General features: G+C 38.4%; 1 protein-coding gene and 2 long non-coding RNA genes across 5 annotated transcripts in view; 1 reads left to right on the top strand and 2 right to left on the bottom strand.

The window, feature by feature from the left end:
- Window positions 1-23,054: 23,054 nt before the first annotated feature.
- Window positions 23,055-61,935, bottom strand: LOC148126321 (uncharacterized). 2 transcript variants are annotated; one of them, XR_015742601.1, is made up of 4 exons: window positions 61,522-61,935; window positions 28,277-28,350; window positions 26,090-26,237; window positions 23,055-23,563 (listed from the first exon to the last, which is right to left on the bottom strand). It is a non-coding gene; the product is annotated as an uncharacterized LOC148126321 (long non-coding RNA). The 2 variants fall into 2 exon arrangements; XR_015742600.1 differs by lacking the exon at window positions 61,522-61,935 and having other exon boundaries at window positions 28,277-28,466.
- LOC148126320 (uncharacterized) lies at window positions 61,816-125,074 on the top strand. The gene is made up of 3 exons (XR_015742602.1): window positions 61,816-61,978; window positions 109,742-109,876; window positions 124,955-125,074. It is a non-coding gene; the product is annotated as an uncharacterized LOC148126320 (long non-coding RNA).
- A 5,706-nt stretch (window positions 125,075-130,780) lies between these two features.
- MYLK4 (myosin light chain kinase family member 4) overlaps window positions 130,781-144,179 on the bottom strand; it is a 91,768-nt gene continuing 78,369 nt past the window's right edge. For both annotated transcript variants that reach the window (XM_087930769.1, XM_087930768.1), the window contains 6 exons: window positions 144,061-144,131; window positions 142,475-142,603; window positions 140,622-140,774; window positions 139,199-139,277; window positions 138,333-138,393; window positions 130,781-133,115 (listed from right to left, as the gene is read on the bottom strand). In XM_087930769.1, coding sequence (XP_087786895.1) covers window positions 138,370-138,393; window positions 139,199-139,277; window positions 140,622-140,774; window positions 142,475-142,603; window positions 144,061-144,131 — 456 coding nt within the window. In that variant the 3' untranslated portion in view covers window positions 130,781-133,115; window positions 138,333-138,369. The remainder of the gene's footprint in view (window positions 133,116-138,332; window positions 138,394-139,198; window positions 139,278-140,621; window positions 140,775-142,474; window positions 142,604-144,060; window positions 144,132-144,179) is intronic.

Here is a 144,179-nt window from a genome sequence, read left to right as displayed (position 1 = left end):
CTTAGATATTCATTTCAATCAAGGAAAAATGCATGCTCGCAGAAGGATATCTTCAATGTGCCCAGAACTACCTTATCCAGAAAATATTTTTTCATTAATTCATTTCAGTCGAAAAATTCTTTTGCACATGCTGTTTCCGTAATTTTATTGAAATGGAAGGGAAGGTTTGGGTAAAGACAAAGCAAATATATGGGCCTATGCCTATCTGAGCACCCATGTATTTATAGGATATTGTTTATAGGGTATCTGTAATTGTGTGTGTGTGTCTGTGTGTGTGTCATTACAACAGATTTTAGAACAACATGTCCAACTTTGGCAACCTTAAGGCTTGTGAAATTCAACTCCCAGAATTCCCTAGCCTACATGATGGATCTGTGTGATGCAAACTGATGTCCAAAATCCCAGTAGAATCCTAGATCATCAGCTTAGTTTCTTGCAAAGTATAAATATGATTCAAGGGAAGGATGGATGACCAAAAAAAAAAAAACTGGAATACTGACTTAAAATACATGCCAGTTAAGAAAGTGGAATAAAGCAAAATGGTTGATTGAAACATCTTACAGCATGCTCAGTTCAGAACTCATTTTGTTGTTTATAGGCGATTAATTGTTTAACCCCTGATGCTCTGCACTGGATATATTAAAAGGTCATTGCTTCTCACCTCACCTCACGCAGGTTCTCATGCAGAAAGCGATGTATCCAGGTAAGTTTAGATCTACTGTATGGGTTTAACACTTTACTTGTAATACTTGTATTTGCATATGCCTTACTTGAGTGCAAACACTCAATGTCTGATCCATTATCAGTAAACAATAGTGTTCCTTAGGGCAGTGTCCTAGGATGTACCTTTTTCCTGATTTACATATACAATTTATATGAACAACTCAAATACACTTGTGTCCTCTTAGCTGATGATGTAAAATGGTTTACTAGTACTGAAAATTCATTTATTTTGCAAAATAATGTTGACCACATTTTAAAATGATCATCCATTTGGCAACTTCAAATGTTGGTTGAGAAATGTTCATCCCAAAGGTGCTTTTTCAAGAGGCAACTAGACTTTCTCATTTTTTTTTCTTTGAAGAGGTTTCACTTCTCATCCAAGAAGCTTCTTCAGCTCTGACTGGATGGTGGGGGATGGAAGGATTTATACTCCTTGCAGACAGCTGGTCATTTGCCTTCATTAAGGCCACCTGGAGGTTTATCTGTGGCATCAGGGTGACCTGAGTGGTGCAAATGGGTGTGGAGCCTTCTTGGAACTGTTGAAAGGACTGTATTGTAGATTGGAGATAGATGATATCGTATTCTTCTGCCTCTGTTGAGAGAAGGCTATTCAATTTTGACATAGATGGCCTCTTTGACCCCCACCCCCCGCTTTCAAACCAGCAGTCCTCTCTGTCCAAAATGTGGACCCAGATTCAAAACAACTACACGATTCACTGAACAGCTGCAGTAATTTGCCTAACCACTGTGGCAAAAAAAGTTCTTAAAATTGGGCGTGACTCCTTTAACAACCACTTTTGCAATGGAAATTCTGGTTTCAGTTGAGGACCTAAGTTGAGGACTATGTATAGGTGTAGACATAACAATCACATTTTCTGTGAAGGGCCAGCAAAATGTTGGAAGTCATTTCATGAAAATTGAAATTCACTCTTTTTGTGGATTAGTTTTCTATCAGCCAATCTTTCTGCTGACATAAATTTGAAGTTAAAAGTTTACTGCTAACATTGTCACCCTACTAAGTTTCAGAATAAAGTTTTTACACTGTTTTCCAGGGGACAGAGTTACATTGAAAAAGTTGCATCTGGTTAAGTAATTCAAAGTATTTCACTGCATATGGAATGTCATTGAATAGAAAAATGATGCACAAATAAGGACATTTTCCCCAAGCAGCAGAGGACTGGTTTTTGTAATCTACCAATGCTCAAGGCAATGATGATTAATGATACAAAATTCTCCTATATAAAAACAATGAATTAATTTGTGTTGTATCTGGAGTTAAGAACAAGAGAGAGATACATTAAACAGGCATTTGTTTTTAGCCTTGTAAACAAATTATTGGCCATTGTTGGTAGCAAGCAGAAGTAGAAATGAATTTGCCTCAAAACTTTTTCTCAAAAATATGCAATTTCTTAAGGAAAAAAACAAAAACAAATGTAGAATTCTAATATGAAAGCAAAGGGGGAAAAAAATCATGAAATATATTTTAAGATAAATGTTTTATAAAGGGTGATATCCACCTAGTAGAGGAGGGAAGAGAAGACTATGAAAAGCTGAATGATACCACATGTCCCAAAGTCTGTATTTATTGAATGTGGGAAGAGACTCCAAGCATTCAATTGCGGCTCTAATTGGACCTTGGATGGTACCATTCTTTTCCATAGCATGTGTTACACTGAAACCCTTTTCATCCATAGTCTCCCTCTGGGTCAAGATTATTTCTAAACAAAACTGTTGTTTAGTAGACACTGGAATATGAACATAGCAAAATTTCCACCATGTTCAAAACATAGGAATGGACTGTACACTAATGCCCAGAGTTATTTGTGTGAAATAATTACAAGGAAGTCCTATTCAGTTTTTGTATGAATATACAGTGAAGTGCAGTGCCCATAGAGCTGTGATTAATGCTTAGACATTAGAAGGTCTCCCTGCATGAAGAGATTAAGGTATCTCCACACCTCCTAACCCATGCTTCCCAACCTTTTGTCTTCCCAAACCATGAAAGAGTTTATTGGCTTCCCATTAGAACTGTATCAATTGGTTGATTTTTCTTCTGATTTCTCTTCAAATTGTCCAAATTACACAAATATGTTTACCACACTGGTGGTATTCGACTGATTCTGCCCAGTTCTGGAGAGCCGATATGAGCGATGAGTAGCAAAGACTGAACCAGTTCTCTCTGCTGCTTGCTGTTGGACCCACCTGCCTGCCCGGGCTCCTATACTCACCTTTATCCACTGAATTTGAAGTGCAGCTGCTTTGTGCTGCACAGAGTAGTACCGCGCAGCAGCTCCTGAAGTGACCAGGATCGTGCAGGCTTGCAGGAGGTGAGTTAGAACGCCTCTGCACCTGCACCAATGCCTCTGCGCCTGCGCAAAGTGCGCGTTTTGTGCACGCATGCATGCAAAGTGTGTGCATATGCACAAAGTGCACCCACCAAGCCACGCCCACCGAACCAGTGGCAACAATATTTGAATACCACCGCTGGTTTGCCACCATTAATAGCAGCTCCCTCCAAAACATTTATTAATATTCTTCATGTGGTTGTAAAAAAAAAAACCCAAACAATATGTGAAAGATAAAAGATGGCAACCCCAAGTACATGTGCTGTTCAAAATAACTTATCTCGAAGGTAGAAATTAAAAAAAAAAAAAAACTACACTGACCCAACAGTTCAAAGATGGAAGCTCTCTCATACACTCACATTATTTTTTGTGAGCATATGTCCTTTTGATGTACTGATGTTTAACATCAGCAAAGGAAGGGCACTGTATTTGGAACGCTATCTGTATGCATTTCTTTCCTGATTTGTGCTTCTGATAAGAGTTACTTGGACTCTTTTGGTGATTTCAAAGTGCTGGCTAGCAAAGCTTGTCTTCAACCCCTACCCCTTTGCCTTTTGATGAAACACGTGGGAACAAAGCTATAATTGCCAAAGACATTTTAATTGGATAAGGGTGGTCCTGAAGCCTTGTTGAGATTTTGAACACCAATGTTTTCATTTGGAACTTTACATTGGCAGCCGGAGAGATTGTGGAGACTCATAGTCCATTTGAATTGTCCCGAGGGATTTCTAAGTAGGAGAGGATACTGTGCATAGTTTTTCCACCTTGGGTGTGGGGAGGGTTGGAGTAAACTTTTGTACCTCCATGTGGTTTTAATTTCAGCAAGTGTTTGGACAGCAGTACATGAAGCTTGTCATGGTGAGTTGGCTAGGAGTGCCCTTTTATTGGCCAAACGTTACCCTTTCAAGACCTTGCTTTGTAATAATAAGGACACAGCGTGAAGCTGATGCAAAACACTATTCTGAAGTTTGGACATATCAAACATATCACATTTTTGCACCACAGCCAAGATAAAACTGAATTTTTGCCACAACCCTGTACCATGGATAGAAGTATCCATTGTTAAGAAGGTCAGATCCTTCTTCCAGATATATCCAGTACTTCACTAAAAATGGCAGTTGTATCTCTCTGCATGGTTAGGGTGAAAGCTGCAAAGAATCTGGCCCTGTTCAGATTTTTCCTATAAATAAACTTATGAATTAATGGTGCATTAAATTATATTATGCCATCGCATTAGCTAAGTTCACCTACTACACTAATCAAACCAGCAAATCGTAATATGGTACATTTAGTGCAATGCACGAACCCAGATCATGGGACATACATCTCGGGAGATATTTATAGGATTGTACTAGACATATTTTAATCAAGCTCCTATTCATCTAGCCTCCATATTCCTAACATTGCTAAGTTAATTAATATTGTAATTTATCTGGAAGCCATTATTACAGTTAATGCAAAGGTCATAAAATAACAGTTCTTTTATACAGATAATAAGAAATGTGCTCTAAGAAAAAAATATGAAAAAGGAAATGTGAAAAAGGAGAAGGAAAAGAAAACAGAAAAGATATAAAAATTATATAGATATAGATATAAATGGTTTATGATATCCCTCTCAGCTGTTATTATTCTTTCCAATTTCATCAAAATTCTTTCTTTTTATGACCTGTTATTTTTAATCACCAAAACTATAAATCACAAAGCCATTCATTTTCTTTCTCACACAAAAAAGTCCATAAGAAATCTTCAGTCACTGATGAATGACTAATCAAGATCAACCAAATGGCCTTTCTTTAATGAAAGAAATCAATTTGTCCATCTCAGCAAGTTCTGTCCATTTCACCAAACTTTCCTCATGGTGTGTAATGCTAAATCTTTCCATTGTACTAGACATAGAACTTACGAATTAATTTCCATCTCTGAGCATATAGTAATCTTGCTGCAGTAATCATTTATTAAAATAATCTTCCATCATTCTTAGTTCTAACTATTTAAATTCAATCCTAAAAGGAAAAGTTCTGATTTTAGAATCCTCTCTATCAATGTATGCATTTGAATTAATTTTTAAGCTTTCTTACATGTCCCCAAACACGATAAAAGGTGTTTCTATGTTGTTCATATCTCCAACATAAAATAAAACTTCTGGACTGTAATTCAAAAATTTCACACTGGATATCCCTTTGAAATTGGTTATTAATGTTATTATTAATAGCCAAGTAGGGTGGGATTTCTCATAGTAATATGTTCCAAGGGATTCAGACGGTAACAGTTTGGGAAAGGCTTCCTTGGTCCAATATCCCATATAAAACGATGAACCAAATTCATGCAAATATAAACATCTATATTTTTTATTTCATATGCTGGAATATGTTTTAGCAATATGAATCTAATTTAATATCTATTCTATAGATACAATTTAAAACATGTTTAAAGGGCATTTAATCCATTGACGAGGCTTTCCTGAAGATTCCAGTTTTGCCGTCCATGTCTGCAATATCCTAGAAATCTCCTGTTTACCAAACGTTGATCTTTTGATAAACAAAAGTTACAGCTTTTGATTCAGTTGTGGATTTCCTCAGGTAAGAATAATCTCAGTGCCTTTGAGGGAGCCAAAGCTTCTAAACCCTTTTGTCCATTAGAGCATGCTTAAGTTATGGACTGGGAAGACCAAATTCAATCTGAAGTCAGGAAAAATCCTTAAAGCAATTATTACATAAGGAACTGGCTTTTTGAAGATAGGATATATCACTATCTTCTTCAAGGCCAGAGGCATCAGTCCGTTTTTAAAAGAAGGGGATACCTCTGCATGGAGCAACTTTATGTACAAGAGATATCTTGTGCAACCTTCACTAGCCAAGAGGAATATGTCTCTAGGTTCATCATTCCAAGGGTCCTAATTCCTTTTTGAATACTCCTGGATAACCAGATAAAACCATGCTGAATATCATTTAGAATCGAATTTGGAGTGAACCTGAGAAGCTTTATCCACCAGATACTTTGACTATGTCTCATAGTAGCCTATTCAATAATCCTGTGCCTCAGCTCTTCTGAAAAAAGAGTGAGTCACAATAAAAAAGGCTGCTGAACTTTATCTGAGGATATAATAATCCTCTTATCACTACAGTGTAATGTCTTATAGGAATTGTTACTCATGCTTGGGTTGGATTCAGTTCTTCTTTTCCTCAAATGGCATTGTAGGCATCTCTTTTGATGTTTCATTTCCGAAGTGTCTTGGAGAACCAAAGAAACCCTTGGGTTCAAGGCATAGTGAGAAACTACACAGGAGCAATCTTTGCATACAAAGTTATTGTGACTGGAAGGTTTGAGCCTGCTGTGAGCTTTGAGTCTGATGTATCAGAAGACACAGATTTGAGTGATGAGGAAGGTTTGGCATTGGAATTGGAGCCTGCTCTAATGAGAGATGCAGACGTGAGCCAGGAGGATGAGGGAGTGTCAGAAACACCATCCTCTCCAGAACCTTCCACGTCAATCATGCCTCAGGTGTCAGAAGCTGATCCACAGAACATACCAGAGTCCTTAAGTGATGACGAATGTTGGGTTGATGCAAGGACTAGACGCAGGTTGAGACATCAAGCACAATTTGAAAAGAAACGTCAAGTCAGAGGCTAATTAGAGAGACTGACATGCCCCTTCAAGGAATATAAGGAGGCATGCTAGTTAACGATCCTTGTCCAGATCAACTTTGTTAATTACTGCGCAGCTTTGAAGAAGCCCTCTGTTCCTGTTCCTGATTTATCTTGCGTTATCTCGGCTTGAAGACAGTTTCTGGGAAAGCTGCCAACGACGATTATAGAGACAAGTTAACTCTGTGGTTTCTGGTATTATTTGTTCGTGTTTATTTCTTTGGGACATTTGGACTCTCACTTGTGGCTACAAGTGAGACAGAACACCAAGTGGTGACAAGGGACTAAGTTGTGGCAAGAAAGAAAGAAGAACAAAAGAAAGAAAACAGGAATTTCTATGGCAGGCAAACTAGGGAAACATTTTTAGTGTGATATATTGAATGAGATAATTAATAATGTGAAACCCAATCTATTTCTACTTGGAGGTAAAGTTCCCCCAACCTTCTTTAGGACTAAAGCGTCTGTAAGCCTGTAACCTAAATCTTCTCTAGTGGAGCTTTAAAATGGTTATTTTCTCGGGACTATGCCTTTACTCAATGTTTTATTTATACTAATAACATAAACTTTTTATCAGTAAAATATTTTGAAATGCTTTAATAGTCTTAACTAGACCTTAAACAGATTCCTTTTTTAAATGATTGAATTTTACTTTATTTTAAGGAGCATCCTAATTTAATTGAGCAATGTGCAATGGAAGATTTAAAGGACGGAACATGCTTTGTAAAAGTATTTTCCAGAGGCATGTCTTGCACTGCTGCCTGTGTCCCTGGAACACCTTGGCTCAGCTGGAGGAGTCATGGGTGTGGTGTCTATTTCCTGGCACAGGGAAAGATTTCAGGAAAGCGTTGGTTGTGTTTTCTCCACCCAGATAGGTTCTTGACCCCAATTTACAAGTGTCTGAGGCTTTATGGGTCTGTGTAGAACTGACTGTGACCCTCAATGTAAACCAAACCTCAATACTCTTATTGTACTGCCTGTCCTCCTTAAAATGTAAGTCAATATCCTAATGTTCCTAAGGAAATCCAGAGCTTCGTGGGTATTACTGGAATTTAGATTGGAGGGATTTCTTTTATTGCTATAATTACATTGAAATAGATTCATGATTTTCCACATTCCTGATTTGCGTGATATCTGTATTATACAAGATAATGTTGGGGTATTATTTCTAACAAAAAGTCTACCAAGGAAATTAAGGTGCAAATAACTGTGCAATCAAGTGCAATGGTCCTTTGGTCACTGTACAAACACAACATCTTTTCTGACTAAAATGCCAAGCAACAGCTACCAAACTCAGGCACGCGTGACTATCTATACATGTGAAAGAACTTAGGTGTCCAAGATAGCTCTACAATCTCAGAAGGAATTCTTTCAAAAATTATCATCGCGGCTAAAAAATGGCAATGGAGTTATTTTCTTTCCTGAATGGCTTTTTAATTTTGGCAGAGCTATTCCTTTCCTATTTTTATTTTTTTTTAAAGAATCATGAATATACAGTTCTGCAACACAAAACATATTCTATTAGGGATTGCCAGAACTTGATCTAAAGACACTGCTTGTTGCTAAAAAACAGTCCAGTGCCACCTGATATCATGTGAGCCAGCTTACTCTCATTCAGTAATCTCTGGGCATGTGAAGGAGTATAAATTCTCTAAATGAAATACTTTTAAATATATAAAAGGTATAACTTTGAGTTATAGAGACTGACCTTGATTAATATGGGATTTATTTATGCATTCATTTATTAACATTTATATACACCCAATTTATGTTTTATAAAATATTCTTCTTTTTCTTTTAAAAAAATCAATCCTTTAGAAAAGAGGGTACATAGCTGGCTACAATTTCTGTCTGCCCATTACTAATTCCAGGAATTGAAAACAGTTGGTACATTATGTAGTTCAATATCACCTAGTTTCTGCCTAGCTTCCACATACATTTATGAGTCATAAATTCTAGTAAAAATAAATAAATAAATATTTTAGTAAAAATAACATATGTTGATACATATGAAACATCTAGAGCAGTGGTTCTTAACTTGGGCGATATCACCCCCTAAGGGCCGATTTTGTTTTTATGGGGGGCGATGGAACGAAAAGGGGTGACGCGGGGGAGAAGGAACGGAAGGGGGGTGATATGGGGGCAATGGAGCAAGAAGTTTTGGGGACACTCTTGAGACGTTTTTTCGTACAGTGAACAGCTGTATATCTGTCATACAAAAACATCAAATTGCTCGCTATTAGTGGATTGAACTGTGTTTTAAAATGTTCTGTAAAAATTTTCTTTGTGTCTTTTTAACCCTTTTTACAGTGTGCATGAATATATATTTTCCTCGAATCTTAATTTAGTTTCAGAGTTTTCATCTTGAAATTCTTAGTTCCTGCATTGAGCTTTGTTCTTATGCCCTTTTTATATGTCTTTTGGCGTCTTAAAATTCACTTGTAATTAAATCATTAAATGTTACTGTTTTGGGGGGGCGTATTTCATTTTCTTGCAATTGAATTTTGTTTTCAGTGGTCATTGCATTTAAGTGTCTTGAATAAATAAGATAATAATGAAATACTTGTACCACAAAGTTTGGGAGTAAAGTGATGGGTGGCATCAGAATTTTTCACACAGTTGAAATATGGGAAAAAGACTGGAAATAAATTATTTGCATCGATATGTCCTGATGACAATTTTAAAGAAAACAAAAATTGTGTTTGCATAAATTGAAGAATTATTTCCCTGTGTTGTGATAGACAGGTTATGTTGGGGGAGTGGGGGGGCGATGATAGCTTCCTCAATGGCTCAAGGGGGAGATTCTTTCAAAAAGGTTAAGAACCACTGATTTATACATTTCTCATCCTTGGTTAGATAACATGTGAAATGAAACAATTGATAAATATTAAGTTGGGGAACAAAGTCCTAACATGTAGCCAAAATGAGATAGCAATCATTTCAATAACACAATAAAACATTCAAAAATGTGCATGAGCATGCTGACCATGTTCAGTTGTCAGGAAGCACATCTGGAATGGTTCAGAGTAGCAGACAAAAGTATGACAAAGGCAAGAAATGATAATATTGCTACCTTGATATAGGTCTTACAACATGCTTAAATAAGATGAGTCATATTTTTTACAAACAGAGAAAGAGGGAGAAAATAGTCTTCCAGGTCAACTATAGGTTATTGTTCATCTTTTGTAATAATTTCTGGATTTGAATGCAAGGAAAACACCTTCCCTCTCCCAAAACATTAAAACTAAGCAGTGGTGGGATTCAGCCAGTTTGCACCAGTTTGGGAGAACCAATTGTTAATTTTCTGAGCAGTTTGGTGAACTGGTTGGAAGAAATCATTAGGGCAGAGAACCGGTTGTTAAATTATTTGAATCCCACCACTGAAACTAAGGTAATTCAGTGAAGCTGTCTAGAAAGAGACCTCTTCACATAATATGCTATTTACTTATGGAATTCAGCACCGCAAGATGTGGGGAAAGCCACAGACTTGGATGTCTTTAAAAATAGATAAGTAGAGGACAGATCTATCAAAAGTTAATATTTCTGAGACTTGGTTTTACTTTTGAATTTGAGGGGATATCATCCTCCATAGCTGCAGTGGGGTGAGATTGGGGCAAACAAAGATATCTTTCCATTGCTTGCTTTTAAGCACATCAGAGATTTAGAAGAATGTTTGATCACTCTGAGAAATAAAATGGTGGACTTAGATATACCTTGCTTTGACCCAAAAAGACTATGCTTAGCACTATTATACACTTTTCCTTCTGCTTCTAGTAACACAGTTTGCAAATTTTGTTTGTGGCAATGTGCAGCACACAGAGGAATGGGGGTTCAAGACAGGTATCCTAGCAAAACATTAAGGCAAGGTTTCTCAAAGTGGCCTCCCAATTTTTCAGGACCATTTACTCCCCATAGCCTCAGTGGGCATGTACTTATAGAAGTTGTAGTCTAACTTATCTGGAAGGTATCAGGCTAAGGAAGGATATATTAAAGTTTAAATCAGCAAGCGCTATGTGAGATAAGGAGTCCAGATATTTCTGTTTATATGGCATGTTGAACTAGTACCAACTGCACATAATTACAAATGCACGTCCTTTCTTGGTTATCTTGGTTACTCTATATTAATTTGCATCCATGTAGCACCACAGAAATCAATTTGGGATTCCAACTGTTTTTGGAATTATCTGGCAGTGTGTTCTTTTTTTTTAGTATTATTTTCATGCTAAATTTTATATACTGTATACTGTTCGTAGATAGAGAAAAAGAAACCCTTTTCAGAGACTAGTTTGGTCTAGTGGTTAAGGCACCTGGCTAAAACCAGGAGACTGTAAATTTTAATCCATGAAAATAGGCATGAAAACTGGCTGGGTGACTCTGGCACAGCCCAACTTCATAGGGTTGTTATTATGGGGAATGTAGGATAAGGGAGTATTAAACATGTTCACCATTTTGAGTTATGTATAAAAATAATAAAGGTGGAATAAAAAACAAACAAATAAATAAACCTTGAAACATCTCTCTGAAGAAAATTGAATATCTGATCCTGCTGCCGTTGAAAAAGGTACCCTATTGATTTGATGCAGTTATAATTTACCATCAGTCTTAAGCTACTGTTATATTGGAATTGTTCAAAGAGCTGGTAAAATTCTCAAAGCCTGTATAATATTTTACTAAATTCTTGATGAAAAACATCTGAAACAACATAAGCTTGGTAAGGTATGGCCTACAATAGTAATGTCAGGAGCAAGCAACTTATGAATAGTCTCGAGCAAAAGCTTTATTGTTACTTATCTGTGTTAAAATAATCTCGTCATCAGACTGACTGCATCCCCTTGGGGTCGGTCAGAAAAGGCTTCAAATTTTGGAACTTCCGGTTTGAGCTTCTTCGGTGACAGACTGAAACCTCGTCTCTGCGAGGCTTCGATCCGTGCTCGCCGCTGGAGCACCTCGAGCTGGCTGGTTTCAGGGCTAAGCCACCCCGTAGACATGGTGAAGAGGGGGGAGACTGCCTGTAGTGTTGAGGAGAGCCACATTTCTCCTCCCCAGCTGGCCATTACTCCCTTTCCCAAAGGCGGTTGCAGTGGTGGTCAGAAATGGCCACCACAAAGAAAAACTCGGCTGGAAAAGAATGTGCAGGAGGAAGATAAGAAGAGAAAGTTTTGGTTAGACCGGGTCAAACAGCAAAAGCAACAAATAAGGTACCCTGGAATTGAAACTATTTAAAAAAAAACCAATAATATTATTCCCTAAGAAGATTTTTAAGCTGCGAAGGAGAGAGAAAAGAGAAAAGATTTGGTTTTTTTTTCTCCTTTTCCTATACTGACAGCTAAGAGACTTAAGCAAGAAATTGGAAAAAAATCCACTTTGACATTAATAGGCATTTAATGCTGAAAATAAAAAGTCAAAGGGATAATCAAGATTTCTGGATAATCAAAAGGTTTTTGAAAACAGGAAAGGAGAGAAAAAGAATAAAAGGGCAGGATCTGGAAGGGAGGAGACTGCCTGGAATTAAAAAGAACCTACAGCAAAATCTCAACAAGACTTCCAAAAGATACATTTTAACTGAAATATCTCAACAAAAACCCCAGGAAGAGAAAGTGGAAAAAGAAATAAGAAGAAATAACTTGGGACTATTTGGATTACTTGATGATTTCTGGATTTTTGGTTATTGCATTTGAATGACTAAAATCAATTGGGTGGTTGTTTAAAACTGATTAAAATGGCTCCGCTTTTAGAAGAACTGAAAATGGAACTTAAAAAGTACAAAGAAGATGCACAAGAAGGGAGAGGTTCTTTTGGCTTCATATTTCAGGTTTTAGAAATGGAGATTTGGAATTATGAGAAACAACAAGAAATGCCTGCAGAACAAGAAGATTGTGACAAAGAAGAAGCCATCTTTAATGAACAAGTAATCTTTGGTGGGAGGAAAAAAAGGAAAGAGGGGAAAGAGAATGGAAAGTTTAAGATTGGGAAAAACAACTCCAAAAAAAATAGAGTGAAAAATAAGTATAAAATCAAGCAACAGAAGAGGGAAATGCAGAAGAATTAGAAATAGAGAGACAAGGGGGTAAAAGGGGGAGGGAGAAGATGAGAGGGAAGAAAGAAAGGAAAAGAAGTTATAAAGGACAGAAACAAAATATAGAGAAACAGTGGCTATTTAGAGATAATGAGTGAAAATTTAATAGAAAAAGGGATTCTGCAAAGGTACATAAGATAGTATTGCTATATTAGAAACAGAAATAATTTTAGAAAATATGAAACAATGTATGATTAAAATGTTTGATAAAATAGCTATCGTAATTCAGTGGAATGCTTGTCAATAAATAAATGTAATAAAATGAATATTTAATGATTTACAAAACATATGTGAAGAGAAATAAGGGAAAAATTAATTATGGAGATTATATGTGTCTTTAAGGAAGTATGATTTTTAATTGAAAAGAAGTGTTAAGATTTTAATGATTATTAATGATAGAACTGAATTGGAATGGAATGAGGGTTTATAATTACATATATTTATAATCCTTTTTTAAAAAAGAATATACTGTGTATTATAAGAATGTACCAAGCAGAATTTGATTGGAAGTTATATATTACGTATTATATTGAAGGTCATAACCTTAAGGTATATATTGAAGTTTAAATAAGAGTTGAATGGATGTAATTAAAAGATATAAAGGTGTCATACTCTAATTAGTAACTACAGGAGAAAATTTGTTTAATGAGAAAAGATAATATGAAATTGAAACAGAACAGACAAAAGTATAAATATAATGATTTGAATTGAGATGAGATAATCAAATTAAAATCGAGAAAATCAAAAGAGGGGAAAAACTATATAGAAAATGTAAAATAGTACAAGATACGGAATAGAACACAAAAAGGAGCATGAAATTGAGTTTTGTGTCAGTATAAAGAAGTTCAACCCGGGACCATGCTATTTTCATAAAAGATGTTTTACTTGTATTTTGTATGTGTGAAAACCCAAATAAAACTTTATTTTTTTAAAAAAGGCTTCAAATTTCCTGGGGGAAGTTAGGCCTATGTTGTTTTCTGCAGTGCAAAGACTCTAAGCTTGTCCCCCCTCATAACACCTCCCTCCGGGCTAGCTGGAGATTCCATCACAACTAGAGCTATCAAATCCGTGCTGTAGAAATACATCACTAAATGATAGGAAAGAATTACAGAAAAATCTATCTTTGCCTTGCTGCCATTTAATGGTTGCCTCATTTTTTGCAGTCTAGAACTGGTAGTCTTACTTTAGTATGCTGAGGATCAAATCAATGTAGTATATATCTCTGCTGTTTGGTCAGTCAGTCTTGGATGGAAACTGATCAAGAAGAGATTCAACCTAGAAATAAGGAGAAATTTTCTGACAGTGAGAACAATCAAGCAGTGGAACAGCTTGCCTTCAGAAGTTGTAGGAGCTTTATCACTGGAAGCTTTCAAGAAGAGACTGGACTGCCATCTATCAGAAATGGTGTAGGGTCTCTGGCTTGGGGCAGGTTGGGCTAGATGACCTACAAGGTCCCTTCCAACTCTGTTACTCTATTTTTATTCTGTTCCGTTCCATTCCATTCTATTTTATTCTTTCCTGTGGAAGAAATACTCTCTAGGGATGGATTTAAGTCCCAATGATTCTTTGATATGTGGTTTATTTGGTCTTTGAAAATGCTTGTGCGAAGTTTCTCCATCCAAAGAAGGATTGTTCACTTTCTCCATAAACCTCACTGACAAACCGTGGAAAACATACTTTGATTTAGAGCATCGCTACAGAGTCCATAGTCTCATTCTTTATAATTTACCACATTGTCTTACTAGCTACAATCAAATTATGTAAATCTTTAAGGTTGATATTCTTATTAAATCAAATTCCATTACCAGGAACAATATGGACTGATCACAAACATCACAATGTTCTCAGAAACTCTGAGAATTAGGTGAACGTGCAGCCCAGCCTAGCTAAGATTAGCATAAACCCTGTTCCTAGTAGCAGATTATATCTATTGGCAGTGCAGTTTTATGAAGTCTCAGTGTCTTTATATTTATGGAAATAAAAATACCTATGTGTCCTTCCAAATTGGTCTGATCTTTCAGAAACCTACTTTCACATATGTTGGATTTACAAAAAACAAACAAACAAAACAACAACAACCTCAAACTCCACCCACATTATATATTGTAATTGTCTCAACAGGGGGTTATAAAGATTTTGCCAAAAAGTTTGCCTGTCTTTTCCATAGCTGCCATAATACTTATAGAAGGGACCATTAGAACTTCAGTAAAAAAAATATATTTCAAAGAGTGAAGAATTTCAGCTGTCTTGCAGAGCTCTTTAATCATGCTGGCATTTTGATAATGGCGTTATTATAAATGGTCTTCTAGTTATTGTGAATCACCCAGACATGGAGATTAAGGTGGCTTATAAGTTTAATAAACATTATAGTTGATTGCACAGTCAGCCAGATATTTAGACAGGATTTGGAATTTTTGTCTACCTCTTGTGTCCTTCCTAAAAACTTTTCATGTTTCTCACATTGCAACATAAATTTGAAGTACAGGTAGTCCTCAGCTTTTAATGGCAATTGGGACAGAATTTCTATCATTAAGTGATGTAGTCATAAAGCATGACTACCTCTCTTAGAGAGATCCATCCTGAAGCTCCCTGGTGCCATTGTTAATTGAATCCCATGGTTATTAAACAGGGCAATTTCCTGCTGGCTTCTCACAACCAAAGTGAGTGAAGAAGTCAGCAGGAAGTTGCAAGTCCCAGGCCAGCAGGCAGGTAAGTGGCCCTTGGTGAGTGTGAAAAGGAGCAAGAAGATGTATTGGGGAGGCTGTGAGTATTCAGGTATTTTGTCTCAAGCCATGCTCTCATAATCATGCACAGCGGTGTGCAAACTTTGTTAGGAAGCTAGAGGAAGAACAAGTTAAAGAAACTATGATTGCTTGGGGGAGGAATTTTGGATATGGGATTGACTTAGAGAAATGGCAGAAATTATGGTCGCAAAATTATAAAATGACAATGTCTACAGCTTATAAAGAAAATTGTATAAGATGTTTTACAGGTGGCATTTCCCCCCGACAAGGATAGCAAGAATGTTTAAGAACAAATCGGAAAAATGTTGGAAATGTCATCAGATACCTGGTTCATATTACCATATGTGGTGGACTTGTGAGGACGCTAGAAAATACTGGACTAAAATCCGCATGTGGTTGGAAAAAATGACAAAGAAACATAGATTTGAAACCGGAGCTTTTCTTATTGGGAATCCTACCAGATGTATATAGTAAAGATTTGAAATATTTGATTGTAAATGTATTAACTGCGGCTAGGATTGTATTTGCAAAAAATTGGAAAAATGAGAAAATTCCATTGCAGGAAGAAATTATTAAGAAAATATTGGAATGTGCTGAGATGAGTAGATTGACATTTGAAATTAGAGAGCAAGAAGATAAACAATTTTATACAATTTGGGACCTTTTCTATCAATGGTTGGACGATGAAATACAAAAATAGAATATTTAGAATGTTAGGTAATAAGGAATATTATTGACTTTTTTTTTCTTTTTTCTTTTGCTATTTGACATTACATTTATAAAGTGTTTTTTTTTTTAGGATAGAATTGGTATGATTATATGATTTGTTATAGAATAAATTACTTAAATTATAGTTATCTCATAAGGCATGAATGAATAAAAGTATAGTCAAATGATTTTTTTTTTAATAATGATATGAGGATATATAAGTTTGGATTGATAATAAGAGTTATTATGTAATGTAATTGTAATTGTGACTACGAAATGAATGCACAAAACTGATGAACCAACCGACTCACTGTTTGTATATAAATACGGATGAGAGCTGATGCTTTTATGTTTTGTTTGTTTTGTTTGTTTGTTAAAAAACCAATAAAATTGTTTTCAAAAGAGAGGCAGTATCAGGGAGGCTGTGCAACAATGCAATGAAGGTCTGAGAGAGAGTGCGTGGTGCTGCACTTGCTGGGGAGGGTGCACAAGGGTGCATGAGAGTGCACATGTGGGAGAGGGTACATGAATGGGAGAGACTTACCTCAGCAATATATGACCTTCCTTGCTAGCTTCCTCATTGACTTTCTGGGGAACCCAGCAAGGAAGGTTGAAAATGGTAATCACGTAAGTTCCTACCAGTTGCCAGGCATCCAGATCACGTCATTATGGGGCTCTGGGAAGGCCGCAACTTTGAGGATCAAAGTTGTAACTACATTCAGCATGCTGAATGACTGTAGCTTTATACAGTCTAGATTTTTTTTGTCTTTCAAAAGTTCTCTTTCAAATTATAACAATGTATATTTCAGTCCTTTCAGTCACGTATTCTCCTTGTTCCATCAGTATATTGTGCCCAACATTCTTAGCCTATTTATCATACACTCTATTATAAATTGTTTTCTGTGACGATCTTCTCGGAGAAGTTGGAATATCAGACAGCATAGAAGTGTAACTGACTCAAGCTGATCCCCTTCCAGTGATATCTGATCCAATTTATTCTTACTTCAACTAGATTTCCAGACTGAGTTTTTTCCTGAGTTCTAGCCCTTTTTCAATCGAAATTCTTATACACAGTCTTCTGAAAGTTGCTAAATCTAAATCTACAAATGGTACATTCTTAAATTTACAAAGAAAAACAACCCGTATCTACCTCCCTACCCCAGTATTGAAAAATCCACTAAATCATACATGGGGGAAAAAAATGGGAAAGCATTTTAGTAGAAGATAACTTGTAGTTATCTATTGCAACTTTCTGCAATAAAAGCTGAGAACAGGAGGTCCCTTATAGAAGTTACTGAGAACAAATGGACACAGTTATCAGTAAATATTATCTATCAATACTTAATTATCATCATACTCTCTTGTTTCTGGAAGTTTCTCGATGAGGCAATATGGAGAGCCCTATCTTACAATTGTGTGTAGGAGAAAATAATATTTCTTAGTCCTTTTTTTCTTCTCCTATCCCTCTTTATTCATCATTTATTGGCCACTATAGATTTATTACCCTAAATAACTGGCAGGTGGTGTTTTTATAGTCACTAATGAGGTCCCAGCAGTGTTTAACAATAACAGGACATTATTCCTTCCAAATAAATTATGTGTTTCTCTCCCTCAATATCCATCTTGCCAACAGTTTTGATGAATTTTTAGAAGGCCAAAATATACTTTATTATCTCAAACTTCCATGACTTACAGTATTATATTGTATCAGTCATATAATATAAAGACCTGTTAAAGTGTAACATTCTCACCATTAACTTTCACACATTACCATCTGTAGCAGTTTCATCTGGTTTTTCTCCCCGAGTAATACAGAAAAAGAACAGGGTGTAAATAATATCAGTTGGCTACTTGAATATTCTGCTTTCTTTCCAAAACTCAGAGGTTTTTTTTAAAAGATACAATTATCAGATTTCGGCAGTAAATGGTCATAATGTAGTTTCAGGCCATATACTGGATCATATATGTGAAGGCATGATCCCACCTGACTCCTAAAAGTGATAACATGGGATTTCCTGCTATCACTCTAAATGTATACTGTAAAATGGACCCTGAAAAATCTGTCCTTGATGGGCCATTTGATCTTGATTGAATTAACACATGTGGTACCATTAATTCGACTTCCTGAAATTCAGGTTAGTTTTAAAGGAATTTATATCAGTCTGTTTCTAAACTATAATGAAAGCATGAGAAAAGGGGAGGTTGATTCTAAGTACAAACTGTATTAAGGCATTTGAATATTTGCGGGGGCGGGGGATGGATGGCAAATAAATCTAGGAACAATTGTGTTTGGAATATTGGGTTGATTTGATTTAATTAACAAAGAAAAGGCAATGTTTTAAGTCCTATTCAATCTAAAGACTGAAATGTATAGACAATTTGGCCCATGACATGTCTCAGCAATCTTATGTCAGCCATGCTGATTTTATTTATATATTGTTGAAGTGAACAGTTAGAGGCATATTCTGGAACCAGATCATAAAACTCAGTAAAATATTACTTTGCCCTTCAGATGCAGAAGTAATATTGTAGGGCTGTCTAAAGGAGACCTCAAAATCATATTAAGCATTTTGCCCGTGGTAAATTGGGTAAAGCTGCGTGATGTGAGGGTGCCAAATATTTTGGAACACTATCAAAGAATACAGCCAATACAGTATATCACAGAAGTGAGTACACCCCCTCACATTTTGTAAATACTGAAGAAACGACACTTGGCTATAATGTAAAGTAGTGAGTATACAGCTTATATACACAGACAAAAACCAGGAAAAGCACCAGACCCAGACAAGATAACTCCTTCTTGCTTAAAAGCTTGTGCTGATCAACTGGCTCCCATCTTCACCCACATCTTTAATAAATCACTAGAGATGTGCTATGTTCCTTCTTGCTTCAAATGCTCTACTATCATCCCAGTGCAAAAGAAACCTTTTATCAAGGAACTGACTGACTTCAGACTAGTTGCTCTAACATCTATAGTTATGAAGACCTTTGAAAGGCTAATACTGGCCTACCTGAAAACCATCCTTCAGCACCAGAGCAACTAGGCACAAGGACAGTTTTCCCCCAAATGTGATCACTCTGCTAAACAACTAATTCCCATAATACTGTCAAACTATTTAGTAAGACTATATTACTATTCTTCTTCTCATCCTTCCTATTATTTATCTCTTCCAACTTATAACTAGTCATGTTGCTTGTATCTTTAGAATTTATATTGTTTTATTTGTTCCCTAGTATGATTTGATTGCTTATTAGTAACTTATGACTATTACTAAGTAGTATTGTATCTTATGATTCTTGATGAATGTATTTTATTTTTTTTCTTTATGTATGCTGAAAGCTTATGCACCAAAGGCAAATTCCTTGTGTGTCCATTCACACTTGGCCAATAAAGAATTCTATTCTATTCTATTCTATTCTATTCTATTCTATTCTATTCTATTCTATTCTATTCTATTCTATTCTATTCTATTCTATTCTATTCTATTCTATTCCATTCTATAACAGTGTAAATGTGTTATCCCCTCAAAATAATGAACACACAGCCATTAATGTTCAAACTGTTGGCAACAAAAGTGAGTACATCCCTAAGTGATAATGTCCAAATGGTGTCAATATTTATGTGGCCACCACATAAAATTCCAGCACTGCCTTAATCCTCTTGGGCATAGAGTTCACCAGAGCTTCACAGGTTGCCACTGGAGTCCTCTCCCACTCCTCTGTGATGATGTCAAGGAGCTGGTGGATGTTACAGACTTTGCGTACCTCCACCTTCCATTTCAGGATGCCCCACAGATGCTCAATAGGGTTTAGGTCTGGAGATATGCTTGGCCAGTCCATCACCTTTACCCTCAGCTTCTTTAGGAAGGCAGTGGCCATTTTGAAGGTGTTGTTATCATGTTGGAATACTGTCCTATGGCCCAGTCTCTGAAGGAGGGAATCATGCTATGCTTCAGTATGCCAAAGTACATGTTGGCATTCATGGTTCCCTCAATGAACTGTAGCTCCCCAGTGCCGGTAGCACTCTTGCAGCCCCAGACCATGACATTCCCAAACAAGACATCATGCAAGACACACTTGTCTTTATACTCCTCATTTGGTTACCATCTGAACCAAATAAGTTTATCTTGGTTTCATCAGACCACAGGACCTGGTTCCAGAAATCCATGTCCTAAGTATGCTTGTCTGCAGCAAACCGTTTGCGGGCTTTTTTTGTGCATCATCTTTAGAAGAGGCTTTCTTCTGGGATGACAGCCCTGCAGACCAATTTGATGCAGCGTGTGGTGTATGGTCTGAGCACTGACAGGCTGATCCCCTACCCCATCAATCTCTGCAGCAATACCAGTAGCACTCCTATGGCTATTTCCCAAAGCCAACCTCTGGATATGATGCGGAGCACAGGCACTCAACTTCTTTGGTCGACCATGGCGAGGCCTGTTCTGAGTGGAACCTGTCCTGTTAAACCGCTGTATCAGAGCTGGTATTCAGCAGGTTCTTTTTTTTTTTTAGTAATTTTTTTATTAATTTTCAATAAACAAACATACACAAACAAAACACAAAACATGAAAACATAAAACTTCTTTTTGGAAAGTGGCTTAGTCCCGGGTTACATCTTTTTGTACAGACATAAATCAAATTCATGCTCACTTTATATACCATTTCATATCTTATTTACCATTCTACATTTTCTATATAGCTTCTCCCCTCTTTCCACTCTCTTAATTCTATTTTATTTATTTCATCTCAATTTAAATCATTATACTTGTATCTTTTGTCTGTTCTATTTCAATTATCTATTATCTTTTCTCATTAACACGAAGTTTCTCCTGTAATCACTGATCGAAGTATGATGCCTTTATATCTTTCCCCTAAATTTAACACTTAAAATAATATATAATTTTCATTCTGATTCTGCTTAGTACATTCTAAAGCTGTCTACTATATTTTAAAATAGAAAAATAAGTTTATAATATAATTAAAACAATAATCCATAGCAAATTAAACTCTATCATTAAATCTTAAGCATTTTACACATTCCTTTTAATATTTTATCCCATTTTATAATCATATAATGTTCCAGTTTTCTAACATTATTTCAAATACAAATACAACAATACAGTCTTATGTACTTTTGCAGAATCTCTTTTTTAATTATATTTTTACCCATTCTCTCTGAATAAATCCTGTTTCTTTACATCTTGTTTCAAACCTTTGTAACTTCTCTTCCCTTTTTCCCTTCCTTTCTTCTCCAATCTAGCCTTTTTACCCACACACACACCCGTCTCTTGATCCCCACCCTCTTAATCTCTGACCAGTTCTGGAGAACCGGTATTGGAAATTTTGAGTAGTTCAGAGAACCAGTAGTGGAAATTTTGAGTAGTTTGGAATACCACCTCTGACTGGCCCCACCCCCATCTCTTTTCTGCCTCTCGAGTCCCAGCTGATCAGCTGGGTCTTCTTTTGTTGCCCTGCGCAGGAGAACGGAGCTGGAAAGCAGGTTATTGGGGTGGGGAGGGAGGATTTTGCAGTAATCTTCCTCCTGGAGTGAGGAGGGAATGGGTTTTTTTCAGTATTCTTCCTCTGCCATGCCCACCAAGCCACACCCACCAAGCCACACCCACAGAACCGGTAGTAAAAATATTTGAATCCCACCACTGCACTGTATGGTCTTGGCCACTGTACTGCAGCTCAGTTTCTGGGTCTTGGCAGTCTTCTTATAGCCTAGGCCATCTTTACATAGAGTAACAATTTGTTTTTATATTTACAAAATGTGAGGAGGTGTACTCACTTCTGTGATATACTGTAGCTTTGGGGAAAGGATGTGCATTTAAATTGATGCACTCTTGAATTTATGGGGGAAAAAAGACTTAAAAAGTTAAATTCAATAGTGGGGTTTATGAAACAATACACTGAAGTGATTAATATGTTTGTGCTGATTATCATTGTGGTCTTTTCATTCACACAGTACATAATATAAACTGAAAAACCGAGAGATTGGAATACCTTCGAATTCCCATGTGCTTCTATAGTTCAGTTGTGCTTAGTACTGCACACATAATTCTGCCAAGAAAGAGAGAAAGTAAGAGAGGGAGAGAGAGGGAGAGAGAAATTCATAGCCCAAATCTAGCATGCTAAGAGTGTATGTTGAATGGATCATGGGTGTAACATCTGGCATGTAGTAATGCAGGCATTTAATTGCTTCAGTATGCACTTGGCTCTCAGTTCAACTCACATTTACCAAGTTTTGACAGCTTTGGAATGGCACAACAAAGCTCAATTCAGTTGCAAGCTGGGTGTGTGCAGAAAGCAATTACATTTTTACTCCAAAATGTGTCAAACTGCAGGGAACTCCTACAAAATATTCAACGCACCATATTAGCTCCCCTGAAGTTAAAGAACTTGCAGAGATGGCTGAATTGACCGCCGTGATTAGCAAAAAGACTATATCTACTTTTAGGCTAACAGGAAACCCTTTATAGACTTTTTGCCTGAAAGGAAGATGCACTCTTAACTTGTGGTTTTGATGAATATTGGGAAAAATTGGATAATAGAAAAAAAGTGAGCTTTTTATAGTCATAGAATAAGAGATCATTTTTGTACTCATACTACAAAATACAGAGGGAATTGGAAATTTCTGTCTCCTTTTATCTTTTTTTTTTTACAATTTTGTCTATTTTCGTTTCTTTCACTTTTTGTTTTCTTTATTCTTTATAAATTTGTGTTAGTTTTTATGTTTTCTTTTAAACACAAAGCCATTCTTTTAAACATCTGTGTATACACACACACACACACACACACAAATACTTATACATATATCTCATACCATTTTATTATAGGAAATCAATCTTTAAAATTCAGTTGAAATAGTTAAATTAATTGGAATCCATAATGTTGCAATTAATTGCACTTCACAATATTTTAAATTTTAGACTAATGGGTATTAATTACACTGTCATACTAGATGCTGGATACTTTGAACGTTGAAATAGGTCAACGAGTTAAGTGAATTTGTAACCTTGCACAATTTTGTTGTGTCCAGAATACATTTGAAGAGGATGAATTGTCTTGGTTAAATGAGGATTTTTTGTTGTTGTTGTTGTTGTAATTGAAGCATCGCAGACTTCCTTCCTCTGTCATATTTGCACAGCAATTTCAGTTCTTTCCAATCTTTCCAGAAACTAAAGGGGCAGCTGAAATACTGCTCTTCTTTTTCTTTTGGTTTCTAGGTTAATGTCTATCAGTATGTTTCACTGCTGACTAATTTATGACGATCTTCCTCTGATAAACACAGAGTTTCCATTCTTTATTCCCATGGCAAATTTGATGCTGGATGTAAGAGAAAGTGTGATAGAGCTGTGAGGAAAAACAGACCTTCCCATTCATTACACTAGTTTATAGCAGACAGTAGATTTCACTGTGTTTTATCCCGCATTCTTTAAAGACAAATTGTTTTCAGCCAAGCATTTAATAATAAAAGGAACAGACATGACATTTCTAGGGAAGTTGTCTCTGACCCCACAATCAAATGTCCACACAAATATACTAATATTTTGATTAAGGAAGACAATGGATAGTTTTAACAATTCTCCCTCTCCTTCTTTCTTTATTGAAATGGAAAAAGGTGCTCTTTGAATGAATACCCTAATTCTTGATAAGCTCATGTCCCTATACTCTCTGTTATTTCCTGTTTTATCAACTGTGTGTTCAGAGTAATCACTACCACTGGTGCCATCCACTATGCCACAATTTAGCTTAGATGATGGCATTCATCACAGGGTGTTATCTTTCCATTCTGCTGTGGCACAGAGTGTTGTGCCAACCCTGCAGTTCCTTTTTCTATGTTCTGCAGCCCCTCCTAAACTAAACACCAACATTTCTCCTGAGGCTTTAACATAGAATTGCAAAGGCAATACATTTCATTTATCCAGTAATATCTACAGTAGCTGCAAATGCATGATTGCATTGTTGATCTCTCTTTTTCCACGCAAAAATGGAAGCCAATAAATTGGGGGGTGGGGGGGAGAAGAGGGAGGAGGGATTGTTGTGCCATGATACAATTTTTCTTCTATTTTTCTACAATTTTTCTACAATTATTTTTTCTACAATTTTTCTGCATTTCTGTCTATAAAAGTCATATAAAAGTCAGACCTGCATTGGATTACCAGAAAATGAGACCATTATTTCACAGAAAAAGCGAGGCGATAGATACTAGTTAAATAAAGTTAGGCTGCTAATGCTTTGAAAAATCAATGAATCAATTCTGTATCGCAGCACATGTTGCTTTATGCTTGTGATAGAGGCTGAAAATTAGAGAGGCTGTTTTAATTAATGCTCTTGTGTGAGGCCCAGATCGCTTATTCACCATCATTTTCAAAACACGTACAGTCCTAGTATAGATATGGTTACCCATATCTGAAGGGGGAAAGATGACTGAGGGGATGCTCATGTCATATCCACTGACAACCTCATAAAGTTTTGTCTTTTCCTTGGCCAGCATAGCTGCCTCTGCGCAATCTCAAGAAGACTGTTTTTCATTTATGCAAGTGCCAACAGGTGTGATCCATATGCCCATGTGTGCCCCAAATCACCTTTTCCTCTTCAAATCTGAATTGCTGCAAAGCCCTGTAAAATATACTTTATTTTGGAATGTGTTAGATTGATTTATATTTGTTGTTTTCAAATGAATTCTTTTCAATTCAAATTGTTGGGGACTGTGTTGTTTTGTCCCCTAACTGTATTTTAAAAAACAGGAAAGAAAAGTAACGATAGAGTATCGAACTCATTTATCTAACTGTAATATAAATGCCTCTGTGCATGTGTCCATGGATCTGTCTCAGAGGCATTATGTATACACACACAGAATGCCCTTGTCACACATGATCAGCTTCCAAACCTTAACTGGTGACAGTGTGGAAATGAAAGGATTAAAAACAGATGCTTAAAATGATCTGTCAATGAAGTAGATATTCCAAGATGTCTCATTTATCTCATGAGACATGTACTGTGGTGTGGTCATATGATAATTCCAAGAAATGCCACAAAGCATAAGACTTCTTGCAAGGAGTCCCATGAACATGAGTATAGAGGTCAGGATTTGGTGTGGGGGAAATGCTACAACACTATTGCAGCTCGGGAATTATGGTGAGTTCAAAGAAAAAAACCCCAAAGAATTGCAACAGAGAATGAATAAAGAATGACATTGTAAGGAACTAAAAGTGAATTCAGTTCAGTCCCCAATTCTATTAGGGACTAATAGTTTGGTCTATGTGCTACATATGTATATTGCAAGCATATCTTCCTTTTCATCTCCAAAGTTCAGAGTAGATAGTTCACATGGGAAAACATGTTCATCCATATGTAATACAAAAACTATGAAGAACACCGGCCATCTATCTCTGACATAAATTCTCAGTAGGATTCATTTTTATCCTGAAAGCAATTGATACACCTGCTTTGAGGAGAGCTCATATATGTGATGGTCTTGAATTGCTTGAATAAATAATAAACACCTGAATCCAGATGCAGTTAAATGGTTGCCAATCCACACAATGTATTCCTCTAGCCCATTCCCATAGTCTTCGCTTTAAACATATGCAGCAAACCATGTATACATTTGAATTATATTGTTCAGCTTTAATAAGGTAAGTTCTGACACTGATGAAACAGGACTGAAATTAAGTTTATTCATTGATGGGACAAACGTGTCTTCTAAGGGGAAAAATCACCTGCATTTAGGAAATTAAAATTCATTTCACACTGACATCATGTACCTAGCTGTTCATTCTTGTTTCTGCTGGCAAAGTATTCTGGCATCCGTGTCAGGGCTACACCCATCGCTTCATTATACTGTACCTTTTGTTATTGTTAAGTTGACCTTCTTGCATCTGACTGATTACTAGCACTTTTCCTTCTTCCTGGAAGGGTGGAGTGAATTCATTATTTCCTTTACCTCCTCCCTCTTCTTCTTCTACCCATCAAGTCCTGAAGCACGGTCACCCTGCTGGGAAGAAAGGGAAAGGATAATTTAAGAGCCAAAATATAGTTTTGCATGATTCACTTGTGACATGAGTAAATAATGAAACTGGGCAAAACTTTTGAAGGAAGTGTTTAGCTGCAGGCTATACAATCAGTTGCACATGGTTTTACTTTGTACTTGTGGACAGAACTTTATAAATGTGTGAGGGTGGTTTTTTTTTTTTTTTTTTTGCAAAGGGTCTAGGCGAAGACTTTAAAAAAAATATCGCTTGAGAAAAACAAAGCTATCCCAGTCATTATTCTGAACACTTAGTCAATACTTTCTGAAGCATGTGATGATGATTCAGGTTAACTTAACATGAAATATAGTTTAGAAGATTATGAATATTTGGATTAAAAATCATTAAGCATTCCACATACATTTAAAATGTTTCCATTTATGTCAAAACAAAATTATAATTTGCGGATGACTTTTGGAGGGAATCAGTTCTTTCCTGACGTCTCGGGTGTTAGAGTCACTTGGTCAGCTAATGACTAAGATGGGAAACAATCAGGAAGTCATTGAGCTTAGGCAAGTCTCTATTCTCAGCTGCTGTCCACCTATATAAAGATTTATAACAATACTGATGGATGTTTCAAGACTACATTATTCCTACAGGAGCCAAAATGATTGCCTTCAACAGATTGTGAAGATTTAAACAGACATGTAAGCTCACTCAATGCCTTTGTTCTGACTGGTTATTATACCACTGAGAAGAACTCCAGCAGAGTCCATTGGCTGTTGCTGTCAGTCTCACAGCTTCGATGGATCAAATTATTGCATGTAAAAATAAATTAAACCTGTGCTGGGTTTCGTATTTTGCTGCAATGTTCAACCAAACGTATAAGGTAACACTGGGACTTTATTAAGAAGGCCCTAAGGTGAACTGGTTCTGGGGGGATAAGTGGAGGAACAATGAGAGATGGGTAAAGAAAATACATCAGATTTTCATTTTCTGCTGGTGTGTTTTTTGGAAGTAGAATTTTCAAAAAGAGGCCAAAGCTCAGCTTCTGAGAAAAGGTTGTTATTGTACAGGCAGTCCTTGACTTACGGCCACAATTGAGCCCAAAGGTTCCATTGCTAAGCGAGACATTTGTTCAATGAATTTTGCTCCATTTTATAACCTTCCTTGCCACAGTTGTTAAGTGAACCCTTGCACTTGTTAAATTAGTAACAGGGTTGTTGAGTGAATCTGGCTTCCCCGTTGACTTTACTTTGTCAGAAGATCCCAAAAGGTGATCACAGAGCACTGCAGCGGTCATAAATATGAGTCAGTTGCCAAATGTTGTCTGAATTTGTCTGTGGCCGTGGGAATGCTGCAATGGTCGTAAGTGTGAAAAACGGTCATAACTCACTTTTTTCAGTGCCTTGTAACTTTGAATGGTCACTAAACAAACTGGTATAAGTCAAGGACCTGTACTGAAATGTTATTACTCTGCTGACAGGCAAAATGCGGCAGCAGCAGAGATTAAGGCAATTGTACTTCAGGGAGAAAAATGTCATCTAGAAATGAAATCGAGGTGTAGGAAATTACAGTACATAACTATGAAAACCGAGAGGAGAAAACTTCCTGCTTAGAAAAAGCCCAGCCTTGTTCACATTTATTAGCAGGAGGGGGAAAAAAAACCCAGAATGAGATGATATATCAGGCTGGAAGTTAGTAGGGCAAGGAAAAAGAATTAAAGGAGCAATTCCCTTTTGTGAGTTGTTCCAGCAAATATTTCAGTAGGCGGAATGTGCCATGTATATACAGCACATATTTCAATATATTAAGAAAACATTGAGACTCTGGTTCTAAGCTGCTATTAAAAGGGTATATCTTTTTTTTGCTTCCCCCCTCCTTATTGCCTTCATCTCATTTTAAAGATGCCTTCAGATCCACTACAAAACGGCTCTCCACAGGACTGATGGCACTGGGCAATGGTGCAACGTGCCACCGGCTGAGAAAACAAATTTGAAAAAGACAGCGTATGTTCGAGTTAATAAACCTGAATCAAACAAAAATCCCTGCAGCTCTGACTCACCTTTGACTCACCTCCTGTTCTTGGAATCCTCTGGAGAATCGTGGTGCTGTGTGATAGCATAGAAGCCATTGGATCTGGAATAAAGGAAGGTTGGAAAGAGAGAGAGAGAGAGAGAGAGAGGGAGAGGGAGAGAGGGAGGTGTACAATGCTCCATTTCTGATTTATAAAAACAATGAAAACCAGAAACATAACAAAATGGAACAGAACTGATACTGTGTAGAGAGGGAGAGAAGACCCAAGCCTATAATATTCTTTGTGTGCAGCTGCAAGCTATATATCTATTAATGTCCCATCTGGAACGGAAGCAAAGATATAAATATAGCCGCTTTTACTCACTGTACTGAGAAGATGAAATGAAAGAAAATATAAAATGTCAGAGAAACACAGAGTTAGAAGTCAGCCACCCAACTTCTGAAGGTTTTTTTTTTAAGTAAAAGTAAAAAAATATTACTTCTATAGCATTTTTTATGTTTTCATCCATAATATTCAGAGCTTGGGTGGGTGGCTGGGACTAAATTTCATCAACACTGTAGAATATTTAAAACACAGACTTCTGAACTTTTATCAGTATAGAGAATTTTATAATCTTATGCAAACTTGAGGACATTAATTTGGAAAGAATAATAATTTTTAAAACTGAATCTCCCTTCTCTTGCAAAGTAGCATCACAATGAGAGCAAAATTTAGCACTAATATTATACATCAGGAGGCAATAACCATCAATTATATGCCTGCTAGATTCAGGCTCTTAAAATGTTACATGCATGCAAAAGTTACATGGTTTATATTCCAGTTTTCATAAGATTGGTTGCTAACTGATTAAAATAAATAAAAAAATATATTGATTGCTGTTTCAAAAGCCAGAAACAGAAAACAAGTTCCTTAACCATGAAAGTTTATATTGTATTAATTGGATAAATTTTGAGAGATTTTTGTTCTTGTTTAAGCTTCCAACTTATATAGCGGAAAATAAGTAAAGGAATATTCTTAAATCTATCCATAGCAATGAAAATCCTCATCATGTTTAAGTGTTCAGATTATCACATATCACGGTTAAAGAATATTTCTAACATCAGTTCAGGGGGAAAAACCACATCTGTATAAAATTATTTTATAATGTATTATACAAATAAAGTGGTAAAGCGTTCGAATCTCAGATCGAATTCCTGAATACTAATATCTATTGGATACAACACAGAAGTGAAAAGAGTACGTTGTTCTCTGGGCGTAAACTTTTATTCAAGTTTTTCTGCAAAGGCCGCTAATGCGCCTAAAATATTTTAATTTTCTCTCTCTTGAAGTGATAAAAGGCAAGGAATTGCTACAGCCTGAACAATTGTATCACTAGCAGAACAGAAGCGTTTACATCTTGAAGTAATCACTGCATTTTATAACAAAAATCCATGTTTTTACAGTTTATGAGACTAGCAAGCATAATACAATGAAGATAATAGATCTGCTGTTCTCAGATTTCCTTCCTATTTTTTAACACACCAAATGCAACAGCACCCTCTAAAGTCTGTTTTAGACAAAATACTATCTTAGGATATTTTTATCTTTTTGTTAATAGAGTGACTAAGTAGAAGAACCATATATCATTCTAATTAAGGCCAGCTACTAGCTGTTTAAGAATATTAATTGACAGAGTAGTGTGGAAAATGATTAAAATGTTGAATGCTTAACTAGGATTTTCCTCTCTAAAACAAACTCTAATTGAACAATTAAAATGCTAAGCAGCTATAGTAGTTTGTTCAGAATAAAAATCATCTTTGCATGCACCTATTTTACAGAATCCCAGAAAGAAAATTTGAATTTGATGGATATGGAATTTTGAGTTATAAACAGTTCTTAAATAGGTTGCTGGCAGATGAGCCATGTGTGAAAGAATAAGAAAAGAATATCTACTTTTATATGACCAAGCTTTCTCCCTTTTCTTTCTATTTCTATTCTTTTCTATTATCACTTTGGAAAACCTTATTTCTGAGGGGTCCTTGATGCTCTCTGAACTTGGTTGTTTTCTTGCAGATGTTTCATTATCCAAACTAAGTACCATCATCAGTGCACCAGTGAAATGCCTGCACCAAAGGCACATCATTTAACCAGAGGTGGTATTCAGCAGGTTCTGACCAGTTCTGGAGAACCGGTAGCAGAAATTTTGAGTAGTTCAGAGAACCGGAAAATACCACCTCTGACTGGAGATTTTATAGTATCCTTCCCCTACCACACCCACCAAACTACACCCACAGAACCGATAATAAAAAAATTTGAATCCCACCACTGATTTTACCCTGAACTACAAATATTCTCCTTTATCAGAATCCTACTTTTGTGCTCCTATGCTTCCTCTCCAGAATTATAACGAGAACCATATTTCATGTGTCATAACAAAAATATGTGTTTTTTCAAGTCAATACAAGTAAGACATGATTTCAAATAAATCCACCACCTATCTTTATAATTATCCCTGGCACATGTTATATCATTGTGGATTATGCCATATGTTTATAAGACTGGAGCACTGGAACTTCTATTATAGTAACAATTTATTTTATTTTTTAATTTTTTTTATTTTATTTGGTTTGGCTTACAAGATAATAGGTATAAGTAAAAACATAGTTATGAATACATGGATACATATAAGAAAAATAAAAGAAACAATAGGACAGGGACGGTAGGCACTTTGGTGCGCTTATGCACACCCCCTACAGACCTCTTAGGAAAGGGGTGAGGTCAATAGTAGAAAGTCTATGGTTAAAGTTTTTGGGGTTTGGGGAAAAAACCACAGAGTCAGGTAGAATATTCCAGACATTGATCACTCTGTTGCAGAAGTCGTATTTCCTGCAATCAAGTTTGGTGCGGTTAACTTTGAGTTTGTATCTATTGTGTGCTCTTGTGTTGTTATGGTTGAAGCTGAAGTATTCATTGACAGGTAGGACATAGCAATGTATGATTTTATATACTATACTTAGATCGGACTGAAGGTGGCATAGTTCTAGGTTTTCTAGGTCTAGAATGTCAAGTCTGGTGGCATAAGGTATTCTGCAACGAGTAGAGGAGTGGAGAACTCTTCTTGTGAAATATTTCTGGACTTTCCCAACTGTGTTAATATCAGATACGTAATGTGGGTTCCAGACTGATGAGCTGTATTCGAGTATTGGTCTAGCAAATGTTTTGCATGCTCTAGGTAGTAGTGTAATATTACCAGAGAAAAAGCTACATAAGGTTAGGTTAACAACTCTTAATGCCTTTTTGGCTATGTAGTTATAGTGGGCTCTAGAACTTAGATCATTAGAGATGAGTACTCCAAGGTCCTTTACAGAGCTCGGATCATCAACAAGGTCTTGACTATTCAGCCTGTATTTTATTTTCTGATTTTTTTTGCCAATATGTAAGACAGAGCATTTATTTGTTGAGATTTGAAGTTGCCATTTGTTTGACCATTCTGATACATAGTCGAGGTCTTTTTGAAGGGTAGCAGTATTGTCTGTGGTGTTGAATAGCTTTACATCATCAGCGAAGAGAATGCAGTTGCTCTTAATATGATCACAGAGGTCATTTATGTAGAGTATGAAGAGAGTTGGTCCTAGAACATTGCCTTGGGGGACACCACTGTTGACAAGTACAGAATTTGACAGGACGTTCCCAATTTTGACCATTTGTTGTCTGTTTGACAGGAATGCTTCTATCCAGTTATGTAGATGTCCAGAGATACCATAAGATTTTAGTTTTAGAAGTTTGTTGTGTACCACTGAATCAAAGGCTTTACATAAGTCTATGTAGCTTGCGTCTATTGCTTTGCCCTGATCCAGTTGTGTAGTCCATATGTTTTTGCAGTGTAAAGAGTTGCAGATTGCAGGATAGTTTTTTTTCTCAAACCAAATTATTTATGAGAGTTGATTGTTTGTCTCTAAGTGGAGGATAATGGATTGGTTAATAATTGATTCCATGAGTATCTTTCCCAGGAAATACCTGGAACCAGTATATAATTCAAATGTTCTATCAAAATTCTTATCCGTTATAGGCTTTTGTCATCTAGGCTGCAATTTTATATATACTTATCTCAAAATGTGGACCTTTGAAGCTGATATCTGAGCAGATGTGTATAGAATAGGTGCTGATTTAAAATTCAGCCTAAGCAATCCACAGCATTTGAGCTGCCTGTCAACAAAGAGTTCTGTCTATTTACTATGAGTTAGCTGGCAGAAAGTAGCAATACTTTTATTGTTGGTAGCAGTGGTAGGATTCACATTTCCTTACTACCAGTTCTGTGGACGTGGCTTGGTGGGCATGGCAGGGGAAGGATACTGCAAAATTTCCATTCCCACCCCACTCCAGGGGAAGGATACTGCAAAATTGTATTCCCTCCCCACCCCACTAACCTGCTTTCCAGCTCCGTTCTCCTGTGCAGGGCAACAAAAGAAGACACAGCTGATCAGCTGGGACTCAGGAGGCAGAGAATAGGTGGGGGTAGGGCCAGTTAGAGGTGGTATTTGCCGGTTCTCTGAACTTCTCAAAATTTCTGCTACCGGTTCTCCAGAACTGGTCAGAATCTGCTGAATACCACCTCTGGTTGGTAGAACCTAGAAGTAGTTGTGCTGTCCAGACAGTTTAGAGTTAATGGGATTTGGGATAGCTAGTTAGAACTTGTGAGCTGTCCCCTTAATGGAATGCATCATGGTAAATGTAATTAAGGTATCCTGGGAAATGTAGTCCATGTCATGTGGCCACATCTGTAACCCTGGTTGGTCACTGAATTGACCCTTGGTGGGTTGGGGGATGTTTCTTCACTCTTGCTTGAAGCCACCATACCATGTAGTCATTTCAATCATCATGGGGTTGAGACTTTATTATCTTCCTACACCACAGTTCAGATATGCAAAGGATTGGACATTAAGAAGAACCTCATCATAAATGTGAGTTGACAGGATGCCTGATGAACCAATAAAATAGTGTGGATGCTTTGTGGAGTTTATCTATCTGCCTTTGTACAGTATTTGGGCAGTATTTGTACAGGACAGGCAGAATAGTAGGAAGATATTATTCTGGATTCCTGGATAAAGATAAAGTAAAAAGATAAAGACAAAGATATTTTGAAGCCAGGTGTAAATGTGCATGCTATTCCTTTGTTCCTCAAACCTAGCATCATGTCGGCAGGAAGGGGCAAATTAACCCCCCTTTTCTCTTCAGCGAAAGAAGTGCTGTGTTTCAGTTTACAACCCTAATTCAGAAAGAACCAATTTGTAAAACAAAGGGAGGGGCAAGAATTCCCCCCCTTCTCCTTTTATGCAAGAGACTTTCAAACATCCTATTCTCTGGCTTAATCTGCATCTTCCCATTGTTGGCCAAAGTAATGAAACAGTTTGAGTGCGACTTGAAAATGTTTCCTCTGTTCAAGTTTTAAAACCTGCGTAACTTTGTTCGATCTTTCTTGGGCCCTCTGACAAAGAAATTGCATTTCTCCAGCTCAGAGGCAATAAGAGAAGCCTCTCCAGCTATTTTTACAACACTCTGGCCATTTTATTGGGGGTCGTGATTCATTACTGACAGACCATCTTCAAAGCAAAGAAGCCCATTCCTCCCTCCCAAGACACAAGGCTAATTCAAGCAGCGTTTTAAAAAGGAACAATTTCTCTTTCTGCTCAAAAACTTAAAATTTCTTCATGTTCCCCTATCTTTACTAAACAATTTTGAAAAATATAACACTGCAAGCAACCTTTGGAGCGTTGTATTTGTTTGATGAATTTCTCTTCCAGCGAGGAAACAATAAATCCCTCTGGGGTTCACACCCCCTCCCAGACTTAATCAAAGCACCCCACAGCACCATCTGGTGGTCTAGGAGAAATTTCCCAGATAATTCAAAGACTTGTCTGCCAATTTTTATAAGAACTACAGGGAGTTTCCCAAATTTAACCAATGAAAAATCCTCTTTTAAAAAAATTATTGTGGCAACATTAAGCAACTTAATGCAAGGTTCCAGTACTACTTACAGTCTAACCTGTGCTTAGCAATAGTGTCTTCCAGACCTAGCAAGCAACACTAACAGGTAACCCTGCGTTTTGCTCTCAAATCTCCAGACTCAGCAACGCCTCCTTTTGTGCCAATTTGTGTAGCAAGCAACACTAACAGGCAAACCTGTGTTTTGCTCTTACATCTTCAGACTCAGCAACGACGCCTCCCTTTGTGCCCATTTGTGATTCAAGTAACACTAACAGGCAAACCTGCATTTTGCTCTCACGTCTTCAGACTCAGTAATGACACCTCCCTTTGTGCCCATTTGTGTAGCAAGCAACACTAACAGGCAACCCTGTGTTTTGCTCTCATATCTTCAGACTCAGCAACGTCTCCTTTTGTGCCCATTGGTGTAGCAAGCATGCAATGCACCCTAAAAGCAGCCGTATTGTGCAGCGCTACCTACGTGCTCAAGTACTAAATTTTCCAAAATTCCCCTTTGCCAATTTGAAGCATGGCAACTTCTTCAGCCATGACAGATCTCCCTGAAGTACCCGAGGACTCAAACCCTCCACCCACCCTAGATGTAAATGTGAAGCCTGGTTCCCAAAACCCTCATCTGGACATCCAAACTGCCAAAGACATGGCGATACCTCAGAAAGCCACCATTCTAAGAAAGCCTCCTCCCTCCATCCCAAACCGGCTAATTGCAAGCAGGTTTCAGTGTCTCGCATCAATTCTCTGCTGCCAGCTCTCACCATCCTTCCAGAGCATCCTCCCATCATAGCAGCACACCTAAGGCCTCCAAAGCTGCAAGTTATGCTGACCGGGCTGCAGAAGCTGAAGTAGAAGCTGCTGTAGCAGATGCAAATCTACGTGCCACAGAGGAGGTAGCACAGCAGAAGGTGGCAGTAGCAGCTCAACAAGCAGAAATGGCCGAGGCCTAGGCCAAACAACAGGCAGACTTGGCCAAAGTTCAGGCCAAATTGGAGTTGGCTGAATGGCAAAGAGATTGCAACAAAAATGGCACAGGTCGCAGCATGGCGGAAGATGGCTGACAATGCCTCCTTCAACTTTAACTTCGAAGACTTGGGAGAAGAGAGCCCAGATACACAGGTCAAGGCCTACGTGGATGAGCAGCACTCACTACAAAATGAGCAGATGGAACCACCTCAGTTGCCTAGCAGTCTCCCACAACCAGGGAAGCACAGGGATGAATCTCAACCACAGACTCTACATGTCAGTTATGTAACTGACGTTGTAACCTAAAATTCGAGATTCACTTCCCACCAACAGCAAACCTTCCCCAACTGATGTTATATGTACTAGGGTCCAAGATTCTCTCCCCAGAATCAGCAACCCTACTCCAATGTCTCATGGCCTGCCGGGCGAGCAAATTAGCCCACCAGTGATTACGACGACTTCTCAACAAGTAGACATGCAACCGACGACACCTGCTACACTCAATCCACAGGCACTACCATTCCAGCCACAACCTCCACACTACCCAAGCTCACAGGCACAACAAGATAACCGCAGCCAGCCTACACAGCAGCGTGAAGCTCCACCATCATCTCTGGAATGGCAGGACGACATCCTCTGTAAGCACTGGGAGGAACATTATGACCCGTCATTGACATACAACCCGAACCCACCCTCTACATCAATGCCCCTTACCCAATCCACCTTTACAGATTATGCAGACTACTGGAGAGAGTTGGCCATCAGGAGAGGAAAGCTAGATTTGGCCGCCAATGGGGTATACAAATTCTCTGATGAGCCAGGCGGTGAATATCTCCTCTGGAAGAAAATTTTCCTGTGCATCATTCAGGATGCACGCCTGAAACCCAATGAAGTATTCATACACTTGATAGCATGGCTAGGGCTGTGGTCTGCCAAAGCAACGAAGGCACTTTATGCCTCCCACTTAGACGACCCAGACGCTGCCCTATGGTTGGCATGAAAAAGACTTGACGAACTGTACAGCACTCCCACAGCAGTAGAATCAATGCTCTTGAACAGCCTCCACAGATTTTGTAAAATTCCTATTGACAGGCCTCACCTGGTCGTGGAACTCTCTAATATACTTATACAACTGAAAGCAGCACAACGGGATCCCCGGTTACCGGGATTCACTTGTCTTGACCACATCGACATGCAAAACAAAATCGTTCAAAAACTCCCACAGGTGCTAATTGAACAATGGCTCCAGTTGTCTGATGCCTTCATGGCCAAAGGTAGCCCCAACTATATATCCTTTACCATTCTCGAAGAATTTGTGGCCCACCAGGCAACAGTGTGCAATGCCCCCAGGGCCTGCAGACTCAGGAAGCTGTTAGTCCTCCCAATGAAAAAAGATACAACAGCAAATATATACTGTCCACAGACCCTACGCCCACTGCAAGGGGAGAACCCTTCATGGTTGTCCATAAAACCAAGAACAACTCCTCATCCATACATAGTTCAGGAGAGAACTCATCAGATACAACCCAATTTAGATCTCCGACTCCAAAGAGAAGCCAGTTTTGTCCTCTGCACCACACTCAACATTCGCTGAACAAGTGCCAGGGATTTGCAGAGAAATCCCTCACCAAAAGAAAGAGTTGATAAAAGAGCTCCAATTCTGCAACAAGTGTTGCGAATCCAAACATTCGCCCAGATCCTGCACAGCCAAAGCGCAATGTCATATCTGCAAAAGTGACATGCACCTGACATGCATCCAGACACCGATCCACCACTGCAGACATCTCGTAGCCCTCCTTTGAACAAGGAGCCCCAACGTGCTACAGAAGCACACCCAGAGCCAGTGGTGAGTATCAATTGCATAGTGATGTGCAATGGCACACCAGCTCCTCACTCATGTCATCAGATCTGCTTAGCCAAAGTCTACCCAAATGTATGCCCAGAAGAAGCAGTGAAGATGTGTGTAATACTGGATCCTCAGAGCGATCTCTCACTAGCCAGGTCCGCATTCTTAGACCTCTTTGATGTTCAGAAGGAAGAAGTGCACTTCACAATATCAACATGCACCGCACCAAGATGCACGGTGGGGAGGGAAGCTACTGGACTCTGTATAGAGTCATTAGATGAAAGTTCCCAGTTCCTACTGCCGCCTGTGTTGGAATGGAATGGGATACCAGATGACCACAGCCATATTGCAACACCAGAGGTAGCTAGCAACATACCTCACCTGAAGCATATGGCTCATCTATTTCCCGCCCTAGATCCTGAAGCCAAGATTTTGCTCTTGCTGGGATTCAATGCCCCTGATGCCTTAGCTCACACTGAAGTAATCAGAGGCCTGAGATACTCACCTTTGCCTTCAAGACAGACCTGGGTTGGGGAATCTCAGGAATTGTCAGTGTCAATTGGATACAGGCCCCAACCCAGGCAGATGCCTTAGCACCATCCATTCTGACAGACTTCCAATGCCCTTTAACACCATCAAAAACAAGAATGCCGTTCCATCCTAAAAGGCTGCCGGCAACCAGTAGATTTCGCTAGGGCACCCTAAACAGCTGCCAGCAGCTACCAGATGTCCACTAAGACACTCTACATGGACATATGCCTCCGCAACACCCTTTCCAACAGCTTCCCGATGTCCTCTGACATCGTGGAAGCAAGAGTACCGGTCCAACCCTAAAAGGCCACCAGAAGCGACCACCAGACTTTCACCATTGCCACCAAGACTACCTGTCCACCCTAAAAGACAGCCAGAGGTGACCATAAGACTTGCACCAAGAAGCTCCACACCTGACTGGTCACCGACGCTGTGTTGCTGCAGAGAAAGGCTGAACTTGAAGATTGAACCTCAAGCTTTGCATGTTTTACTTTGTTTGATGTTTTATTGCTATTTACTGTTTCTCTTAGTTATATAGCTAACTGTTTACTTTAGTTATCTATAGTAGGTATCTGCTATTCAGTTAGTATTACTCTTTACTATTTATCTTAGTTAATTGCTCTTTACTTAGTTAGTGGAATTTACAATTCCAGGCGGGGAGTGTGCTGTCCAGACAGTTTAGCGTTAATGGGATTTGGGATAGTTAGTTAGGACTTGTGAGCTGTCCCCTTAAGGGAATGCATCATGGTAAATGTAGTTAAGGTATCCTGGGAAATGTAGTCCATGTCATGTGGCCACATCTGTAACCCTGATTGGTCACTGAATTGACCCTTGGTGGGTTGGGGGATGTTTCTTCACTCTTGCCTGAAGCCACCATACCATGTAGTCATTTCAATCATCATGGGGTTGAGACTTTATTATCTTCCTACACCACAGTTCAGATATGCAAAGGATTGGACATTAAGAAGTAAACAATGTCTCGTAGTAGACATTGAAGAAGAAAATATACTCAGGAAGACATTGTGTTTAAAGCCTACCTTCTGGTTGCCACATTTTGTACCAATTAGAGGCTTTAATCATTTTTCAAAGGCAGGCCCACTTATTGTCTTGCATAGTACCGTATTTCCCCATGTATAAACGCCCTTTTTCCAAAATTTTCGAGCCCAAAAGTAGGGGGTGGCATATACAAAGCAGGTACACTTTTATACGTGAAAAATGCATAAAATAATAAAGTAGGAATAAACTGTTTTCCAGCAGTATGCTATACTTTTGTAAAAATTGTACGTGATGATACGATTACGAGTGCGAGTACGCGATAGAAATGCATACGCTAGGCATCGGCCTGAATGCTTCGTTCCTACTCTCGTTCCGATGCGTAGATTGCTAGCGTCGCCCTCACTGCTTTCGGCGTCATGACCGAAGTTGTAGATCTACACATCGAATTTTGTTTCTTTGTAAATTTTCTTTCTTCATAACTTGTTTCTCTAATAAAATATTTTTTCAAAACTTCACAGTCCAAAAATTGGGGGTGGCTTATACAAAGGGTGCTTATACATGGGGAAATACGGTAATTAAATTTGCATGTGATTAAGTTGCTTAATTATGGCCATCGCTATCATGTCAAACCAAGTATCACAATGAAAAAGGCCCATTTCTATCTCTTCACAAATAATACAACTTGGAGAAATTTTGTGCTTTAATCAGAGAGGGGTTGACTATTTTATTTATCTATAATATTTCAGATTAAAGCTAATATTCACCCAGTGGTAAGATTTATTAAATGCAATATTAATTACTTCTGAACAATTATCCAAAGCATATGATAACTGTTCAAAATGTGCAGGCTGTAATAGAACCATTAAAAAAGCTCATGATCTTTTTCTGCATTACATTTTATAACGTAACTTTATTTTAAATAATGACTTTATCTCTGACTGTCACTGGAAAAGAAAGAAACATTGAGGCTGTTGATCATTTTTGCCGTTTCTCTTTGTCCTGATGCATCATTTCTACCCATATGTATTTTTTCATTAAACTCTACTCTTGAAAAAACAACAATAAGAATCACTCTGCTAATTGAATGTGAACTCAGTTCTTTGTTTCATGAGAAAATTCATTTATTGAAAAAAGTGATTACATGGCCTCACTGCCTACGCTTTTGAGGTCTTCGCTATTTTTGGTTTATTCCAATTCCGTTTTTCCCTTTCAGCTAGCATTTTGTTAGCAAAACCTCAGCAGTAAATTCACATGCACTGTGTGAGCAGGCAGCTGCGGAAATTGATTAATTAGATAAATAAATGCTACATTTTTGTCTTGAGGTACATCCTGGATATATCTTAAGAGTAAAATATTCTTATTTACTGCTCAGAATGTTTACCTTTTTTCTCTGCAGCATTGCACCTTTCATTTCATAGGGTTTTTATTTTACTTATAATTTATGTGTTTGAAAAATGGAACATTATGATTCAGTATTAATTTTCTGAAGGTGAGGAATATGTTAGATACTCACTGAACAGGTGTAAGAAACAGAACACATCAAGAAGTCTCTTTGAGGCTTCAGCAGAGGTGGTATTCAGCCACTTCTGACCGGTTCTGGAGAACCGCTAGAAGAAATTTTGAGCAGAGAACCGGCAAATACCACCTCTGAGTGGCCCCGCCCCCATCTATTCTCTGCCTCCAGAGTCCCAGCTGATTGGCTGGGTCTTCTTTTGCTGCCCTGCACAGGAGAACAGAGCTGGAAAGCAGGTTAGTGGGGTTGGGAGGTAATGGGTGTTGTGATTGGAAGGATCGGTCCTGTTGGGAGTTTTGACTCTGATGACTGTTAGATCGTGGATTGACGTCAGAACCAGGAAACGTTAATCTGAAGGGCAAGCCAGTTAATTAGCACGTTGCCTTAATGGGTATAAAAGGACACAGCTGAGCTGGTGCATTTCGCCAGGAACAAAATGACTATTTTGAATGAGGACGTTACAGCCAAGAGCTCTCTGTTTGTTTGAATTTCGAAGGGGAGTCCTAACAGTTTCTGCCAGTCGTTATCTTGTTATTTCCTTCAGTTTGATTTGATTGTGAAATGGCTGCTTTATGTTTGTTCGTTTGAATTTCCAAGAGGAGACATAACAAATGGGGATTTTACAGTATCCTTCCCCTGCCATGCCCACCAAGCCATGCCACAGCCACTAAGCCACACCACAGCCACCAAGCCATGCCCACAGAACCAGTAGTAAAAAAATTTGAATACCACCACTGGGCTGCAGAGCCACAGAGGCCCCATAGAAGTAAATGCCTTTGATCATAATGAGACTCCTTTGAAGTAAGCATATATCTGATTCTAAATGTCTAATAGTGCAACAGCAGGAACAGGATGCTGGCTTAACATGCAGCAGTATCCTGCATTCTCCAAAATAAGGCTTTCCATGCATAAGATGAGTATTGCTATTTGGTATTTGGTGCTCCCCCAGACTGAGAGAATCTACGCCAACTGAAATCTGGAAGTTCAGTTCTATCAGTCTGATTGTCTTCCTCCTTGGGTTTTCTTTACCAGATTACTTCACAGGGCATCTGTGTGAAGCATTCACATTCTTGAAGGGGGGAATTGCCAATACTCAACACTTCAAAACTCTCAAAGGGTTTGGCTGGAATGCTGCTTTTCAGCGGGGTTACACACTGAGTCTTTCTCAAAATACGGTCTAATTTTTATTACTATAAAAGGACTGCTTTCCCCTCTTTCAATCCATGAATACTAGTTGGCTTAGATTTTTCTTCTTTTTTTTACAAGCACAGAAATCTGTTCTAAAAGGGACCCTGGAAATGGAAACTACAAAGACTGCTGAAGGGGCGAGAAAACTTAATTTAGTTAAGTGCTCTCTCTATATATATGTATATCTGTGTTATTAGATAAACAATATCCTTTTAATCACATTTAATGGGTGACATTATCCTCCTAGTAAATAGAATGATTTTCCCCTACTGTCCCTGGTGGTCAACTCTGGGCACCTACTGTGATAAATGAATTTAGATTTTAAAAGCTAGGGTGGTATAATGATGTGGCTACAATTCAAGAGATCCATACTGAAGTCTATTTTCAGCATGGGGACTCAGTAAAGATCTTTTGGGACAGCTACATCCCACTGTTCATTCGTATCCAGTTTATATTAAACTATTATTCTGGTATCTTTTTTCACATATATAGTAACCAAACTATATATGTGATAAGTACTATTGCGTTCTAAGACTGTGCTGAAGTTCTCACTCAGGTCCACGTTTTCAGCGGGAACACAGACCACTCCTATTGGCTGATGTCATTTGATAGCTGACTATAAAAGGAAGCTGTCAAATGGCATCAGCTGTTGCTTGTCAGCTGGCTGCCCTGTTAGCTCATGGCAGCTGCGGCAACCCTTTATTTTTAAATCAAGTTACTTGCTGAATGTTGCTCTGCGTTGCCTCCATTCTTTCCACTGCCTACTTTTCATGGCGACAAGGATGGGATTCAGCTAAAGAGGCAACCAAGCACGATCACTGAGATTAAAGTCAGTATCTGAGCTAAAAGCCACTATTTGAGCGGATTGTCACTATTCACAAGCGTGAATAAAATTCCTCTCAGCAGCGCCGGCATGACCAGAAGACGAGATGACTTCAACCCCTGCATTCCCGCCTTTCAGACCAACATCGGAGACATGGGAATCCTATATAAATCATTTTGACTGCTTTCTAGACACCACTGATCTCTCCAGAATTTCCACCCACAGAAAAAAGGCTTACTTTTTAAGGTTTTGTGGAGCCACCATGTTTGACACTGCTACCGCATTGCTGGCACTGCAATCAGTAAAGACTGGGCCCTGGGAGGAATTGCAGGAAATCATCTGTAACCACTATTCCCCTAAACCCTCTCGGATTGCCAGGCGTCACGCTTTTAGAAGACAGACCCAGGTTGAAGGAGAGACCATTAGTAAGTATATGGTAGCCTTACAGACGGACGCCTTATACTGTAGGTTTAGGGACCACCTTGATGATACGCTATTAGACCAATTAGTCTGTGGGGTTAGGGACCTAAGGCTGCAGAGACACCTTCTTGCTAAAGGCAATCTGACTCTTAAGATGGCTATAGAAGAATCTCAAGACTCTGAGCTGTCAATGCTCTGAGCGGCAGAGATTCAAGGAAACCCTGTCAGCCAAAATAGCTCAGCTGTTCACTATGACAAAGCCTTCCCTGAGGAAAGCTCTGATGAAGCTGGTGATGTAAATCGCCTCAGACAGCCAAAAGCCACAACTGGTCTGCTATCAACCAGCCCCCATGGTCTCAGTCCATCTTCCTGAGCTGTGGGGGAAATCACCTCAGGGCATCCTGCAAATTCAGGAATGCCATTTGCTTAAAATGCCAAAACAAAGGTCACTTGGCCAGAATTTGTCAGGCTGGGAAGTCTTTCAACCAGACTCAACAGCCATTAATTCTCAGCCAACAGAACATTTCCAGAAACAAGTAGAAGACTGCTTCACATGCTACCAAGCTAAGTCACTTAACAAAATTTCTAACAAAATAAGTGTCCTTACTTCCTTAGAAGGTAAACCTTGCAAGATGGAGGTAGACACCGATTCAGGACTCTCCATCATCTCTTGGAGCACCTTGAAGCGAATCCTCTCTCGCATGGCAAAGAAGAGGCTTCAAGACTGCCATCTAACTCTGCATGATTACCAGGGCAGACCCATTCCAGTCATCAGAAAAGGCAAGTTTTCCATTCATTTTCAAAATTTTAAGGGTCGCTGGCCTTTAGTTGTAGTGGATGGGGCCCTCCCAAGCCTGCTGGGGCTGGACTGGTTCCCTGCCCTTGGCCTTCATATAGAAGGCATTCACTCTATTAACAACCAAGAGGTGGATGCCTTATTTAATGACTACACTGATGTATTCAGCAAGGGCCTTGGGTGTTATGTGGGAACCCCAATCTCATTCAATTTAGACCTCCCTAGAAGTCCCAATCTGCATGAAGCCTTGCAGTGCACCTTTTGCCATCCGCCCAAAGCTGGACAAGGAACTGGATAAGCTAATTATCCAGGGAATTTTAGAACCTGTGGACTTTTCAAAATGGGAAACACTTATAATCACGCCTCTCAAGAAAGATGGCAACTTAAGAATTTGCGTGGATTATAAGTGCTCAATCAATAAATATTTGCATACCAGTGCATACCCAGTCCCAGTGATCCAGCATCTTATGCATTCATTTGAACCGGGGACCATTTTTGCAAAATTAGATATGTCCCAAGCATATCAGCAGCTCCCTGCTGATGACACAGCTGCTGAATTACAGACTATCGTAACTCACAGGTGCCTTCAGATGCAAGAGTCTCCAATTTGGGGTCAGTGTGGTCCCAGGAATTTTTCAGTCATTAATGGAGAGGCTATTATAAGAGTTACCTGGCATAATACCTTATTTTGATGATATATTAATTTCTGCCTTTGACAAACCTCAACTAATGCAAAGAGCTTGAAGGATTCTCGATTGTTTCAGAAAAGCAGGCCTCAAACTGAAGGAGAAGTGCACTATTGCCACATCACAAGTAGAATTTCTGGGCTACAAAATTGACGCTTCTGGCATCCATCCAATAGAATCCAAGGTAGGGGCTATCCATGATGCCCCCACCCCATCAAACAAGACTGAACTTCAGTCTTTTCTGGGACTGCTTAATTTTTACACCTCCTTTTTGCCCCATAAGGCTTCTGTAGCAGAGCCATTTCATAGACTCTTAGACAAACAGGCCACTTGGCATTGGGGCCCTAAAGAAGCCTTCACTTTCAAGGCTGTCAAATCATTACTAACTTCAGATTCCGTCTTGGTCCAGCTTAACAAAGACCTCCCTCTAGTCCTGGTGTCAGATGCTTCACCTTTTGGCATTGGCACTGTATTAAGCCACAGACTGTCCAATGGCTATGAGGCACCAATTGCCTTTTTCTCAAGGACATTTTCTCAAGCCGAACGTAACTATAGCCAAATTGACAAGGAGGCTTTAGCCGCAGTCACTTCAGTGAAGAAGTTTCACGAGTTCCTCTATGGTCACCATTTTGAACTTATCACTGACTATAAGCCCTTGGGACTTCTATCAGGCAACAGGCAAACACCTCAGATTTTGTCCCCAAGGATGACCAGGTGGACTTTGTTTCTAGCAGCATATTCCTACACGCTGTCACATTGAGCAGGCAAGCACCTCAGCCACTCTGATGGTCTCAGCCGTTGCCCCCTGCCTATACCAGTGGAAGACCCTGCACCAACCAATGCTGTGTTCCTGATCAAAGACCTCAACCTGCCCATCACATCCTTTGACATTGCTTCCCACTCTGTCAAGGACAAGGTAATATCCCAAGTCCTTGACTGGGTGGGAAGGAGGTGGCCCAAAGGCCCCTTTTCACCTGAATTCCTGCCTTTTAAAATCCGTCAGCAAGAATTGTCATCCCTACAAGGCTGCCTGCAATCGGGAACCAGAGTGGCCATTCCTTCTCAGCTGCAGACTGCTGTTTTAAAAGTGCTTCATGAGGGGCATCCTGGGATTGTCAGGATGAAAGCATTAGCATGCAGTTACATCATCGCCCGAAGCAAGCCCCCATGAACCCGATGACAACACTGACCTACCTGGGCAGTCAACCACACCACATCCTGAGTTGCCAGAGGTCGAGGTTCCCGCACTGCTGTCGCTGGAGACTCCATGCCCAGCAGAAGATCCTCACACTTTGGCAGCCGAAGCAGAACTGAGAAGATCTGGCCATCTATGCAGGCGCCCAGCATACCTAAAGGACTACGCATGCTCTGTTCTGGGAGAAAGGAGTATTGTGTTCTAAGACTGTTCCTGACTGAAGTTCTCAGTCAGGTCTGTGTTTCCAGTGGGAACGTGGACTGCTCCTATTGGCTGATGCCGTTTGACAGCTGACTATAAAAGGGCCTGTCAGACGGCCGCCCTGTTAACTCACGGCAGCCGCGGCAACCCTTTATTTTTAAATAAAGTTCCTTGATGAATGTTGCTCTGTGTTGCCTCCGTTCTTCCCACTGCATACTTTTCAAGTATAGTCTCTGATTTGTACTTATACATTTAACTTGATTTCCCTGTGTTTAGAACTTTGCATTTGTCTCTATTAACTTCGCTACATTACCTTCAGACCAAATATCACACACAAAGTTCATACTGTTACATCACTTGCCAAACTGATAAGCATTTCCTTTATGTATGTTTTCCCAGCCTGGGATATTCCAAATGGCAAACTACTTATCTCCGTCTTTGCATTAGCACTTTTGTTTCAGTCTAATTCACTAGGTTTAGGAATTGCCAATTTAACTGCCATCGAGAATGTAACAGTTGCTTTTACAAATCTTAATTCAATGATTAATATGGCTGCAAAAAAATAACACAAAAAAATAGGTAGCCACCATTTTCCTTATTCCAACTTAGAAAATTGCACCAGTTTCTTATTTCTTCCAGTGAAATAAAAGAGCCATAGTGGCACACTGATTAGAATGCAATATTGCAGGCTGGCTCTGCCTACAGCCAGCAGTTTGATCCTGAATTGAGTCAAGGTTGACTCAGCCTTCCCTCCTTCCAAGGTTGGTAAAATGAAAACCCAGATTGTTGAGGGCAATATGTTGCCACTATAAACTACTCAAAGAGTGCTGTAAAACACTATGGAGTGGTATATACTGTAAGTCCAAATGCTATTGCTATTGCTGTGTTGGGGACAAGCCAGAGTAGATAACTTCTGAAGATTTCCCAAAGGTACTTTAGTCTTGATGGAAGAGAGGAAGAGATTTCCCACAACACTTTCTTCTGTTTGTATCTATTTGTTAAATTTGGTGTTCTTTTGATGGACCATTATCACTCTATGAAATCAAATCAAAACGATGAAGGAAAACCCCATCTATTTTCATAATATGGAAGATAAGGTTTTAAGAAATATACATCTTTTCAATGATTCCACTTTTTGACAGGTGACTTTTATAGATAGATGGTTGGGATTTTTCAGTAATCTTGCTAAATGTCTCATAAATTGTCCAGGTGTCAATTTTTTAAAAATTGGTTGCTGAGAAACAATCCTGCAGTTCCATGGATGTATGTTGGTATTTATTGCCTGGGGTCATGGATATGGAAAGTCAATACCAAAGTGGACCACCCTGATTTCATAACCATACTCCTATGTGAAAAACTCCCAGATGAAAAACTATTCATTTGATAAGCCTAATACACATTGCAAATAAGCCTTGAAATTATCCCCAATTCTATTTGCGGCTAAGTTGTGATTTTTTTTTGCACGGATGTAAAAGTCCTGTTTGTCCCACAAGAAATTTAAGGGGAATAGAGCAGTGAATTTTACTGTGTGTATCTCCATCTCTCTTCAAGCTGTATTTTTTTTAAAACCAAGCACAAACAAAAAAAGAAACAACCTGAGAAACAACTTCTTGTTTCCTGTAATCCCCCAGCGCTCAGAAAATGGGATCTATGGGATGAATGTGTTACTGTAAATGTGTGAAATTAGGCATTTTATAGGATGCCTAGGAAATTTATAGAATTCTGAAAATGGCCCTTAAAGTATGAAACAACGTTTCACGCATTTTTTAGACATTTTATAAAATGCCAGAAGGGAAACTGGCCAAGTATAAAATACTCCTGCTAAAATGCCATTCTAGTTTTCCTTATGACAATGAGTAGGTCAATTCTGGTCTTTTCCTCTTTTCTTTTCAGTAAGAAAGTTCTGTACTTTTCTTCTTTCACTTTCATATACTGTATGTCTTTTCAATAACTGTACCCTTAACCTAACTAACCCTAACTCTAACCTTAACCCTTTTCATGACTCTCTTTTCATCATTTGCTCAAATAGTTCTTGTCATCCCACATAATGCCATTATATACTGTACAATGCCTAGAGAAAGTATAAAGCATATTAAAATGACACAGACTTTCCATACTTTGCCTAAAAATTTCACATATTCTATAGATTTCCTAAGCATTCTGTACAATACCATCTCTTCACACATTGCTGGTAACGTATGTACTAGATTAATGCTCTATTTTCACTTATTTTTTGCTTGTCTCATAGCCAATGGCCCTCTCCACAATGGTGTAATTTTGAAATAAATATTCACTTCCCCTGAAAATAAAATAAGAGGGTACAAATCTTTATCTTTCTAAAAAACCCTTCAAATTACTTCCTCACTCATTTCTGTGTTATGTATGTCAGTATCATAGAAATTGTTCATTGAAAAGTGGATGAGAACAGTAAGAGCAAATCCTTGTTTTTTTATCACAAACTTTACATACTTAATAAGAATTAACAAATTATTCAGCTTGCATGCTGTACAACTTTCAACAACCCTATCATCAGTTATAGAATCATAGATGTCAGTGTAGGATTTTCCAGACCATCTTTGACTTTGTTTGAAGTCTTTATATAAATGTATTCAAAATTTTACTGCATTCATTGCTTCAGAACAATAGATTTGCCTATTAATTTAATTTAATTAACCAACCCTCCACTCCCAAATTTAAAAGTTATTCACTGACACCAGCTTCCCAATACCCAGATCCTAGCTGTCTGAAATTTATGAGGCTTGATCTGTTTAGTGTGTAGGAAGATGATTGTGTTAAACTGATGGCTAGCAAAAAATAAAAATAAAATAAAAAACTAAGCTCTATTCTAACTTAAACAGCCAATATGGTGCAGTGATTAAGGTATCAGACTAGAATCTGAGAAATGTGAGTTCTAGCCCCAACTTAGATACAAAGCCAGATGGGTCACTGTGGAATAGTCATTTTCTGTTAGCCCTAGGAAGGAGGCAATGACAAACCACTTCTGAAAAACATTGCCAAGAAAACTGCAAGAACATGTCCAGGCAGTCTCCAAGAATTAGATATAATTGAATAGAAGAAAAAATAATTATGACACGAGGCATGATTTGTAAGCTTACTATTTAATTTGGGACTAACAGTGCTTGATGACTTCTTCTGGCTTACTTTGAAAATTCTTCCAAGTTATTTTATTTTATTTAGCATATGGCAAATACATGGACTTACATTAGTTCAAATGTTAATGTCCAGTCCACCCAGCCATTCAACGACAGGGTAGTGTATGTTGAAAAAAATCAGACATGGGCCGGTGTAAACTCTTCATGGACATTCAGATACAATGTGATGGATATTTTGTAGAGGAGCACCACAGTCACACTGAGGGGTAGAGACCAGATCCCACTTAAACAATGAGTCCTGGCAGACACCATATTGGGTATGGATCCTGTTCAGAGTTGACCAATGCTGGCGAAGACGGTCAAAACCTAGCACCTTTTGTGTAGGTGTATGTATGTAGTTGCCTGTATCTGGGCCTTCAGCAGCCAATAACTAGGAAAGTTCTGGACAAATTTCCTCATAGTCAACATCATCCTGTTTTGCTTGAAATCAGAATTCAGATTCCCCTTAATTCACTCCACACCTAGACCCAGGTGGAATTTTCATAAGGCCAAATGGCCAGAATTTGCCAAAAGCCTTGACAGTATCATACATTGGATCCCATCAACAAGTCAACACGACCATAGATTTGTGAAGGCTGTACTTGCTTCAGCTAAAAGATACATCCCTTGAGGATTTAGAAAAGATTATATTCCTGGATGGAACAAAGAGACTGAAGACTTCTGCCTGGTTTTTCTACGGAGTAGCAAACCAGAGATTGCTGATGATCTCTTACACAGCCTTGATGCATCACAAGACATGGGAACAACTCACAACCTCCTTAAAGTTGAGCAAATCCACCAGGAAAACCTGGAGCCTACTAAGGAAACTGGGAGCTTCCAGACAACCTGGTTGACAAACACCACACGTAACTGCTGACCAAGTAGCCACCTGAGTTGTCTCCCTCTCTAAAGCCCCATGGGTGAAAGAGCACCCAACTACCATCAAGTGCTCTCAGTCTTTTGATGGTCAGCTCCATCACACTCTGAATTCACCCACCCTTTCTCTGTGGACAAAATCAATTCAGCCATCAACAGTCTGAAGTCCGGCAAAACACCAAGTTTTGATGGCATCCACCTGAATTTCTCATTCATTCTGGGAGACTAACAAGGAATTGGCTTGGCAACAGTGGTGGATTAAGGCTCACTGGTGCCCTAAGCACTGACAAATCTTGGTGCCCCCTTCCTTTGTACATACTGTAGAAACGAAACCAAGCTTAGGTTTCATCGAAGTTTTTGTAATGCCACCTTTGGGCCTTGTGCCCTAAGCATGTGCTTAGTCTGCTTAAGGGTTAATAACCAATGGTGGGATTCAATTTTTTTTACTACTGGTTCGGTGGGCACGGCTTAGTGGGCATGGCTTGGTGGGCATGGCAGGGGAAGGATACTGTAAAATCTCCATTCCCACCCCACTCCTGGGGGAGGTTACTGCAAAATCCCATTCCCTCCCCACCCTACTAACCTGCTTTCCAGCTCTGTTCTCCTGTGTAGGGAAACAAAAGAAGACCCAGCCAATCAGCTGAGACTTGGGAGACAAGAGAATAGATGGAGGCAAGGCCAGTCAGAGGTGCTGATTCTCTGAACTACTCAACATTTCCACTACCAGTTCTCCAGAACTGGTCAGAACCTGCTGAATACCACCTCTGGTTAATACACCACTGGTTGGCAAATTCTTTTCAAACGTACTTTCTTGTGGACACCTCCCACTGGAATTCAAAAAAGCCAAAGTAATATTGCTTCTGAAAGCAGGCAAAACATAAGGAGTAGAAAGCTACTGCCTCATTGCCCTTCTGTTGCAAATTTTTGGAGAAACTTATCCTGCAGCCCTTGGCCAGCAAAACTGAAGCCCAGGAGGACCACTCCCTTTTCCCGGGCAGAGGGCTGCAGGATGTCATGCCCACCCTAGCCATGCCCACCCCAGCCACACCCATTCAGCCCCCCGAGGTCAGACACAACCCTGACGCGGCCTTCAATGATACTGAGTTTGACACTCCTGATGTAGAGTTATAAACTTGCTTATCTTTATTTTGTTTTATATTCTTTCAATATGGAAGGTTTTTTAAAAAAATTACAGCACCCGCCTACAATCCAGAACCAATTTAAAATGGGGAAATGGTAGCTGGAGAATCAATTATCTAATTATCTGACTTTTGAGTTACTACAGATCCAGGTTTCAAATACAAATAATCAAAGCATCCAGTAGCAAAGTACAAAGTAAATGTAAAAAGTAGCCAGTTAGAGGTGATGTCAGTTGTTTAATACAAACCTATTTTCTTTTTTAATCAATTGTATTTGCTATAAGTCAACAATTGGGTGTCAGAAATTTTTATTGGCTGATTGACCAAAGTTTGGGCAAAGTTCTAGGCAAAGTTCAAATTCTGAATGGATTGTTGTTTATAAAGCTCTTTCAGAAAAGATTTTACAGACACTGATGGTATCAAAAGTAAATGACAAATGACAGCCATATCAAGGGTAAACAGACATGCTTGCAATCATTTTCTCTCATAGATTCAGTCAATGAAGCTCTTTAAGAAAAAAAATCAAATTTGTTAGGTTTAATTTGTATAGGGTGATAGATGATGGATAAAACATGGTTTGTTTTTATTAACATTTATAATATATTATAATATTTATATTCTATTGTTATAATAATAATATTATGAGAGTATCAGGAAGAGCAGAATGATATAGGTCTCACACAGCTAGTCAGCTTGTACCACAAACGGAACTGTAAGGGCAGGAATATGACATGTCTCTCAGTGAAACTTCCAGCTGTTTCTTCCCTCTCTTCTTCCTTGCTTCCAGGGCAGTTTTCACTGATTTTTGAAGAGAAAAGATGGTCAGATTGAACAAGTCTTGTTGCTGGAAGCTTTGCAGAGGGGGTGGATTGGCTGGTTGCCATCCAGAACGATTTCACAGCAGCCCATCATTAACGGCAGACCATGGATGAAGTGGTCGCTGAAAAAGGATGTTGCTCCTTTGAAGATACCCTCAACGTTTGGAGTTTCCCAAGGCTAGCGAGAGGTGCTAAATTAAACTCTGCTGTAGTGAGAGTGAGAGACAAAGGTTTAGGGGAGAGCTGTGCCATTTGACTTCAGTTCACACCGAACAAGTCGTCTGTGTGTATGCTTGATTACAGTTTTAATTTATTCTATCACTCTTTTGGTGGAGATACAATATGAGATGTTTTTGGTGAGAAAAGGGATGAGATGCCACAGTTCAGTTGATTGTTTGTCAGAATAGGAGATAAAGACAAGCAGGGACCAGAGAGGCAAATGTCTCTAGGTCTTTTCTTTCTTTCCTTCCGTCCTTCCTTCCGTCCTTCCTTCTTCAGAAATTGTGGGAGCTTCATCACTTGAGACTTTGAGAAGAGATTGGACTTGAGAAGAGATTGGACTGCTATTTGTCAGAAATGGATGTAGGGTCTCCTGCTTGGGCAGGGGGTTGGACTAGATGACCTACAAGGTCACTTCCAATTCTGTTAATCTGTTAAACACATCTCTTTCTTTCTTTCTTTCTTTCTTTCTTTCTTTCTTTCTTTCTTTCTTTCTTTCTTTCTTTCTTTCTTTCTTTCTTTCTTTCTTCCTTCCTTCCTTCCTTCCTTCCCTCCCTCCCTCCCTCCCTCCCTCCCTCCCATCACATTTTCATAATTTAATAAACAGGTTCTGTGAGCTAATCGTAGTCCTTATTGACCTGATTGTTAGAATGTTACAGCAAGGAATCCTTTTGCTTTCTCTGCAGCAGTTCTTAAAAGTATTAAATCACTGTGCTACTCAGCTAGTTACATGAATTTCCATTTCAATATTTTTCTTAAGTTTCATAGTTTTAGCAATGGGACAAAGAATAAAGCAAATCTTTATGTCAACAAGCAGCCTGAAAAATATAAATTATCTTCCTCTTAATGCAATGTTTCAGCATACCAACAAACACAAGCGTATTTCAATGGCTCGTGTAATAGCCATACTAAAATGTTATGGATAGATTCTCAGATAAAATGCTTTAAAAGCTCCTAGGTATGTTTTTTTTTTAAAAAAAGAAAAATATTCTATTAATAGTGTGGAATTTTAAAAAAAGAAATGCATTCTATGCATAACAGTGGTTGGCGTCAGAAGTCACTTTTATGCACATTCCAGTTTGCCCTCAACCAGCCATAGTTAGAAACTTGATGGCTAGCTTTGCAAAGCTCGTGTCCTTTCCTTGGCTGCTGTCTCCCACACTGCTGCGGCGCAGCCCATTTTTCACTGCAAAGGAATGCAGGACATCCCAGATATTCCAAGCAGTTATCTGCGATGTCTGGATTTTGCCTGAGAATGCTTCACGCCACAGTTACTGCTTACTGTTAATGTTCATACCTTTGAACTGCTTGTCTTGGCAAGGCCTGCTCTTTTGCTGCTGGATGGACATAGGCAAAAGCAATCTTTGATTGGGAGTTGAAAAAAGAATGACCCTCTACCAGGAAAAAGATCCAGTTGATGGCACCCTACTGTGTCAAAAGCCTCGTCTCTTCTTTAGTGACTCTGATCTCCAAAATCAAATTTGAAGGGAGGCTTAACATATCCATAGTAGCTGAATTGGAGATCTATAGTCAAGAGGTTGACATTCTCTTGATGCTGAGGAAGCTAGAACACAGCCAACCTTTGGAAAACGTTGCTTTTCCCTCCCTTCCAAACTTACAAATAGAACAAGTGATGATAATACATGAGATTAGTTTGCTCTGCTTGCCCATTGTCCAGAAATATGACAGCATTAGCAGCGGCTTGATTCTCCATTCTTTCATGTCATTTTACTGAAGCTCAAAACAACCCATTTAGAGATTTAAATATGGTAAAAAGCTTATTGGAAAAAAAAAAGTGTTTCCTTCTCTTCTCTTCTCTTCTCTTCTCTTCTCTTCTCTTCTCTTCTCTTCTCTTCTCTTCTCTTCTCTTCTCTTCTCTCCTCTCCTCTCCTCTCCTCTCTTCTCTTCTCTTCTCTTCTCCTCTTCCCCTTCCCCTTCCATAAATTGCTTTTAGATTTGATTTAATGCCCATGAATGTTTATGTACCTACAATTAATCTCTAGGTAGTGTAGCAAAGAAGGGAACAGCTGGAAAATGAGAAATAACATGCAAGGTTTACACTTGAGTCATTTGAGACAATATGGTTAAATGTACGCAGTTGGGCTGGTTGCAAGAGAGATAAAAAGTATTCATGGATATAGTACTATATTAGCTACATGAAAATAGATTTTACATTTATTAGAAGAGAAACGTTAATTCAGATCCACAAACAGAACAAAGGAAGAGGTCGCAGTTTCGCAAGGAGACTATTTTTTGCATGCGGTCCCATCCTTGGCACCTCCAAATACAAAAATCAGATAGCAAATGGACTTGGATCTGCCTGGGATCCAGGAGAGCTATTGTGAGACAAGGTAATCAATATTAAGATTATTCAGTGTTCATTAACACTACCCCAATTCTTGGAGGGGATAACATATTCTGAGTTATGTTCATCATGGTGTGGTGCACACACATATATAAGGAGACTTATTTTCTTCCACCCCCCCTCTCAATCTTGAGATAATCCTAAAACAGTTATGCAAGAGGAATTGGGGTCCTGTAATGGGGAGAACAATTTCCTGACATACTTGAGAGAAGCCTGCAGGTTATTTCTGTGTGATTTCCTGTTCATTTTCATTGATGGAAGGTTGCTGCAGAGCTCAATTCTTCTGTAGCGTATTTTTTTTCTCTCACTCAACATCTGACATACCCACCCACTAAACTGATGAGTGCAAAGGGATCATTTATAATAGACTTATGGACAAGCAGAGATTCAGCCACAGAATTGAAAGTTTTTCTAAAGCGATTGGTCAAAATTAATCAATTTGTACAACGTGACAAGCCATAGTTAATCAAAAAGAGGGAAAAAAAGGCAGTCCTGAAAGTCTCACAGTGTTACTGAAAGACAAGAGAGGAGGAACAGCATGTAGGTCATGGGAAAACCTACATTTGTTAGTAACTTGGAAAAAACAAGAGTGGTTATACTTGGCTGTATTAACATCACATTAAATGTGTGGGAGGATGTAGAATGCAGAGGGGATGGCCTTGTAAGACAGCAGGAAGAGCTGCTACCAGGGCAATGGTCAATTCCTATTGTCTTTTAACAGAATAACAGGATTGGAAGGGGCCTTGGAGGTCTTCTAGTTTAACTCCATGCTCAAGCAGGAGATCCTATAGAATTTCAGATAAACAGCTGTTCAATCTCTTTTTAAAAACCTCCAGTGATGGACACCCACAACTCCTGAAGATAAGCTGTTTCACTGATTAATTGTTCTGCCAGGAAATTCCTTCTTATTTCTAAGTTGATTCTCTCCTTGATCAGTTTCCAGCCATATATAAAAGAGGCCTGAATTTAGAGCAAGGATGTAACATGACTATACTCTGAGAAAGCTTTCCCGAATTCACACAAAGATAAAAGGGAGGAAGTGCATTCAGAGGTGCAAGTCTTTGTTACAATCTCTTTACAATAAAAGTAATACTGATCTTCATGGCATTGGGTTCCTAGACTGATCTACTTTGAAGGGCTGAAAGAGGTACAATAAATTTCAGATTCACAAATCCTCATTCTTTATTCTTTTATGCAGTTGATGTACACTGACTCACAACAGTTGGAATTAACCACAGTTCAGAAATAACATTCCTGCTAAATATTGCTTATTGATTAAAGGGAAGAGAATGCTTTGAATGGCTGTGTTGGAGAACAAAAAAATGAAAGGAAAGCTCTTGAATCATAGATTCATCTTTAATACATTAAGAATGAAAGAGGGTCTTGGAGCTAATTCCAGATCTGCCAGAATATTCGTTGAATTGTTGAACTATGAATATTGGCTGAATATGGGAAGTGATCTGTTTATACTTGCTCAGGTGCGGTATATCTGAAACTACAACAAAGATCTTTTCATTTAAAGGCTGCATCTCCACAAAGATTTAGCCATTATGGTTTTATCCTTCATATTTTGAAGCCTATGGAAGTGAAGCAATAGAGATTAGTTTGAAGGTTTGATTTGGGGGAGTTGTTAGTGGACTCAGTGGCATAAGGATAACATGAAATTCCCCTAGGGTTAAAAAGAACGGAATCAGTTACTCTTACTTGCAATGTGTTAAGTAGCCATGAAGTATTAGGTACTTTTAAGACCACGTTTTATTGTGTCAGCATGCTCTTTGACTTTCTATTGCCAAAATCCTCCTGTAATTAGACTGAGATATATTTGATGCTTAATGCGTAACAGGGTAAAAAATTATAGGCTTTCACATAGGCTAGCTAATAATTATCTCGGCAAGGGATAAGTCTGTGACTTTCTGTTACTCATTGTTACTATTAATATTATTGTTCATGTGAAATTACCCATGTTATTCAGTTTTACTGTTTTATCTTTTTTTTTTAATGGATTGTAATCTTTTGCATAGTGGGCAGGGGCCAGGGCATAAATACTTTAAATAAACAAAATATATGCAGGGTTTCTAACTGCAGAAGGCACTATAAAAGATCTGCTGTCTTCCTTCAGGGCTCCAAAGAAGTCTAACTCTATGATCACAGAGTGGTTGTTTTTCCTTACCCTCATCAATGGCATAATAGTGGTGGTCTAACCATGTATCTTTGAGGCCATACAATTTTTATTTTGTGGTTTCCTATGAGGCTTCCTTCACAGTTCTCTGTGATTTGGCAAAGATTTCAAGTTGGCTGTCAGAAACACAACAGAAAAATACATGCTGTCTTCCTCCTCAAACGATAATGCAACTTGTCTCCAAAACATATAACTCACTAAGATTAACACAACCCATCATCCATTTAGAGACAGTCTGTAATTTTTTATTTTTTATTTTGCTATCTAGATGGGATTCTTCAAATGGGCTTTCTATTCCAGCTCCCTATTTTACAAGTTTGCATTCTTAAAAATTACTTTGCCTAACAGTGATTAATGTTCGTGTTAGGAGAAAGTCTGTGGCTGGAGCCTCCTGGTCTGGGAGTTGCTGGTGAGGATTTGCTTCTGATGTTTGGTTGGAGGGACAGAGTAGGAACCTTGTTTAAATACTAATTTCTTTGCTGAGGGGTGGAGCAGTCTTAAGAGTAGTTTTATACAAGTTGAAGTGGCCACTTGTATAACTTGGGACTTTATAGACAATTTTTGGGGGCTAATATATATTGCACTCACCCTGTTGATTTAGATTTGGAGTTAAGGCAGAATATAAGTGCTCTTGGGATTGGTGGATGTGTATTATCTCATTGGGCTGACCATTCATTAAGAACGACACTAACTCTTCAGGTCATATCGGGAAATTGTCCAGTCTAGAGTCCTGCAGATAAATAACATAAGGAAACACTAAATGTTGGAACAAATTAAGATGGTCCACGCATAAAATCCAGGAATTTAAGATTATTCTGGAGGATTTTTTCAGAAGATTGGGCTGGTAATTTGGTTGAAACTCTTATTTTCCTACCAAATAATTTAATTAGAAAGGCTATTGATTCTATGGCTGTTAAGCAATTTCAGGAAGCCTGGAATCTACCTAATGTTTGGAGACTTCAGACAAAGAAGCAAAGTATAGATGACTAGACCTTGCAGTATAAATGTCCAAGGTGAGTACCATAATATTGCTTATAATACTCCGATGGCAAAAAAAAGGGGGGGGGATATTCATCCTTTTAACATCCACAATGTACCAATCAATCAATCAATCAATCATCCAAGAACTTTCATGGATGATATGTAAACCATCGAGGACTAGTCCATACAGAGCCTCAGCAAAACTACTCCATAGTTTACTATAAAAATTAGCAAACTATTTTTGGGCTAGAAATCTTAATCTACTTCAAACCAGACACCATAATTAATGAGTTGCAAATTTGGGGTGGGGGGCTGAAGAAGTGGACAAGAACCTGACAAAATAAAGTTGAACCCTATTGTAGATCATTTATCTAGAGCGGTGTTTCTCAACCTTGGCAAATGTAAGACTTCCCAGAATTCCCCAGCCAGCAGCATTGTCTATTGGTACTGGTAAACTCTAGGAGTCAGGCGTTAGTTCTGTAGTTTCAGAAAATAGCTAATGTCTCTTTAGAGAATTATACTCACCACTTTGAAAATGTTGTATGCTAACTACTTTCCTTCCTGGATTTCAATGTTCCATGCGGTAATAACATTATGATTGGATTATTGCAATACGTTCTATAGAGGCCAACCTTGAATATCATCTCGAAGCTGAATGCAATTGCCAGATTTAAGTAGGCTAATATCAAGTAATTCTGGTACCTAAAGTACCTGCTGACAGTTTGTGAGCTACTGGCCCAGGTTAAAGTAAAGTCACTATTCTGTAAAACTATAAATCGCTTGGGATCTAATTATTTGACATAGTGTCTTTCACAATATCATTCAAATTAAGAAAAGCTATGGAGACGGTTCATGGGAACTGACCAGTTTTAGAACTGGACACAACCACCCATTCTGTGATTTTTGTAAAGACCAAAATGGCTGTCATTGTACAAAAACAGGGCTTTCTATCCAAATGCATCCAATACATCCAATGTAACACCAACCATAAGAACCTTCATTCTCGCCCTGACCTAACCATACAGCAATGTGCCCGCTCCCGTGTACTCCACACAGAACTCAAAAAACATCTAGACAAAGGAGAGAAGGATCTGTACATTGACTACCGTGCTGACTGTATCAAAAGTAAGTCACACAACCCGCAACTCAGCTTTAACCTTCAACCACAATCCTACTTCAACCAATCCACCATCACCCAAGACTAGGCACACATGCCCCTAACTACCTCAATTCCAACTACAGTTGGCTTTAAATGCAAGCTAATCAATGAAAGAAGCCTTGTGAATAAAATACCTGAATTTCTCCTCTTACTAAATATGGTTAAATTCAACATCATATTTGTCTGTGAAACATGGCTCAATGCATCTCTCCCTGACTCCATTACCATAGTAAGAGACTATCATGTTTACCAATTAGATCGTGAAATTCGTAGAGGAGGTGGTGTTGCTATCTTCCATAAAAAGTCCTTACATCTAAAAAACATCCAAGTTATCCAGGAGCTTGCTCTTCCTGAGACCATCATCTGTGAACTATCCTTAAATATCACATTTCGATTCTTACTGTTACAGAGCACCTGATTATGGCATCGAACATGTAAACAAGCTAAATTCACTATTAACATCGGCAACATCCTGCCCACACGCTTTTATTTTTCTTGGTGACTTCAATCTACCTCATATTAACTGGACCCTAAATGAATGTACAACTGAACCCATACATGCAACCTTCTACAATGCTGTTACAAATCTGAGACTGAAAGAACTAGTAACCAACAATACTAGACTTAACAACTGTCTCAATCTCATCTTCTGCAATAGTTTGAATTTAATTTACAGAATACAAACTAAAGAACACTTTTCCAACAGTGACCACAATATGATTGACTTTTGTCTCAACGTACACCCACACAAAAATCATCACAATGATGTAATCCCCAATTATAACTTCAAAAAAGACAACTATGATCTTATAGACAACGATCTCTCATCCCTTGATTGGCAATCTCTATTCACTGGGTGCAATACTGTTGAAGACCATTACAACATATTTTTACTTGAAGTCAAAAGAGTCATCAAACTATATGTACCGATAACAACTCCCAAAACAAACAAACAAACAAAAAACAGATTACCCATAACAATAAGGAAACTTCAATCCAAAAAGAGATCACTCTGGCAGAAAAACAAATTTGGTCACGTTGCCAACTTCAAAAGCCAAAACAAAAATTTATGCCACCAGATAAAGACTGAATGTACCAATTATCACCTTAAACAAGAGGAAAACCTTCTACACACAAATTCCACCTGTGCGTTTTAGAATTTTGTAAACAATAAACTAAAAAACTCAAGGTCCATCCCACCCCTGAAAGGACCTAATGGTAAAGACTGCAACGATGACACCATCAAAGCAAACCTCTTTAACATATTCTTTGGCTCAGTTTTTGTAAACAGCAATGGATCATGCCCAATATTTCCTAGCTGAACCACAGAAAACTACAATGATCTAATACATATCAATTTTACAGAAGACAATGTTGAAAAAGCACTACACAATCTAAAACCATCTCTATCTATTGGACCGGACAGAATATGTGCCTACTTCTTAAAAAAGCTATCCACTGCCATAGCTGAACCTCTAAGCATAATCTTTGAAAAATCTTTCAGAACCAACTCCTTGTATAACCTCCTTGCACAAGCCACGGTCATCCCCATCTTCAAAAAGGGAGACCCCAGCCTAGTTGAAAATTACAGACCAATCTCCTTATGCTGCGTCACCTGTAAAGTCATGGAATCAATTATTAACCAATCCATTATCCTCCACTTAGAGACAAACAACCTTCTCTCTAATAAACAATTTGGTTTCAGAAAAAAACTACCTGTAATCTGCAACTCTTACCCTGCAAAAATATATGGACTGCACAACTCGATCAGGGCAAAGCAATAGACGCAATCTACATAGAATTCTGTAAAGCATTTGATTCAGTGGTACATGACAAACTACTCCTAAAACTAAAATCTTACAGTATTTCTGGACACCTGCATAACTGGATAGAAGCATTCCTGTCAAACAGACAACAAATGGTCAAAATTGGGAGTGTCCTATCAAATTCTGTAGCTGTCAATAGTGGTGTCCCCCAAGGCAGTGTTCTAGGACCAACTCTCTTCATACTCTACATAAATGACCTCTGTGATCATATTAAGAGCAACTGCATTCTCTTTGCTGATGATGTAAAGCTATTCAACACCACAGACAATACTGCTACCCTTCAAAAAGACCTCGACTATGTATCAGAATGGTCAAACAAATGGCAACTTCAAATCTCAACAAATAAATGCTCTGTCTTACATATTGGCAAAAAAAAAATCAGAAAATAAAATACAAGCTGAATAGTCAAGACCTTGTTGATGATCCAAGCTCTGTAAAGGACCTTGGAATATTCATCTCTAATGATCTAAGTGCTAGAGTCCACTGTAACTACATAGCCAAAAAGGCATTAAGAGTTGTTAACCTAATCCTATGTAGCTTTTTCTCTGGTAGTATCACACTACTAACTAGAGCATACAAAACATTTGCTTGACCAATACTCAAATACAGCTCATCAGTCTGGGACCCACATTACATATCTGATATTAGCACAGTTGGGAAAGTCCAGAAATATTTCACAAGAAGAGTTCTCCACTCCTCTACTCGTTGCAGAATACCTTATGCCACCAGACTTGACATTCTAGACCTAGAAAACCTAGAACTATGCCACCTTCAGTCTGATCTAAGTATAGTATATAAAATCATACATTGCTATGTCCTACCTGTCAATGAATACTTCAGCTTCAACCATAACAATACAAGAGCAAACAATAGATACAACCTCAAGGTTAACCGCACCAAACTTGATTGCAGGAAATACGACTTCAGCAACAGAGTGGTCAATGTCTGGACTACTCTGAGTCTGTGGTTCTTCCCCAAACCCCAAAATCTTTAACCTTAGACTTTCTACTATTGACCTCACCCCTTTCCTCAGAGGTCTTTAGGGGGCGTGGATAAGTGCACTAACGTGCCTACCGTCCCTGTCTTATTGTTTCTTTTATTTTTCTTTTTGTACCCATTTCATGTATTCATAACTATGTATATACTTATACCTATTATCTTGTAAGCAATTGACAAATCAAAATAAATAAATTAATTTAAAAAAAATATTTGAGCACAACTGTATAATCTTAACATCAAGATGCCAGCTTGAGGCTTAATGTCTCCTGAGGGGATTCCATAATGCCCTCTTTACTTCTGATAAATTTATAAAGATAATGAAGGACATGACTAATTCCAAAGAATTAAAGAGGAAAATACATAAATAAATAAATAAAAACCCTTCTGCATTAGCCCCTCTTTCAAATGTGCTACAGTTTTGTTACCTGAAAATTCTGGAAATTGCAGCCTTCACACATCTAGACAGCAGGAAAGGTTATTCTAGAAATGCTCCTGAGAATCTCATTGGACATGTGATGAAAGATGCTGCCAATTCGGGAAGGGGCTCATTTTAAATTAGCTTGGCGTCAAGCAGCCGTCCTCCAATTTAATCTGATTTGAATGGCCTAGTTCTAAAATAGATTGGGGGAGGCCCCTGCCCATCTCTAATCCCTGTACTGAGCCTAGAAACTGATTTTCCCCCAGTCTTCCCTCACATCTGTCTTTTCCAATATCTTCCTCTGCTCCATTCAGTGAAGTTGCTGAACTTTCAGCAAAGATCTATCCAGTCCCAGAGATTAGTAAAGCCTTCGAATTAGATTCAGGTTTGCTGAAAAGTTGGACCTGCCAAAGAGCCTCTTTAAAGTCTCTTCATGCCAATGGAAAATCAGCCTTCCTGCCAAGGTTTGTTCAGCAAATGGGCACTAATAAACTTGGAACTGTTAAGGGATTTTATGTTTGAGGCAAACCCATTAGCCAACTGTGTTTTATTTGGCTTCTCAGCAAATTCAGATGGATTTTTATGCAAGCAAGATAACTACAGCAACTTCCCTCCCCTTTTTGAAACTCAGTAATTACAGACATTTTACAAAGCTGTGGCTGGCCCTGCAGTTAAATAAATAATATTGTGTTCTATTGTTTACAGGGGGAAAAAATGGATGTGGAAGTATAGTTCATAGATCCCTGGATAAACAGCCCCCTGCTTAATATAGAATGACTGCTTTTCTTCAAATTGTCATGGGTTTAAAGGGAAAAAAAGCTATGTTATGATTTTCAGACACTCAAATTCAGTTCCCACAAGTTTATTCTAGGAATCCAAGAGGACTTTGCCAGGCTGTGTCTAATTCTTACATTTTGTGCCACATTTATGATTTCAATCATAGGAGTGATTGGAGTGTTTCTGATAGGTATGTGGTAATGAGAGCTCTCATTAGAAATGAAGTTTTTACATAGTTTGGTTGGAATGTAGAGCTATAAGGGTAAAGAAATAACCTAGAAATTCTTGGGAGCTTATTATCATTTACTGATTTTGTGACAAAGACAGAATGTGCTATGATTCGATTGTGATTGTATCTTTCAAAGGAATTAATCTTATGGTGGCATATGGATACTCATATAGTCAGCAATAACTTTCAATCTGCTGCTTTAACTCCCAATGAGCAAACAGAGTTTGTTTGTTTTTTGGTAAATTTTATTTGAGTTTTCACAAAGAGAAAAACAAAAACAAATAAAACATCTTTTTTGAAAGTAGCGTAATCCCGGGTTACATTTCTTCGTACAGACACAAATTCAGGTTCATGCTCATTTTTATATTCTATTCCATATCTTATTACTATTTAACATTTTCTGCATAGCTTCTCCCCTCTTTTAATTTTCTCAATTTTATTTTAATTATCTCATCTCAATTCAAATCATTGTATTTATATTTTTCGTCTGTCCTCTTTCAATTATTTATTATTTTTTCTCATTAAACAAAATTTCTCCTGTAGTTACTGATTGGAGTATGACGGCTTTATATCTTTTCCCTAAAGTTGTAACATTCAATATAATACATAACTTCCATTTGGATTCTGCTTGGTACATTCTTAAAATACACACTGTATTCTTAAAAAAAGAAAAAATTATAAATGTATATAATTAAAACAACATTCCATTCTAATTCAATTCTATCATTAATATTAATATTCATTAAAGTCTTAACATCTTTAACATTACTTTTCAATTAAATATCATACTTCTATGGGAACAATTATAAGCTTTCCATAGTTAATTCCCCCCCTCTTCACTGATATTTTATAAAACATTAACTAATTAAAATGTTCCCGTTCATTCCTAATTCAATTTTCTAATTTATTTTATTTCATTTATTTTATTCACAAACATTTCACTAAATTACACTTACTATTTTATCCCTCATTTTAATCATACGTTGTTTCCAATTTTCTAAAGTTATTTCTACTACTAATACAACCTTATGTACCTTTACAGAATCCCTTTTTCAGTTAGATTTTCACCCATTATCTCTAAATAGGTCCTGTTTCTCTATATCTTGCTCTGGACCTTTGTAACTTCTTTTCCTTTCCTTCTTCCCTCTCTTCTTCTCTCTCCTCTTTTTACCCCCTTGTCTCTCTACCTCTATTTCTCTCTTCTGTATTCCCCTTTTCTGTTGCTTTCCAGTTTTATACTTATTTTTTGAATTATTTTTCTTTTCTTTTGTTGTTTTTTTAAGTCTTAAATTCTCCATTCTCTTTCCCCCCTTTCCTTTTTCTTCCCCACATAAAATTGCTTGTTCATTAAAGATGGCTTCTTCTTTGTCCCAGTCTTCTTGTTTTGCAGTCTTTTCTTGTTGTTTCTCATAGTTCCAAATCTCCATTTCTAAGAATTGAAAAACGAAGCCAAAAGAACCCTTCCTTTCTTGTGCATCTTCTTTGTACTTTTTAAGTTTCATTTTCAATTCATCCAGAAGTGGTGCCATTGTATAAATTTTTAAACAACCACCCGATTTTAGTCATTCAAATATAATAACCAAGAATCCAAAGATCACCAAATAATCCAAATACATGCAAGCTGTTTCTTTTTTGCTCTTTTTTTTCACTTTCTCTTCCTGGGGTTACTATTTAGTGGCAAAGTTTCAGTTAAAATGTATCTTTTAGAAGTCTTGTTGAAGTTTTACTGTAGATTCTTTTTAATTCCAGGCAGTCTCCTCCCTCTTCCAGATCCTTCCCTTATTCTTTTTCTCTCCCTTCCTGCTTATGAAAAAGAAAAATTTTAATGTCCAGAAATCTTTATTATCCCTTTGGCATTTTGTTTTATTTTCAGCTTAATTGCCTATTGATGTCAAAGCAGATTTTTCAGATTTCTTATTTAAATCTCTTAGTTGTCAGTATAGGGAAGTAGAGAGAAGAAGAAAAAAGCCAAACCTTTCCCTTTTCACTTTCCTTCGCTGCTTCCGACTCTTCTTTGGGAGCGATGTTATTTTTTTGTAAGTTTAAATTCCAGGGTACCTTAGTTGTTGCTTTTACAATTTAACCCAGTCAGCCAAAACTTTCACTTCTTATCTTCCTCCTGCACATTCTTTCCTGGTCGAGTTCTTCTTTGTGGTGGCCATTTCTGACCACTGCTACAACCACCTTCAGGAAAGGGAGTAATGGCCAGCTGAGGAGGAGAGATGCGGCTCTCCTCAACCCTGCTGGTGGTCTCCCCCCTCTTCACCACCTCTACGGGGTGGCTTAGCCCCGAAACCAGCCGGCTCAGGGCGCTCCAGCGGTGAGCCCAGACAGAAACCGTGCACGATCGCAGATTTCTGTCTGTCGCCAAAGCCCTTCAGACCAGAAGTCAATGAGCAAACAGTGTTTGTTAAATGGTAGCATTATCATATCAAAGCCCAATAGTTTGATCTTATGTGGTCTAAGAGTTTGGTTTGAAGTTTGCAAAGCTTTGATTTTTGGCAAATGCTGATTGGTGTAAAACAATAATAATGGGGTGGGATTCAACTTCAAAGTAATGGGCCTGGGACAAAAATAAACCACTAGCAAGAATGGAAGGGTTGGGAAATCAGAACACATGGAATTCAAACGTCCTGTCCAATGATAACTTTTATTTTTAAGCCTTTTGGAGTTCCAATCCTCACAATTTTAAGATTTTTCCCCTGAAAATCATAAAGATGAGACATTCTCTTTAATGTAAACCTGTAATTCACAAACGGTTGGACCAGACTTTGTGAAAAATTATGTAATTCCTCAGGAAAAGAAGACTATAGAACAGGGGCCATTCTATAGAACAGTTGTCACAGCATCATCACATGACATATCATGACTTTTTCCCTTTCAGTAAACTGGACGTGGCTAGCATATGACGCATCCAGCCCAAGGGCTACGAATTTGACAGCCCTACTACAGAAAATAGGGATTCTCTAGGCTACCGGAACATAAGATCATTAGATAAGACAAGATATGATTAAGAAAAGGAAGCGTTAAAGGCTATAAAAACAGGAGGACAAAATCATCTTCATCGTAACTCATTATGTACTATCAAGTTGTTTTTGACCAAGCAACCATATAGATAGATCTTCTCCATGACAATTTATCCCTAACATGGCCATTGCCACTTTACTTAATTATAATGCTGCCTACAAAACATTGTTGACCATCCTTCCCTGAGATCATTGATTTTGTGTCACTTTTCATTAAAAAGTGGAGTGGCTAACAAATGGAGTAGAGTGAACATCTGGAGGGATCCTTTTAGAAGCTACCCAAGCCCACTTGTGAGGTTAGGTGCAATGCATTCTCTCAAAGGAGTTGTGTTGTCAACTCAGCATTAATATGCATGTACAAAGACAAGGACCTTTTGCAGGGACTGCCACCACAGTAGAGTTGTCTTACCCATGACCTGTTTAAAATAAAGAGACCCTTTCAAGCTTGAGGGGCTCTTTCCCTGCCTGTCCTTCCATCTTTTCATTTTGATTTTGAGACATCTTTAATTTGACAGCTTTACAGGAAGATAGTCTGCAAATCAAATTTATCCATTAAAAAAATAGCTGGCACAATGCTAGTTATATGTCTTTGAAATTATACATGGGAGTGATATTGGAATTAGGAAAGAATTTGGTGGGTTCACATTCAATATAATGGTTTCAGGGGGATTTTTGTAGCCAAGAAGTTGAAGCTTTCTCAGGGGAAGCCAAAATGACCTCCAGCTACCAAAGCACCTAAAATCCAACATTTTTTACATTGTTTAAAACCATCTATTATTTATGTTCATGTTGGCTGAAACTGAAACTCAATGCAATTTTCTGAAAAAGTACATTTCCCTCATAGGTTAACAAATTTCAAGTATCGAAGCTTTGTTGTAAACAATCTTGATTTTAAGATATCTTGAAAAGTGAAGAAGCAACAAAGAAATGCTTTCATTTCTTTCACCAAACAATCTAGTGAATATAACATATGAAATCCTTATCTTACTCAAATCTACAAGTAAAACTACATCTGATATTAATATTAGAACTACAAAAATTATAATAGAGTGGGTTCAAACAGGGTGGTTTATGGAAAGGAATGGCAGTATTCTTAATATATTTGCCCCAGTAATAATTACCCTGGGAATTATTTATTGAATCTCTAGAGAGAAATCTTCATCTTTAAGTTATGTTAAATATAGAGTGAGATCTATTAACTACATCTTCAAAACTAAAGTAATAAAATGTTAGGTTTTGTGATGCCATAAGTCACTTAGATACTTAATCTTATATAACCCTCTCACTTTTGGTTATAAAAAATTACCATTCAAACTTCATTACAGGTTTTCAATCACAGCAGGAATATTATGAAACTACAGTTACTGATTGTCTGCCCAAAGTTAGAATTAAGTCTCAAACATACTTTATTATCCCTGTATTATTATGAATTCTAGTCAAAATGGATTTTTAATGTAAAGAAATTCCCTGATTACTTAAAGTATAATATACTCATCTTCAATTTCATATGTAATTGGCAAGTTAGCAATAAAACAGAGAAGGGAGTTTTCTTAAACAATGCATACCTCTGCATAAAAATCTCCCTGGATTGCTTTACATGTCATCCTTCTAAAATGTGTGTGTGTATAAAATTAGATCAAAAAATGTGTGGGAGAGAGGGAGATCAAGCAATGGGGGATGATGCATCATCTGAAAAGTCCCTAATGGTAACTGCAGGGTACAATGTTTTAATTTCCTGAACATGTCAGCCACATTCTTTCCCTTATCTCTTAGCATTTTCTGCCAAAAATCTGCCATCATAACATTTAGACCCCAAAGACAACTCACTTAAAAAATGTTGCATGAGCAATACAAAAGCAATACCAAATGCAGACATACACAAACTGTGAGTGAGCTAATATAAAAGTCTAGGATACACAATTGATCCAGTAGTAGTTGTTAAGCAGGTGTTTTCACAGTACATACTGATGCCATATATTTTTCCTTGCATTTAAAGCAGGGGGTGTCAAACTCACGGCCCATGGGCTGGATGCGTCATGCCCTTGCTTGCCATACCCACCCCCGGTTTAGCAAAGGGGGAAAAAAGTTGTGATACATCACAATGCGTCATCGCGAGTTTGACACCCCTGATTTAAAGGAATGATAAACTTGAAGATAAAAAGATTACAGCATTACTTTTTTCTCTTTCCTGTAGCTTACACAGTATTAGAGCAATTGCAAAAAAAAAAAAAAAGCTATATCTATAAGAATTCACTGTATATTAATGGTGTCTTAACTAGATGAAGCTCCAAGGTTTGAGCTTTATCAAATTGGTGGGAAAGTTTGGATAAGTTTGGGGAAAGAAGAGTGAAATTTAATCCAGTAGTCTCACTAAACTTTAAAACCAGATTCATTATCTATGCCTTTTTCAGTATCGGCTACTTTGAGCAAATTTTCCCAGTTCTTTTGAGAAATATTACAATACATGCACATAAACATCACTTTATAATAAGTACAACCTCTTCAGTCTAGGCTTCCAGCTTCTTTTTTTGGGTTCTCATCTGCCTGACTTGTGGGAACCAGAAAAGAGGAATCATTATTTGTTCTTTTAAACCTCTTAGGGATAGTTGATATTATTAATCTTGACATTTCCTGAGCCATCCTGCTGAGATGAGACATTCTGGAGTGGTTTGATGCTTCTGGAATAACAGATTTTTGAAAACAACACTGAGATATTGGTGTTTCTTTCTGTGGCCTTGGTTGGAGGAATGCTCCAAGAATTCATCCAGCTCATTCAACTTATGCTATTTAATAGTTATTTGATGAAATCTTGGGAAACAGCTTGATGTCTCAATATGCTGATGACACACAGCCCAATTCATTTCATTAGGGAATTATTTAAAGTTAAGATTGACTGGATGAAAGTCAGCAAGCCAAAAGTTCTGTATCTTGGAATCTTAACTGATCAAAGTATAGAGAAAACAATTTCAAACAGAGCATTGTGCTGCTTTTAAAGACAGTGATGGCAAATCTATGGCATGTGTGTCCAAGATGACATGCACAATGTTTTGAGTCACATGCCAGCATTCATCAACATTCTTGAAAGCATGCTTCTTTCTTGTGGAGACTTGGAGAACAGGTGGTGATGGTCTGATGGTCATGATTGGACCATTATTTTTAAAAAATATATGATTACATAAAGAATTGTTTGCCTTTTGTTTAGTAAGGTTACAAAACAAGAGTCAAGTTAGGCATTTTCTGAATTTTTGATACACCAAGCCCAACATGTTTTCTGTTTCCTTGTTAAGGCAGGGGCATGAGTTGGTTTTCTGCAGTCATTTGTGCATGGGGCACAAAAGGCCACAGTCAAGAAATGAACATGAATAAGCATCCAGTGAATGGAAGATGTTGGACCTCTTTTCTAGTAAAACATGTAAGTTACAATAGAATACTTAAGGCCAGGGGTGGAATTCTACCAGTTCTCACCTATTTGCTAGAACCTATTATTAACTTTCTAAGCAGTTCAGGGAACTGGTTGTTGGAAGAAATCTTTTGTTTTTTCCCACCCTTATTACATTCTTGGCAGTATGCCTACACTTACTGTCTCTGAAGGAGTTTTTTTCTTCTTTGCTGGTACTTTCTTAAAGGGAAAGGGTTGTTTTAAGCTTTTTACACTGCTGTTGGGAGAAAATACTCTCTGGAAATACTTTCAGCCGCATGCAACGATCAATACTTTGAAGAAATAATTGAATAATGAAGAAGAGCTGCCAGAAAGAAGTTTTTAATGACAAGGAACCAAGATGAGTGACATTCAGCAAGGCTTCTTGGCTAGCTAGAAAGACTGACATTCAAACATGGGTTTACACACCCTTTCTGAATTTTGGCCTAAAACTGGTTTTTGGTGAAGTTTAATTCTGTCCTTGGTGATGTTTAATCCTGTGTTTATTGATGGGATAATTTTCCTTATTCAGCTTTGTTTGGAAGGAAAAAGGTTAATCTCTGTTCCTGAAAAGAAACTGGGAAATCTGGCTAGTTCCTATTTGTTCTGGTAATTGGTTTAACAAGCAACAGCTACTGTTGTGATTTAATTATTTGTATTGTGTTTGAATTTTTTCCTGCCTCATGGTTTCTTTTTCTATTTGGGGAGGAGGTCTTCCTTCACTGCTTTAGTGGTATCTGGCACTCTCTTTCTGGGGTATACTTCCAAGAGGCAGGATGCAAGCTTGGCACTGATTTTTTTTACTACCTTTTTGCAGGGCATGTGATCTTTCCTTAAATCTGGATGATTTCCTTAGGATATCTTGTGAGATGAGTGAGACCAGCTGGTATCTTTAAGTGGTCCAAATGGATCTTAGGACTGCTTCTCCTGGGTGTGATCTTTTTGGAGAGCTTAAATGACCTCTCTGCTAAAGGGTTTCATTTTATGAGCAAGAGTTGGCTGTTTGATAGTTATCACTGCATTTTAACTATTTTAATTCCTCAAGGTGCTCTGGCACTCTGCCTGATTTGTAACTCCAGCTTGCAGGTATTTTTAATCTAATAAAATTAATCTAATCTAATTAGGGCAACTTTTTCAAGCAAAGAAGCTTTTTGTATTTTTGTACAGGTAATCCTTGATTTACAACAGTTCATTTAGTGACCATTCAAAGTTACAATGGCACTGAAAAAAGTGACTTATGACCATTTTTCACACTTACAACTGTTGCAGCATCCCCACAGTCACAAGAAGCCAGGCGAGGAGAAGTGCCCCTCTATGTGAGTGATGTCAAGTTGGCCATGCCCACCCGGTCATATGACCACCAAGCCATGCCCACCAACTAAGCTACGCCCACAGAACTGGTTGTTAAAATATTTGAATCCCACCCTTGCTTAAGGCTGAAAATGGTTGCAAAGATACTGAACTGATACTTGAACTTGATGCTCTTCAGATATGATGGGACAGCAATTCCAACAATGTTTAGTTAACTTGCAAAAATAGTGAAGCTTATTCTAAACTGAAATGGCCCAGAATTTGACCACTTCATGTATCTCTCAAATTTTGGAACTGCCAAACAGCAAAACAAAACTAACCTCTAGACCAGGAAGGGGTCAAACTGGTGGCCTGCAAGCCGGATGCATCACATGCAGGCCACGCCCACCCCAGCTCCGCAAAGGGGAAAAACATCACGATACGTCACATGACGGCAATGTGACACCGCGAGTTTTACACCCGTGCTCTAGACTAAATTTTTACAACCGATAACTAACATTTTCTCTAGCTTACTTACATTAAACCTGTCAAATACTTGGCTAATATTTGACATTGCAGAGAAGCAATACCCATCCATGTTTCAATTAGAAGAAAATTATATGAGCATGAAATGGGCTGTCCCCATTGCCAATTTTCATCCTTCCCTGCGTCATTGGTATCATTCAAATTCTTTCCAAGTTAGTGAGATACAAGATTTAACAGATTTCATACCCTCTGAAGCTCACTGTAAACATTTCAGTTTAAGGGAAAACCATTATGGAGGACCGCGTATATCTTGGATATACACAAGATTAACACAACAACATGGAGACAAAACAAAACAAAAACTTACCAAAGAACGTTAAGTGCAAATAGAGAAATGCCCCAATTCTCAATAATACAAATTACATACAAAAAACTGAAAACTAATAGGGGAGGATGGAGAAATTTAATACAACTATAACTTTCTATTAGCACAAAAAGTGTTTAAAATGCATCACCATGGCAGTCACCACAAATACAGTGAATGTTTCATCAGCATTTTATTTATATAACTTGCATCCTTAAAACTAATGGAATAGGTACTTAAGGAATCAGGTTCTACATTAATGCTCCTGAAATTTGTCCTTATTTGAATGTGGTTTTCTTCTCTGCCAATATTATGTTTAAATGCAGTAGCTTAAAAACGTTATAAAGTATGTAGATGAAATGTATATATGTTGTGGAAACTACGAATGCTTTGGCTGGTTAGCTGATCTCCCAGGGAATTTGCATAGACTGACTTTTGGATGCCTTAGAATTGAAGTAAACCCATGAAAAATTGGTTCCTGCTTTTAGGATGGCCTAGAGTTATTCAGAGCTTTTTTTTTGGTTGGAGATATATTTTTATTTCTGATTGTTATCCCAAGCCCAATTTCTTGACCTTTTTTAAAAATGCAGATCAGAAACTTTTTCCATAAGAAAAAAAGTGGCATGCCCAGTATTTTCTATCCCGTTGCTTTGTAAGGGAGGGATGTTTCTGGGGCTTTGAATGAAGCAATGATTACCTCTCTTCTTAAAAAGCCATCACTAGATCCAACAATAAAGGACTATCCCCCAATCCCCGGCCTTTCCTTTTAAATAGAAGATTTAAATAGAAGGCTTACTTCCCTAGATGATCCTGGTGGATGTAGATTATTCTGAGCGTTGTCAGATGGTTTTCAGACCAGATTATATTTCTGAGTACACTTTGGCTGCATTGGTTGAGTTTTGGTGGTCTCAGGTTAGGCAGGTGTCAGTGGTGGGATTCAAACACTTTTACTACCGGTGGGCATGGCTTGGTGGGTGTGGCAGGGGAAGGATACTGTAAAACCTCCATTCCCACCCTACTCCTGGGGGAAGGATACTGCAAAGTCCCATTTCCTCCGCACCCCACCCCACTAGCCTGCTTTTCAGCTCCATTCTCCTATGCAGGGCAACAAGAGAAGACCCAGCCGATCAACTCGGACTTGGGAGGCAGAGGATAGGTGGGACTGGGGCCAGTCAGAGGTGGTATTTGCCGGTTTTTCCGAACTACTCAAAATTTCCATTACCAGTTCTCCAGAACTGGTCAAAACCTGCTGAATTACCACCTCTGGGTGGTGTCCTACTTGGCTCTTCTAGATCTCTCAGTGGCTTTTAATAACATCATTTATGGCAAACTTCTAAACAAGCTTAGGGAGTTGGAGACATTGTTTTACAGTGGTTCTCTTTCTTCCTTTGAGGTTAATTCTAATTAGTGATGGGGAGAAGGGAGGTTCAGTTTTAGACTCCTGTTTGCAAGGTGCCTCTGAATTCTGCTCTCTGCTACTCATACTTAACACTGATATGCTATTGATACTGAGACACACATCTCTGCTGTCCAGTTGATACTATCTCAATGTCTGCAAATTGGTTTGGAAAGTTTGGATGGGGAAGAAAAGACTTCATCTTATTCCTAGCAACACTGAGTGGCTGTGGTCTCCCAATCTGAGATTTTATCTTCTGGATTCTGGATGAATTGCAGATGCCGTTTGGACAGACGAAGTTGGTGGACAATTTGGGACCCTCTTGGACTTATGGCTCCTGCTCAAAGAGCCGATGGCAGCTATGACAGAAGGGACTTTGTGCAATACCATCTTATGTGCCAATCATGGCCATTTCTGGTTCAGGAGTCTCTGCTCACAGTCATGCATGCCTTAGTCACCTCTTGGTTAAATTAAGGTATTCCAATGTACTGTATGTGGCTTGCCCTTGAGCATTTAGAAACTGCAGTGCTGCATGCAGGTTCAGGCATGTCAACAGTATGCCCATGTATTATCACACTTTGTGAGCTGCACGCCCAGAGTTCCTGCTGAATCTTGCTCTATTGAATAGAACTTGGCAGCATTAATAGAAAAGTACATCACTCTAATTATCTAAAATATAGTTAAGGTAAAAAGAATCACCATGACCTGTGTATTGCATAAGTTGATGTACCACATCTTGGCAAGACTGACAATGACATGAATAAGCATGTGGACTGTTATTTCAATGGCTCCTGGCTTACATTTCCCCTCTTCAGCATTGTTCTCAAATGCTCCATGCGCTTCCAAACATATTGATTCTACAATATTAACACAGCTGAACATGTTAAGGATCATTCGCCACTCCTTCTCTGGACTGAAACCAGCATTGCATCTTGCACAGTTGCTAGAACCATGTCCAAAGCAGCCATTGTAGCTGCCAGACATCTCTTCATTTCCAAGTCTTTGTTTTTAAAGGCTGTATTTCCCACAGTCTTTTTGCTTTTTTTAAAAGACTCCCCTCCCTTTGCCACTTGATAGCAACTACCCTTCCTTCTCCCATGAGAACTAGTTCAGAATCTAAATTCACACATACTGTCAATGTGATATCAATGAAGCAGGTACAAACGATTTATGTTTTGATGTCTACAGGGATGCCCGGATATGTGAAGAGATGGCAAAAAAAAAAACCATCGTTAACAGCAGACTCATCCCAGACCAATGCAGTGCTCAGAGAGCTCTGAATCAGAGCATTCATTTCATTTATTCATTCATTCATGTTTAAGTTGTAACTGCAGTTTAATCTTGCTTGGAAAAAAAATCCTATTCTTCTTACAGGCCTTAGATCACTTCTGATGACACTATACAAAGGAGATAAAGTACAAGGCAGCTACAGTATGATGGAAGCAGTAACATTATTGAGAATCTCAGCCCCTTATATTACCTGATATCCATCTTTCCAACCGGCTTCCTGGAAATAATTCTGAACTCAGGAAACTTATACAGAAAGGGAGGGAGGATAAACAGATATGTTTTACTTTCCCATTAAAGTTAAGATAAACCAAAGACAATTAATGTGGGGTGGATTATTTTCCTTTCATAGAGCAATTCTTATTTTAGTTCTAAGTGTAGTATTCATTTCAGCTAAGGGGATTAAAATGCTAATTTAAGGGGGATGGATTGGAATCCCTGTGTATTTCCCACTGTTATTGTTGGAAGCAACAACAATATTTTTCTGGATGTACTCTCTTTATAAAACAGTTGGACTCTCAATAAATCTGCACATGCATTATAAGAAAATATGGGTGGTATTTCTATTAGCACACAGAAAAGACAGAGAAATTATTCTGCATTTTTTCAGTCAGTTCTTATCCAGCTCAATGAAAGTAATTTTGCTTTCAATGGAGAGTTATGTGGGACCCAAGGGATGTGTGTTTTTCACTCATCTCCTCACCAATCTATTAGCTCCTTGCTTTCCCACATTTCAGTTAAATAGGAGAACTACTTGCAATATTTCCTCCCACTAGTTTTTTTCAGTAGCAGTACTATTGTCAGCGCTAAGAAGAACCTCTGCCCTTAAATAATTGTTGAAAAATTTCTCCATCCTGAGAGAAACCCAGAGATATTATTTATCAAACTTCTCTGCCCACAAATTAGCCAATTTTTGCATAGCAATAATTCAGATGTGGAAGTTTCTATGTCTGTGGACGACTGTCTAGATCCCTTCCCTGCAATTAATTCTTATAAGGAAAGGACTAGTCAATCTTCTGATGTTTTGAGGTTTTCTTGCTGTTGGTCATGATGGCTTGAGCTTCTGGGTTTCTGTATGGCAAAATTTCTGTATGACATCAACTTGCCTTCAATTGACATGATTCTTTAATAGAGATGAAAATATTGTTCTGGTCACAGCAAGAAAGCTGGTACGGCTCCAGAAAGTCCATGGGCAGATCTGGAAAGATTCCATCTTTGTTCCAGAATGTTCCCTGATAGATTCTAGTTCTTGTGAGAATAAATTTGAAGAATGGAGCCCCTTGAAGTGAATAAAAAAATAACAATGTAGTATTTTGGGGAAATGTGTGCATTCTAACACACACCTCAAGAATAGACTTGTTCATATCTTTCTGAAATGCATCTTGTTTCAGGAGCGGATATCTTCTATGTATTTGTGGTGGGATGACTTCTTTAAAAATTTTTTTAGCATTAATGTGTGCTATATATTTTGATTCACATTTCTCTTAAAACATTTAAGCATTTTTAAGCATTTTGCTTAAAACACACATTATTCCAAACTTTCTTCTGCAATATAATACATTGTTTCCAAGATTATTTGTAGTTTTGTACAGATTCTTGTCCAAGATACTTTTCCTTATTATTGGCTAACTGCACTGTAAAAGAGGGGTATCTGCAACACTCAAAAATAGTTATATTTCAGTTTCTGCATTGATTTTAAAATATTGAATTACATTTGAATTCAAATGTGGACTAAATTGACTCCTCAGCCGATTATTTATTATTATCTTCCCACAAATTAAGTAGGAATAGCTATAGTTGTATTAAGTCCCACACTGGTACTATTTTTTAGAATTATGAGGAAAAAATAGAAGGAAGCAATCATTACCATTTTTACTCTTCCTCCAGTGGTCTACCATTTCACCACCATTTCATAGCAGAACCATTGCTAAGCAACTATTAAAAACATGGAGACTATCCAATGGAATAAGCCAGGCAGCTAGGAAGAATTGACAGCAACATCTTCTGTCATCGAGAGGAAAGAGAAAAGGAAATACTGACCAAAAGTGGAATAATTGTGAGGCTTAGAGAAATCTAGAAAGGAGAGTGGAAGGAAATAGGAGGAAAAAGGGGAAAGAAGAACTCATTAGAAAAGGATCTTACAGTATACAATCCAGAAAAACCCAGCATAAGGGAGACCAGTAAAGAGTTACAGATAGTCCTCATGTTACAAACATTAGTTAAGTGACCGTCAAAAGTACAATGGCACTGAAAAAAGTGACTTATGTCATTTCTTTACACTTATGAGTGTTTCAGCATCTCTGTGGTCATGTGATCAGAATTTGGATACTTGGTACCTGGCATATATTTATGATCACCTTTGGTGAACTTCTGACAAGTAAAGTCAATGGGAAAAGCCAGAGTCACTTAACAACAGGGTTACTAACTTAGCAACTCAGTGATTTACTTCACAACAGTGGCAAGAAAGGTCATAAAATGGGGCAAAACTCACAGTAACAACTGCTTAAGTCGAGGATTACCTTTAAATTAAGACATCTATAATTGCTTTACTTGTGTGTGTGTTTTAATCTTGGATAAAGGTGGTATTCAGCAGGTTCTGACCAGTTCTGGAGAATTGGTAGCGGAAATTTTAAGTAGTTTGAAGAACCAGCAAAATACTACCTCTGACTGAAGATTTTACAGTCTCCTTCCCTTGTCACGCCCATGCCTACCACAGAACTGGTAGTGAAAAAAATTGAATCCCACCACTGGATAAAGGGTTAGTTAATATCTTAGATGGCTTTACATTGTAGAAGTCAGCTTAATATTCATAAATAAACATCCTCAGACAACGTTCTTCTTTTTTAAAAAGAGGTTTGCAATCTTCTAGAGGCAGATATGATATCAAATCTGACTGGGGACTTTGGCTCAGGAATAGGACATTACTGGAAGTAATGGGGCTGGTGCTCATTATCTGACACCTCTATGATTCCCAGTAAAAATAGCATTCATTACAACACAGCTTCTTTGGAAAACGGCTATTTGTAATTTAGAAGACAGTTTCACTTTCCTATAGTTCAGAGGATTGCATTCATGTTTCCAAAGCCCTATGGTTGATTCTCCCCCGCCCCTTCATCATGATCTTTGCCAGCCGTGGGATTTGAGGAATAATTTTGGCCTGCCCTTCATTGAACGATACCCACACATTTAAGAAGTGGTTCCTTCAGTATTGATTTCTTTTGAAGATTCATGTGTTGGGAAAGAATTCAGGGTAGAGATTTACTGTAGAAATGCAATAGAGACTCAATGGGATTCTAGTAAAACTTTAACTTTGTTGAAGATAAGGGATCATTGGAAAAATACATACGTCCCAAAGTGGGCTCTTTTTTTTTGTTAAACCTCAATATGTAGGAAGGAATGTCCCCCACACATGTTCTTTATTACAGTCTTTCATATTGAAGAAAGTCCTGGAAAATAATCTCTTAAGAAAAGACCCACAGAACTGGATCAAACTGGACCTTATGTTTGAGAAAATTATAGTTCGAAGGATGTCTCTGCGTGTGAGAGGAAAGAAGAATTATAAAAATTGGCTTAGTCTTCCAACTTCTATAATCAAGGTAAATCCACCAAAATCTGCTTAGGACATGAAAGACAAACAAACAAAAAACTACTTAGCACTTCACATACTGAGTAGTTTCTCTTTTCTATAATTCCTTAACTCTGAATGGGGAAAATGCCGTATTTCCTATTAACTGTAGCAGTTCTACCACCCAGGAGGCTATGCTTATTTTCAGAGATCTTGTTGGATCCATGCAGGTCCGTGTTTCTTGTTTATCCTCCTCTGTGCTTTATTGCATCCTCCTTCATGTTTTATTTCCTGACGTGAACCCAAATGAGGCCAACAATTTGGCTTACTTCACCCAAAGGCTGTTTAAGGCTATCATTAGTGGCAAGTCCTGAGGAACACAAATATAATATTCTTATGTTTTTTATGCTATTTAAAAAAAACAATTGAAATTAGGAAAGTTCTTAATGACATAAATATAACCTCTTCTTCAATAGAGTGCTTGTCATGGCCTATCATGGTCCATTTATATTTAGCACACATTTTATGTTTTATCTGCAGTTATTGAGGATTTCTTCCACCCACCCACCCCGAATACCACAAAGGGGCATTTTATGTCAGATTAATTCTATTTCAGCTTGATCTCAAAGAATGATCCTGTGTCTTTAAGAGATGGGTCCCAAAGAGAGGTTTGGCTGGCTTATAGGTTTGCTAAATTATAATTGTAATAAAAGAATTTGAACCTGATAAACATCTCTTTACAATGCATTAAACATGAGCTTTCTTTGGCTATTTCCCAATAATGACTAACAGTAGCTTCATAGCCAGAGATGGTGATATAAAATCTGCACTTATTGCTTTAGTAAATTTGTGTTTTAGTTGTGTATCTACTAATAATCTCTTGCATGGAAATAATTCTTCCATCAATCCAACCAGAAGTTTTGTGTCTATCCAATCATCCTAGCAATTCTGTACATTTGTCTTTCACTATTTAAAAAAAAATGAAATTAGAAAAGTTCTTAATGACATAAATATAATTTTTTCTTCAATAGAGTGCTTGTCATTGCAAGCGTTCTATTAAAAAAATGTGACTCTTAGATTTCTTCATCTGTATCCTCTAGAACAGGGGTGTCAAACTCAAGACCTTAGTGCTTAGATCTGGCCCGTGGGTCCACTCTGGAAACAGCAAAGGACTGGCCTGCGGTGCCTCTGCCAGTGAAAACAGAGCTTTGGAGGGCTGCGCGCGACCATCCCAGGCTCCGTTTTTGGCTGCAACAGTCTCCTGCAGCCATCTGCCAGCCCCTCTGAGATTCATTTTTGGTGGCTGAAGGCTGCAGGAGGCCATCACAGCTGAAAACAGAGCCTCAATGAGTATTACTGGCAGTAATTCCACCAAATATGCAAGCCACAATGTTGTCATAACAAAGTATTACTTAGTTAGCCTCAGTGTCCTGTTCTTCCTGGTTTCAAATACAATTTGCCTAGAATCTAAAATAAAAATTAGGTACAGCATTAACAGATAATCAGAGTTGGAAGGAACCTTGTAGGTCACCTAGTCCACCCCCCTGCCCAAGCGAGAGACCCTGCACCATTTCTGAGAAATGGCAGTCCAATCTCTTCTTGAAAGTCTCAAGTGATGGCGCTCCCACAACTTCCAAGGGCAAGCTGTTCCATTGGTTGATTGTTCTCACTGTCAGAAAGTTACTCCTTATTTCCAGGTTAAATCTCTCCTTGTTCAGTTTCCATCCATTATTTCTTGTCTGGCCTACAGGTGCTTTAGAAAATAGTTTGACCCCTTCCTCCCTGTGGCAGCCCCTCAAATATTGGAAGATCACTATCATGTCTCCCCTGGTCCTCCTCTTTACTAGACTAGCCAAGCCCAGTCCCTGCAACTGTTTGTTGTATGTTTTAGCCTCCAGTCCACTAATCATCCTGGTTGCTCTTCTCTGTACTTTTTCTAGAGTCTCAACATCTTTTTTATAATGTGGTGACCAAAACTGGATGCAGTACTCTAGGTATGGTCTTACTAAGACTTTATAGATATTAGTACTTCCCTTGATCTTGACTGTATCCCTCTGTTAATACAACTTAGTATTGCATTAGCTTTTTTGGCTGCTGCTGCACACTGCTGGCTTATATTTAGCTGGTTGTCCATTAAGACTCCAAGATCCCTCTCACAGTTACTGCTATTGAGCCTGGTTTCACCCAGTCTATATGTGTACTTTTGGTTTTTCTTGCCTAAGTGTAGGACTTTACTTTTCTCTATATTGAATTTCATTTTATTAGATATGGCCCAGTGTTCTAGTCTGTCAAGATCCAGATGGATCTTGAGCCTATCTTCTTGGGTGTTGGCTATTCCTGCCAGCTTAGTATCATCTGCAAATTTGGTAAGTTCCCCTTCTATTCCCTTATCTAAGTCATTAATGAAGATATTGAAGAGTACTGGGCCTAAAACGGAACCTTGTGGTACCCCACTGCTTACTTCCCTCCATGTAGACTTAGACCCATTAAGGACTACTTGTTGAGTATAGTTTGCCAGCCAGTTGCAAGTCCATCTAGTGGTGGTGCTATCTATTCCACTTTTTTCTAGCTTACTAAGAAGCAGGTTGTGGTCTACTTTGTCGAATGCCTTGCTGAAATCTAAATACAGTATATTATGTCCACAGTATTTTGCTGGTGTACTAATTTAGTCACTGTGTTGAAGAATGAAATAAGATTGGTTTGGCATGATCTGTTTTTAACAAACCCATGCTGACTGCTAGTTATTACTTTACTTGTTTCTAGATGTTGGCAGATCTGTTTTTTTATTATCTTTTCCAGTATCTTCCTGAGTATTGATGTTAGGCTGATTGGTCTATAGTTTCCTGGATCTGTTTTTTTTTCCTTTTTTGAAGATGGGAACCACATCAGCTCTTTTCCAGTCCTCTGGTAGTTCCCCGGTGCTCCAGGATTTTTGAAAAATACAGTGCAGTGGTTCTGAGATGACCTCTGCCAGCTCCTTTAAAACTCTGGGATGTAATCCGTCAGGCCCCGGTGATTTGTTTTCATCAAGATCAGACAGGTGTTCTCTTACTATTTTTTTTGCTTATTTTAACTTTTATTTCTGGTCTGTCTTTTACAGTTATGTTTTTGGTGGGTTGAGCTATAGTTTCTTTTTGCGTGAAGACGGATGTAAAGAATGAGTTAAGCATTCATGAGTTGATGTTATGTAACCCTAATTCACTAGTAAAGCTGAGCGGTTTAGAGATGAGATGGAATCTTGTTGAAATCCCAGAACTAGCATTGAATCAAAGAGCAACATTTTGATGCTTCCTTGTAAGCTTTTCTTCATTAACATCATTTCTGTTTAGTCTCACTGCTGGATACTACCTTTTTGTTCCATCATAGTTTAGAAGAATAAGATGGCTTAATGATATCAAAACCCATGGAAAGCTCCTGAATGATATCAAAACCCATGGGAAGCTCCTGAAAAACTAAGAAGAGCATGTTATTTCTAACAGTTCAGCTACATAATGTTAAACCTCTGATTTAATGTACTGTAGTTATCCTCACTTCTACTTTTCAATTGTTCTGCATATTGTTTCATTCTACATCTTCTTTCCTTATGTCATACACACCCCACAGAGTCTTTTACATTCCTGCCACACTATGAAAGCTGTTTTGTCCTTTCTTAAGTCTTAGGGAGCATATATTTAAAATTTTGGCATATTTACATAATAATCCCAAGCACTGTTTTTTTTATAAACACAAATATACTAAATTGATTAGGCCTTCCCTCTGGATAAACATGCTTAAAAGCAGTGAGTTACACCAGTAACTTATTAGATTTATTGGCAGGACCAAATGTATGTTCAAAAGTGTCATTCTTAATTTAATAAAGGTTTTGATTCCCAAGACATCCCTAAAAATCTGATGTAAAGTTAATTTGTCCTCAGAATCACCAAAAGAAAAGATGAAAAGTTTACACAGCATGGATTTCTATTTTGCAATTATATACATCCGTTACTTCGGAGCACCAAATAATATTTTCTTTTTTTAAAAAAATCCAGTAATTCCTTCCTAACCTTTTCTACGACTAAGGCCAAAGACGAGAATGCTAGGGATTTGAGGCATCATTTGTTTACGTGACTGTATTTTAATAATCATCTTAGGCTAGTGTTACATGGCCCAAGTTTGTAAATGTTCCCTGTCTTTTTGTTTATAAAAAAGGCAGAGATTCTTCATATGCCAAAGCTGTTCCAAAGAAATTGGAGGAATGGGTTGGCAGGGCAGATGAAGGAGGAGTAAAAGGTCAGGTCCTTTGAAAGTTTCTAAACTAGCTAGAATCTTTCACTGTGTGGGTGGCAGGTATATCAGCTGACACAGGGGAAATGCAAGTGCGAAGCTGGCCACCCAGGTCCTTGAGTCTCTACTGACACTCCAGCTCTTGGAGCTTGGGAAGGCACCTGCTGCCTTTGCCAAAACAAGCCATCCATTGCTAAACCAAGACTTGAAAAGACCAGTCTTTGTCAGCCCAGGGGAGGCGGGGGGAATTTGGGAGCAAAGGAACCTTTGGTTTTCACTTAAACAATCTCAAATGACCGGTTTAGAATGCAGGAATGTTTTGCAGAATTGACGCACCCCATCCCAAATGAGAAGAGAGCAGGCTCAAGATCTGTTGAGCATTAATATGCATCGGACTAGAATTTCACGCGTTGAGTGAGTTTTGTAACCCCGTGCGCTGGTGGTCTGCCATTGACAGGATCTCAATCTGCAGTTTGTTATCTTTAGGCCTGATAAGGACATCTGGTTTTGATTCAGGTGGCCATGAGCTTGCCTCAGAGCTGAGGAAGAAAAAAGAGGCTCCCTCAATTCACTCAAATTGAATTTTCTCACAAATTTCCACCGGGATGAGAATCAGGAGAAGCTGGAGCCCTTCGTCACATGTGGACCCCCAAAATAAAAACAAGTGTGTGCCCCCCCCCCCAAGTCCCCTTACTTTGCTTGCTTGGACTTTTGGCTCATAAAAAACTGCTATAAATCAGTTTCACCTGGTTGGCTAAGTGAGTACATGTTAAAAGCAATAAAAATCATTAGTGCAATCAGATATTTCTCTTGCATATATTTAGATGTATTTTTTAAAGGGGTGAACTCTTTATGACCTATCTTCTTTTGAGCCCTGTAAGTTATTGTAGCTGCACAGCAACTGCTTGCTCTTTTAGAAATAATGGAAACAGTAGTCTTTTCCTTCTATCAGGAATCTCTCACAAAAAGATGATGACTGGGTTAACACTGAGAATCTGGGAGAGAGAAAAAACCCTATAGCACTGCTTTTTCCAGGAATTTATGAAGTTGTATAGGAATATGACCAGAGATGGTATTCAGCAGGTTCTGACCAGTTCTGGAGAACTGGTAGAGGAAATTTTGAGTAGTTCGGAGAGCCATCAGATATCACCTTTGACTAGAGATTTTACAGTATCCTTCCCCTGCCACGCCCACCAAGCCACACCCACAGAACCGGTAGTAAAATTTCTTGAATCCCACCACTGAATATGACGGTCCCTGACTGCCTATCCCTAACAAGCCTATGAAGACTCTTCTTGGGATAAATTTTGGATCTGCATTGGTGTAAACATGGATAGTATTTGTGATGACCCTGGGATACAAAATAAACACAGTCACAAAAAACAGGTGAAACCCCTTTTATTCCTTCACTTTGCTTCCAAACTCCAAATATCCTTGACTGGAGACAAAAACTCCCACACAAGCAGTTACAAGAAGGAGAAAATGCCGTTTAAATTATAAAGAGTAAAAAACAACACAAACCAGACAAGATAAGTGTTATGTCCTGAGGACTCTAGGAGTTCTCACTCAGGTCCACTCACTTTGTGTGGGCGTTCTTCCCCCTTTCCTCATTGGTTGATTCTCCCCAGCAGCCAGCTATAAAAGCAGGCTGCGGGGTCCAATCAGTTGCTGATTGCTGCGAGCCAGTTCCAAGCGTGGCAAGCACGGTCAGCCCTTATTGTTATAATAAAGTATTGTTGCACTCATGCTCTGGTTCAGCCTCTCATTGCTCAAACTTAACACTGGCGGCGAGGATGGGATGGCTACCAGAAGCACCATGCAACCGCTGAGTCACTAGCCACCGATCCGCAGCCCAGAGAGAACGATCGGTCGGCTACAAGAGAAACGCGACCCGCAGCCAGAGAGAGCGGTCAGCCAACAAAGAGCGAACACTGATCCGCAGCCAGAGAAAGCGGTCTGTTTGAAAAGTTAAGCGTCTGTAGCCGCTTGTTAGCCCAGCTACAGGAAAGTGAAGCGCTGCGAGCCGCAGCCGCTCAGTATTAGGCGCGAAATTCAAGCGGGTGTCATTTGAATTTCGAACCAAGAGAGACACAGCACAGCGCTGTAGTAAGTCACTAACGCCCACGCTGGCGCGAATCTAGACACCTCCAACGGCTAACAGCCAATGTAGTTAACCCAGAGAGAAAGAGAGGGTAGCAAAAACTCTCAGAGCTGATATCACTTGCAACCCACGGCGCCCGTTGTCCCCAGAGAGATTTTCATGCAGGTAACCCAGCCGTTCCAGCACCATGAGTTCCAACCCAGTATTCCCGGCGTTCAAACCAGACGAAGAGAAGTGGGAATCATATAAGAACCACTTCAATCATTACATCGATGCGGTCGGCCTGGCGGATGCGGGAGAGCATCGGAAAAAAATCCTATTTCCTAATCTACTGCGGAGCCACCGTTTACGATACTGCCGCAGCACTCGTAGCTCCAAGAGAGTTAAAAACGTCCCGTGGTCCGAGTTGCTTGAGATCCTCACTAACCACTACGCTCCCAGGCCTTCACAGATCGCCAGGAGGTTCACTTTCCGTATGAGGAAGCAATCGAGTAAGGAGACTATCAATCAATATATGGCCGCCCTCAGAACAGCAGCTCTGCACTGCGGGTTTGGAACATACCTGGAGGACATGCTCCTCGATCAATTAGTCTGTGGGGTCAAGGACCTCAACCTACAGAGCGTCTTCTAGCAAAAAAGACCTCAACCTCGCACAAGCGGTCGAGGAGGCTCTGGCAGCCGAGCTGGCAAACGAACTCAGCCACCGAAATACAGGGCCCAAGCGCCAAGCTGGCATCGCTCCCAATCCATTCCGAGGAGGTGGTAGCAGAGGAAACCCTCAACGGCAAAACGACGTCCACCGCCTGCGCCTCGACAAACGGCCAGGTAGGGGCCAAACAAAAAAACACCGGTCCACCCAAGCACATCACACTGTGCCTAGCCTGTGGGGGATCGCATCAAAGAGCCACCTGCAAGTTTAAAGGAGCCACCTGCAACAACTGCCATAAAAGGGGCACATCGCGAGAGTCTGCCAAACACCCCAAGCGCTGTACACAGACTCCCTCCTCGCACTCGGGACCACAGAGGCAAGTATTAAACTGTCGCACGCACCGCCTTGCCAAACGTACTTGCCACTCTGTTAGTAAAATTTCTCTCCGTTTCCCTAGAAGGTAAACCGTGCCACATGGAGGTTGACACTGGGTCAGCGCTCTCAATAATTCGTGGAACACCCTCAAGAGACTCCACCCCAGCCTATCTACCACCCGGCTTCAAAGATGCCAGTTCGGCCTGAAGGACTACCAGGGGAAGACCATTCCTGTGATCGGCAGAGGCAAGTTCTTTGTCAGTTTTAGAACTTTTAAAGGTCACCTACCTCTAGTGGTAGTTAACGGCAATCTACCCACCTTATTGGGGCTCGATTGGTTTCCCCCACCTCGGCCTAGGGCTAACAGGAGTCCATGCTGTCTCAACCTTAGACACTGACTCCTTATTCGCTGATTACGCAGATGTGTTCAGCGAGGAGCTGGGGTGTTATAATGGAACCCCCATCTCATTCGCAGTTGACCCCAGGCAGTCCCAATCAGACTAAAACCGCGTAGAGTTCCATTTGCTATTCGGCCAAAACTAGACGCTGAATTGGATAAACTATTAAAACAAGGGGTCATTGAGCCAACTGATTTCGCCAAGTGGGAGACGCCCATTGTCACACCCTCAAAAAGATGGTAGCCTGAGAATTTGCTCGGACTACAAGACAACAATCAATAAATATTTACAAGTTAGCGCCTACCCTGTGCCCGTCATTCAGCACTTATTGCACACATTCGAACCGGGCAGTATTTTGCTAAATTGGACATGTCTCAAGCGTATCAGCAGTTCCCTGTTGATAACCAAACAGCGGAACTTCAGACCATCGTCACTCACAGGGGTGCCTTCCATGCAAGCGCTCCCCAATTTGGCGAAGTGTTGCCCCAGGGATTTTTCAGTCCCTCATGGAGTGGATTTTACAGGGCCTCCTGGTGTAGTACCCTACTCGACGACATCTTGGTCTCGCCAGGGACAGACCCCAACTCTTCCAGAGAGTGCGAGCAGTGTTAGAGAGGTTCAGACAGCATGGCCTCAAGTTAAAAAGAAAAATGCGCCATTGCCACTAGACAGGTGGACTTTCTGGGTTATAAAATTGACGCCTCTGGCATTCACACCCTGGAGTCCAAGGTTAGGGCAATCCACGAGGCTCCCACTCCAACCTCCAAAACGGAGCTACAAGCTTTCTTGGGGCTGCTGAACTTTACGCATCCTTCTTGCCCCATAAAGCCTCAGTAGCCGAACCCCTTCACAGATTATTGGACAAACAGTCCCCGTGGCATTGGGGGCACAAAGAAGACCAGGCGCTCAACGCCGTCAAATCACTACTCACGCCAGAGGCGGTGCTTATCCAATTCGACCCTAACCTTCCTTTAGTACTGGCAGCAGACGCATCCCCTTTTGGAATTGGGGCGGTCCTTAGTCACAGGTTTCCAAATGGCGCCGAGGCTCCCATCGCCTTTTTCTCAAGGACACTCTCGGCCACGGAACGCAATTACAGCCAGATCGACAAGGAAGCCCTAGCAGCTGTTGCGGCCGTGAAAAAGTTTCCTAATTCCTTTTTGGCCATTTTTCGAACTGGTTACGGACCATAAGCCCCTCCTGGGCCTACTGGCCGGGGACAAACAGACCCCTCAGGTCCTCTCCCCTAGAATGACAAGGTGGACACTCTTCCTAGCGGCCTACTCCTACAAACTTATTCACCGCCCGGGCAAAACACTGTCCCACGCCGACGTTCTCAGTCGCTGCCCCTTACCCGCTCCGGCTGAAGACCCCGCTCCTGTCAACGCCATTTTCGAGATCACCCAGTTGGACCTGCCCATCACTGCCCTGGACATCGCCGCCAAAACCAAGGCAGACCAAACGCTCGCCCAGGTGCTCGACTGGGTGAGGAGGGGGTGGCCGGGTGGCATCGTTGATAACAAATTAACACCATTTAAGACTCGCATGCAGGAGCTGTCCAGTCTGCAGGGTTGTCTACTATGGGGCACTCGAGTGGTCATTCCGACCTCGCTGCGTACTCCGAGTCCTGGAGGCGTTGTGCACCGAGGGACACCCTGGCATCGTGAGAATGAAAGCATTAGCACGCAGCTACGTGTGGTGGCCGGGTCTAGACGAGGACATTGTCAATTGGGTAAGTTCCTGCAGCATTTGCCAGGAATCCCGTCCTGCTCCCCCATTGCCACCCCTACCAGATGGGAGAGCGCCAGCGCCCTTGGTCTAGAATCCATATCGATCTGGCCGGCCCCTTGCATGGGAAGATGTTCCTAGTGGTCGTGGACGCTTATTCCAAATGGATTGATGTAGCACAGCTATCCACGACCACCACACTAGCAATCACCAACGTGTTAATGCGCCTGTTCGTTACGCACGGACTACCCGACGCCATTGTCTCCGATAATGGCCCACAGTTCGCATCAATAGAGTTCAGCCGTTTTGCTGCCAACCTGGGCATCCGCCACATTTTCACAGCCCCATTTCACCCTGCCAGTAATGGGTTGGCGGAAAGAGCCGTCAGGACCACGAAAGAAGCCCTCGCCAGGTTCAGCAGGGATGACTGGCATCACAAACTCTCACGGTTCCTGATGAGCCAGCACTCAACCCCCTGTTCAGTCACCAATAAGTCCCCAGCGGAGCTCCTGATGGGCCGGCGCCTGAGGACTGTATTGGACAGACTTCACCCACAATACTGCCCTGACTCTCCCCTCGCTTCCACTGCGGGGGTTAGACATTTTATGTTACAGGAGCCGGTATTCGCGAGGAATTTCGCTGGGGACCCCCTATGGATTCCTGGCGAGGTCATCGCCATCACCGGGCCGAGATCGTATAGGGTCAGGCTGGAGGATGGTCGTGTCTGGAGGAGGCACATAGACCAACTGCGGAGGCGCCACAGCACCCTTGCCAGCAGAAATCCAGAGTCACCAGACGAAGGGGAACCGCCCATCCGCCTCTCAGCCTCATCGCACCCAACGTCCAGTCCGCACCAACAGTCGTTCCCGGTCAGCCCGAACTCGGACAACAGCGCCCGAGAGTTGACCAGCCTGATCCAGCCCACGGAACTCGCCCCAGCATCCAACCCTGTGAGTCCCGAGGATGCCCAATCCGAGAGCGCGTTGGCGACACGCTGCCGGCTCAACCGTCACACAGGCTAATCCTGAACGGACAGACAATGTTCCCGAGCTGCACCGTTCTGGGCGCCAACACAAACCCCCCGTCTACCTCAAGGACTATGCGTGTTCGCATCTGGGGGAAGGGGTGTTATGTCCTGAGGACTCTAGGAGTTCTCACTCAGGTCCACTCACTTTGTGTGGGCGTTCTTCCCCTTTCCTCATTGGTTGATTCTCCCCAGCAGCCAGCTATAAAAGCAGGCTGCGGGGTCCAACCAGTTGCTGATTGCTGCGAGCCAGTTCCAAGCGTGGCAAGCACGGTCAGCCCTTTATTGTTATAATAAAGTATTGTTGCACTCATGCTCTGGTTCAGACTCTCATTGCTCAAACTTAACAATAAGGGCTGGAAGATGTCCACAGATATCAGAACACACACTGGGAAGGACACTAAACTCAGAGAGGAACAATAAACTAGAGATATTTCCACGCTTTGTTTCCAGCACTCGCCCGTACGCATGTCCATCCTCTTATCCAGTTGTCACAGCTGCAGCCCATGAAGAGGCTCAAGGCCCTCTCCTCACGATTAGACCATGTCTCTCGCTTATCCTCTCCTCCCTGTATGCCCTAGGATGGAGAGGGAATGGGTCTGGGTCCTCCTCTGACTGCCCAGCCGGCCTCTGCCCTTCCCCAGCCTGCTCCACAACCTCTGGAGCCACACTTCCACTCCCTGTCGGCTGTTCCTCCTCTCCCTCAGAGTCAGTCTCCACCAGGGGCATGACAGTATTTTCCTGTTGAGTATCTGCAAAAAGTTAAGGAATTCAGTAAGCGTTGACTTGTTTAGGAATTATGAACTTTTCTCTTTAGACTGAAAAATAGAAAATATTATTCTTTTTATATACAAAGGATGTGCTGACCTAGGATTGGCAGTTTATCCCCATGTCTCCATAATTGGGAGGGCGGTGCATAAATCAAGGCCCTTAACCTTCAGATCAGCTGCTGCTCCCTGATAAATTCTTCCTCTTGCCCCTTATTCCTTGGAACCATATGACTGAAGCTGTTAGAGAAGCAACTTTGTTGTTTCCCCTAAAGTGGTATCCTTTACACACAAGAAGAAATTAGAGGTAGTCTCTGAATCCTAGGTTTTGAAGCAGACAGACCGACAGACCGAAAAATAAAATAAATCCAATTGTAGGATCTCCAATGAAGGACCAAATACAGCCAGCGCCCTGTTTAACTACTGTGTTTACCTGATTGGAAAATGATTTTCCCCAATTCCCAGTAAAATAATAATAATACCCTGTCTCTTCTCTTTGCCTCATTTCCACCCAGCTGTTCTTTCTCCACCACCATCACCCGGGTGCCATCACTCATTCCTCCACCCTTACTCTACCTGTTTCTTCCCCCTCACTCTTTCTGCTAGACTGAATGGAAGGGAAAGGAGGGAATGGGTGTGTATCTATATATGGTGTACTTTTATGTGTAAGGAGAATAGTTGCTATATGCAAGTATGGTGTACTTATTTTACAAGCAATTATATTTAATCATTCATTATGTTACTTATAGTATGTTTATTAATGGTGTACTTTATTTTACAAGCAGTTGTACGTAATCATGCATTATTATTTTTGTTTGGCTTTCTCCTTTTTGGATATGTGCAAACGGGTATATTTTTATGCGCAAACACATGAAAAAGTTGGTTGCATGCTCAAATGGGTGGGTAAGGAAATCCCCATGATCTCTTTCACTTGGAACTGCCTGGGATCTTTTGTTTTTTAAATCCATCTATTTCTCCTTTCAGCAAATCTTGAAATCTGCACTGCCTTGATTTTTGATAAAGATAGAGAGAGATTCTATTTGTTCTACAAATCCCTTTAACGCGAGTTTACTATAAAGTATAGAATCCAATAGCATATCCAATATTATACTTCATCTAATAGGTGTTCCTTCAGAAGTTCCTGGATTAAATTCAAGATTTATAGCAATGACTGAGTAGCAAAGAAATAGAACACATGAGTTGTGTACAGAAGATCCCGGATTCTGTCTTTGGCGTCATCAAGAGAACATGATCCTAACTGAATCAGTGCAGAGATCTGCTTCCAGTTAAAATAACAGAATGTGGTAGCCATCTCAAGTTAGCTAATTTATGGTGTCATTAAGGGTAACAGCAGTGGTGAGATTCAGTGTTCTAGGACCAACTCTTTCCATACTCTACATAAATGACCTCTGCGATCAACTGCGTTCTCTTCGCTGGTGATGTAAAGCTATTCAACACCACAGACCCTGCTACCCTTCAAAAAGACCTTGACTATGTATCAGAATGGTCAAACAAATGGCAACTTCAAATCTCAACAAATAAATGCTCTGTCCTACATATTGGCAAAAAAAAATCAGAAAATAAAATACAGGCTGAATAGTCAAGACCTTGTTGATGATCCAAACTCTGTCAACGATCTTGGAGTACTCATCTCAAATGACCTAAGTGGTAGAGCCCACTGTAACTACATAGCCAAAAAGGTGTTAAGAGTTGTTAACCTAATCTTAGCTTTTTCTCTGGTAATATTACACTAATAACTAGAGCATACAAAACATTTGCTTGACCAATACTCGAATACAGCTCATCAGTCTGGAACCCACTTTACATATCTGATATTAACACAGTTGAGAAAGTCCAGAAATATTTCACAAGAAGAGTTCTCCACTCCTCTACTCGTGGCAGAATACCTTATGCCACCAGACTTGAAATTCTAGACCTAGAAAATCTAGAACTACGCCGCCTTGGGTCCGATATAAGTATAGTATATAAAATCATACATTGCAATGTTCTACCTGTTAATGAATACTTCAGCTTCAACCATAATGACACAAGAGCAAACAATAGATGCAAACTCAAGGTTAATTGCACCAAACTTGATTGTAGGAAATACGACTTCAGCAACAGACTGGTCAATGTCTGGAATACTCTACCTGACTCTGATTTCTTTCCCAAACCCCAAAAACTTTAACCTTAGACTGTTTACTATTGACCTCACTCCTTTCTTAAGAGGTCTGTAGGGGGTGTGCATAAGCGCACCAATGTGCCTACCGTCCCTGTCCTATTGTTTCTTTTATTTTTTTTATTTTTCTTATATGTATCCATGTATTCATAACTATGTTTTTACTTATACCTATTATCTTGTAAGCAATTGACAAATAAAAATAAATAAATAAAATAAATTCAAATAATTTAACAACTGGTTCTCTGCCCTAATGATTTCTTCCAACAATCAGTTCACCAAACTGCTCAGAAAGTTAACAACCAGTTGTTCTGAACTGGTGTGAACTGGCTGAATCCCACCACTGACAACAAGCTATATAAGCAATACCTGTTCCACTGAGAGCAAATTCTGGGAAATTTATATCTAAGATAACTTTAGTTTGAGTTCTCCGCTTATTATTACTATTTCCCCTCCAATAGGTAGGAAGAAATATCTTTCCAAGAGTTTTCTCCTGTGGAATTAAGTTTTCCGTTTTTGTGCTGGGGAAGGGTTAAATGCACTTTTCTGCTTTTTTTAGGCGTGCCCTTGTCTGTTATTGTAGAGTAACTTTCCTCATCTGAAAATTCCCAGGAAGGATGTTTGATAAAATTCTAACTGGATATTTTGAATGTCATATCAAATACATATAAAAGCTTATAAGTTTGGTTAGAGTGACATGGATTTGACGTAGAGCCATGGTGGCACACTGATTAGAATGCAGAAGTGCAAGCTAATTATGCCAAATGCCAGCAGTTTGATCCTGATCAGCTCAAGCTTGACTCAGCCTCCCATCCTTACAAGGTCGGTAAAATGAGGACCCAGATTGTTGGGGGCAATATGCCAACTCTGTAAACCACTTAGAGAGGTCTGTAAAGCACCATGAAGCAGTATATAAATCTAAGTACCATTGCTGTAATACAGGATCACTACTTTAATAAAATACAGCTCCTATAACCTTATTGTTGTATGCATGAAAGCAGTGACGGTATTCAACTTTTTTTACTACCAGTTCTGTGGGCGTGGCTTGGTGGATGTGGTGTGGCTTGGTGAGTGTGGCATGGCTTGGTGGGTATGGCTTGGTGAGCGTGGCAGGGGAAGGATACTGCAAAATCCCCATTCCCTCCCCACCCCACTAACCTGCTTTCCAGCTCCGTTCTCCTGTGCTTCCCCTGCGAAAGAAGACACAGCCAATCAGCTGGGATTTGGGAGGCAGTGAATAGATGGGACAGGGCCAACCATCATTCAGGAAGAGGGTAAAGGTGAACCCTCCATAGCAATTCACAGAATATATCTAATAGTTATGCAGATAGTTGCTTTAGTTTGGCAAGATTTCTGCCTGTAAACAGACAATAATAAAGAAATTATTCACAAGTAACTCCATGTGTCATTGCTGGTTCCTTGGGCTTGACTGAAATAGAGTTTCAAAACTCTTGGTAGCCTAGGCCCAGATGGATTAACCCCTTCCTTGTATGAACTTTCTGGACTCCTGTAAATACTTTGAGCATCCATCAACAGATATGCACGTAATGCAACGTAATGCACAGCATTGTGGAATTCTCTACCCAGAAAAATCTATTAGGGAACCCATTCCTTTTGGGTATCTATTGTGGAATATCCCTGTTGCCCTAATCTGTTTGTCATTAGACAAGCAGTGGAAGCATTGTTCATTTAATCAGGGTTTGTGTAATGCTGTTATTTCTTTGAATGTTTTCAATTTGTTTCTTATAAATGGCTTACATTGGGAAACTATATTTTTAATTCTAGTTTGTTGTTTGCTGTTTTTACTTGTTTTTTTTTTAGTTTTCTAAACATGCTTTAGTAAATAGTTTCAAACTAAAAAACGGAGTGGAAAAATAGAGTAAAATGAAAAAGCCATTTTAAAATCTTATGACATGAATAGGTTAATATTTAAAGTGTTTTCGCTTCAAATTTATCTCACCTTTTTCATTATTTAGGAACTGTGGATCATCCAACAATGCCTGTAGCAAGGGCTGGGCTGAATATTGTAGTGAAAGATCCAGGTTAGCTGCTCTTAGCCTTCCAAGGAACATAAGTACATAGTAATTTTAATTCACCGTTCATGAAAATTTACCCACAACTGGAATATACTGGATGGAGAAGTCACATAAATACAAGCTGCATGTGAGATGGCAAGATTATACAAATAAAAATCTTAACAAAGTTTGAAACTTCTAATAGATTTTAAAAACTCTTAAAATACTGAATTTTTGTTAATAAATCACATTAAGTAACAGGAAAAAGTATAGAAATGGAAGAATGTTAGCAATTAGCAACCCTCGATACCCAAGTGGTAAAGGAAAAACTAAAGAAGAAGTAGTATTAGCAATGTAGCACAAAATCGAAATTAATCATTTTAAAAGGATAAAAAGGGGACAGGGGAATCCTTGGAAATTATATATTACGAACAGAACAATTCTAAAATTGCTAATTGCATTTTTGAAAGCAGTCTTCCTTGTTCTTTTGTTGAAAAAAAAAACCCTCATTGCTCAATTAAGTTTTAGTTTTTCTTTTCATTTGCTACCTTTCCATTAATTGAAAAATTCATAATTCTTAATGTATTGATAAATCTCAAATGCTCAAATTTAAGCCAAGGACACACACACACACACACACACACACACAGAGAGAGAGAGAGAGAGAGAGAGAGAGAGAGAGTACAATTGAGCTAAAATCACAATAACATTCCTGTTGATTTCAGCAATTTTTGACAATATTAAATGCAGTTCAAACTCAATGAGTTGGTATTTCAATTCCTGAATTATAAGTCCACAGTAAATTGGTAGCAACTAATGTTTCTTAGATGTTTTCTGAGGTGTCCAATGTACAAGAAATAATTTTAATTGAGTGTACTAACGTCATTTTAAGATTTAAGAACTTATTTTTTTTAAAAAATGACACTAGATTGCCAAATCTTTTTTAAAAAATTGCATAAAATCCTCTCAAGGTATCACAAACCAAAAACAGAAGGAAATGTATCATAATTCCCTATGTTATATATCTGCCTGATTATGGGAAACATGATTATAAAATTAAAGTTATATTAATCTGAACCTTCCTCCTGCATAACTTTTTTTTCAGCCTGGCAAACTTTACTATGTAGTCCTCATTTAGCAACTGTTTGCAGTTACAGTGGTGATGAACAAGAAACTTTCAAGCAATTCTCACCTTTATAACATTTGCAGATTTGTAAAGTAAAGCAAAGCTGAACTAAAATTGTAAGCATTGTTGCAATTTCCCTTAGTGACCACTTCACTTAATGACCTGGGATGGTTGTCCCAGTTGTGGTTGTTAAACAAGGACTAACTGTATATGGATTATCAGGACAAAATCGGGGTATCTGAATAGTATGCATAGTATGGATCAAGATCCAGATGGATCTTGACAGTCTAGAACTCAGGACCCAAACTAACAAAATGAAATTTAATGTAGAGAAAAGTAAAGTCTTATACTTAGTCAAGAAAAACCCAAAGTACACATATAGACTGGGTGAAACCAGACGTAAAAGCAGTAACTCTGAGAAGGATGTTGGAGTCTTAATGGACAACCAATTAAATATGAGCCAACAGTGTGCAGCAGCAGCCACAAAAGCCAGTGCAATCCTTAATTGCATTAACAGAGGGATTCAATCAAGACCACATGAGGTACTAATACCACTCTATAAAAACTTAGTAAGACCACACCTAGAATACTACATCCAGTTTTGGTCACCACACTATAAAAAGGTGTTGAAACCCTAGAAAGAGTGTAGAGAAGAATAACAAAGGTACGATGAACAGTTGCAGGAACTGGGCATGGCTAGTCTGGTGAAGAGAAGGACAAGGGGAGGCATGATAGTAGTCTTCCAATATTTGAGGGGCTGCCACAGAGAAGAAGGGGTCAAGCTACTTTCTAAAGCACTTTCTGCTTTTACTTTCTGAAGGCCAGACAAGGAATAATGGATGGAAACTGATCAAGGATAGATTCAACCTAGAAATAAGGAGAAATTTTCTGACAGTGAGAACAATCAATCAATGGAACAGTTTGCCTTTGGAAGTTGTGAGAGCTTCATCATTAGAAACTTTCAAGAGAATGGACTGCCATCTGTCAGAAATGGTGTAGGGTCTCCTGCTTGGGTGAAGGTTGGATTAGATGACCTACAGGTTCCCTTCCAACTTTGTTATTCTGTTATTCTGTATGCCAGCGACAATATGTTCTTCATCAGTATGAAAATGACGGTCTTAAAACTGTTTCCCTTGCATATAATTTTTAAAACAGCTTATTGAAATGTTTTTCTGTTTTTGCTCTCAGCTGCCTTTTAAAAAAAAAACAAACCAAATATACAACCTTTTGCCAGTTGGCTGAAGCTTTCAATCATTCCAAGCTAAACAGCAAGAGAAATGCTTGCAGCAGGTTTTTGGAAAGCTTCCGCTTGCAAAAGGCTCCAGACTTCGAGTAGTTTACCCTTTCTCTGCAGATCAGTTTCTTTAGTAAAAGAACAAAGGGAGGCCCAAGCAAACAGGGAGCACAAAGCAAAATGGAAAAATGAGTCATAAACAAGTGTTATACTTGCAAGTGTCACTTTTGGAGCAATATTATTCCTAAATGGCTTTTCCAACATTGGGGAGGAATTATACAGAACTTAGCATACTTTCTTAATGGCATGTAGCCAGGCTGACACAGCAGGGCCTGTTTGGTTGGCACATTTTAGTTCAGTGGATTATATTTAACATTAATATATTAATATTAACATCTGTTTTAAAAGCTGTTTAAAGACTTCCCCATAGGACTCCTTGAAACTTTATGAATGTTGGCTTTTCTCCCTTTTAATTGATTCAGTGCATTTATATTCTGTGCCACGGAAAGAAAAGTGTCCATGAGAATCCACAAGGTTGTTGTTGTTTTTTTTAAAAGAGATGCTCCTACGATTTCGTGCTAAGGAAAAGCAAGCATGGGACTACATTTTCTAATAATTTATGTGATGTGTTTGGTAGATGATATTCAAGCCCTCACAGTTCTCATATTTCGGGGCAGACAGTGTCTCCCAGCCCTCCACACAGAGCTGCTGATATGCGAAGAAGATCCATCTCCATTGAGCTTTCCTCCCCAAAAGTGGATAGAAATGCAGCAAGGCAAGCAAGTACTGCATGTGTCCAAAAAATTAGAATTGAATTGAAAAATGCTTACTCTTAAAAAGCGATCGGGGGGATTCTTTCCATCTCATGTTTATCATAATCAGGGTTGCCAAATGTCCGCTAACACAGGGGTCCCCAACCACCGGGCCCTGGACTGGTACCAGTCCATGGATCATTTTCTACCAGGCCGCCGGTTTGCTGGGCACCGCCATCTTGTCTCGACAGAAAGTGCTTCCGGGTGAGCTTTTCCGGTTAGAAAGTGGCGTTTGGGTCCTGAAGGAATCCTCGCGCCTTAGTTTCAACGAAGGGGGGGGGCGGCTTTGAACAAAGAGCCATCCCGACGGCGGAGGAGATCAAAAAAGCACAAAAAAGGTACAAAGGAGGAGTTGAAGGTGGCGGGGAGAAGCGGGGGACAGCTGGCTGGCCGGTCGCTCAGCTCACCTTGCCTTGTCATGCGTGCTGATGCTGGTACCAGGTCGCGGATCATTTTGTGATGCCGGTAGTGGGCCATGGAACAAAAAAGGTTGGGGGCCATTGCGCTAACGAACATGGAAGTGGTCTATGAATATGTCTAGAACAGGGGTCGCCAACCTTTTGGACTTCAGGGACCACCAAATTCTTGCAGACCAGAGACCCTGGGAAAATCCTCAAAAAAGTCTGCAGGAAAATTCCCCATCCTGTTTTACTACCAATTGACCATTCTTTATTTGGGATTGCAGGATACCCTCCAGCTTTGTTCTCAGGGGGAGAGAGAGAGAGAGAGACTTTTGGCTTCATGTAAGGAAAGCAGCAGAAGCAGCAGAAGTCTTTCTTTCTGTCCCCCAAACTCCGCCAGAAATGAATCTTTGCTGGTGCAGCCTCTTGGAGCAGGATGCCTTGCAGGGTCCCAAAGAGTCATTTCTGGTGGAGTTTGGGGAAGAGAAAGAAATATTTTTGCTACTTTCCTTGCATTCAGCCGAAAGTAGAAGAAAGAAGTGGAAAGAAGCAGCCCAGTGGCCAGGTAAGGCATATGGGGTGACTGGGGCGAGTTCCCCCCATCCACCCTTTCCCCCCTCCCCTCACTATCTTGTGTTGTTCACAATGCAAGCGACACAAGCCTTGTGTTCCCCTGGGCCATGTGGGCGGTGCAGCCTTGTGTTCCCACAGCGTGGATTAATTGCTTTGGGGGGTGCTTTGGGAGTGACATTACTCTGCGGACCTCCAAAATTTTCTCGCAGACCACCAGTGGTCCCTGGCACACTGGTTGGCAACCACTGGTCTAGAAGGCATCAGTCTGTCAAAGGCTGGACTAGAATACTATCAAAAGAGAAAATATAAGGCACATCTGAGCGCTCACTTCACATTAATTGGCTGAAGAACGCTGAATTTAATGAATACACTACTCATATACTAAAGGTGCTTTTCAATAAGATAAGAAGTAGTCCTATTTATGTCAGTAGAGGAAAAAATGTCGCGTAGAGGGATAAAGGCCCAATAACGGTTGTAGAAATTTGAAAAGACTGGGGTTTTTTAATCTTTGCTTTGTCACAAACATTCCTGCCATTTTGGATACAAGTCATTGAGCCCTTATGCTCAATATGGTATGGGGGAAACACCAAAAGCTTTTTTTTTTTAATGTATAAAGTTCAAGTTCAATATTGGCTAGGTCAGGGGTATCAAACAGAGAAGTACTGGCCCACAGTGCCTCTACCAGCTAAAATGGAATTCAGAAGGGTCACATGTGGCTCTCCTGACTCCATTTTTGATGACAGAGGGTTGCTAGAGGCTGTTGCAGCCGAATACGGGCTTGTGAGTGTCGTGTGTGGCTCTGTTGAGTTCTGTTTTTGATGACAGAGGGTTGCAGGAGGCCATCGCATCTGAAAACAGAGCTCGGGAACTCATTTTCGCTGACAGAGTGCTCAGGCCACCACAGGTGCCCCTGACGTGAGTGATGTCAAGCTGGCCATGTCCACCCTGGCCACGCCCACCCTGGCTCTTGAGGAGAAACACAACCCTGATGTGGCCCTCAATGAAATTGCGTTTGACATCCCTGGGCTAGGTAATGGAGGGAGGGGGCAAGTTATACTTACAGAGACCCTACCTCCTTCATAATAAAGGACGGTCCTTTATTTCATTTAATTATTTATTTCATTTAATTATTTATTTCATTTAATTATTTATTTGTGGAGTTCTTGGTGCTCTCTGAACTTGGTTGTTTGCTTGCAGACGTTTCATTACTCAACTAGGTAACAATGTCTGTGCGATGTAGGTAGATCTGTCCTCTTTCAGATTTATCCTTTATCCCCTCCCCCAAGAAAATATGGCCATTATGAGAAACCTTATCCTGAAATGTCATTCTATTTATTTGATTTGTCAATCGCTTACAAGATAATAGGTATAAGTTTATACATAGTTATGAATACATGAAATGGGTACATATAAGAAAAATAAAAGAAACAATAGGACAGGTACAGTAAGCACGATGGTGCGCTTATGCGTGCCCCCTACAGACCTCTTAGGAAAGGGGTGAGGTTAATAGTAGACAGTCTAAGGTTAAAGTTTTTGGGGTTTGGGGAAGAAACCACAGAGTCAGGTAGAGTATTCTAAATCAAGGGTCTTCAAACTTGGCAAGTTTAAGACTTATGGACTTCAACTCCCAGAATTCCTGAGCTAACATGATTGGAGGAGGAATTCTGGGAGTTGAAGTCCTCAAGTCTTAAACTTGCCAAGTTTGAAGACCCCTAAATGGGGGCTGTTTTCAGGCTTTTTGGAATACAGATCTCAGAATATGGTCCTGGCTGGCAAACATGGGCTGTTCAAAGGACCCTGATGATTACAGCATAGCATTTATAAGTTTGGCAGAGTCAAGGCTTTCCTATAGCAAATCTCCTCTGTCATTTGGGGAAGGGGTGGTGGTCCATGGCTGTGATAGACAGGTAGAGATGACCTCTGTCAAGGGAAGGGTGATTTTGGCAGAGTGCTCAATGCTGGAGGGGAGGGAATGACCTCACAGTCCAGCCAAGATCAAGAGCATTAGGGCTTGGCTGCTTCTCCATCAGCAATGGCATAAATAAATTACATTTAGGCAATGCAGACATACTGTTATCCTTGGAAAGTTCCCAGCTAGCTAGTTTGCAACTGCCAAAAAGGCTGGTTTTGCACGATAGTTAAATTTGAACCCTCTGTAGCATCGGTACCACGTCAGCTTCAATCAATAAAATTGTGACTAACATATTCTCGCCTTCTGAAACAAGTTATACATTTCATTGGTACCCTTCAGGATCACCCCATTCTTCTACAAAACTAATTTTAGCGACAATTATATCATTTTTAAATGTAGCATAGGCTCATTTTTATCTCAATGTCTTATCTAAGTCTCTGTCAAGAAATTCAATGTTCCTTTCCTTTTTCTTCCCTCTTGCCTATTTCAAATAAAATAATCAGAGATGATCAAAAGTGATTTTTTTAAAAGCCCAAGTAAATACGATATTCTGTGAAACACGATTAAGATGCAAATAAAAAAATGTGAATTCAGTCAGACTTGCATGAGGCCAGTTTAATCCTCCACCCAACTATTAAAATATTGATTAAAATCTTTTCTGTTTCAAAGTTGCAGTCCATGTTAGTGCCAATGGAAATTTCTGTCCTACTTTGGGGCATGCTTTATGGGACCACAACAAGTGTGTATATATGTGTTTGTATGTCAGTATATGGAGGGGGGAAGAATGATTCCATTATACATACACAACACTCCATTTATGCAATTACCATTCATTTTAGTTTCTGACCTTAATTCAGCTTTATCAAAGTAGGGTATACAAAGACCAGTTGTTTGCTATTTTCAAATTCTACAAACAAAAATGGAATTTCTTCCAGGAAGTCTTAAACCAATAAGGACCGCAAGAGGGTAAAATTAAAGTGAAGAAAACTCTGCAACTGCATTGCTTTCCCTGCTCAGAATTCATGGGGTTTCTTTTTTGACAGGTTTGTAAGCTGGAGACTTTCTCAGTCTCTTACTTATTGCTTTTGGATGAACTGGAAACCTTGTTCTTTTTTTCCTAGTTATAAATATACTATTACAAAATAAGGCCTCATTACAATATTAAACTTTAGGGTGCTTGGGTGATAAAAAGTCTGTGTTGTAATTTCCAGGAGATAGGTAGATAGATAGATAGATAGATAGATAGATAGATAGATAGATAGATAGATAGATAGATAGATAGATAGATAGATAGATAGATAGATAGATAGATAGATAGATAGACAGATAGATATGTGAAACTCGAAAAATTAGAATATCATGCAAAAGTTCATTTATTTCAGTAATGTAACTTAAAAGGTGAAACTAATATATGAGATAGACTCATTACATGCAAAGCAAGATAGTTCAAGCCATGATTTGTCATAATTGTGATGATTATGGCTTACAGCTCAAGAAAACCCCAAATCCACAATCTCAGAAAATTAGAATATTGTGAAAAGGTTCAATATTCTAGGCTCAAAGTAGAGAATCTATGGGGCATTGCCAAGAGAAAGATGAGAAACCTGAGACCGAACAATGCAGAAGAGCTGAAGGCCACTATTGAAGCATCCTGGTCTTCCATAACACCTCAGCAGTGCCACAGGCTGATAGCTTCCATGCCACGCCGCATTGAGGCAGCAATTGCCGCAAAAGGGGCCCATACCATGTACTGAGTATATATGCATGCTTATACTTTTCAGAGGTCCGATATTGTTCTATGTACAATCCTTGTTTTATTGATTGCATGTAATATTCTAATTTTCTGAGATTGTGGATTTGGGGTTTTCATGAGCTGTAAGCCATAATCATCACAATTATGACAAATCATGGCTTGAACTATCTTGCTTTGCATGTAATGAGTCTATCTCATATATTAGTTTCACCTTTTAAGTTGCATGACTGAAATAAATGAACTTTTGCACGATATTCTAATTTTTCGAGTTTCACCTGTATATCTCTTTTCCCTTCATTGGTTTGAGCTTTGGATAAAAAGCAGTGTTACATTCGTTTTGAAGTATGCAGCTTTCTTCCATAAGTGTTAAGGATGTTCAAAGCTTTGAAAGCTGCTTCCATTCAACAAACCCTTGTTCAAATAACTTGGTTGCTTTAGGTTCATAAATGAAGTGGGACTGGTTCAGGGTAAAATTTTGAATTTGGCGGCTTTGAAATACTTTATAGAGAGTTTCACAGATTCTTTGTCTTTTCTTGTGCTTCACAAATGATATTCAGTATGTTTGGGAAAGGCACAATTGAGTGAATGGAGTGATATCAGTGAGAGTAAGTAACCTGCTAAATTGATGTTCTTTGCCTGGGCAAACCCACTGTGGTAGCCATTTGGGAAGAGGTTACCATTTTCTTTGATTGCCCACCTGCAGGGTGTGAAAAGTGCATGCACACAATGATCTTAACATAATTTCTAGTATATTTCTCCTAAGATAGTCCAGGAGCAGATTTTATATATGGAGAAGGCTTCATAAGATAGGCATGTTCCCTGTTTCCATAGATGGAGATTCATAGTTTATATGAACTATCAAAATATTATATCTCCTTAAGGTGACTTAGATTATTATGGCTTCATATTACATAGTTCTAAAATGGAATGTATTGTTCATTGTTTCTCTGTGGAAGGGCTGTATCTCTTACATGACTACCACTAGGAGTTCTATCTCATACAAGAAAGTTGGGGTGTTTTTATTATTATCTTCACAACAAAGTGAAGTCACAGCAGTTGAGTCTTTAACTGGTGTTGCCCTTCATACACATTGAGTACCACAATGTCTCAGTGTAGTATAAATGCAGATCCAAGCAGGATGGCTTTTGCAATTGACAGATGGAAATTTGCAAAAATGCACAGATTTTCTAAATGCCATTCATATTTTTTTTAAACAATACCCATTGCATGATAACCACTGGTACCCCATGGCCAGTTTATCCCATACTCTTTCAATTTTGATGCTCAGAACTTGCTACTTAATAATTCTTTATCTTCTACTCTACTATCACCTAGAATTGCCACATAAATTATCTACACTTTCTTCTTTTCAACCAAAGGTATATGTGGTGTGTTATGAGCCAAAACAAGGAATTGCACTATATTTTAACCTACTCATTTTCAACAACTTTTTCAGTTAGGGGAATGCTATTTGGGATTGGAGAGATGAAAGGAAGCATTAAAATTTTCCAGCATATGGCGGACATATCTTACGATTTTTCTCCCAATTAATGCACTTGTATGTACAATTCTTTCTTTGGCATTTATTTTTCTAAGTCTTTCTACATATATTTCCCAACGGCATTGCAACATTGAAAATAATAAGGATTTAGACTGTGCAGAAACGATCTCAGTGGCAGTCCAATACGTAGTGGTAGGGCGTAAGGTGCAGTCAACAATAGCATACACTGAATGGCACAACCAAGTAGCTGGCATTGTGTATGAGCACATTTGCACCGTGTATGAGTTATACCTTCCAAATTCAGATGGGAGATTCCATAGAAGTTGTGGAGAAATCAGAGCTAACATCCTGGTTGACTTTCAGATCCAAATGGACAGACAGGTCTGTAAGGGGTGTGCATAAGCGCACCAACGTGCTTACCATCCCTGTCCTATTGTTTATTTTTATTTTTCTTATATGTATCCATATCATGTAATCATCACTATGTTTATACTTATACCTGTTATCTTATAATCGTTTGACAAATAAGTAAGTAAATAAAAATAAAAAAGGTAACGGCCATTCAACCAGATAGCATGGTAATATACAAGGACCAGAAGGCAGTACTGATGATAGATATAGTAGTGCCAAGCGACAGCAACACCGGCAAGAAAGAATATGAGAAGCTGGAAAAGTACCAGGGCTTGAAAGAGGAGCAAGAGAAGATGTGGAAAGTAAAGGTCTAAGTGAGCCTACAGTGGTTGTGAGGCTGTGACTTTCTGCACAGTCTATACCTTAGGTCCTATCTAATGTGATAGGCTCCTCCTTCTATAGATCTGGTACATAGCATCTGTTCTTGGGCTGCTATGATCAGTGCTCCAGTGTTCCGTTTAAGTCCAGCTGTTTCCAGCTACTGGTAGGATTCCTAATGACAGCCACCTCAGCTATCTTTGAGGGTTTATCTAATGCATGATCTTGTCTTGCCATGTCTTGATTTCCTCCCATGTCTGCTGTTCTTTGTCCAGAAGACCACAGTGCTAGCAACAGCTAAGGTATGGTGTAGAACCCTCAAACTCCCAGAGCTCTGATAGATAGAGCCCAGGAGTAAGGAAGACAAATACCACCCATAGGAATGGTAAATTAATATTTATTTATCAATACATTTATAAACACAATAAATATTTATTTCTGGTTGATACAAAATTCTGGTTGATCCAGTTCAGAATGTTAATGTGCCTTTCCAGGAAATCTAAAAAGTACAATACACATTTCCTCTGTGGCGTGGTGACCAAACCACATTGGTTGTACTCAATGTGATCTTTCTCACATGGTTGCGCATGTTTAAGTTTTTCACTCTGCTCTGCTTTGTCATACACTTCCCTCCTCTTTTCCTGTCATTCATCACTTGTTTTGCTCTGTTTCTACTTCCTATCTGGCAGACAACAATATCCCCAAATCTCTTGAGGCTATTTATGAAATCTCCTGTTAAGACTTTTTGAGTGGACGTGAAACAACATCATCCGCTACTCTAATCCTACAGTCATTATATAGTGATAGATTTAAAAATAAAAAAAGGTTTTTTTTTTCTTTTCTGATGCAGTGCATTTTACTTGTGAATAACTTTTAATTTTTGTTGCACTGTTCCATAAAGTAAAGGTACTTTTTTCTGCTTATAATAAAAACATTGTAAAGTAGCTGCATAAGATTAAATGAGCCATTCTAAGCTTGAACTGTGACACCGCAAACAAAAACAGCAAAGAATTTTAAAAATGATCTATTATTCTAAGTAAGATTGGAGTATGCTAAGCCCAATGCAATGCCACAATTACAAAATGCCTCGTTCTGAAAGGCATTGCCAAGGAGTACTAGGAGAATTAAACACAGATGCCAGTATAATCTGAATTTAGGCATTTCTCTTCAATTAACCAGTTGAAGAGATGAGAAATGAGGGAAGAGATTGAGATACTTCAGCACAATGACAGCCCTGTGTGGAGAAAACATCACAGATGTCTCCCATGTTTTCTTCTCCTAAGAAGGTGATTCTCTTTTTCTTGATATGTAATTTATTTTAAATTTCTCTCAGTGGTGTTTTTGAATGTAATTGTTGGAGATGGTGAGGTGGCTACAGTGGCATCATTTTCATTGCATCACTCTCCTCCCATACCTCTCAACCTGAAACATGTCCAATGGGAGAATAACCTTTGCAATGTCTATCTTGGGATGTTATTGAAGTGTGGGAAATTAGGAAGGACAATGATAGTGGCCATCATGTTGACTTTTTTTGACCCTCTTCTCAGTGATGGGCTGGTCCCAGTTCAGACCAGTTCTAATGAACCGGTAGTTCCAATGATCAACGGGCCCTAACCCTAACCCTAACCCTAACCCTAAACCCGCCCACCCTATCCTGTCCTATATTTCTGCCTTTTTCAGTTCAGCCAATTCACACAGTAGATTTTGCATGCCTCAGCTGTTCTATTTACCAGGGCTACCCTGTAGAGGTTCAGCTTTGCGTTTTTTGAATGCCGCACATGCATGTAAAGTCTGCATTAGGTGTGTGTGTGCAGTCACAGAAACGGTTATTAAATGGTTGCAGCCCACCACTGCCTCCTCTCCTCCATATAGATGTTCTTGCCTGTAAGAATGTATCGGGATAACTTTTTTGGAGGAGGGGGGAGGGTTCCTTGGGAAATCAACCTCCCCCTGGGTTTGTCTCGCTGTAAAATGTGGTCTTTTTTTCCAGTTAATTTCTCACCAACCCCACCATTTGATCCCGTTGTGTCCAATTTCTTTCCCCATCCCATTGGGATGGAAAGAACGGGGAAAGTCTTGTATGCTTCTTCACCCCAATACCTTTAGAAACGGTGGTCACCTTGTAGCCAGCCTTCACCATATGTGCAGCAGCAACAGCTGTACCCTAGGCACCCCGTGACTGACCTCCCCCTGACTCTGAGGAACAGGCTGAGGCTGTCTCCTTGTAGCGCTAGGCCTTCCTGTGACCCGAATAAAACCCCTCCAGCCTCTTTCCCACTAAAGCCGCACTACAGTTCTCCATTTATTTTTTCAGGTGAGTAAATGCTGTATCAAATGCTGGTGTCTCAGTTGCTTTTAATTAGCCTTCTGGAAGCCAGGCTTTCATCTTGGGTGAAATCTGCGTCACTTCAGCTATTTTCAGCTCTAAAGCTCTGAGTTTTGCTTTTATGTAACTCGTGGAAGGCACACAGGAAAGGAAGGGAAAAGGGGCTAATCCCATCTATTTCAGATATATTATGGTTAGGCTTATGTTTGAAAAGACCCACACAGATTTTAGATACAAAGAACCACTTTCTCAGAGTTAGTGTCAGATGCAATCTCCCCACAGGGAATGTGACTGAATGAGAAAATCAGCTGTAATGACCTTCATTTTTGTGGTTTCAGCATTCTGTGCAAAGAAAAAAGTCAAGCAGGTGAGCCTCTTTTCATGAATTAACCTTTATTTGGAATCCCTGTAAGATTACAGAAGGACAAGGATAGTCGTCCCCCGCCCCCCCCGGGTGCCATCACTCTGCTAAACAACTAATTTCCACAATACTGTCAAACTATTTACTAAGGCTGAATTGCTATTATTCTCATCCTTCCTATTACCTATCTCCTCTTCTACTTATGACTATAACTTTGTTGCTTGTATCTTTACAATTTCTATTGTTTTATTTAGTTTCCTAGTATGATTAATGTTGATTGCTTAATTAGTATCCTTTGACTATCACTAAGTGTATCTTATGATTTATGATGAATGTATTTTTATGATGACTATGATCATGATTTATCACTTATAGCTTTTATGTACACTGAGAGCTTATGCACCGAAGACAAATTCCTTGTGTATCCAATCACACTTGGACAATAAAGCATTCTATTCTATTCTATTCTATTCTATTCTATTCTATTCTATTCTATATTTCAACTGTCCCTAGATAGATAGATAGATAGATAGATAGATAGATAGATAGAGAGAGAGAGAGATAGGTAGATAAGAGAGAAATGAGAGGGAGGGAGTGGGGGAGGTAGAGAGATAATGTATCAGTTAGATGGATTTGGCTCATGGTAAATCTGAATGTTTTCTGGCCTACAACAATGGCTACATCAACCTTGTGCAGAGGTTAAAGTAGTGGACTAGGTGTGGGGAGCTCTAGGTTCTATCTAGACCCTCACTCAGTTACAGAAGCTTACTAGGTGACTTTGGGCCAATTACTCTTTGAGTAAATGGTCAAAAGTCAGAATTGTTGCTGTTGGGAAAAATAGAAGAATGGAGCACTTGCTGTAAATTCCTGTACAAAAGAGGAATAAATAAAATCTAATCAATAAAAACAGTATTATATAAATGTTAAAAAGCAACATTTTATTTATGATGGGAATATGCTAACACTATCCCTGCTTATTTAATATAGGTTTGTGTTTATATAAAGCACAGAATACCATCATGAGAACAAGGAAATGCAATTCCACATTACAATAAAGAGACCCACCTAAAGCAGGGGTGTCAAACTCACGGCCAGCGGGCTGGATGTGTCACATACTGGTCACGCCCACCCCAGTTTAGCAAAGGTGGGGGGAAAGTCCCAATGTATCACATGATGATGACGAGACGATGTGAGTTTCACACCCCTGACCTAAAGCAGTAAGTCTTGTCCATTAGCAGTAGGGTTACCATATCCCAGTTGCAGAAATCTAGAACCAGTGAGATGACATCACAGAATTAGAATTTGCTGTCATCTAGTGGTCAGTTGGATTTTTGCAATCCGGATATAATAGCCCTACTTGGGCCAGTAACTTGTATTTGTACAAATCTACCGCTACAACTGAAAACTCATTTTGAATGAAATAGAATAAATGAAAAGAAGCTCAAAGAAATGGATTTTCATTCTCTTTTTGAGATGTGGGAGTTCCATAAATGTGTGACTACTGAAAAAGATAATTTCCAACTATTCTTTTATGAAAGAGTAACTGATACTTTGCTGTTTCTGAATGAGACAGTGAAGCTACTAGAATTCCTTCAACTGATCATGTTTATCTAAAATCATGTCAGAATAATTATTCTTATTCTAATGGCACATCTCTATTAGCAGTTTTAATATGTCATTTTGATTGTCCATCGTTAGGACACATTATTATGCCACTTTAAACAATTGATGTCTTATTGCAGGATATATACTGTGCACGCGCGCGCGCGCACGCGCGCACACACACACACCATATGGATTGTGTTATATCCATAAACTAGATCACTGACCTTAATTGCTGGAGGACATATCGTGTTACCAGCATATTAGTAAGATTTAGTTTCCAGTCCTATCAGTATCCATACAATACAGGAAGGGTGAACAAATGCTGGAATTCTCCCTCACATCCAGCTGCAAAATGTTGACTTGCTTTTCATATTGCTTGTTCCCAAGTGACCATTGTAAAATAAAGGCCGATTTAACTTACAATTTGGGAGGTCTGAATGGTCTTAGATTTAAATTAGGCTTGCTTCATATATGCAGATTACATAGTGATTATTGAAAGAATATCAGTCTAAGTACTATTACTATTTTTAAACCTTCCAATTGAAATTCCACCGGAGACTCCAATTTCAAACGGCCAACATCCCCAGATAAAGCAGTAGTTTACTTACAGGTATGTTACCATTATGTGAATCTCCCTTCCCAACATCTGGGGTCAAAGTATAGGTTCGATTCCCATGTTAGGCTAGCAGCAACTTTCTTATGTATTTCATTTAAAAGAGGGGGGGGGAATCCCAATAGTATATAGGAAAATGCTTTTGTTCTGATTTTTTTTAAATATCTTTCACAATTCTACAAATGTGATTAATGTTTTTCGAAACTGAAGATCATCAATGTGTGCACGTGTGTTTTAAAAACAAAGCCATTTTTTGCCTGTAGCTTGCATATTTAGCTAGGAGATTTCTTTAGTTATTAAAGGAAGAAATAATCCCCGTCTAGCTGAAATAGCAGGAAGGAAAGGGAAGCCAAACACTGTAGAGGCAGCTCTGGGTTCCCTAATTAGCACCTTGGCCCTCCACTCGGGTGTATTGAAGAGTCAGGCCTTTTAATGATAGCACCCAGGGCAGACAGAGCAAGCTTTATATTCAAGAATATGTTGTAGATTAGACCAACGCAGCTGAAAGGAAAGAGCCAAGTTCCTCATTTCTGCTGATACTGCACCTTCGATTGTGGACTGTGTATTTAACCGCTACCAGTAAAATGAAATAGTTTTCTAGAGAGCATTACTGGTTTGGAAGCAAAAGCTTCTCCATCTCCCCCTTCCCCACACCCTTTATAGTACGTTATGGTCCAAAGGGAACTTGGGTAGTTAGTTAAGAATTAAATTAGACATGGGGGTGGATATTTTATACAGCCCTCAGACAGGTCTCAAGCCAAAACCTCCTCAAGGCCTAGGCCACAGAAGAAACCTTCCTAAGCTTATTCTTGTTCAAGTGACTTATTTGCTTTATTTCTATATTGTTAACAGATCTTTAGGCTTCCTTTAAAGAAAAAATACTATTGGGGATGCCCCGTAGGATAAAAACAATTAATATTGAATTAATTCAGAATTATACCTTTGTTCTGCTTAATTCCACAAAGCCACAATTTAATAAGTTGGCATAAAAATACTGCTGGGATAAAACCATCATTCTTCAAGTTATACTGAAGATGTCAAGTTATATTACATGTGGGAATACCTAAGCAAATAAATATCTCCTGGCATAGATTCCACAATGAACAACCCCTGTCTCTACTGGCCTTGTTCCTTGGTGGATGCTTATTATGATTGGTGAAACATGGGGCCATGCTGTGTGGCGGAAAGCATTTTTTTAAAGAAACCCACGGCATGTTTTCACATTCGGTATTGTATCTCAGACAGTGGTGATATTGCTTAACCCAGTAATGAATTAAAATGAAGGAAACATTTTCTTTTATCCTGACTTGAAACAAAGAGGAGTAGATTCTGTTTCGAAGAATAAAGACACATGTAATATTTGCAGACCAGTGGGAGTGATACAGAAGTCCCATCACTTTGTTTAATTTTTAACACACTTCCTCTTCTCTCTCGTGAAGCGGGAGAAAGTCTGATCTTGCAAATTCGCAGCAAAACAAACTCAACTTTAGGCTCCACTAGCTGGCTACTACCCAAATACTCATAGCTCTTAAAGTATTTATTCTGTAAAACAGACTAAAGACTGAATTTACAAATTAACAGCTATTTGCATAATACATTATATAATATTACTCATTTGAAATGTGGAGTAAGACTAAAATTTGAGCCAGTATTTTTTAAAAATGAATATATAGATGGTGTAGTGGGGCTCAAGAGTGAGACTTTAATCTTCAATGCAAGCACTCTACAATACAATCCAGGTTTTTAAAAGTGAAATAATTCAATATGACTTTGCTAGGATTAAAGCTAACTATGACTATGATCGCTCTTGTTAAATCAAGGTATGTAACTATGTAACCAGTTTAAATTGTTGAAATAATTCTGTGTAACTGGTTTAAATTGGAAAAATCCATCCTTCTTCTGGACATCCTTCTTCTGTCATCCTTCCTTCTTCTACCCTGATAGGAATGAAGAATAAATATAAAGGTAAACCAACGATGCTACATTTCTGGATAGTTGGACTAAGTCGTACAAAGGACTGAAGCAGAGCACAGAATATTCATAGAACATCCATTAACAATTTCATCTCACCAATGTCTTGTAAGTGATGCTTTCTTTTTATATTGATTTTGAAATAGAAAAATGGTTAAAAACAAGTGTTTATTTTGAGCTTGCTTATTATTTGTAAATTTAGTTTAAATCTGTCATTAAGGGAAAATAAAAACTGGGTCTAATGGGCTTTATTGCACAGGTAAAGCAGTTCCAAATGAAACTGTATATGGTTTTGCAGAACATATTGGAGAAGGACCACCTATGTGAACCTTGGACTGTGTTAGAAAGTAAATCATGTGACATGAGGAGAGGGAGGCATCAAGTGGAATGACTCAGAATGACTCTTAGCTCTGACACTCCTCAATTTTTTTATTACTGACTTGAACAACAAGGTCAAGGAATGTTTTTCATATTCACAAATGGCCACAATATTAGGCAGAATAAGTTTTACCCTAGAGAATAAAATGCAAAACAATCTTGGTGGTCAGTGGTTGAAAATCAAATCAGGAAATGTAAGTGCAAAGGTTATTATCACACAACGAAGACCTTGATTCTGGCTTTCAGTATAACACTACAAATAATTGGAAGGGATATAGTTTTCATTGTAAGAATAGCCTTGCAAGTCAGTTAATTACAAGCAGTAGCAAATGCACTGAATACTTTTTGGAAGAATATACTTTGGTTTGTTCCCCATGATCATAGAGGTAAAACAGTATGTACTATAATAAATTATTGTTGTTGGTTAGTTAAGCATACCTGTGATCTTATAACATTGCTCAGTTACTTTGGGATGCTTATATATGTCATCATTCTTTTTTTTTTTATAAAGTTTTATTTGGGTTTTCACAGATACAAAATACAAGTAAAATATCTTTTTTGAAAATAGCATGGTCCTGAGTTGAACTTCTTTATACAGACACAAAACTCAATTTCATGCTCCTTTTTGTATTCTATTCCATATCTTATACTATTCTACATTTTCTATATAGTTTTTCCCCTCTTTTAATTTTCTCAATTTTATTTTGATTATCTCATCTCAATTCAAATCATTATATTTATATTTTTGTCTGTTCTGTTTCAATTTCATATTATCTTTTCTCATTAAACAAATTTTCTCCTGTAGTTACTAATTGGAGAATGGCACCTTTATATCTTTTAATTACATCCATTCAACTCTTATTTAAACTTCAATATATGCCTTAAGGTTATGACCTTCAATATAATACATAATACATAACTTCCAATCGAATTCTGCTGGTACATTCTTATAATACACAGTATTTTTTTTAAAAAAAAAGATTATAAATATATGTAATTATAAACCCTCATTCCATTCCAATTCAGTTCTATCATTAATAATCATTAAAATCTTAACATCTTTAACACTTCTTTACAATTAAATATCATACTTCCTTAAAGACACATATAATCTCCATAATTAATTTTTCCCTTATTTCTCTTCACATATGTTTTGTAAATCATTAAATATTCATTTTGTTACATTTATTTGACAAGCATTCCACCGAATTACGATAGCAATTTTATCAAACATTTTAATCATACTTTGTTTCATATTTTCTAAAATTATTTCTGTTTCTAATATAACAATACTATCTTATGTACCTTTGCAGAATCCCTTTTTCCATTAACTTTTCACCCATTATCTCTAAATAGGCCCTGTTTCTCTATATTTTGTTTCTGTCCTTTATAACTTCTTTTCCTTTCTTTCTTCCCTCTCATCTTCTCCCTCCCCTTTTTACCCCCTTGTCTCTCTACTTCTAATTCTCTCTTCTGCATTTCCCTCTTCTGTTGCTTTCTGATTTTATACTTATTTTTCACTCTATTTTTTTTGGAGTTGTTTTTCCCAATCTTAAATTTTCCATTCTCTTTCCTCCCTTTCCTTTTTTTCCACTGCCTAAGATTACTTGTTCATTAAAGATGGATTCTTCTTTGTTGCAATCTTCTTGTTCTGCAGGCATTTCTTGTTGTTTCTCATAATTCCAAATCTCCATTTCTAAAAACTGAAATACGAAGCCAAAAGAACTTCTCCCTTCTTGTGCATCTTCTTTGTACTTTTAAAGTTCCATTTTCAGTTCTTCTAAAAGTGAAGCCATTTTAAACAGTTTTAAACAACCACCCGATTGATTTTAGTCATTCAATTCAAATATAATAACCAAGAATCCAGAGATCACCAAGTAATCCAAATAGTCCCAAGCTGTTTCTTCTTATTTCTTTTTCCACTTTCTCTTCCTGGGGTTTTACTATTTTGTTGTGATGTTTCAGTTAAGATGTATTTTTTTGGAAGTCTTGTTGAGATTTTGCTGTAAGTTCTTTTTAATTCCAGGAAGTCGCCTCCCTTCCAGATACTGCCCTTTTATTCGTTTTCTTTCCTTTCCTGTTTTCAAAAGCTTTTGATTATCCAGAAATCTTTATTATCCCTTCAACTTTTTATTTTCAGCATTAAATGCCTATTAATGTCAGAGTGGATTTTTTTCCAATTTCTTGCTTAAGTCTTTTAGCTGTCAGTATAGGAAAAGGAGAAAAACCCCAAATCTTTTCTCTTTTCTCCCTCCTTCTCAGCTTAAAAATCTTCTTAGGGATCAATGTTTTTTTTTTTAATAGTTTCAATTCCAGGGTACCTTCTTTTTTGCTTTTCTGTTTGACCCGATCAACCAAAACTTTCTCTTCTTATCTTCCTCCTGCACATTCTTTTCTGGACGAGTTCTTCTTTGTGGTGGCCATTTCTGACCACCGCTACAACCGCCTTTGGGAAAGGGAGTAATGGCCAGCTGGGGAGGAGGGATGCAGCTCTCCTCAACCCTGCAGGCAGTCTCCCCCCTCTCACCACCTCTATGGGGTGGCTTAGCCCTGAAGCCAGCCGGCTCAGGGCGCTCCAGCGGTGAGCACGGATTGAAGCCTCGCAGAAACGAGGTTTCGGTCTGTCGCCGAAGTAGCTCAAACCGGAAGTCTATATGTCATCATTCTTGCAGAGTCTCTGGAGTTTGTTCTTCTGCATATTTGATAAATCCATCAGCAGAAAACCTGTGTCCTAAATCTAATGTCCTTTATTTGATCAACAAAAAAAAAGGCATAACCCTGTATTTATCTCAAAGGGTTGTATATGAGGGTATTTCAGAAAGCAATTATGACTTTTGGCATCAACTGTTATTATTTCCAAAATCTCTCAGTTGTACAAACTAAAAATGTCACTCATTTTACTCATCCATTTTCTCTCTGAAATTCATGTAGAAAGTTGTTGTTCTGTCTATCACTGATAACACATTCTTTATACAGTTTTTTTCCCAGGAAATTCAAATTCTTGGTGTAGATTTCACTGCATAATTTTGTTCCCATTATATAAATAAACAAGTTGAAGGGGGGAAAAAGAGCTCATTCCATTTCATATTCAGAATTCACCCAGCTAATAGCGTTGCAAGTAATCATTACAAGGCTCTGGAAGGATTTTCACCCCAAAAGCACAGTGCACAATTTTTGTGTATCTTTTACATAGCCTGTTCACACTGTTCTTTCATTTCAGATTGGATATTGATATTAATAAGGATTTTGAAAATGTAAAGAAATTGCTTCGTAGTATGTTCCAGAAACTTTAGATTATAACTCCCACAATTCTTGTTGTTGAATGTTTTGGCTCAAGTTGATAAGAACTGAAATCTAAACTGCTAGCAGATCTTATGGCTGGTATGTTGAACTCTTGGGTTATCTAAGATAGCTATTTTAAAACTAATTTGTAATTTATATATTTTATATACTTATAAACTTTTAAATTATAAGCACTTTAGGGTGTCAAACATAGGTGTTTTATCTTTCTTCATGGTTTGATTGTTTTAATTACAAAACTAATACTTGACCTTGAAGTTTTATCAACATAAAATTTATACAGTATTTTGTATTATGTCGTGAAGTTGGGATGGAGTAAAAATCTCACTCTTATTCGGCTTAAAATAGAAATATTTATTATATAACATACAATTACTTTGATTTGCCAAATGTAATCAATGCTACATTCATTTTAAATATAAAATTTAAGCAACTTTATGGGTATCAACATTAACATTTTAGACATATTGGTTGATATTGACATTAACTTTCTTTTTTCTTAATATTTTAAGGTTTAAATTATCTAAATTATTAGTGTTTATAATATCTAATCAATACTATAAAAACTACTGAAACCGCAGTAAATAATACACTGAACTCGAGGTTTACAATAATATACAAACAATATTAAAAACAATATTTCCAACCTCATGCATTATCCCTTAAAATAATATCCATGATGATCCATAAATAGCCACGAGAGTCCAATTCTATTTTATGTGAATATTAAGTGGATTTGGAAGGATTAAAAGACAAAAAGGCTGGTTGTTTTGAATCCCCTCTCTTTTTTTGTCAGTATTTCTCAGGTTTGTAAAAGACAAAGTTCTCTCTGTGAATCAATCTTACATTTAAAAAACAGATGAAAGAATTGCTGGGCGGGCATATGAGAAAGTATTCCTTGGGACTGATTGGTCAGTATTAATTTCCCTTCCTTGAAGTTATTCACTTCCTGCAATAACACATTTTTGTTTGCCTCTTCCACACTCTCTGGTTCATCAGAATAGGCTAGAGATAGTTTCTGGAGGATAGAAATAGAATACCTTGTCCTCTGCTAAACCCCTAATTCACAGTCAAAGTGACTTCCAGGTACATTAATCTATCTTACCTCACTTATCCATTATATAATGGTTAGAGATTTCTGTCCATTTCAAACAGAGTGCTTCAGTTTGCAGCAGGCTGACTCCATCAATTTATTGGCTATTTTATAGAAGTCTGAATGCCCTCTTAACTGAATCAGTGTTTAGCATCACCTCTGATATCTTTTAAAGCTTCTTGACCGGAGTACCATAATAGAAGAATAATTTATGGGCTATTTGAGAATTGGGGGTGAAACCCTTCTACCTCAAGTGAGGGAGGAAATGTTGAAGCTATGCATCATTGGACTTACCTTTAAAGAGTGTCTAGAGAAAAATAGCTGGCCAAGGGAAAGAATAATAGCTTTTTTTAATGTGGGGGTTTTCAGTCAGCAACTTTCTATTTACAAGGCAACTATTGGGATTATTGTGCTGTTATGGCTTTCCTGTCAATAAATTGTTAATGCATTTTCATTTTAAATCTGCTTATTATATCAGAATATATATGCATTTTGATGCTTTAACTTTTTAAATATAATGTATGTAGATACATTCCATTTAAGTGTGTACATTCCATTATATACAGTATAATGTTATGGACCAAAATCTACAATCCAACAAGGATTAGTATATTACTAGATGTTTCTGACTTTCCAGTCTAAGGTTAAGAATGTTACTAGCCCCAAATCACCCAACTGCCTTCAGTGCTTAAGGAATGACTAGAAACTCACTCTCCTCATTTATTAAGCACATTGATCCCTATATCATACTGGCTCTCATATAGCACACATATATTTAGAAGTCTGTATGACCAAAAAGACCTATGGGAAGGAAAGTTACTGGCTTTTGCTTTCTTGGAACAGAAAAGTGATAGGGAATAGCAGCTGGGGATTGTTCAATGGGAGGATATACTAGTTTGATGTCCAGACTCCTTGCAAGCTGTGGCCAAGATGTTTTAATCCAGACAGGATTTTCTTAAGCAGTTTAGAATCAAGGCAGCATAAAACCCAATAAAATATTCAGCTAATAAAATAATAAAACTATAAAACAACACAACCCAAACAGAAAATAGACCAATAGGGAAAAAATGTAGTTCAGAACTGAACTGTAAATTCCTTAGTGCTTAGTACTAAGAAGAAAAATCAGGAGACATCTACAATTTACAGTGTAAGGCCATAGCAGCTTATGTGTAGGACAGACCTGCAGAAAAGTATCAGAAAACATCCTTGTACATCAAGTAGCAATCAGAGGTGCTTAATTTCACAGCAAATGGATAGACTTAACCATAATTTCAACTGAGAAACCGAGCATCCTAGACTGAGCTAAATTCAAAATCCCTAGGGAATTCCTGCAAGTTAGACACTTAGACAAGTCAGCCCTCAACAAACGTATATAGCAACATTTAAACATCATTCAAAACAATAAAAAAGTTAAGGAAACTAAAAGACTAGGCCACTTCTTCAGTGAGCTAACCCAGATAAGAAACATCTGCAACAACGAAGCTCAGAACACAAGGAGTCCAGAATAAAAATAGATTTCATTAAAAGAATGCTCATTGAAAGTCAACTCATGATATCTTAGAATTATAAATTACAGAACTAGAAGAGTACCGATTGGGTCATCTTATTTCTTTATTTACAAATTTTTATGCTGCCCATCTTCCCTATAAGACAACTCGTGAACTAATTCTAATTCTATAATAATAATAGCAATGTTGAGCAGTACACCAATTCTTATAAATGAAAAAACTTTATTAGTTAATTGAAAGTTCTCAAAAAATTCACTTCATGGGTTTTCGACAAAACTTTTTTCTGATCAGCTTATCCTACTTATGTTTTAAATTGCAGCAGATGTGTTCATACTAATCTGACTGAACAGTTGCTTCAATTATCAACTGTTTGAGTTAACAGTAATTTAATTTTACCTCCTTGTTGCCATTTCCTAATAGACATTCTTCTGTATATTTATTTTTCTAAGCATTCATGAGCTCCTTTTTTCTTGCTATTTGTACTTTAACATGAAGTGTTATACAATCATTGTGCACAAATTTAATTCTTCACTTGTAATTCCTCATTATCTTCCTAACCTGTGTTTCATTATTTTTTAAACTTGCTGAACTCTGGTAACAGAACATTAGCTTTAGTGGCAGGAACCTTGTTTTTGAAATATTCCATGAAAGAATTGAATCAGAAGAAATATTTATTTTTATTTCTTTGTGCCACTTTTGAATGTGATGGGTTAGCCTATATAATGTGTTTCACTATTATTAAATCAAGAAGCAAGATTCTGCAGAGGAGAATTGGAATTGTATAGAAGCTATATCTTATAGCAAGATACAAAATAGCTAAGGATAGTCCTTACACATACACACACACACGCACATGCACACACGCACGTGTGTGTGTGTGTGTGTGTGTGTGTGTGTGTGTGTGTGTGTGTGTATACATACATACATACATACATAAGCCAAGAGAACTGACTAGAAATGTAACATTTTATACCATGTTCCTCATTTTACTTAATGGAAAACAGTTAAAGCAGTAGAAAAAAAACATTTTCCCCATATTAATTTCTGGAGAAAACTGTGATGACGCATGAGTGGTATTTCACTTTTATAGATATAGATTTCTTTACATATGAAAATACTTTGCTTTACATAATAGAAAATTATGCTTTATTCAGACTAGTCACTAGTGATGGCCAGGGAGAATGGGGCAGTGTATGTGTGCGAGATGGCGTCAAAACAGATAAGCTGGAGATCAAAATTCATCCTTTTGATGAATGAGATGCTGGTGCATGCACTTCTGACCCTGCCATCTTGCTTGTTTTGACTCCATGCCTATGGAAGTTGCTGATTCAGACAATTATTATAAATATATTGACAGGAGTTTTTTTAAAGTGTCTGTTTTTTTTTCTCAAGTGGAACGATAAACTGCTGAATTCTACAGCATCCCTTCATTTTTGCCTGGTTAAGAAAAACAACAGTCTAAAACTTAACTTTGAAATCACTGTCAGCAGTGCAACAAAATTATGGGTTCTGGGTTTTTCCTTCTAATGGATCAAAGTAGAGTGGGAAAATGAAGGGGAAAACCAAGACTCAGAAATACATATTTTCTGGATAAGAAATGCTATCTGCAGCTTCTCCTTCTGTATCTTTTCTTGTTATCATTTTGATTATTTTTATGGGTCTTGAAAACTGAAGTTTTACTTATTGTAAAACCATTTTTTCCTCTCTTTCTGATACTTATTTCTTGATTTGTTGTTTTTCCAAGCACAGCCCTGTTTATTTTACCATAACTGTTTTATGTGCCATTTAAAATGAACAAATATCAGGAAATAAAATTCAGGGGAAAAAATCATCATCACCTACCACCATATAATAAAAGCTTCATAATGATACTATGGGAGTGAGGTTTTTATATGCTATGTCACGTTATAGCATAAATTTGGCAAAAATCTGTTTATATTGCTCCTAAGCTCCTAAAATTAATATTAGCAATCAACAATCATTTACTTCCTTATATACCAAAATTAAATCCACTTGTTCAATCAGATATAGTTTTGAGTGGCTTCTTGCAAAGGTTTAATATTTTCCCCTAAATGAATCTGAGCAGGGGTGGGATTCAAATTTTTAACAACCGGTTCTGTGGGCATGGCTTAGGTTGTGGGCGTGGCTTGGTGGTCATGTGACTAGGTGGACATGGCTTGGTGGTCATGTTATTGGCTGGGTGTGGCCAACTCAATATCATTCACATCGAGGCACGCATTTCCTCCCCTGGCCTCTCATGACTGTGGTGATGCTGCAACAGTCGTAAGTGTGAAAAATGGTCATAAGTCACTTTTTTCCAGTGCCATTGTAACTTTGAATGGTCACTCCACACAAGCAAAGTACCAGCAAAGGAGGGGAAAAAAACTCCAGAGATGTTCCTGAGACAGGAAGTCTAGTCCTGCCAAGAATGTAATAAGGGTTAACGGAGAGGCTGTTTCTGTAAGCAACACCAGACTGTTTCCTTCCTGCCTTCTTTACAGGATTAGGCCAATAATTTCTTCTAACAACTGGTTCTCCGAACTGCTTAGAATGTTAACAACCAGTCCTAGCGAATAGGTGTGAACTGGTAGAATCCCACCCCTGAATCTGAGGCATGGACTGTACAATCAATTGCTAGGTAACAGAAGCCAGGAAAAAAAGAGGAAAAATAAATAGTTATGTCAGTTTTCACTCTGGGCAACCACTTGGACAAAGTTGCTTTGGGGTTTTTTTGCCAACATTTTCAGAAGCAGTTTGCCATTGCAGCATTCTTAGGAGTGGGACAAAATGACTGGCCCAAAGCCACCCAGCTGGCTTGATGCAGGATTTCTTATTTTCTAGCCTGGTGCCTTTACTACACTAAACTAAGAAAGATAGAAATGTAATTATATTTCCATAATAAAATTGTGCTTTTTAGTAGTAGCTTTAGGTAATAGTAGTGGGACATGGTGGCTCAGTGGCTAAGACGCTGAGCTTGTTGACCAGAAAGGTCGGCAGTTGGGCAGTTCAAATCCCTAGCACCACATAATGGAGTGAGCCCCCGTTACTTGTCCCAGCTTCTGCCAATCTAGCAGTTCGAAAGCATGTAAAAATGCAAGTAGAAAAATATGGACCACTTTGGTGGGAAGGTAAAAGGTTCCGTGTGCCTTTGGCATTTAGTCATGCTGGCCACATGACAACGGAAACATCTTCGGACAGCGCTGGCTCTTTGGCTTTGAAATGGAGATGATCTGGAAATGACTAGTACGTATGTGAGAGGGGAACCTTTACCTTTACCTTAGGTAATCGTAAAAACAAGTTGCACCTGAACAACTACAACAAATGCTAACTAACTAAATCTATAACCTAGCGCAATGATTATTTTTATTTATTACAAATGTTGTGATCTCCAGATACTTAGAAGAAAGTAAAAGGTATCTGGTAAGGATGCAGAATGCATCAACATCACTCCTGCAAAGAAGTTTGGAGCTCACATTTAAAGCAGTTATGATGTTTTCTGTTTCACATATCAACGGCAAAAATATTCCTGCAAGCAACAAAGCCACTTTTCTAAATTATTTCTGAAGCCGTACACAGGTTTGGGATGATCTAGAAAATGTTTATAAATGTAACACTATCAAGCTATTCTACATGTGCTGCCTTTATATACAGTAGTTTCTTCTTATGTTTAATATTTTTGTAGTTGTTGCTGTTATATAATTATTCCATATTACCATAAGGACTGAAAGTGGCATATAGAAGACTGTCCATTTAATCCTCACAAAATCAATATTGTTACTTATGTTGGACTAGGTGGAAAATAAGGGATGTATTTGTTTTTAATGAAATTCCAAAATTATCCAAAAGCTGGGCAAAAATATTTGACTCTACTAATGTCAGAATCATATGGCCTTCATTTAGCATTGTTTTTGTTGTTTACCTGAACTTCCCAACCTCAAAAATATATTCTCCATTCTTCTCTATCCTAATACAAAGCATATTTTCATTTTCCCGAATGTACCCTGTCAGTCAGAGGAAAATGAACTCATTGACAACACACTGTTTAGCATAATCAGATCTTAGCAACAATGTAAATTCAGTCATTCGGTTTGAAATTGTTACCATGTCAAACTTGACATATTTTGCATATATCATTTTTACTGATTATTTAGCTTGATCTCTTTTATCATTTTGACCCAATGTTGTCATTACTGATATATAAAGGATCCACTTACCCCGGTCTTTTAAAACTTGGCATTCTCTAGAGTTATTGCCATAACTTGAAACCAGCACTCTGTTGGGAATTTTGTTATTGTAAATTAATTTGTTTTCATCCTACAATCAATGTTGTATAGCAACAAAAGCAGCTTACATTTCCATATAAAATTATATGATGTAATATATTAGATGTTGCCTAATCTAATTTTTAACAAAAGAATCTGGTCTCCTGAAACTTCAGAACAAACTTAAAAACATATAAGTACATTTTCAAAACCAGCTTTTCAAAATTATTCAGAAATCTTCAAGTATATTTCACCAAATAAAATAAAGCAAAACTGACCCCTACTGGCCAACTGCACTCTTTTTTTAAAAGCTCCTTTACAAGTATTTAAGTCTATAGAAGATTTGGAGGGAAACCATTTTTGTATTCAAAAAAGCAGCTTTGAGGGGAGTTGAAAATACCATAATTAAGTATCATTTTAAGATTCATTTGTTGTTTTTCATTGCCATGGTTATCTGCAGCTTTAACAATAGCTCTCCAGAAAGAGAGCTGAGAAAATATCTACAGACCCTTCACATCCTGGACATAAAACTGTTTCAGCTCCTCCACTCAGGATGCCACTCTAGGGCATTGTATGTCAAAACAACTAGACACAATGACAGTTTTAACCCTCATGCCATCATTCTGCTAAACACCTAATTTTCACAGCACAGTTTATGCCTAAAGATTTTTATCCATGAATTAGGGCTGTATTACTACTATCCTTCTCATCTTTCCTTTTACCTTCTCCTATTGGTATCTTATAATTCTATCACTTTGTTATTTGTATGTACACTGAGAAAGTATGCACTAGAGAAAATTCCTTGAGTGTCCAATCACATGTAGCCAATAAAAAATAATCTATTCTATCCTTAGAAACAGATCTTCTTTACCCTAATAACAATGGCAGTGTTACATCACCAATCACCAGGAACAACAGCGATTTCTAAATATAAAAATACATCAAAAGAAAAATTGTGGAGATCATTCTAAATCATGGGTATCAAACTAGCAGCCCATGAGCCGGATGCATCATGCACAGGCCATGCTCATGCCAGCTCCACAAAGGGAAAAAAACTTTGCAATACGTCACATGATGACAGTATGATATAGCGAGTTTGACGCCAGTGTTCTAAATCATGATTATATATTTGACTTTCATCACAATTGATCCACAGCTACTTTGTCTGATAAGTTTGAAAAAAATAAGCAGAGTCTCAGCTCTAATTTATATTAGATAGGTAAATTCCAGATAATTTTAGGATTGTTGTTTATACTGCAGAACCTCATGAAAGTATGCAAAACAATGCACATTCATACTACTGACCAGGAAAACAGAATGGATTTTTCCACATGGTGCCCAGAATTTGAACCTGATTCCAAAGAGACTTTACCTTTTTAAAGGTAGGTAAAGACTTCCTTTTGTAGAGAGTTCAAAGTCACTTGCTAAATATGGATACATTCTTCTGCTCATCAGCATTCTTACCTTTTGGAATGAATTCCTCAAATCTTCAAAAAGAAAGAACAGGGGATTATGTATCTTTTACTCATTTTACTTAATCTGTTCAGTGAAATATAAGATCAGAACAACAAATTCTTACTCTTTCTTTTCTCTAAACATTCTAAACCCGATTTCTTGGCTTTTAGCTAAATTAGTTCCACAAAGAAATTTGGCTTAAATTATTTGAACATTGGATTGCAGATCAATCATTTTCTTCTTTCTCTAGTTTTCTGGATATTTAGAGTGATGACATTTAGAAATGCCGCTATATTCTCCTAATCCACAATTCTCTGTTGACTGCCACTTGACCTTGTTTGTGTAGAAGAATCAACATATCATAAAATCTCTGCTGTTTGAGTTTATGCAAATTCTGTACATACTATCCGACTGATTGATTGAATGAAGCCGTTTTGGCATTTCTCTGCTTGTCCCTATTATACAAAGCATGTCTGTTATACAGCCTCCATAACTTTGTGAAAATTCAGTACATTTCTTGACCGCATTATTTAGAAGTAAAGCAAAAACTATGAGGAAACCATCAGATACTGTAGGCTTAGCACATTTTCAGGTATATTTCTCAGTTTCTGCAAAATACTGTATCATTACATCAAAATCATTACATCAAGTTCCTCATCTAGCTATTCAATGTTTCATTTCTCATTAAGGTTAGAAATTTAAGGTTGTTTATATCGCGGTATAATTTGATGCCAAATGCTACTGTATAATCGTTAATCTTTACAGCTCTGAGAGTGTGCATAAAAATATGAGAATATTTGCCATTAGCTGAATCCCCCCCCCCCCGCATTTTCACTGCCTATTTTGAATTGTTTTATTCTTCATCCAAGTCCAATTTAATTTAATTTTCAAAACAAATACTGGTAGTCCTTGACTTATGACACAATAGGCATGAGAATTTCTGTTGTTTAGCAAGGTGGTGGTTAAGTGAGCTGTAACCTTTTTTTTGCCACGTTGTGAGTGCATCACTGCAGATGTTAAGTGAATCAGACTGTTGTTAAGTAAATTCAGCTTCCCTCATTGCCTTTGCTTGTTGAAAAACAGCTTGGGAGGTTGCAAACAATCATCACGTGACCCCAGGACACTGCCACTGTCATAAATACATACCAGTTGCCAAGTGCCCAAATTTTGATCACATGACTGTGGGGATGTTGTAACAGTTGTAAGTGCAAGGACCAGTCGTTAGTCACTTTTTTCAGTGTTGATGTAACTTTGGATAGTCACTAATCAAACAGTTGTAAGTCCTGGACTACCAATTTTTCGGTAACTGGTTTTCAAAATGGAAGATGGGGAAGCCAGTTTACAGTACATCTATCAAGTGTCTGGCTCTAATAGAGACTTCTGGCAGGCTGACTGTCCCGTTCTTCTGTGGAAACAGGAAAAGTAAGCAACATAACTTTTACACATCCATACATTTGGCAGGATCAGCACTAGAGTAGTAGGTTACAATCAGTGCTGAAATATGTACTATTGTTTTATGGAAGATAGCACTTTCTGTCTGTCTGTTTGTCTGTGTTTTAAATGAATTGTGACTACACTAATACAGAGTTTAAATTCTGAATAAAACCAAGACTGTTGCATACCATGTGTGTACTCAGTAAAGCAAAGAAGACTCAAAAATGTGTGTAGATAATCTAAAAATACTGCTAAGATTATTCATATTATATCTGAACTGACCCTATTATATACTAGATGAATTCTCGCAGGTTTAAGGTGCTCTTTTTTAAGGTACTCTTTTTCCATAGATAGGCATGGGAAAATAACTTAAGCAACTTGTTGCTAACCCATATTTCCTAGAAAAGTGACGTGGCCAATTAAAATAATTGCCTTTCAGCAATGTGGTCGTTTTTCACTTTTGACTGCTATCCACAAATCCCATAGTATTGATGACCAGACAGTAGCTTGTTTAAAATAGTCTGAGAAATGGGGGGGTGTATAAAAAAGTCGTGGTTTCTTACAATGTAGTTTACTATTACTCTAAAAGTTTGTTTGGGAGCCCAGGTTTTATAGGCAATGTTAACCAACTTTAATGAGTTTTACAGGAAAATTTCAGTATACAAAAATGTACAGTATTCATGTATCTTACCTTAAAGTACTGCTGGTCATAGATTCCATCCCTAACAAACAGGGACTGAAAATGATTCTCTCCCAGCCATGAAAATATCAGAGATTATACCTGGAAAAATCATAAAATGTATTTTCAAGCTACAGTCCTGGCTGTTGCTATATGTTTCATGGTGGTATTTAAGACTGTGATATAATGTAATGGTTGAAATCTTCAGCTAGGCTGAAATCTCCAATCTGCTATTAGACTCACTGGATTGATGGTCTCAGCCAGTTACATCTCAGTTTATTATAATTCACAGGTTTTTTGTGAGTACAAAATGAAGCGGAGATGATAAATTAGCTATTTGGAATATCTAGGAGGTTAAGTGAACTATAAATATAACCTGAATGTTATCAGATCCATTCTCTGAAATGAACCATTGCTGTAGCAACCATGGATCACAATAATTTACAGAGTGGCTTAGTGGCTTAGTGTTTGCTTCATATTTGGGGTTTCCTTTAGTTCCTTAGTCAAATAACTATTTATATGCTTGCTAAAAGTAAATTCTCACCTCACCTCAGCTGTTCAAGACCATGGGGGATGGGGGGGAGGTATCGATGACTTTCCATGCCACCTGTAACTCCTCTTGACCTCCCAAAAATTCCCTCAAAGGGGTTGTTTGTGAGGGCCTTTGAAAAATAAAAGGATTTCCAAAGGGAAAGAGTAGAGAACCTCTTCCATGAGGAGTATAAACTATTTGATATTTGAAACTTACGAGTCCAACATATATTTTAAATTATTGTTCATTCAGTAGACTTTAAGTTACCTTATTACTTCTCACTAAAAGTCCCATGTCTACACTAAATGAAGCAAACATTTTACCAGTAAAGCCAGCATAAATCCTAATGCTCTCTGACTTACTAAATTGGTAAAATACTCACAATCAAATTTGAAATATGGTTAACCTGATCCCAAAACCAATATCTTGTAGAATTTGAACTTAGTGTGGTTGAAATAAATGAGACTTTTACATTTTATGTGGATTGAGTTGGAGTGGCCTGTAATTTTGTCTGTGCATTTATTATATTAATATATCATTTGTAGGCCAGATCCTCTATTGCTAAATTCACCCTGACCATCTTTTCAAATAAACATATTGCAAAATGAGTAGAACAGAAGCACCATTCAGAAAGGTGGAATTGTCGCAGCCAAAGAAACTGTGAAAAACAGTGAGTCACTAAATAAACTCCAAGCGCTTCTTTCTTCTATAATTAATTCCATCACTTTTGGCAAGATTATTCTTAATTGAAGTCAAAGCCAGAACTCTCACTGGCCTGATCAGTTGCCCTTTCATTAGACTTTAGTGTATTCCAGGACAAGCTCAAATTTTAGCTACTAGATTGAATGCTTTGTATCTGTTCTAGACTAGACCGTTGATTATATTTGCCACCAAAGTAATGCCAAAATAGTCTCTTGATGAAAAGTAGTCTCTCCCCATGACTTACAGTGTAAAATCAGACACCATAATATCAGAGCTAAGTCAGGACTGTCTGGTGGTTTGTGATCTAGACCTGAAGGGTGTGTAATGCCAAATTTCCTGTCAGTCGTTGAGCAGGCATGTCTTGGAAGCAGAAGATATTACTAGGTTGGCGAGTCAACACAGACAACCAGCTTTCTACATCAAGTCTGGGAAATACATCAGACCAGCAAACAGTCCTAAGGGGGCTTATTGCATATTCATCTCACCTGAACTTGAAAGAGAATCCTGAGACCTGAATCTATCCTGTCCATAATAACTCATTTATCTGAGGCTTCACCTCAGACCTTTCGAGTGTAGTTCCTTACACTCTACTCCATCAGGTCAGGAATGTGAATTGCAGAGACTCATATCCTGGTGGATCGCCAAAGAATCATTTAGCTCCACATATGGTTCTGTTTTCTACCCGTTCTGTCATTGTGCCTTGTGGGCAGAATGATGTAGCACATAATAATTAACCTGGAACAAATTCAGATGTAACAACAAACCACAATTAAAGGCAACTGTTTGACATTCAGTAACACTTGATGTTCACATCTGTTATGGCAGGCTTTGGTAGCTGGTCTGTAATGATTTTGAACCAACTACTTACAGCATGTTATATTGAGCAATTACTAAAGATTCAAGAGATGTAAATAAATTTAAAGATGGTAATTAAACATTCAAAATCAGAAGGGTGAAAATTGGAACACAAAGGCACATCAATACAAACGTTGTGAGTAATCAAAGTAATAATTTATTCCAGATTATAATGTGTGTTCATAATTGCAATGTTTTCAATCTTAATAAGATGGCATGTTAATTTAGAAACATGATATTCATTTTAAATCCTACTTAAATTGCATCCTACTTAAATTGCTTAAATTGCATAATCATCTGCACATTTGCACAGATCTAAGTATACTGAAGACATTCACTATTTTTAAGAAAAATTATTATGGAAAACAAAAAACATTAAAGCATGTAGTTTATGATGCTTATGACCTCTGTATATAAACTTGAAAAGTGTATTTACAAAACATTTTATCTTATGTGAATGTTTAATTTCCCTACTCTTGCCTTATCTATGTGTATGCTATTGTATGCACTAAATCTACATAATTTCAATTTGCAACTCTGGTTGGATTTCTTCATTACAAATATGATCATTCCAAGATAGTACTTTTATTATTCTTGGTAGGTATCATCAGTGGACATAAATATATAGAGACACCCTGATCAAAGTATTCTGAGATAGGTATTCATGCACTTGTTAGGGTCAATTCATGCATTTACACTAAGTCAAGTATATGTAATTGTGAATGAAAATGAAGTGTAAAGGTGTAGAATCCTTTTCTGAATGACATATAAAAAGACATTTTTTTTTCTTTTTATGACCCTTTAATCCCTTCATTCGGAGTCGAGTCAATTGAATGGTGCTGTTCATTTACTGGCTGGATGTCCTTCCTGACGCTTACATGGAGTTTACAGCAAATATTTTATCTTTGCGCCCTAACAGAGAAACATCTGCTGCTACCTAGGATTGAACTCTCAATCTTCTGAGTAGGAGGTAAGTGTCTTCATCTCTAGGTTACTATGCCACTCTACACATAAAAAGATGTTACAACACTTTTTTGTGAGTTGATGGCACTGTTGGCTTTTTGCTCTTTAATTTTCCTTGGTTCACAATATTATCTAGCCATTAAATTAAAAAAGTCATTTAGCCCATTCTGCTGGCAGCAGCCATTTTTCTAATAAACCTTGAATAATTCTGTTATATCTCTTTACTTGTTTCAAGAATCAAACTCTCCAAAGAACAATCATGTGATGAGACTGGAGCAGAAAAAAACAAGAAAAAATACTCAAACTCAGAAAGCAGAAGTTATTATCAACATTTAAAGCACTTTATGCAGATCAATGCAAATGGAATCATTTTTCTCAAAATATAATGTTCTCAAAATATAATTCTGAATTCTGTATCCTGATATTTTTTCTTCAATTTATTAATAGAAATATCAATCAGGTACTGTTCCCTACTTCTGAAAATAATAGCTCCAGTCATGTTAATCCAGCCATGAAAATGTAAGCTAAGCGCAATAACTACATCTTATAAAATGCCTGTCTTGCTCTCTGTCACATTCATTCATAATTCTAAAATATATGAACATATACTGTATTTGAACATATAAACATAATATCCCCGAACAAAGCAAATAAGCAAGCATGCATAGGATAACAGACACTGGAAGGGTGATAAAATATTTTTTAAATGCTGGAATAAGTGTTACACTATTTTAAAAAAAACAATTTTAAAACACGCTACTCAAAGTTCATAAGTGTAGAATATATGAAGTATATTGAAGTAGCAGTTGTCATTCTGTATTATTCAACAAGCTCTTAAAATATTAGTACTCAAAGTTTCCCTTGAAACAGAATATTCTTAGAGTAATAATTTGAATCCACAACTATTGCAAGCATTATGTACATACAACATTTCAGTAAAAAATGCATTCTATTTACTGAGAAACATGTAATTAGTGACTCGTTCTATGAGATCCAATTGTGGGAATCCGATTAATTGCTTGTAGGATTATGACACGCTTCAGGGGAATTGTCAAAGCCAAATGTGCTGTATTTATAGACACAAGCATTCCATTGATCTTGCTTGGGATCTTTTAAAAGAATTGCTTTTGTAGGTCTGTAACAGTTGCATCTCGCTTGAAACAAGACTCTGCTTTCATCTTTATTGGATAGCAAATGACAGTCTAACATTCAGCTTTCAACTTAAGAAGGCCTTTAATAGTCCAGTATTCCCAGAACTGCTTATACATCTTCTTCAATTTTTAGTTCATGTACTATCTTCAAAACGGGCAGCTGTTTTCTGTCTTTTGGGAAGGAAATGTTTTTTTTTTTCCTAGTGAATTTACTTTTCAAAATGAACTTTCAATGCATTTACAGAAGGTGCTTCAAACTCAAGGCCCGCGGGTAGGATCTGGCCTGCAGAGTGCTTAAATTTGGCCTGTGGGGCCCTATGGACACAGTGGAGGGCTGGCCCACGCTGCCTTTGCCAGTGAAAATGGAGCTTGGGCAGCTGTGCCTCCCGAACTCCGTTTTCACTGGCAGAGAACTGCAGGAAGCTGTTGTGGCCAAAAACAGGGACTGGCAGAAGGCTAGCAAAACAAAACAAAAGGAGAAATGTTTCCCTTTTACAGGTGCCCCCAACACGAATGATGTCGAGCTGGTCATGCCCACCCATCATGCCCCCCCCCTTTCCTCCATGGTCAAACACAACCCTGATATGGCCCTCAATGAAATCGAGTTTGACACCCTTGATTTACAGCAACTTGAGGTCAGTCACTGTCATCTTCTTCCTTCCTTTTCTTCTGATCACACAATTACATAATACACAGTTCTCTGCCTATATCCAGATAATCACTATAAAAGGAAGATGAAAAGAGCAGTGACAGCTTTTGCTCTCTTGCAAGGAAGCGATAAAGACATGGAGGAGGACAGAAGTAAAGGAGAATGGCATGATCTCATCATCTTCTTGGTTTCTTTTCGGTGATCCTTGGATCACACAACATTTACCTGAAGAGTATGAACTTCATTAACTTCATTAAGGAAAACTACAACTGTTCTTACGATCTAATTTCAACTATGTTTTGCTTTACAAAACTGCAAAGATTGTCAGTACGAGGGTTGGTCACATCTCCACTGTAAATGTGAATGGTCACTAAATGAGGTAGTCTCTAAACAAGAACTATCTGTCCTTCTGAGTAGACATTAAGGGTTTAACGGAATGTAATATTATATATTATTACATATAATAATATACATTTATATATCCATGCTTAACAACCAGCAGAACTGCTTTTAATTGGTTTTCAATTTTTACTAAATGTGAACCATTCTGACTAGCTCAGAATAACATATTTTAATCATATTTTCAATATTTAACATTTTAATATTTTAAATCATAGCTTCATGCAATTTGTGATTTCAGTAACAAAGTTCTTTCATTCAGATGAAAGCAGGGAGTAAACTATATGAAGTAACAAGAATATATGGAGTAAGCCAGATGAAAGTAGGGAGAAGTCTGTCTCTTGAACTTCTGCCCTGACAAGGAATTGGTTATTTGGGGTGTTTCGATTAAATTAGTCCCAATGCATGTTAAAAAAGGGGGTGAAGGCCTTTATTCCATGCTGACTTTTTTTATTCTCTTCCTGTGGACAGTCCTGGACTTAATCAACTACACATAATTAAAACAATGGGTATAGATAGGTAGGTTTATTGTAGAAATAGCAAATGTTTCTTAATATTATTTAATTGTATAAATGAAGACGCCAGCTTTTAACAATTTGGTCTCCATTTATTAACTGCACAGGTAAGGATTGGATTTGCAGGATCTCTTGGTAGACATTCCTTTGACTCATATCATGTACAGTATTTACTTCTTCCTTATCGTCTGGTGCGTTATGTGACAATTTTCATCAATGGGCATGCTGGATGTGCAAGTCTGGGATTTGAAGATTTGGTATTTGAATTCTGGGATTTGAAGTCCACACACCTGGAAATTGTTAGTTTGTTTCCCCTGGTGGGAAATATTGCTCTTTATCATGTGACCTAACTCTGGAATTTCCAAGAATTTGTATAAAGGAATCATTTCATTCATAGAGACCCTAAGCAAGTATTGTGACATACTAATCAGCTATTTTAAAAATAGATCTGCAATCTTCTACTGCTTCTCCATAATATAGCCTATACCTTGTTTAATAACTGAACTAGGATACATTGAACATATTAATAACATATTTGTAATCAACCAATATGCAAACCCACCCAAGGGTCAATTTGTCAGTTTGCGGAAATTTATTGTGTTGTTGATCATCATTTCAAATTTTGGCTTAAAATCTATACGCTGTTTGATATTTTTTTTCTAACCACATATGTATTTGTGTCCAAAATTTCCTTGTCTTTATACAGGTCCACCACATGTGGTAGTATGTGCCAGGTTTTTGTTTGCATTTCCAACAGTTTAGGGAGATATTGTTAAACGTTCTAGCTAATCTTGTCAGGGGCAAATGCCACCTATAGAACATTTTATAGAGATTTTCCTTATATGATGTTTATTTTTCTTTTACCACCAAAGATAAAATACAAAACAGAGGGGGGAAAAGTGGGGGGAGGAGAAATAATTTTATGTTTAAAGTTAGATTTATTTAACATTTGGGGTTTTTTCTTTGTTTATACACAAGATCTTTTTTCGTTATTATTATAGAATGTTTGTTAACCTGCATTCTTTGTTTATAGAGAAAACCACATGTAGATGTGTGTGCATGTATGTATCTGTAGCATACAATTTCTAGTGTCTTATTTCAGCTGTCTTTACAACTAAGCTGGTAGACCAGATGTACATAGCTGTGGTAATAATATATTTTATTAAAGATTTTTTAAAAAGGAAAATGAAAATAAATACAAACTGATATAAAGTAAGATAAAGAACAGAAAAAGAAATAAATTGAAGAAAAAGTTAAACTGCAAGAAAGGGAAAAAAGGTAAAAGAAAAATAGAAAAGAAAGAAAAAAACATACAAAGAAGTAGCTTCCAATCTTCTTTACAGCAGTACAATGTTCAATCTACCTCTTTCTGTATGATTACAACATAACTGACTTCTTTCTGTAATCCATTCTGTCTAATCATTCAATCCATAAATCATAACTTCATTTTTTTTCTGTTTTACACAAAAAAAATCTATAAAGGTTCCAGTTAGCAACAAACATAGATATTCTGCCTAATCAAAGAAGTCCATTTAGCCATCTTGGCAAGTTCCATCACCTTCATCAACCACCCTTCCATTGGGATAATGCCATATATTTCATTTTTTGTGCATACTGCAATTATACTGTACAACAACAACATTCCATAACTTTTATCTATCAATCCCTCTCAAAAAAAACCCCCTCTGGTTTCAATTGTGTATTAATCTTGAAAATCTGCTGAATCAATGTATGAGTTTAGATCCAGAATTTTCTAGCTTTTTTACATATCCACTAAACATGATAAAATGTCCCCTCTTGTTCATGCTTCTCATATAAATTTGAAGGATAGATAGATAGATATAGATAGATAGATAGATAATAGCTAGATAGATAATAGATAGATATCTCAACAGTACATATATTTATGGTACATCATTTTATAAAAATCATTTTAAGATTATAACATAAAGTATATTTCAAACCATTCAGCAATGTATTTTCCCATTATTCCATCTGTGTATTTTACCCAACATTTTTGCCCACTTTATCATTTCTTTCATTTCTTTTCTTCTGTTTCAAATGTCAATTAACACTTATATGTTTAACAATTGCTTTACTAAACTAATTTGGGTGCAGTTCTGTTTCAGACTCAGGCTTACAATGTCCAAAACTATAAATTATTTTGTCTACTTGAAATCTTTCTAATAATTGTAAATAAGAGAACCACTGACAATTATATCTCTGTGCCACTAATTCTTCACTCAATTTAGTTTATCGTTCCTTTGGCAAAATTCTAGTATAACTTATTGTGTTTGCCTATTATTTCTTGTCTGTAAAATGTTTCTTGTGTTGAGACCCACAAAGCTGTTTGCAGGCAGCACCTGGATTTGTAAACTAGAATAATGTTGAGATGATGGGCTGAGCCCATCATCCAGTACATGCAACAAGATGTCATATGCAGTATGATGTCATTTCACAAAGTATACAGATCATGTTCCTTCACTTGCATAATGATATCAGGAAGCATGTGACATCTTTAGCTCCCTTTGCCCAACTCTCTCCACCTGACTCCTCCACCCCACCCCACCCCACAATGCCCTTTGCAAACACTTAGGGAACTAAAGCAGAAAGACAGCTTGTTGCCCGAGATCACCAGGGAAATTTCTACCTATTCACAGTTCCCATTTGCAAACTCCCAACCCTTCACTGCACCAGCTTTCAGAAACTAGGAGAGTCCATTTGTTTTTACCTGTGGCAATTTTAAATAGAAACATTCAGAGACAATGAAGAAGATTCACAAGCTATCAAATTCAAACAAAATGAAAGAAAAACCAGCATTCGAGATCCATCCTTGCCAAATGCAACTTTTTCAAAAGTTCCCACTTTAAACAAATATTAGAATATTACTATATGTTAGCAGCAGGCGTGGAGAAGACATTCCAGGGAATATCTTGTCATGTTGTTCATGCGTGATGATAGCAGTGTCATTCTCTGTTTGCAGGAAAAAGAGAGACCACCTTCTCTGAACCATTATACATAATTTTGCCCCATTGTTTTCTAACAGCATGTTTTTCAATGCAGTAGTTTTGAAAGCAGCCATCACAAAATCAAAGTCAACCTCTGTTGCTGAGCTGAGCAGGAATCTGATCATCTCACCATACTTCCAACAGCTGAAACTTCTGGAAACACCAGAAACATCACCACTGACTGTAAGCAAAGATACCAATCTCAAGCACAAATTAGTACTGTCTTCAAATGGCATTCTTTCCTGGAAATACCAGTTGACCCCGAAGGCTGAAAGAAAGCAGGGGAAGAAGAAAGTAGCTCAGCACCATTGGGGTGTAAATCCTGCAGCTCAAGTGGTTGTTGGTCCACTTAATAAAAAATCTCAAGTCATCTCGGGGAGTAGTAGGAGAGGAAGGAGAAGCCTCAGAACAACTCATCTAGGTTTCCAAACGTCACAAAAGCAGTGATTACACAGCAGCTTCTCCTGCAAAAGAAACAGAATAAGCCACAGGTTAAACCCACAATATATACTTTCAAAAGCATCGAAGCTACATCAAAAGGTTACGCTGAATCATAGTTTAGTGTTGAATATTTACAGGGTGTCTGCAGCGTGTGGTAAAAAAGAAAAAAAAAGGCAAGATAGCAGCCATTACTATGATTACTGTTCTGACCAGCCAATTATCTTATAGACCAGGGTAAGATAATGCATTGATATTTTGGGCATTCCATGAACAGATCTAATTGGTCTGACAGGTGACCATCTACTACTATACTTCACCCTCTACCATGTTTGAGAGCAGCAGACTAGTTTAAGACTTAGCACAAATACTGTTGTACACTCAATCTGGTATTTCAATTTCTTATCTTGCTCTCTGCATCTCAGCATTTCCCAGCCAAGAGAATCATTGCTCTCTGCTTCATGGCCGGAGACTTCTGCTTTGAAGCAAACACCATAATCCCATTATTTGGAAGTGAGAAGTGGAACATTGGGAATGAAATATTGGTGCTCTGGTGGAAAACGTTATGTGACATCTGTGAGCCTTCTCAGTTGTGGAAGAAAAAGTCAAAGTCTAAACTGTAAGACATGAAAATATCTTTAATGAAAATTTTTCTTTCCTTTGCTATTGAGTCTGTTTTGACTCCTGGTGCTTACCTAGGTAAGTCTCTGGAGTTTTATGGGCAAGATTTTCAGAAGTGGTTTGCCTTCCTAGGGCTGAGGGAGAGTAATTAGCCCACAGTCACCCATGTGGCTTTGTGCCAAGGGGGAACCAGAATTCACCAGCTCTCCTGATCACTGATGCCTTAATCATAGCACCAATCTGGGTCTCAAACAATCCATTTGGTGGATTGTATCATTAAAAAGCAAGGAGAGATTGCTTTTTGTATGAAACCCACTGTGCACATTGCAAGTTAGCTTAAGAGTAAAGCAGACTAACATGTTTTTTTTTCCTTCCTGGGAGATTTTCTTTCCTCTTTTTAATTAAAAAAAATGTCAATTCCAATGTTGATTGCCACAGTCCAGGAAAAGCTGCTCTGACACCATTTAAAAAGGATCGCTATTGTTCTGACCCAACCCTGATACCAGCAAGAAAATCTCAGATAAACTCAGTAACTCAAATCTTCACAGCTTTAATCTACAAATAAACTTCTTTGTAGATAAAAGATGGCTTCCAACCAGAAAAGCCTTGACAGAATTCTTTCAATAAGCCAGAATCTCTACACACAATGCTGGGTTCTTCGAATGTTTTTGCTTTCTCCAAAAACAAAAAACTTTTGAAACCAGGCTTATATTCCCTGGAGGGAGGGGCCATTATGTTGCATCCTTACTCCCGAGTCGCCTGTGCTGCTCCAGCTGTTCTCTTCTACGAATCATCCTGCACTTGGCACAGGCTCCTCGGGAACCTCCTCGTCACTGCTGCCAGCTCCCACAATCCCTGAAGGCAGCAGTCGACTCCCTGATGGTCCTGGCCCCTCATCTGAGTCCTCACTCTCCTCAGCCATCTGCACCTGCTGCTGGCTAACCACAACAACTACGTGGATCACAGTTTGACAGATAATTTCAGTTTTGTTTTTTTGTTTTTCATATTGTTGCATGCTACCCCAAAGTGAAATGAAGCCTCGGCTTGATTTCTTTTGAGTGAGGGAGTGTTTGAAACTTACAACATCTTGCACAAGCTCTTCAGGCAAAGGGGAAGAACATGTGCTAAAGCCTGCATTGTTGTCTTTGGTCTGAGCAAGCCTCCTGATTGTGATCTTTATCCTGGTTTAACTAACTGAGAACATCTTTGTATCTCTTTGCAAGCAGAACACTAGCAATGCATGCAGGAGATATTCCTGCAAGACAACAGATGTATTAGTTCACATCTGATTCCCAGAAGGAGACGATTCCACAGATATTTTTTTTCTACTGGTTATTCTCCCTTTGTATAATTGAGTAATAATATGGAGTGAGGGCTACAGACTATCTACAGTGTCCCTGCCATCATATTCTTGCGAGAAGTAATCCTTGATCTGTACAGATGTTGGAGGGGAAGATTTCAAGGGAGCTGGGGCTTCTGCCTGGTTTAGAATCTGAGTAGTCAGAATTCAAACTTGCATACAGAACCTCTCAGACTTAGAAGAGGCAAAATATTTTTGTTATTTTTTTTTCATTAACAGGCACCCTTCACTTTTGCTAAAAGCTGATCGCTTTCCTCAAGTTCCATCAATATTTCAATCTGAAAGGGTTGTGCGGGAAGGACGAATCCTCTGCCTTATTCCATTGATGGCAGCAGCTTCATCAGCCAAAGAGCTGCATTCGATTTTACCCTACGTATTCTTTTACAAAGAAAGCCTAGTTCTAAAATGTCCTCCGAGACGGTTGTGATGGTCTTTTAAAAACTATGAATGAATTAGCAGTCAACATCACCAAGCAAAACAAAGGAGACATTGAGTACATCTTATATTACAACATTTCTGTTTAATTTTGTTCTCTGCCTGCCAAGACAGACCTGTGTGTTCTGCCTAATGCTGGAATCAGATCTGAGGAACTGTTGGTGTTTGCATTTCCCCCCTCAAACACTTGCAAGCGAGTTACTATTGTTTCTTTGTTCCAATACTTCTGTGTGTGATATGAAATCTCTTTTGCACTCTTTACAATCTAATCTAAACTAGATTATATCTAACTAAATCAGAGTAATACGCTTTGGCCTATTCATCATGGACTCGGCAGTCAACAACAATAAGAAATTTCAATGTTTTACTTGTCCCAGGAGATACTTTTAACCTCTGGTGTCACTTGGCTTTTCTTCCCCAGTACAAGAAAATGCCTTTATATGATTCTTACAGTTGTTTCGGGTGTAATTCATGTTTGGGATCAGGATTGAAATAAGCTACTCCACTAAGCTAAGGTGCATTTATACAAGACAGCATTATGTAGCTGGAGACCGTTGTTTCAGCCCTCCAGCCCCAATATGCATTTGCAAAGATGGCTCTGTCTCAGTGGTGGGATTCAAAAAATTTTATTACTGGTTCTGTGGGCATGGCTTGGTGGGTGTGGCATAGCTTGGAGGACGTGGCTTGGTGGGCATGGCAGGGGAAGGATATGCAAAATGTCCATACCCTCCATACCCCACTAACCTGCTTTCCAGCTCCATTCTTCTGTGCAAGGCAACAAAAGAAGACCCAGCTAATCAGCTGGGATGCAGGAGGCAAAGAATAGATGGGGGCGGAGCCAGTCAGAGATGATATTCTGAACTACTCAAAATTTCTGCTACCGGTTCTCCAGAACTGATCAGAACCTGCTGAATATCACCTCTGCTCTCTCTGAGAGAACCTTGATTTATGATTCCCACACACACCCCAAAGAAAATCTGGCATAGTGTCAAAACAGCAAGGCAATAGGGAAGGGGGGGAAACCCAATAACACAGCAATCCTCAACAACAGCTAAGAAGGAAAGTCCTGCCAACTGCCTTCTGCTTCAGTTGGAATGTCTGGCATGACTTAGATAAACCATGGATTCTTCTTCATTTCAGTTAGTTCCATTCAAGCAGCACCGAAGATCAAGGCCCGGTAAAAATATTTTTTTTTTTTTGCCTGATCCCTGTCTGGATCAAGCAATCATGGTTCTTCCCACAATTTTGACTCAATTCGTGTCTGAAGTGGTTAGGAACAATGTGGTTTTGGTGGCTTAGACATAGAAACAACTTACGGGAAGCCACTGTGAAGCCTTGAAACTCTGCAGACGGCGTCTTTGCAACAAAATACTTGAATGACAAACCATTCAATTACATTCGTAGTTCCACAGGGCGGATTCATATTACCGCATGGCCTGTTCAGAATTAGCCCTCTGAATGAAAAGTGGCTTGTCTCCTTTTTTCTGTCTCATAGTTAATATTCAAGGTATTTAAAAACAACAAGTGGTTGTGATAAAGCAGGAATTCTTGACCTTTGCAAATGCAGAACTAGTTCTGAGATGCTTTAAAAGGATTTTTTTTTTGGGGGGGTATTAATTTATCAAACATTTATTTTAAAAAAACAGACACTTTGCCTCCCTGCTGTCCTTCTCTGTACTGGAACGGCAGTTCCCCAAATTTCCAGCCAGAGGTCCATCAACTACGCTGGCTGGGAATTCTGGGACCTGTGGTCCCAAGGCTTCTTGGCAGTGGAGAGCCACGAATGGAATCTCTGGTAACAGAAAGGGGAAAAAGTTATCATAGGGAAGTCATTCAAATTTAAGCTCATTGTTTTAGACATGGACCGATTGGCTTTATAGCTCTGAGTCTGGGGATAGTCTTTGTGAGGGAGGTCCCATCACAATCACATATATAGAGATGAGGCTATTTTTAAAACTTAAACTACAAGCACTACATAAGTTTACTATTTCAAAGTAAAAAAAAAAAAATCCCAGCTACTAGTTACAGAGACTATTTAATATACAGTGTTGCCAGGTAACACAAAAGAAGAATGTAATCCTGGCTGAATAATACAGATTCCAAAGAATTTAAACTTTTCTTGAACAGTAAGATTTGAGACTTTAGGATTTCCATAGTATTCCTGAAAATAGGCGGGCCCTATCTACTGAGATCTCAAATTGCTAAGCAGGATTTCCTGAAATTACAGTGTAGGTTTTCAGTCTCCAGTCCAGCCCACAAGTAGTTACAGACATGCAAAAAAAACCAGAATGATGCACATAAAAGTCCCATGGATTTGTAAATATGCTGATATATTATATAATTCAACCTGTGGCAATATTTGGTACAAATTTCACCCCTGCCCTTTTGCAGGGTATATGTGACTCTATTCAAAATCAGACATGCGCCTTTTCTCGTAACTAAGCCTCATTGCGTGCCATGAGTCTTGTTTGTAAACATACGTACTCCTAGGCCCAACCCTAACCTTAGCATCACTAATTATTTAGCAATGTTAAGAGAAGGCATGATCTAATGCCGTGTCCTTTTGGTATTTACCCAAAGGCAGTGCACATATGGGAGCGTGGGAAAATGATGCTAGATAATTGCAGCCAGTGGATTCAGTTTGCAACTCTTCATTACATAGTTCTAATGTTTCTTTTGGCCACTGTGAAGGCAGGAAGAAATTGCTTCGATTTACTATGCTGCAATAACTGGCAGTGGGAGTATCTGAGATGACCTCCACAGGGTGGCCACAAAATGGGCACTTGCCAGTAATACATACATAGATACATATAAACTTAATGCCAACCTTTCAGTTCTGAGAGATGTTATGGAACCACAAGTGCTTAAGAGGGACATTTCTTCTTCTTCTACAAGAGCAAGAAAGATAAAATAAATCAGACCTGCCATATAATAATACATTTCAAACAGCAATTGTCAGTGTGTTTTTATTGGTTTGGCTAAGCTGAGCAAATGCAAATCATGGAACAGAATTGGTGCATTTATTGAGCCACTGGCTCTCTTTATAAAGTGAGAAATCGATACATTTGCATCTATTTACTACACAGATAACATCTGGAAGAGATAGGGAGACCAGATGGATGTGAGATTTTACACATGCACAATTACCTCAGTTCTTCCTCTAACAAAAAAACTAGGCTAACTAGACAAGGAGTTTGCTTGCAAATGGCATTTATAGAGAAATACAGGCAAATTTAAGAAGTACATAAAAAGTCTGAAATGGTATAGGGTTTCCTGCTTGTGCAGGGGCTGGACTAGAAGACCTCCAAGGTCCCTTCCAACTCTGTTATTCTGTTACAGGCAAGATAAGTAACCATTTTTTAAAAAACCATATGACCAGGGCTGAATTCATATTTCAAGTTACATACCTGTATAGTACTCTATGAACATCTTTTGCAAGAAATTGCTCACAATTATAATTTATGGGATAAGAGTAAATTATGGTAACAAAGATAACAACACCATTTTAGTGAGGACCTGACTGTGAATATCTTCCATAGCTTCCCCCACTCATCCCCAATCCCTTGCAATAATCTGGTCATCAAATAGTAGACATGAATAGAAGACTGATGTGTAGCGATCAGGCTAATGAATAAGCACCTCTTCATACAAAGAGATTAAGAGATAAAAGCAATTTTGATCAGATCTACAGACCTTAGCTTCCAGTTTGCAATGGAGTGTTTGGTTGGACAACCAAGGGTGTTTTAAAGCTGCACCTGCACTTATTCTCCAGCTAAACAGACAAGAACAAGGTTATCATGTGATATGTATACAGGAATTTTTAAATACGTAAGTCTGATATTTGCTTGTGTGTTGGTGTTTTAAGGTAACAGAGGCAATAGCAACAGACAGCTTTAGCTTGATCTAGGCTAATTTTCATCCATAGAAACGGTGCCATCTTCTGGTTTCTATACAATCACAGTTGGGACCAGAATTTCTATAGCTAAGTAAGACAGTTGTTAAATGAGGCATGTCTGATTTTGGACCTTTTCCCCCCAAGTAAATCACAAAGCGCTGTAATCATTGTCAATACATGGCAAGTGCCTAAATTTTGATCCATGACTCTGGGAATGCTGCAACACTTCCAAGTCTGAGGATCAGTTGTAAGTCACTTTTTTTTAGTGCTGTTATAACTTCAAATGGACACTAAGCAAATGGTTGTAAGTTAAGGACTACTGAGTGATTTGTGCCATTTCTTTTCCTTAGAACTTTGCAGCTTTAGTGGTGTTCCCATTCTTCCTCTTTGGGCCAATTCAATTATCATCATCATTACTAACATGGTTATCCTTCAGCTTTATTAATAAAAAAAAAATAACTGAGTAACTAGATACTAGTTACATAAAATGTGCCTTATCCTAAATAACCTTTTAATAAAATGCAAACAGTTTTCATTTTTGGCATATCATGGACGAGCTCAATATCTGTGCTTCACTATGAAACTATGTGATTGGCCTTAGTTTTGGGGGAGGAAAATAAGGAAAAAAATTCTGCCTCTGCCTACCGGCATCCATTGGTATTCATCTGGCTAGCATCCTGTCAGTGTGTGAGAGAGTTGAGGGCTGCTTGGAAACTGAAGCAGTATTTGCTGTGTAAGCAAGAAGGAGACAGCAAGGAGCCTGGGGGTGGCTTAGCTCAACTGTTCTGTACTAAAGCTGCTTGGTGCTGTGAAACTAAAACTGAAAGGAAAACTCCTTTCCTCTGCTTGTGTTTTGCATTTGGAACAGATTTATTTTCAGGTGGGGAGGGGGAGTAGAATTCCTTAACATCAGAGCGTGTTAATAATAATATAAAAAATACTAATGCTCTGATGGTCATTTTGAAAAATCCTTTCTTAGTGAACACCTAGAAGCCAAGAGAACATACGTGCCAAATTTCAAGTTTGTAGGCTTTATGGTTCTAGAGATTTTGTGATGATGCTTGAGTGGCATTTCACTTATATATATATAAATTTGTTTTATTTCTTGTTCATTTCAGTAGTCTTAATATAATTCTGTCAAACATTATTATTATTTTTGTGTATTTCTAATGGAACTGAGCAGACAACATATTAAAAACAAAACATTAGGTGTGTAATTACCATTTTTCTTTGATAAGAAGCTTAGAGATGAAATCTTTGGCTTCTTCAGACACATTTTGAAATTCTTCCTCTTCAAAGTCCCACCTACAAGCCAGGATGTTGTTCAAAGTCTCATTATCATCATCACCCAGAAAAGGAGATAATCCAGTAATCCTGTAGGAAGGGAAAAAAAAGACCCATGTTCATTAAGCAAAAGAAAATATTTCTGAACTCTGGATGGTGTACAATAAAAATGTTAAAGCAGAAAATCAGTATGTAAGAATTATTTTCTTAAAGGAATAGGATCTAAAAGGAGGTGAGGTTGGTTGAACGCGGTAAAAAAAAAAAGGAGTTAGGGAGTTTTCTCAGAGTACCAACCAGCTCCACAACCGTGTGTCTTTCTTTCTGAGTTCCCCACATGAGGCTTAACTCCTTTTTTGAAGGCTAGGAGACAGGGGCCTGCCTCACCTTCAGGTGTGTATGTGAATATTACACAAGAAGGGAACAAGAGCAAATAAGGTTGTCTTCTTGGACCCTGCCAGTTGGAATTCTTTAACTGACATGACCTGCAGCCGTAAACAGAGCTTTCTTGGCATTACTCAAGAGTCTTCTCCAACACCAGCGTTCAAAAGCACACTTCTGTACTGCTTCTAACCCTTTGCTTCTATAAAGTGTCACAGGGAATGGGATAACTTCCATGATTATGATATTTGTAGAATTCCCAGAATTCCTCCTCCAGTCATGTTAGCTCAGGAATTCTGGGAGTTGAAGTCCACAAGTCTTAAACTTGCCAAGTTTAAAGACCCTTGGCACAGATGCAGCATGGCATCTGAATATGTTTTCCAAGCTTTTCCTTCCTATTCTATCAAATGCTAGTTTGCAATGTATTTCTTGATTATTGATTTATTTTATCGTAGATTTATTTTATCATAGATCCTAAAAAACTATCACCATATCTTCATTTCAGCCCGAACCCCCTGCTGTATCTGTTTTCATTAGTTTGTTCTTCTATTTAATGTTAGTTGCATTTTTTTTCCACTATGCTCCTTGTCTTTCATTACTGGAGGCTGCAGATCTTTTGCATTTTCAGCTGTCACAGAAATGTCATCAGCATAGTGCTAGAGGCTGTGATTTTAGGATTCCTGGCTTCAACATCAGCCAATTTTTTTTTTCCTCTTGTGCTCTTCACAATCAAGCTTCATAAGCTAAAATCTTTGTAAACTATTTTATGATATATGAGTTAGAACAAGAAATACACTACGGGGTTGTTGTTTTTTTGAACTGCATGAACTTGATACAAAAAAACCTAAGGATGTTCCAGATGGGAAGTCTATGTTATCAATCACACAGTATTATGTCATCTATCTTTTCTATCTAAGAGATTCTCTAGTATGGGAAATAATGGAAGATGTTCTCAGAAAATGTGAGTCCTTTTGGAACATCTTATCCTCTCCACTGGAGTGAGGTTGGCTCCAACCCTCCTTACCTGCTGCGATAGTTTAAAATCCTGGCTCTGTCAGTTGGCCTGGGGCTCCATCAGAGGAGTTTCACATTGGGGTTGGTTGATCCCACCTTCTTCCGTTCTCATCACACTCCCTCTCTCCCCATCTTTTTAGCTAGTTTTATTTTTGATAGTATTGTACTTATTTTATTTTATACTGTTTTATCTTTTAATATTGTAAGCTGCTGAGAGTTACAGTGTGGTAAGATGGGCAGCTAATACATTTAAAAAAATCAATAAGGAAAATTGCCATTATCATTATCTTTCCTCATCCAATAAAATTCTATGACCCAATAAAATTACGTGACAGCACAATAAAAATTTTATCTGGAAGCACTCACAATCATAATATTTTGACTTTAGTTTAACTTACAACATGTAGGCAATGACACCAATACTCCACATATCAGTAGGAAAAGAAACAAAATCATAGTTCACAACTTCAGGAGCAAGAAATTCTGGAGTGCCAAAGTTAATCTTAAGTTTTTCCCTTGGTTTGTACCTAAGAAACAAAACAGGAAAAAAAAAATAGGTGTGTGGGAAACAGGAGTAGCAAATATGGCCTTGATACTGCAAAATCCCCATTCTCTCCCCACCCCACTAACCTGCTTTCCAGTTCTATTCTCCTGTGCAAGGCAACAAAAGAAGACCCAGCTGATCAGCTGGGGCTGGGAAGGCAGAGAATAGATTGTGGGGAGGGGGCAGTGAGAGGTGGTATTCTGAACTATTCAAAATTTCCACTACCGGTTCTCTGAACTACTCAAAATTTCCACTACCGGTTCTCTAGAACTGGTCAGAACCTGCGTACCTCTGGTCAGAATGGGTGCATCACCCTTCCCTCCAGAAGTCATGAACAAATGTGACCAATGTTGTTTCAGTTCTGTGCCCTGCCCCTGTCCTGATCCTAGGTTGAAAAGGTGCAGAAAATTCATTTCATCCTGGGTCCTTTGTAACTGGGAGCCAAACATGTTCTGAACAACCTTCCCAAAGGGTGAAGGTTGGAGACTGTATGAATGTTCTCTAATACTGTTGGGTCTAAGAATGGCGTCTTAAGAAGGGCTTAATATTTAACTTATGAAGTTAAATAAGTGCCACTTGAAAGTACTGAAGGCTTTCAGAATGAAAGGCTCACTTTGATGACTTTTACCCAGTGGTGGGATCCAAATTTTTTTTACTACCAGTTCTGTGGGTGTGGCTTGGTTGGTGTGGAAGGGGAAGGATATGGTACAATCTCCAGTCAGAGGTGGTATTTGCTGGTTCTCCAAACTACTCAACATTTCTGCTACCGGTTCTCCAGAACTGGTCAGAACCTGCTTAATATCATCTCTGCTTTTACCCATGATTTTGGCCTCATTAGAACATCCAGTTCTGTGGACGTGGCTTGGTGGGCGTGGCTTAGTGGGCATGGCTGGGGAAGGATACTGCAAAATCCCATTCCCTCCCCACCCCACTAACCTGCTTTCCAGCTCCGTTCTCCTGTGCAGGGCAACAAAAGAAGACCCAGCCGATCAGCTGGGACTGGGGAGGCAGAGAATAGATGGGGGCGGGGCCAGTCAGAGGTGGTATTTACCAGTTCTCCGAACTACTCAAAATTTCTGCTACCGCTTCTCCAGAACTGGTCAGAACCTGCTGAATATTACCTCTGCCCTTTTTATTGTACCAACCCCCTTCCTACTCTAATAACAACAGGATTCACTGGCAAATTCTTTGAGTTGATTTTTTTTTTAAATGACAGAAGAAATAATAATAGCATACAGAACTTTTCTATGAAAATTTCAGATCCCAAGTCCTCCAGTATCTAAACTAGAGCAATGTTATCCAAGGTCAACCCTCTTCTAATAGATTAATGACACCTCACTTCTTATTTAATCTTGTTTATCCCAAAAACATGACATCGAACTGATACGCCATCAATTGAAAAAAATGAGAACTGCTGACTATTGGATTAAAGCTACATACCTTCTTGCCAGCCCAAAGTCAATAATCTTTATTTGATATTCCTCTCGATTCACACACAAGATATTCTCAGGCTGTCAGAAGAAGAAAAGTGCACATTTATGAGAAATGGTGAAAGAAAT

The sequence above is a fragment of the Pseudonaja textilis genome, chromosome 3 (genome assembly GCF_049901715.1).
Source record: "Pseudonaja textilis isolate UNSWEBS1 chromosome 3, rPseTex1.2, whole genome shotgun sequence".
Lineage (NCBI taxonomy): Eukaryota > Metazoa > Chordata > Lepidosauria > Squamata > Elapidae > Pseudonaja > Pseudonaja textilis.
This window is presented reverse-complemented; position numbering and strand designations above follow the sequence as displayed.